This window comes from Mytilus edulis, chromosome 6, assembly GCF_963676685.1.
Source record: "Mytilus edulis chromosome 6, xbMytEdul2.2, whole genome shotgun sequence".
NCBI lineage: Eukaryota > Metazoa > Mollusca > Bivalvia > Mytilida > Mytilidae > Mytilus > Mytilus edulis.
This window is the reverse complement of record NC_092349.1, coordinates 47,140,433-47,244,425: the sequence shown is the minus strand read 5'-3', so window position 1 is coordinate 47,244,425 and position 103,993 is coordinate 47,140,433. Positions and strand designations below refer to the sequence as shown.

Genomic DNA, 103,993 nt, shown 5'->3' with positions numbered 1-103,993 from the left:
GAATACAAAATTAGATCAGAAACATAGTTATTAAAATTGAGAAAGGAAATGGTGAATATGTCAAAGCGACAACCACCCGACCATAGAGCAGACAACAGCCGAAGGCAACGGTACCAATGGGTCTCTAATGTAGCGAGAATTCCCGCAGCTGTAGGTGTCCTTCAGCTGGCCCCTAAAAATATGCATAATAGTTCAGTGATAATGGACGTCATACTAAACTCCGAATTATACACAAGAAACTAAAATTTAAAATCATACAAGCCTAACAAAGGCCAGAGGCTCCTGACTTGGGACATGCGCAAAATTGCGGCGGGGTTAAACATGTTTATGAGATCTCAACCCTCCCCCTATACATCTAGCCAGTGTAGAAAAGTAAAAGCATAACAATACGCACATTATAATTCAGTTCAAGAGAAGTCCGAGTCCGATGTCAAAAGATGTAACAAAAGAAAATAAATAAAATGACAATAGTACATAAATAACAACAGACTACTAGCAGTTAACTTACATGCCAGCTTCAGACCTCAATTAAACTGATTGAAAGATTATGTGTTAATCATATGAATATCAGGCACAATCCTTCCCGTTAGGGGTTTAGTATCATACTATCATAAAATATATGAGAAGAACATAACCCGTGTCATGCCAACAACTGTTTTTTAGAAATAGATGTGTTTAGTTCCGATTCAAAGACTCTATCAGTGAATCAATATTAAAGCCAAAATATGCAATCTTTAATAACCTGATAACAGTATCGTAACTATATCCCTTTTTAATAAGTCTATTTAAAGGTTTTGTTAGTTTCTGAGGAGAATACTGACATTTTTGTTCTTTATATAGAATACTTCCATAAAAAAATGGATGTGAAATACCTGAACGTATAAGATGTCTGCATGTTGAGTTATATTTACGAATTATTTCCTTATACCGATGATAAAATTTAGTAAATGTTTGACCAGTTTGTGATATCGAAAACCCTGGTGTAATAATTTTTTAGTAATACATAAATTTCTCTCGCTAAAATCTAATACGTTGTTACATACACGAGAGAATCGTACAAGTTGAGATATATAAACACCATAAGATTATGACAAGGGAACGTCACCATCTACAAATGGATAATTAACAATAGGAAATGAAAAAACATCTCTCTTATCAACAATGTTTGTATTAATCTTCCCGTTTATGATATAGATATCAAGATCGAGGAAAGGGCAGTGGTCATTGTTATCATTAGCTTTAATTAAAGTAAGTTCTACAGGATGAATTTCTTAAGTATACATACGGAAGTCATTATTATTGAGAGCCAATATATCATCCAAATATCTAAAAGTATTGTTAAATTTTTGTATCAAATATTGTTTTGATGGGTCTTTGCTAATTTAAGTCATAAATTGTAACTCATAACAATACAAAAACAGGTCCGCAATAACTGGTTCACAGTTTGTCCTCATTGGAATTCCAATAACTTGACGATATACGGAATCTCTAAAGCGAACAAAAATGTTATCAAATAAAATTTCAAGCGCATAAATAAAATCAAAGCATGTCCAATTGACATAGTTCTTTTGTTTATTGCTACTAAAAAATGATCGCAAAGAGTTTGAACATATGTACTCGCATTCTGACTTTTTTAATGCCCAGTTAATTAGGGATGTGAATTTTTTCTTAATAAGAATATGAGGCAAAGTGGTATATAGGGTAGAAAGATTAAAACTTTAAACAGATTTAAAATCACCAATATATGCATGCAATTTATCAAGTACTTCCAACGAGTTTTTGACACTCCAAAAGTAATTAATTCTACTATTTTCAAAGGCCTTATTTGAACAATTTATTATCAGGTTTTTTATTGTACCAAGTGTACTAGTAAGTAAAACAGACAATTTAGTAGTTGAACAATGGACAGTGGCGGGTCCAGGGGTGCTCTGGGTATAGGAACCCTTTTTTTTTGGAGATCAATGCATTTGAATGGAAACATATAGTTGAAACCCCCTCCTTGTATCCTGGATTGGGAACCCCCCTTTTTTTAAATGGATGGATCCGCTACTGCCCCTCATGCAGTCGGACAAGATGGACTGATTCTAATAACATATCTATTAAATGTTATCATTTTCTACTTATGTTACTTTAAAAGAAGTCACCAGAATCAATATATGCGTAATCTGTCCATATGTTAGTGTCATATATTACCAAACACAATGATAGTCAAAGTTTAAACAGGACATTCACGAAACGTTGGCAGCAATCATTTCATTTTCAGGGGGGGGGGGGGCTATGGTTTTTTTTTAAAGTTTGTTTCTAATTGTTCTGCCACTATATGTAATGCTAAAATTGAAATGAAAGAAAAAAATGTTTTCGACCTGTCTCCAAAAAATATTGTCTTTCGTCGAAGGAAAAAAATCCATAGCCTCCCCCCCCCCCCCGAAAATCAAATGTTTGCTGCCTTAGGCATGTGTGGATAACTTTTATTCGTTAATAGTTAGTTTAAATAATTGTATATACATTTATTTACATAAATCTCTTTTTAATTATTTTAAGTCATTTACGTTTCACTAAATAAATATCTGTTCACGTTGCAATGATCACAAATAAACCAAATATTTGGATTTTTTTCGTGAATTATTTGTCGTAACTTATTGTCAAAAAATGTATGTGTTCCTATTTTCTCCTATTTTTCGAACATATACTGTCAGTCGAAATAGAAAGTACAATGATGTATTTTTAGTTTATTCTATTTTTAGATCATGTTATTACTACGCATATGGGCACTATTGCCACGATTACCTGAGGGCACCGATTACCTCAGGGCATACAGCAGCGGACCTAACTGCCATCTGCCAGTCAAATTGGCTTTACTGAAATAGGTGTCTTGTAGGGTTAGTGTGGCTAAAAAAAGAGGGAGGGGGGCTTTCGTGAAAGTCAAAGAATTTGTTCCCATCTTGATTCAAAAACATCATTATTCCAATTTGAGTGTTGAATTTTATAATTTTTTAACAAAAATTTTTTTTGTGATAACTCCTTCCGGAAAAGAAAAAAATGTTTAGATCTATATTATGCATGTCTGTTTTAGATCCATTTCATAAGACCAATATATATAGAAGATGGATCCATTATAAATACATTTTTTTTTTATTATTCCTGGAGTAGATAACACTTTTCTTTTAATCTTTGGGAATTATTCAATTTTTTTGTGTTAAAATAATTATAAATTCATAAATTTGATGAAGAAAATTAATTTTAATTCATTTTTTTTTCATCGAAATGATGATTTTCATTTTCATCTTTTGTTTCTTAGTATGGATAGAAAAATTGGGTTTTTTCTCTGGGTCGTTTAAATCACTCGAAACTAGGTGAGACATGCACAGAAGTGATAGATATGTATTATAAATATAAAAAATTGAATATTTTGATAATAAAAAAAAATAATCTGTATCATAGACCCAAGCGCCTGTGGGTTAGGGGGGTGTTGGGGTCCGGCTAAAATGTTTAACCCCACCCCATTATTTATGTATGTGCATATCCCAAGTCAGAAGCCTGTAATTCAGTGGTTGTCGTTTGTTTATGTGTTACATATATGTTTTTCGTTCATTTTTTTTTATATAAATAAGGCCGCTAGTTTTCTTGTTTGAATTGTTTTACATTGTCATATCGGGGCCTTTTATAGCTGACTATGCGGTATGAGCTTTGCTCATTGTTGAAGGCCATAACATGACCTAGTTTTTAATGTCTGTGTCATTTTGGTCTCTTGTTGACAGTTGTCGCATTAACAAGGCATTTAAACTCTTGGTTTGAATGCTTTGTTATTTTAACTGTAGAAAGCTACAAGTATTTCATGATATAACTTTTTCTATATTTCTCTTTATATAATATACTGTTGTTTCAAGTTACACTTCAAAAATGAAAGTTGGGCATGTAAAATAATTGAAAATTTGGGTATATAAATATCTTTACAAATGCGAATATGGATATGAAATCTAATGTATAAAATAATTTAAATGTGTGTGTGTTGATATAAAACAATTTATTATTAAAATTCGGTTTTTAAATAATTACACATTTTGGTTACTAAATCTTATAAATTAAATGATTAAAACCAATCATACTGTAGACATATTTCATTCTACATTCATTAATATTCAATGTTTATATGGTAAATAATTATTGTACCAAAATGTGGTTTATACTGTTATATAAATAGCAAATTATGATGATAAATCATTTATTTAACAAAAGAAAAATTTGTGTAATATCATCTGTTGGAATATATATTAAGTATTACACATAAACAGGATATTGCCCATGAAATCAAGGTATTCCACACCTCAGAATACACGCAAGAATGTAGGACAGAAAGTCACAGGACAAAAAGTCACAGACAAAATGTCACGGACAAAAAGTCACAGGACAAAAAGTAATAAACGCGCGTCTGGCGTACTAAATTATAATCCTGGTACCTTTGATAAATTTATTCATCAACAGTTACACCAACTGATTGTTGGAAATATTTCATTTTATTGTATTCTCAGCATTCACAATTTCTTAAATGTTAGTCTGTTGTTTTGGCCTTGAAATGCGTTCTGACGGCTTTTGATGCTATTGCTTTGTCGGATCTCAAGTTTGGTTGATAATTTGTATGTGTGTAGGTTGTGTGTGTGTGTGTGTGTGTGTGTGTGTGTGTGTGTGTGTGTGTGTGTGTCGAAACAACTTGTCACATATTTTTTGTATATCTAATAATATTTTCTTTTTTCCATTTTTTACAGAATTATGGCTTCTAGGCATCTTGGTTCCAAGGAGGACAAAAATTTTCTGAAGCTTATCTTTCATTTGAAAAATCCATCACGATTGGCCATTAAATTTGTTTTTGACAAAGAGTTTTGTCCAAAAAAGCTATACAATGAAATCAAAAGTAGATGGGTAAAAGTGTGTGAATTAAGGGATAAAAATATCATCACTGCATCACAATTGACATCACTAAAGTCACCAAGTATGTTAAACGTAACCAACATTTTATATTTAACAATAAGACAAAATAGTGATATCACATAAGACAAACTTTGATATAAACAAGAATGTAAGAAGTAAGATCATGTCATTTCACATAAAAATTTGTTCATATGATGTTCTTTATATTGAAAATACAAACTTCTGATTGGGTCCCATTATCTTCCTGGAGATTAAATAATCCATAGATAAAGCTTATTCTGTCTCATTTCTAGACATATAACCGTGAATTGGACTAAAGCAGTTACCTCAGTACTAGAATTTGTAACATACAATACGATTTAAACTCTGAAATAATTGATGTTCATCACCTTAGCAGCAATATATTATCTTCCCCCGCACATTGAGTATACATGTATATCAATTAATTTGATGTTCAAGAGCCTGTAGCTACTTAGCATTTACTCACACTTTTCTTGTACTTTTCTACCATCTTGTAAATAATTACTGAACGGCTTTATGATAATATTATAATGTTGTACTTATGTTACATTCAGTACCGATATTTGTATATAACTTATTTGAATTATTAAATACACATTCCTTCAGTATTGTTTGATTTACTGATTTGTTAAGTACTGTAACAGTGTCGATAATTGTGAATGATTTGTTAAGTTATCAGAAAATAATTTATATTACCCCTCAGAATGCAATCAACCGTTTTGTACAGTGCTGTATTTATAAGAGTGTATAAAAGTACAAGAAAAGTGTTAGTAAATTCTTGTAAGTGTATTCAGACCTTGTTTAATGTCATCTGTGTCTGAGCAGGGTTTTGTAAATAAAGGTTGGGTTTCTGTTTGGCTTTTGGTGTTCCTGGTGAAATTGTGTCCAGAGATGCTATTCGAATGCAAGCGTATATTTTACAGTGATGTTTTTTTTGTCTCTTCCTTTGTATTTCCACGTAACTTAATTTGTACTTCATCAGGAAAATGTGCACTACGGCAATATATTTGTATTTACTGTTTGTATTTTAAACTGATTAAAATCCACATTTTGTTGACTTTCAAATTGGTGAATTACAGTAAGACAAGAAAATGTGGTATGGTTGTCAAAGAGACAACTCGTCACAAGAGAACAAACGCCATAGAAATTAACAACTATAGATCACTGTATGGCCTTCCACGGTAAGCAAAGCTCATACCGCAAAGTCGGGTTATAAAAGGCCCTGAAATGAAAAATGTAAAACAATCCAACCAAGAAAACTAACGTCAAGTTCAACATGTTCAAAGACAAAATAACGAACGTTAAACAAATATGTTAAGGCAAAAATAGTATACACACTAAGACCGAGGGCAACACATCAACTATACAAAGGAAAACAAAGGAACAACACGACCACTGAAGTGCTACAAAAACAACATACGTGGAAACGAACTATTTGATAACAATTAACTGCCCTAATTCTGACATTTTAAGAAAAAAGTACTGGGTTGACCCTCTTTTTATAACTATGATTTGTAATGCAGAACATGTTAATGTTTATGTGTCACATAAATATATTTTAGTGACAATTTTGTCCAATATCTGTATTGTACCTTCGATATTCGTTTACTAAGATACATGAAATTACTGAAACTCGTAAATCAATACATTTTCTTAAAAATCAACATTATCTTGTACTGTATTACATGTAACAGTATTTGTTCATACTAATTTTTAACACATTAAGTCGTCTAGCATGCCCCCAGATTTTTTGGAAACTTCGGTTTTCACCCCAAGAATTGGTTGGCTTCAATATAACAATTTCAAGTTTATCTACAATTTACACAGTATGTATATGTTAAGTATGTTGAAATGAACATATGTTCCCATAGTTCAGGACTTTATTCAATTTAGGTTGGAAAATACAGGCAAAGTTTTGATGTGTATGCAGTGTCCTATATTTTGACTTTAGTGGAACCTTAAACCACAATATTAGACGTAGTAAATAACAAAGCAACAAACGACGACAAATAAATTGCAGGTTCCTGACAAAGCGGGGTCAAACATGTTAAACATATTTTCTATAATAATTATTAAATATGAAAATCTATTTGACCACGACCAAAATTCCCTTCGAGTACCTCCTCTCATGCCTGATTAATGATTCAGACATATTCAAACATGTACGAAATGAATGAGCACAAAATTCATTTATGCATCCATGAATGAAATTGAAAGACACAAAAATAAAAGATAACTTAATCAAGAATGTAGTAAATAACTTAAATGACAATTATGAAGGTAGAATTTTTTCTGCGAAGTAAAAGTCTAAACAAAGATGTCATATTGTGTTCGGGTTTTTTACAGTTCCTTTTAGTAAGACTCTTTACAAATGATGACTTATCGTGACCAAAATGAAAACTACATCAGTTTAAAACACGGATATTTTTCGATAAAATATTATGATAAAATACTCGTTGTTTACTATTTGCAGATCTGCAGTCCGATGATCTTGATATTACACTAATGCTATGCCTGCTAACAAATCTGGCAGACCTCATCGTTGATGATCGTTTGCCATATGTCAACATCATTGACTGTAGCAATGAAACTGCGATGTCTACAATAAGGTTTTACAGAAACAAATTGACACATTTACCCAATAGCTCTGTTTCAGATGTTATGTTCAACGAAACGATCAATGCTTTGAATAAGGTTGGTATCTATTTATTGAAAGCAACTCAGTTTATTCATTTTAATGGGTAGGGTAGCTAACATGTTTGTGAATATTAACTGTGAAAGGACGTAGCGATAAAATTCTTGAAAGCATTAGGTGACCGGAGTGAATTTTAAATGATTTTATTCACACCAAGACATGGCTATTGCAATACTATAGCTTTGTTCATGAAAGTACAAATAAAGATTGGAGAACGGTGTCAATCAGAAATAAGCATATAATTATGTTTAATTAGTAAAAATAACTTTGATTTGTTCTTTGGATTTTGCAAACAAAACAACTTCAAATATTTGTCATATTCTCCCACTCGAATATAATTATCCTTAGTAATGCCTAACTAGATTCAGTAAGGTAGACGAATTTAGTTTACATGTAAACTGATATAGGCAAATCAGTAATCGTTGACACAAATTACTAGCTACATATGAAATGAATAACTAGAGAATGCAATTGTATAAGAAATTACAAGCAGACGTTTTCTTAGTAAATGCGCTTAAAATACATTTGATGCTAGATGGATTTGAACTCCATGTACTTTGTTGTTTTCTATGCACATATGATAATATTCGAGGTGGAACATTGGTTGGCATTACGCATGTTCCTATGGTGTCAAATAAATGCATCCATTGAGTTGAAAGTAACTACCAATCTAGTACAAACAAGAAAGTGTCCATAGGACATGGACAGTCAACTCGCACTATCATTTTCTATGGTCAATGGACCGTGAAATTGGGATCAAATCTAATTTGGTATTAAAATAGGAAGATCACATGTAATAGGGAACATGTGAAATAAGTTTCAAGTTGATTTGACTTCAACGTCATCAAAAACTTCCTTCATCAAATCCTTTAACCTGAAGCGACCACTAACATGTTCTGTTTTCAGTTGACTATGAAACTGTAGTCAAAACTGTTATTTGCAATAAGGATTATACTCAAATTACCGAAGAACAAAACATCGGATGACCGCAAGTTCTGATGGATGGTCACAAGCACTTGTCTAAAAATAAAATCTTATCTCTATAGCTGAAAGCTAGGTTAAGGTACATAGATATACATGCATTTTTTTTCTGATACAAAATCATGTGTAGATAGTGAATAAATGACCGGGAATTCAGCCTCACCGTAAAAACTATTATATTGTAGTGGTATACTCATTTGATATTAGTGCACTCTGGTTTAATGTTATATATTATATTAATATTTGTATAACAGTTATATATAATTTTCATTCATTTGTATATAATTAAATTCTACTATGCGAATGATAGGACAGTGCAAGTGCATAGTGGACAGTCTTCTGTAATATTACGTATTTCTTGTAAATTTGATTTCAGTAGGCTTTCATATTTTCCCGCGTTTGTTGCAAAACGTTCTTGAGATATTCTTCCGCATGCGTTAACATAATTTTTCGGTATTCTTGATTTGGTATTGATTTATATAGATATTTCTCACGACTTTTCATTTTCATATCATTTATCTATGTCCTTAAAAATTATTTTCATGAATATTTATAGATGATAAAAATATATAACAAGCGATAAGAAATATTGTTTTGCACTCGATAAAATCAACGTAGTTATATGAAATACGTTCGGTTATCAGTCAAAAACGCAAGTCATGAACACTGGAATACCATAACGGTCATCCGCTGCTGTAAAAAAATATATCATTAGGAACATGTGACCTAAGTCTCAAGATGATTGGACTTCAACTTCATCAGAATTTACCTTGACTTGCTTGTCTTCTTAAAAACAATTGAACAAAGAGTTTACTTAATCTTCATGCCATTAAATTGATTCCTACATTGCTTTCTTTATCTCAATCAAACCGTTATGACATAGCTTTCTTTATCTCAGTCAAACCTTTATGACATTGCTTTCTTTATCTCAGTCACACCTTTATGACATTGCTTTTTTTTTGTTTTTTTTTTATCTCAGTCAAACCTTTATGACATTTCCCTTTTTTTGTTATCTCAGTCAAACCTTTATGACATTGCTTTCTATATCTCAATCAAACCTTTATGACATTGCTTTCTATATCTCAATCAAACCTTTATGACATTGCTTTCTATATCTCAATCAAACCTTTATGACATTGCTTTCTATATCTCAATCAAATCTTTATGACATTGCTTTCTTTATCTCAGTCACACCTTTATGACATAGCTTTCTTTATGTCAGTCAAATTTTTATGAAATAGCTTTCTTTATCTCAGTCAAATCTTTATGACATTACTTTTTTTTTTAATTCAGTCAAACCTTTATGACATTTCCTACATTTAGATAAAAAGGGTCTAACATCATTGAAAAACTCACACGAGAAAATATGGAACGCCATGACTGCCTTATGTTAATGATCAGCATTATATATAGTGCTCATAACATTATATGCAGTGCTCACAACATTATATGCAGTGCTCACAATATTATATGAAGTGCTCACAACATTATACGCAGTGGTCAAAACATTATATGAAGTGATCACAACGTTATATGAAGTCTTCACAACAATACATTCTTTTTATATGTTTTTTTGTTGATGAAGGTGATGGTGATGAGGATGTTTGATGTATGAAGAGATTGATGTATGATGAGATGATTCAGTAAACTTCGGAATTTCTTATCGGAAATTACCGAATACAATCATAATTGATAGTGCTCCGAAAATAGATTGAAACAGTTGTTGAAGTCGTGTTATCAAGGCAACTCGATTGAAAACTATATCAGAAACAAAATAACGCTACTTTTTAAATAAAATAGTCAGCTTTCTATAACACCTAAGTGCCATATAACGCTAGCTTATATATCTCATGAAAGAGTCATTTTTGATATCGATTTTCAGAATTTGGCATTTTTACATGAATAATTATCTAACAGATATTGAAAACGCAGTTTAAAGCATTTCATTGTAGGTGTTTAACATAACTTTACATCAATTATTCCATTTTTTACAACCTTTTTAAGTCTTATATAGAGATATAAACTTTCACAAGAAAAATTTACCCTTTTTAGACCAAGTTTAACATTTTCATTTAAAGTTATCCTGTCTTATGAAAACTGAGTGTGTTGGGGTGAATAAAACGTTTGCTACGTTTGTTCGTCATTCTGAATGGTTAATATATGAAAAAAATGGTATACTTGCCGACGAAAGAAATCTCCACAAGAGTCCAAATGACATAGAAATTAACAACTATAGGTCACATTACCATACCGCATAGTCAGCTATAGAAGGCCCCGAAATGATAAAATGATACAAACCCTCCCTTTAACCTGGGACAGTGGCGTAACAGAACAACATAAGAACGAACTATGAAAATCAATTGTAAAAGGCTTAACTCATCAGATGGATACAAATATAAATACATCTAACAAAAAGATAGAGTAGACGTAGGCGGGTACTTGTATATCCCAACAACAAAAAGACAATTAGTACTGATCTGAGAGTACTCGCAGTTACTGGCAGCTAGTTCAAAGCCACTAACAACTAATAAAAAGAAACATGCATCTAAGTTTTGCATTTAGGTAAAGATTGAAACAAACTGTGAGTAAAAAAGAATTATTTACTATTACTGAATAGTAACGATTGTCCATAAAAAAAAAGAGTCATCTTGACCTAAATTAATTCTGATTGAGATACATTAAGATACAAAATCTAACCAACTACAAGTCATAGAAGAATGATATCTTTTAGATCGCACTTCTTTGAAAACAATGGACCTTGAAAAAGATTCAATTTGTGTTTAGGTCCAGATGATAGCAACAACACATAAAACAGGAATGCTATTTGTTACTGAGCACTTCTTTGATTTTATTGAAAGTCCACACAAAATTTTTGTAACAGAAGCACAAAAAACCCTATACTCGCCGTATTTGACACAACCTTTTTTTCAACTTTTGATTTTCAGTGCTGTACAACTTTGTACTTTTTTCACTTTCGATCTTCTATATCTGGGCGTCACTGGTGAGTCTTGTGTGGATTAGGCGCGTTTTGTGCGTATTGAATTTTAAACCTGATGACTTTTGTTATCTATTAATCATGTGTTTCTTTGTCTAAGACATTCTCCTATTTATTTGTATTGTAGTCCTGTAATATTATGTTGTCATTTCAATGTTATATTTAACATTGCCATTAAAGTGCGAGGTTTGGCATGCCACAAAACCAGGTTCAACCCACCATTTTTATCTTTAAAAATGTCATGTACCAAGTCAGGAAAATGGCCATTGTTATATTATAGTTCGTTTCTGTGTGTGTAACATTTAACGTTGTGTTTCCGTTGTGTCGTTTGTTTTCTCTTATATTTGAGTGTGAATTCACATTACTATAAGACGTGTCACGATACTGTTCTATCCCAAATTCATGTATTTGGTTTTCATGTTATATTTGTTATTCTCATCAGATTTTGTCTAATGCTTAGTCCGTTTCTGTGTATGTTACATTTTAATGTTGTGTCGTTGTTCTCCTCTTATATTTAATGCGTTTCCCTCAGTTTTAGTTTGTTTCCCCAATTTTGTTTTTTGTCCATAGATTTACGAGCTTTGAACAGCAGTAGTAACAGCAGTATACTACTGCTGCCTTTATTTATGTCAATATATAATTGTAATATAATTATATTAATGGAGAACTACTAGTATTGTTTTACTGTGAATTCTTCTCGTTGTTGTTATTGGCGTTCTAGTTTATATTCACATACAAGCATGTCTATAGTCTGGGGATTTCTGTTATTTTTGTTACATTTTTTTTTTCCATATCCCATGTTAGGATCAATGTAAGAGGTCGAAAATTTCATATCTGAATATTTGTTTCGTTATCTGGAAAGTTACTTTTGACGATGGATCTTAATTGTTTCTGTGGGGTTTCTTTTTCATGTATATGGATCACTCACGGGGTAAAAATTGGAATAATTATCAAAGGTACCAGGATTACAATTTAGTACGCCAGACGCGCGTTTCGTCTATATAAGACTCATCAGTGACGCTCATATCAAAATATTTATAAAGCCAACCAAGTACAAAGTTGAAGAGCATTGAGAATCCAAAATTCCAAAAAGTTGTGCCAAATTATAAAATCCAAAATTCCAAAAAGTTGTGCCAGATTTCAAATTTCAAAATTGTCGAAACTAATTTGACTTTTATGTATAGCATAGTCCGAATTATATACTTTCTTTTTATATATCTTTACTTAAAAGGATTTAAATTCACAAACTAGGTATTTTGCACCAAATATTGCTGTGCCATGCCTTTTTAAAATATGATTGAAAATCGTAAATGTATAAGTAAAATTCTTTATCGAATAACATCGCTGACCAACATTTATTTAATTAAAAAAAAATGCAATGAACAGCATACTTCTGACAGATATTTGGTTCTCCTTGAAAAATGCTGGGTCATAACATATCTTAATAGCAGTCCCGAGTAATCTGCAGATATTGATTAAGAGTTAAATGATCAGAAATGCACAATTATATATGTGTATAAATCTATATGTTTAAATACGAATGCAAAAAATGTCGACTATTGCTATCACGTCGTTGTCGTCAGCGTCGCTGAAGACAGATGGTTTCCGGATAATGACTTTTGTATAAGTAAATAGATATCAATTAAATTTTAACACAAGGTTTATAACCACTAAAGAAAGGTTTGGATTGATTTTTGGGGTTATGGTCTCACCTGTTACGGAATTAGGGATCAAAAAGGGGGTCCAAATAAACATTTTTGTAGTTTCCAGTCATTAAGTGTATGAATCTCTCTGAAATTATACCACAAGTTTCCATACCACAAAAGGATGATTATGATTTGCTTGGAGGGGTGGGTGAGGAGAGGTGTATGGCTCAAACCGTTTGGGAATTAGAGGAAAAAAGAGGTAAAACAAGGGTTTCTTTGTTAATGGCCAATTAAGACAATTTGAAACTAGTGTAAGGAAGGTAATCCAAATATATTGAGGTAATCAAATATATGTGTTTGATTTCCTCCCTTACACTGCTTTAAAATGAATTGTAAAGAATTATTTTTTTTCATATCAGATTCAGATATTAAAAAAAAAAGTGGGTGATACATTTTTCTTTTCTTCTTCAGGTTGGGGTCATGTTCAACAGCATAGTGTATTGCACAAAATCAACAAAAAAGGGGGGGGGGTATTTTTTTTTATTTTTGGAGGGGGTGGGGCAATTCGCAACAGCGTAGTACAAAAACAAAATTGAGTATAAATTCAAATTATATAACCAATTTTAAGTTCTTTGACTACAGTTATTCTGTGTCAGAAACATATTATGTGTCAAATATTTAATAATTATCTTCCAAATTCAGACCTGTATCAAGCGTGAATAGTGTGTCTATTTTTGTCCGAACGGTTCAGGGTTGGACCTCTGCGGTCATATCCAGCTGCGTTTGGCAAGGCAATTTATTAAAAACTTAAAGTATATACATATTAAGTTGTGAATATGGTGAAACTGATCATCAAAATAAGTTTAAAATGCCCTGGTGTTGAATTCATTTGTGGTAAATTTATCATACTTGTTAATTTACTTATTTCAATCAGTTTTAAATATTGTATACTGCCTAAATAATAAAATGACTTTAATAACTGTTTAAATTTGTTTGCTGGGCATTACAAATTAAGGATTCGGTAATTTCCGCTAAAAAAACCCGAAGTTTACCGAATCATCTCATCATACATCAATCTCATCATACATCAAACATCATCATCACCATCATTGATCATCACCTTCATCAACAAAAAACGTATAATGTTGTGATCACTGCATATAATGTTGTGACCACAGCATATAATGTCCCGACAACTGCATATAACGTTGGGACCACTGCTTATAATGCTGTGAGCACTTCATATAATGTTCGGAGTACTGCATATAATGTTTTGATCACTGCATATAATGCTGATCATCAACATAAGGCATGCGCAGTCATGGCGATCCAAAAGAAAATATATGTTATTTATTGAAATGTTTGCAATGTCTGCCAGATTTGTGGCCTCAATTAACATGGTAATGTGTATTTTGATCTTGTTTCTTCCAATCATTGTTTCAGGCCGTTGTTAAATTAAATCCAGCATTAGGGAAAGATTGCGATTTGATCAGAAATGGATCGTTTGATGAACGTAAGTTTAAATAATATTATCGTGTAGATAGAATAAAAATACTCGCTTGGTTAGTGTATTTTACCATTAATGTAGTACACCAGCGATAAATTCAGATATGTTAACGTCCTACTATTAAGGTATGTTTCTGCCGAAAATTTGAAAGATGACATTCGTTCATAGATTTTATTTCGAAATCGTCAATCTGTGTCAATGGGAATACTATATATCAAAATATGTAGCAAACATTCTAGTTGCGATAGTATCCTTAAAAATAGTTCGACATGGATACAATTGAGATGCAAAGGGAATTTGATTAAGAATCTATGTGAAACTATGATCCCTCTTCATAACTTTAAATAAAAAAAGAAAATGTCATTCACATTGTTTAAGAAATACAATCATCACTAATTAAAAGCAAACCAGGATACACATACATTTTGTAGGTACATGTATAGACAATCTGACTGGCAATTGTCTTGAATTACTTTTTTTAGTACCTTTGAACAATACCAATAACACTCATGTAGAGGCTTATATAGACACAACCGTAAACAGTAACCATGATCAGCAAGGAAGGCATACCCGTAGCCGGGGGGGGGGGGGGATAGAGGGATTCGGACGAACCCCCCTTGAAAACAAATATTGACTGTTAAAGTCAACGTTCTGTTCGAATTGTGACTGTTAAAGTCAAGTTTTTGAGGCCAGTTAACCCCCTTTGGAGAATCCTGGCTACGGGCCTGGAAGATGAACACATAAGTACAATAATTAAAACTGTCAAATTGCTAACTATTTGAACTATTGTCCCTTGCTTAGAAAAACAATGTATAACTCACAATTATTGATTTTTCAGATCTGCTAGTCAAAAACAACAAAACCTATTTAAAAACAAACACTGCAGAAGAAGGGCTTAATGTTCAGATTTTAGTTTTTGAAAACTATTTAACTATTTTAATCAACATTTCATTCGTTAAATAAACATAGAGAACACTAACCTTAAATGTATTCTAAACTTAAAGGTGTAATACATCGATAAAATCTGACAGGCGTATACATTCTTGAAAAGTCAAGATCGTTTGTAAATCCATCAAACTGTCATAGTAGTATCTATTAAATTTTTTCGTCCTTTTAGGATAATGTTAGAGTTGTTAGAATTTTTTGATATCAGGGTAGATGAGCGGTTTAGTTAATATCCATATAATGTTTAAATAATTTATCAATATGTAGTTTTTATCATGCAATTTCAAAAATGAATTAAGAAATAAGTGTCACTAGTTTTTTCAGGCTACAGATTGTGCAAAATTATCCGATATGTTATAGATTATGCATGGAAAATCCTTTTTTTGTGATAACAATCAAACTACACTATAAAATTTTGAGATAAGATATTAAAAGAAAGCTCTAAAAATAGGCTTTCAAATAAGAAAAATGGGGTCTTCGAACTCGGTCCCTATCTACATAATAAAAAAGGTAAATTCACATCACATTATATTATAAAAGTGTCCCTATTTGAGTTATCTCCCATTATATCTGAGTGATCTCCCCTTATCTGGCAAAGTTGAAAATATATTATTCAAACCCTTTTATTTTGTAAAATACAGCCGAGTGTATGATAAAACACACGGTTTTCTATATTGATACAAATGGTCTTACATACATGAATTTGAGTTTGACTTTCACTCTGCTACCTGTCGCCACTCATTCACATACGAATCCCTAAATTTGCAGATTTCATTAAAAATTTAGACCAATTGTTATCTGCTCATTCATAATCCAAGATGGAGGAAGACACTGAAGTAACCTTAAATATATAAAAAAAAGGGATCTTTATACAGCAATTTTGATTAATAAGCAAGTATAGATTTCAAATTAATGATTAAGTCATTTAAATACTTTTGGGACGCTGTTTACGCCGAGGACCATTTGCTTTGGTTGTCTTTTATAGAAACATTTTTATTTATTTTCTTGACACGCATATCAACTTATTAAAAATATGCAAAATAGGATGTAATTTTTTGCTTAGAATTTCAACTTCTAGCATGGTGATATTTGACATATGTTTATTATCTCTATGAGTTTAAGCGTGTAAAAAAACTAGACAGAACAAATAACATCAATTTTCAGCAGACAACGATAATCGTAAAACAAATTCATTTTGACATACAGTACATACAATACAGCCTTAGATGCAATACTACAGTTTAACCATAATACATTCTCATTCTATCGAATGTTTGAATAATGTGCAATTCACTAATTATTACTAGAATTATTCACCAAGCACTAAACAGTGATATAGACATTTCATAAATCGAATAAACAATGAATGTAATATTCTGTCCTTTTTTTTTAACTGTACAGACTTAGGAACAGCAATGCATGAATTGTGTAATGTTGGAAATTGCGAATTGGTACACTCGTTGATACAAAAAGGTTTACCAGTAAATGAGTTAAACGAGTTTGGTAATACGCCACTTCACTTAGCATCCAAGGAAGGTCATACAAACATAGTGGAATTGTTACTGAGTCACGGGGCAACTGCTGTAGTGAATAATGGTCAAATTACCGAATCAAGACCATTACATTTTGCATCCAACAATGGCCATACAGACATTGTAAGAATTTTGCTTCAGCACGGAGCAGATGTACATCTTGGAAACATCATCCAATCGAGACCGATACATTTAGCAGCTCATGAAAACCGTATTGATATTGTAGGAATTCTGATCGAAAATGGTGCAAACGTCAACGACATCAATAAGTACGGTTCCGCGCCACTGCATTTGGCAAGTTTTAATAATCTAACAGAAATGGCTGAGTTGCTAATAAAAAATGGAGCGGATGTCAATAAAGCAAAATTAGACAAACGTACACCACTACATGTTGCTTGTAGATATGGGAACTCAGAAATTGTAAGTCTATTGTGTAAATATAAAGCATTAGTAAATTTACCAGATAAATGTGGACGAACACCATTATCGTATGCAGAAGAAAATAAATTTGAACAAATAATCTCAATTTTACAGACAATAGATCATTCTTGAAAACATAGTATGAAACTATAAATTACATGTTGATGCATTTTTCGTTTGCTGTAATTATATATGCCGTTGTGATATATCTTTTACTTTTACATCACTATTTTTGTAAATATTTATCTATTATTAAACATTTTCGTCAGTTTATCTTGTTATCTTGAACTATGACATCCTAATGAAGACAATATCAATATGAACGGTTCCACGCCACTGTATTGGGCATCATTCCTGATTACAAATGACGCAGACATAAATACCGCACAATTAGGAAAACTTTCCCCATTACATATTGTACGTAGAGCTAGTAATCCTGAAATTGTTTTTGTTTTGGTTAAAACATATATCATTGGTGGTTCAAACTGATTAACATCTTTATCTTATACAAAAAAGACAGTGGAATCAGAGATATAATCTCAAATTTGCATCTAGTATCTCATCCCAGGAACGAAGATCAGAATGTAGAATTGACAATGAAATTAGGTAAAGTGTCAAAGAGACAACAAACCGACCAAAGAGCAGAAAACAGCCGAATTCTCACCAATGGTTCTTTAATACAGCAAGAAAATCCTGCACCCGGATGCGTGCAAAATTGTGAACTAGTTCAATGACATTGGACGTCATACTAAACTCTGAAATATATTGAAGAAACTACTATTACAAAGCATACAAAATTAACAAAGGTTATAGGCTCCTGACTTTGGACAGGTGCAATAAAGCTTATCACTTATACCTCTAGCCAATGTAGAAAAAACAAAACACAAAGAAATACGCACAGTTAAAATCAGTTTAAAGAAGTTCGAGTCCTATGTCAGAATAAGTAAGAAAAGAAACTGAACACAATGACAATGATATACAAACTAACAAAGGACTACTAGCAGTTATTGACATGCCAGCTCTAACCTCAAATAAACTGATTGAAAGAGTATGACTTCATTATATGAATATCTTGCACAATCCCGTCCGTTAGGGGTTTAGTATCAAACCAACATAAAATAAATGAGAAGAACATATCACGTATCATGGAAACAACTGGCTTTTGAATAAATGTTTTTATTTCCGATGCAAATCAAATTGAGAATGGAAATGGGGAATGTGTCAAAGAGACAACAACCCGACTATTGAAAACTCAACTGCAGAAGGTCACCAACAGGTCTTCAATGAAGCGAGAAATTCCTGCACCCGGTGCGTCCTTCAGCTGACACCTAAACACATAAACACTAGCTTAGTGATAATTAACGCCATACTAATTTCCAAATTGTACACAAGAAACTGAAATTAAAATTATACAAGACTAAATAAAGGCAACAGTAGTATACCGCTGTTCAAAACTCATAAATCCATGGACAAAAAACAAAATCGGGGTAACAAACTAAAACCGAGGTAAACGCATTAAATATAAGAGAACAACGATACAACACTAAAATGTAACACACACAGAAACGGACCAGGCATCAGACAAAATTCCACGAGAATAACAAATATAACATCAAAACTAAATACATGAATTTGGGATAGACAAGTACCGTGACACGTCTTATCGCAATGTGAAATAACACTCAAAAATAAGAGAAAACAAATGAAGCAACGTTAAAATGTAACACACACAGAAACGAACAATAATATAACAATGGCCATATTCCTGACTTGGTACAGGACATTTTTAAAAGAAAAAATGGTGGGTTGAACCTGGTTTTGTGGCAAAATATAACATTGAAATGACAACATAATATTACAGGACTACACTATAAATAAATAGGAGAACGTATTAGACAAAGAAACACATGATTAATAGATAACAAAAAGCATCAGGTTTAAAATTCAATACGCCAAAAAAGCGCATCGTCCACACAAGCCTCACCAGTGACGCCCAGTTATAAAAGATCGAAAGTTAAAAAAGTACAAAGTTGTACAGAACTGAAAATCAAAAGTTGAAAAAGGTTGTGTCAAATACGGCTATGTTTTTGTGCTTGGGATAAGAAAATCCTTTTTATTTAGAACAATTAATGCTATTGCAAACAGTAAATTTTATCAAATGAATATAAAAGATATACATAATGAAACTGAAATATTAACTAATTACAGAAAACAAAACCCGAAAGCCTCAACGCAATAAATCATAAAAATGACGTCACATACGATGGTGAAAAGGCACAAAAATTACGTCACATTTGAATTTATGAAATTTCTGAAACAGCCCAAAAATGAGGTCACATATGAAAAACTATATCTCAAAAGTAAGATAGAATTAGGATTGATTTAAGATACTAACAAAGGCCAGAGGCTCCTGACTTGGGACAGACGCAAAAATGCGACAGGGTTAAACATGTTTCTGAGATCTCAACCCTCCCCCAATACCTCTAGCTAATGTAGAAAAGTAAACGTATAACAAAACGCACATTTAAAAAATTCAGTTCAAGAGAAGTCCGAGTCTGATGTCAGAAGATGTAACCAAAGAAAATAAACAAAATGACAATAATACATAAATAACAACAGACTACTAGCTGCCAGCTCCAGACTTCAATTAAACTGATTGAAAGATTATGATTTCATCATATGAATGCCAGGCACATTCCTTTCCGTTAGGGGTTTAGTATCATACCATCATAACATATATGAGAAGAACATAACCCGTGTCATGCCAACAACTGGTTTTTGAATACATGTGTTTAGTTCCGATGCAAAGACCCTATAAGTGAATCAATATTAACGCCAAAATATGCAATCTTTAATGACCTGGCAACAGTATCGTAACTATATCCCTTCTTAATAAGTCTATTAAAAGGTTTTGTTAGTTTCTGAAGTGAATACTGACATTTTTGTGCTTTATAAAGAATATTTCCATAAAAAATTGGATGTGAAATACCTGAACGTATAAGAAGTCTGCATGTTCAGCTACATTTACGAATGATGTCCTTATATCGATGATAAAATTAAGTAAATGTTTTGACTAGTTTGTGATATCGAAAACCCTGGTGTAATATTTTTTCCGTAATACATAAATTTCTCTCGTTAAAATCTAAAACAGTGTTACATACACGAGCGAATCGTACAAGTTGAGATATATAAACACCGTAAGATGGTGACAAGGGAACGTCACTTTCTAAAAATGGATAATTAACGATAGGAAATGAAAATTCATCACTTTTATCGTAAATTTTAGTATTAAGCTTTCCGTTAGTGATATAGATATCAAGGTCGAGGAAAGGGCAGTGGTCATTGTTAGTATAAGCTTTATTTAAAGTAAGTTCAACAGGATAAATTTCTTTAGTATACACACTGAAGTCGTCATTATTGAGAGCCAAAATATCATCAAAATATCTAAAAGTATTATTAAATTTGTTTATCAGATGTTGTTTCCATGGGTCTTTGCTGTTTTTGTCATAAATTGTAACACATAGCAATACAAAAACAGGTCCGCAATAAGTGGTGTACAGTTAGTCCCCATTGGATTTTCGATAACCTGACGATACACGGAATCTCCAAAGCGAACAAAAATGTTATCTAGTGAAAGTTCAAGAACATATATAGTATCAAAGCATGTCCAATTGACAAAGTTTTTTTGTTCATTGCTACTAAAAAATGACCTAAAAGAGTTTGAACATATATATTTACATTCCCACTTTTTAAATGCCCATTTTATAAGGTGTGTGAATGTGAGGCAATGTGGTATACAGGGTAGAAAATCAAAACTTTGAACAGATTCAAAATCACCAATATATGCATGCAATTTATCAAGTACTTCCAACGAGTTTTTGACACTCCAAAAGTAATTAATTCCACTATTTTCAAAGGCCTTATTTGAACAATTTATTATCAGGTTTTTTATTGTACCAAGTGTACTAGTAAGTAAAACAGACAATTTAGTAGTTGAACAATGGCTGGAAGATGAAATATGTTCGTTATAACTTCATTTGGTAATTAGCGTAGCTTAATCAATTAACCCTCAGATCAAGTTCCGTAGCCGGTTTTATACAGTCCACGTTTTATAAGAAGCCGAAAATGATTTTGTATTGAATTTATGACAACCGGGTTCACGACCTATTCGCACTACTCAAACACTCTCACTTATTATTACAACTTGCATCACTATATCAAAATCGCACCACTTAAACAAAACAAACTATAACAAACTCGGAGAAATTTGTTTAATCATTAGATTGTTTTCTTCGATCCTTTGTATATTACTCCTTTCTTGGAGCATCCGTGTCACACAAAGACAGAACTTGCACCACTCGATAAAAAACACACTACAAACTTGCCCTACGGAGGATTTTTTTTTTAAATCATGAGGGAGCTCTAGATTGTCTTCTGTTAATATTCACCGTTCTTGGAACAGCCATATCACACAGAGAAATAAATTAACTCGCACCTTTCGAAAAAATGAAATATTATAAACTTACATCACTAAGAAATGTTTTAATCATCAGTTTTCTAGTTGTCTTCTTCTTCTTTTAGTTATTTCCTCCGTTCTATGTAACACCTAGACAACAACATTCAAACTTCCATGGAAGAAGAACTGACAAACTAATAGAACTATCAACTATCAACGTACCCAAGCTGTATCACCAAAAACATTTCAAGTAGTCCTTAAGCACGCGTTTTTTTTCTCTCTTCTAGTCACCTCGTTCTTTTCTTGCTGCTATTTTTGTCATTGATGACCTTAGCCGTATTTGGCACAACTTTTTCGAATTTTGGGTAATCAATGCTTTTTAACTTTGTACTTGTTTGGTTTCCTTTACTATTTTGATCTGGACGTCACTGGTGGTGAGTCTTATGTACACGAAACGCATGTGCACGTGTGGTGTATTAAATTATAATCCTGGTACCGTTGATAAATATATGTCGAAATGTCATATTGTAATGTTTATTTGTGTATTTCTCTGTCCTGAATGTTCTTGCATTTATTTGTAATGTAGTCCTATCATGTAATGTTGTCATTTTAGTGTTATATTCAACATTACCATAAAAGCGCAAGGATTGACTAGCCGCAAAATCAGGTTCAACCCACCATTTTGTCTTAAAATTTCCTGTACCAAGTCAGGAAAATGGCAATTGTTATCTTTTGGTTCGTTTCTGTGTGTGTTGCATTGTCGTTTTGGTTTTATTTGTTGCACCTCAGGGTTTCTTTTGTTTTGTTGTTTTTTCCTCTTATAGTTTTAAAATGTGTATTCCTCAGTTTTAGTTTGTAACCCGGATATTATATATATAGAGACAAAATTTGATTGGAATGAGATATATAAATGATGCATCGTTGTTTAACTCCCTGAAAATATTGTAAACTTCTTCCTGCTTGTTATGTTTTAGAAGTGGTGACATGTTGTTAAAGAACCCTAGTAACAAATGTGTAATAGCTGTTGTGAAAAGCAACAAGTCATCAATTTGAACTATTTATTTTTACAATATTTATTGTCTAAACATTGTTTCGTAAAGCTGCAACTCTCGATTTAGATTAGAAATAATCCAATAGACCAGGGAAGTTTTTGAACTGGAATGTTGGAGATTCTGTCTCACAAAGCAGTTCCTGTGCGAAGTGTTGCTTGTCTTTATCGTGAAAACCTATTTCGATTCCAAACAAACACATTTCGTTGTCATCACCCATACTATAACAGATAAAACAATATTTTGTAAACACACTGGAGAAGTAGAGAAATAACTATCCAATACAAGCGCTACTGTGTCATCATTTCATTTTAGTCATTATGATGTGGTTGGTCAACGTACACATTTCATTATGTTTTAATTTTCTTTCGTCTTATCTTATCAAGCACTGAACATTATTACCTAGTGGTACCCATTTATTGCTTATCAAATATGTCAATAGGAGAGAATCTTCATATAATCAATTGACATAATTCCAATTCCATTGAAGAATTGATAACCACATAAACCTCAATAAAGGTATTGGTTATTTAAAAAAATGTTCTAGTTCATTTGATATTTGATACATTTGTGCTTGAATTTCTAAAATCAAATTAAACAAAACTGCATGCGATGTTATGATAAATATACACAAGTATAAAAAAAAAAAAACAAGAAAGGAGAAGTGTGACGGATTAGAAAATCGCTCACATGTTATATTTTATCAAAACAAAATTGATGAAAAAAAGACGTCCAATCTATTCAGTAGCAATCAAATAATTCAAAGAATTTTCAAATACGAAATCTGTTAGAAAAGACATCACACGCTACAGCTCGTCACTGTCATGTTGGTGACGTAATATAAAATCATTATTGTCTAATCTGTTGATTAAGTGTAACAGAAATATTTGTTGAAAAATAAAAAGGGAAAAAAATTGTCAGACGGATAAACTATTAAAATACAATATACCAACAATTTCATGAGTGGGGTGTAAATTCAAATATCTGAAAAGACGTATTAAACAGAAAGATAACTCCCAAACTATTCTATATAGCTAGTTTCAATTTTCTATTCAATAACAATTGGAAATGACCGAAAAAAATGATATAAAATCAATGTATATTGTTATAATGATCCACCTGATTTATGTCTTTCGACGACCATCGGATCTCCGTTTATATGGTTACCTGGATAAACACAGGAGAATATGTTATTAGCACTAGTTTTTACTGCTTGGAAGATGTAAGTGTAAACATGAATTCAGATTTGCCAAAATAAAGCTGATGAAGTTAATCTTCCTTAGAGATGTTTTACACTTACCCAAAATATATAGGTGTTTTTTCCTTGTTAATATAAAGACACCTAGCTGCCTACAATGTTGAAATCGATAATAATGCATCTTTTGATATAATCATGAGATATATACAGGTATAAGACATCAATCGAACATAGTTGAAAAATAGCGGCGTTTTAACCCTTTAAACTTTTCGATGAACTTCCAGTGTCCAACTTGATTACGAATATAGCACAGTTGTCTCGACAAGTGAAATTGTTGAATCTTAAAATAAAAAAAATTATAAAAAAAAAACGATCTAAGACATGTGCAGCAAAATTGATACCATAAATGTTATTATTCGAATATCTATTAATACGAAATTACAAATTATAAACAAAACTAATCATAGGCAAAAACGAAAATTTTTTTTTTAAAGCTACCATTACCTTAATCTTTAGCTACTACGTTTGTTGCCATACATTGTATTTGTTAGTTTTTTTATTGATTAAGATTATTACACAATTTTTATTGCTGTACCATTACTGTTTGTTTTGTTCACGTATTGTTGTCAATAAGATGGGATTTTCTGCGACTTTCATACAATTGAGATGTTTAGTTAGCTATGAAACCAGATTTTATCCACTATTTTCTACATATTGAATACATATACCAAGTGAAGAAAATAACAGTTGTTTTCCATTCATTTGTCATGTTCGAGCTTTTGATTTTGCCATTTGAAAACTAACTTGAATTTTCATTTCATTTTACTTATTTCATTTAAGAATCTTGTGTGTTTCATTTAATGTTTATAAAACACTTTTCTGAAAATTTAAAACGTTCTGTCATCTCTGAAAACAATCAATAAATGAAATGCATAAAAAGGTAACCATGCATTTAATATAAACATTGCACAAATTATAAAAGTAATCCTTAATTGGAAATCTATCGAGAGATCATTTAAGCCTTGCGCAAGCTTCATTATTATCGGACTCACACGACAAGCTATGTAGAGAAATATGATGATAAACTGTATGAACATAATGCTTTAATTAGTTGATAGGTTGATGGTTGCTTAACGTCCAAAATGCTTTAAGATGAACATTTCAAATGCACAGATGCCACAGCAACATATAATAATTTTCGTTATAGTCTAAAGATGTTCATAATGCATGTAAATTATGTAGTAAATTAATTTTCCTAAAAGCAAGGTTCATAATAAGCAAATGTAAACAAAAATAATAATTTGCTTACCAAGATATCTCCTCGTCGTATATTCACATTTCCTCCTGGTATTTCAAACCAGTTCTGAAAATGTTATTAGAATATGCTTTGTTAGAGAGAATACCTATCATAACTGCTAAACGATTGATAGACAAACTCATCATAAACAGCATGTTGAACATTTTGTATTTCCGCTATATGCACGTTTCGTCTACAAAAGACTCATCAGTGCACGTGACGCTCGAATAAAAAGTTAAAAAGGCCAAATAAAGTAAAAAAAAACATTGCTTTCTATTTGGTTTATATTCTTATACTCTTTTTGTAATGATATTATACATTGTATGTACATCAGTCCATCGGAAGATGTATCGACCGAGTGCAAGTATCATCAGCATTATATGCATCAATTTTAAATCAAGAACCATATTGACTTCGATATACAAATAGGGGGAACTAGACTTTCACTGTCCGAAACCGTTTTTAATATATAGAGAGTAGAGATTGACAGTATTTAGTGGCTCATATAATAAATCGTCATGTAAGATGGATTAGTTGGAACTTAATCCAATTTTCTGTTATATAGTGTCATTGGCATTGCCAGTTTTTGTAAAAAGAATTGGTCGTAAACAAAAATACTGTTAATACGCAAACCTTTCATATTACCTTAGCCTTTGCTTGAGGTGATCCACTGCCTAATAAAGTCCAAGTACCATTTCTCACTAAAAATGCCTCTACATGATAACCTGTAATGTAAGTTGATGAACTATGTATCGTCTATATTGATACATTGGAAATTTAACACATATATCCATTTCGTTTGAAATTACAATGTAAATTCTTATCTTAAATCAATATTCAAAAGATGAACGCACTGAAACATATTAAAACGCAAGATATACTTGTAGTAGAATGTTTGTGTTTCTTCTTGTGCATTTACTGAACTTTATCCTGTCGCAAAATTTGTAAACAAGAATATAGAATCCTAATATGACGTGCTTCTTTCGCTTTGTGAACAAACCCATGCTCTAAATCCAATAACATTTATTTGCACATGCGTATTTTGATTTCTTCAGAATAATGAATTTTATCAAATTATCATGCACGTAATATATTTCCCTAATTTTAAAACACTTTCAAACTCTAAATTGGTTCACATGATGTTACTAATTCATTTATTTTGACTGTAATGTGTTGCATTCCGAAATTGACATATTTGACCGAAATACGACAACCGTTTATGCTGGCTGTTCAAACTCCTCCCTCTGAAAAATCACAGTGCCAGCCGTTTGCTTCTTTTTTTTTTAATAAATGTACCAACATTTTAAGCTGAACTTGAAATTCATGAATTTGAATATTTAATGGCGAAAGTTGGATAAAATAATGTAAATATTGGGTCGATATATTTTAGTCTTGATTATTTTTCTCGCTTGTATGTGGCAAGGAAGCAAGAGTACACGGGATGAAGAAAACGACCTTTGTCAGGAAACTGAAATTTCTGGTAAAATTATGATCGAATTAGAACGAACTTGTCAATACGGGGTTTAAACTCATAAAATCAGTGTTGACATTCACTAGTCACTATTGAGAATACGCTTGTGTTCACAGTCCGGAGGAATTTTAGGTACAGTTTGCGATTCAGTGACCATTTATACACACTAATAACCTCTAGAAGAAAGGTCTTTAATCTTAAAACTATAATATTATTTCTTAACCTGATTTATTAATGATCAAACTTTGGTATATTTGCCTGATTATCATCAAATACAGAACTGACATTTATTAACTGAGGAGTAATTCGCAATTTTAATGTTCGAGTAATGCAATCTTATCTAAAGATCTAAAATGAAATAACACCTACATCGATTTTATTTTATTTTGCCGATCAAATCATTATTTTTATTCAATGTCCTTTTTTCGTTTACCGGGCGCTTCTATATTTCCCTTAATAATATTTAGATTTCCTCAATATATATTTTGATCTGCCTAGATTTGGTCATAAAATTCGATACTCAGCACATAAAAGACGATTAAAATTGCAATTGAGAATGGAAATGGGGAATGTGTCAAAGAGACAACAACCCGACCATAGAACAGACAACAGCAGAAGGTCACAAATAGGTCTTCAAGGAAATACAGATACAATGTACAGTATAAAATACCTGCATGATGCGTATGCATTCGATATCGAAATGCTTTAACACCTGGCAATTTCCATTCACATGCTATGTTTGAGTAATATCCTGTAAGAGCATATGAAATTTACAATATATGAAACTACATACATTACATACAGCTATTCTGTCCTATTAAAAACATACACTTGTCATACGTTATCAAACGGCGACTCTTATCAATCAAATTTGATTATCACAATGTTTTATATGGTACCATCATGCGAACTTCCAAACTAAACTATGTTGATTAACCTGTTTATTTTTTCATATTATGTATGTATTGAACAACAATTTACAAAGAACATGTCTTAGTAAATTTTATACTCAACTCCAACTGAGACAATGGAATAAAAAGTCCGTATCATAACTAAACATTCGTAAGGCTAACTTAAAAATGTCCCTAATAGAACTCAGATTTACCCTTGAACACAATAATTAGCAAAATTCGATAACGTAAGATTGATTGATTGTTTCTTGTTGACGTCAACTTAACGTTAACGTGGCTTATTGTAAAAAATTACTTTAAATTTTTATCTGTACTCTTATACAAAATAATACGTTTCTAGGGATGCATGCATCATGCAAAGTAAAATCACAAAAATACTGAACTCAGAGGAAAATCAATTCGAAAAGTCCATAATCACATGGCAAAATCAAATAACAAAACGCATCAAAAACGAATGGACAAGAACTGTCATATTCCTGACTTGGTACAGGCATTTTCAAATGTAGAAAATGGTGGATTGAACCTGGTTTTATAGCTAGCTAAACCTCTCACTTGTATGGCAGTCGCATCAAATTACATTATATAGTCACCGATGCGTGAACAAAACAAACAGACATAATAGGTAAAAATGTCAAAAATAGGGGTACAGCAGTCAACATTGTGTTATCATCTTAATCACTATAAAAACAACAAATGTAACGAAGAAGCACAAAAAGGCATACATCAAATTAACATCCTCATTTTGATTATATTATACGATTATATTTGTCTATGTAAAATGCACCCATCAAGGAAGGAGGGTATGGGTACTGGTGTAAAATTGCACGTTTGAAATTCGCACAGGTAGACATGAAATAATTTTGTCCAACAAAAACAGAAATAACTGCATATACCTATATATCTAAAGAGCATGTGTCGCTCATCTTGGTCTATGTGCATATCAAACAAAGGACGATGTGGATTCATGACAAAATTGTCTTTAGGTGATAGTGATGTGTTTGTAGATCTTACTTTACTGAGAGTTTTTGCTGCTTACAATTATCTCTTTCTATAATGAACTTTTCCCGGTAGTTACAGAGAAAAATATTTCGTAAACATTTACAAATATTTACAAAATTTATGAAAATTGTTAAAAATAAACTATAAAGGGCAATAACTCCTTAGGGTGTCAACTGACCATTTTGGTCATGCTGACTCATTTGTAGGTCTAATTTGCAGTACATTATTGCTGTTTACAGTTTATCTCAATCTATAATAATATTGAATATAATAACCAAAAGCTGCAACATGTTCTTAAAATTACCAATTTTAGGGTAGCAACCCAACAATGGGATGCCTGATAGGTCTAAAATTTCAGGGCACATACAACTTGACATTATGAGACAAAAACTACATTTTACCCTATATACTATTTTTAGCCATGTCGGCCATCTTGGTTCACAGGTGGGATCATCAGACACATTTTTAACTAGATACCCCAATGATGATTATGGACAAGTTTGTTTAAATTTGTCTCAGTAGTTTTAGAGAAGAAGATTTTTGTAAAAGATGACAAAAAATTACGAAAAATTGTATAAAAATTACTATAAAGGGCAATTACTCCTTTAGAGGTCAATTGACCATTTTAGTCATGATGATCGTAGATCGTACTTTGCTGAACATTTTTGCTGTTTACAGTTTATCTCTATCTTTAATAATATTCAAGATAATAACCCAAAAAAAAGGCAAAATTTCCTTAAAATTACCAATTCAGGGGCAGCAACCCAACAACCAATTGTCCGATTCATCTGAAAATTCCAGGGCGGATAGATCTTCATCTGATCAACAATTTCCCCCCCCCCCCCCCCCCCCCCCCCATGTAGGATTTGCTCTAAATGTTTCGGTTTCAGAGATATAAGCGAAAATGTACATTTTCCCCTTTGTTCTATTTTAGCCATGGCGGCCATCTTGGTTAGTTGGCCGGGTCATCGGACACATTGTTTACACTAGATACCCTAATGATGATTATGGCCAAGTGTGGTTAAATTTGGCCCAGTAGTTTCAGAGAAGAAGATTTTTGTAAAAGTTAACGACGACGGACGCCGGTGAGCTAAAATAACAGGAATATTGAAACAAAATATTTTTATAAATTACCCTTTGGACTGTTGCTAGGAATAAAACCTCTGCTTCCCATCAAATATCCTTGAAAGTTATACTTTCTTCTACAATAAAAAAAAATATACCCAAATTAAAGTACAAACATCTATATTACTTTGGTGCACTTTCTAAATCAATATAAATATTTTGATATGAGCGTCACTGATGAGTCTTGTGTAGACGAAACGCGCGTCTGGCGTACTAAATTATAATCCTGGTACCTTTGATAACTATTCTATTACGCTGTAAACTTTTTAAAAGTATAAGTCTGGTACTTTCTGATAAATATTTAACATTCTGTCTACTTGTGTTAACCTTAGATAATGATTTCAAACATAATGTGTTTTAATAATTGAATGTGGTAACTGAGTGTCTAAAGTCATATATAACCCAATCATTCATTAGTATATATTTTTTCTACTCATTGGCCACATAATGGTTCTATCGAACATTGGTAAACTGCTGTAGTCATAATAAAATTGAGAAAGGAAATGGGGAAAATGTCAAGGCGACAACAACCCGACCAAAGAGCAGACAACAATGTATACATTAATATGTATTTCGTGTATTTTCATGTGATCATTACATATACGAAATCATCGGTGTTAAAATGAAAGCAAAATATCTCTAAATATGCATTTGTACTCACGGTTTGTCCGAAATGTTTAAGGTAAGAGTTGCAGCAGGTTTTGTTTGATCTGAAATTATTTGTTTAAAGATAAACGGTTTTTCTTATTTTTGTTATTGGTATTGTCACATGGTAAAGTCATGTTGATTTTAGGAGGCACGACTTTGATATCGCTTAGAATATTTCTGTTTGAAAGCGTTGACCTCGAACCTATTAGTTATTTGTTATATTTTATTTTGATTATTTGGAAAACATAAAGGCCTGGTGTGGTGTTATTTGTAATGAACATCATTGGCCTATATTAGTTTTAACAGTTAAATTTTTGATACACTGTTTTACGTCATGCCGGCTGATAAAATGGAAACTGTACCCTTGCCTTTATTTCAAGTCAGGATTTTTAATATTCGTAGTGTTGTTTAATGACGTAACTGATTAAAATACTATAACCGGAAACAATTAAAAAAAAAAACCTGCATAATGACGAAGTTTGTATATCATTATTAATGTGAATGCAAATGGCGGTGCGCCTGACAGATGAGTTACGTTTTTAGATAATTGCTAACAAGTGACATTTACAATTGGTATTGGTATCGGTTTCGACCCGGAACTTGTTAATTACTGTTAGTCTATTCTATTTAATGAAAAGACCTCATTTCGTGTGTCGCTTCTCTTCCTTCCACAATAAATTAATCATCATGCCTCTGTGTCCTTTATAGTCCGGATAGTGTTTCCATCATTGAACAGTCTTTTACGTTATAGACAAGACTTCCGTTTCAGACTGATTTAAAATTACACATAATTTTCATGTGTACTTGGAAACAGGACAATTATTTATTTTTTTGTATATTATGAGCATACATTTACTATAGTTAAAGTGTATAATATACTATTTACTATCAATTCCAAGTTTACCATCCGCGGCGGCCTTTCACTGATAAATTATATATACTAAATTTTACTATATACAGCGGTCACTTTTAAGTATATATTATATAAACAGTCTCTTTATAATATATCAGTGACCGTTTTCGATAGTAAACTTGGAATTGATATTAAATAGACAATAACAATCAAAACCAAGGAGAAAACAAAGAATCACAACACCAAAGGACATTTCCATCAACAGTTATAAATCTATACTATTAAACGAGAAGACCTCATTTTGTGTGTCACTTCTCTTCCTTCCAAAACAAATTAATCATCATGTCACTGTGTTCTTTAGGTAACATGCATAGTCGCATTTGTCATCCATTCTTATGATTATTCAGATTGAGTTATTTTGGGAAAAAAACGACAAAATAGGTGTCCGGATATTGTTTCCGTCATCAGACTGAATTTTAGTCATGGATAAAAACTTCCGGTTTTAAACTTGCACACAAGAATAACCAATCGTATGATAGATTACAAAAATGAAAAATAAATAAGCCAATCAGAGCGTTCTCCATATTATGGTTTTTAGATCGCAAGAACCACAATTATTAGACCTCCTTAGAGACAATTATTTTTCGCGTTTATTCACATTTAAACTACGATTATACTACTATAATGTATTGAGACTCCGTGTATTCTATCTACTTTTTCTGAAATATTTTCAGTCTAAGGGGTCATACCAGTTATATATATTGAAAAAAGTAAAACATGGGGAAACAAGAATGTGTCCAGAGTATACGGATGTCACATCGGCACTTTTATTCACTATATTTAGTGGACCGTGAAATAGGGTAAAATTTCTAATTTGGCATTTAAATTAGCATTATTAGAAAGATCGTATCATAAGGAACATATTTTCTAAGTTTCGAGTTGGTTGGGCTTAACTTCATCAAAAACTACCTCGACAATAACTTTGACATGAAGCGGGACAAACGGACGGACACACGAATGAACTGACGAACAGATTAGAAAACATAATGCCCAAAAATTGGGGCATACACATTTATTATTGAAAGTGAAAGTAGTGATTTGGCCAAAATGAAAGTAGGGTAGAGATAAGAGGGAAGCAGGACGTAGTCGGGACGTCGGGGTCGGGTGCTTTTAATCTCGGGATTTAAGAGATAACTGTATTGTATTTGAAGCTTTAAGGACGTCCATCGGTTGTTTTGCTGTCGTAAATTTAGATTACCTGGCGACGCGTAGCTTCAAATACAATACAGTTATCTCTATTCTAATGCAAAACAAGTTCATAATTAAATTTCAACCATTATTTTAGTGTAAAATCTTCATTAAAGAAAATTCCGCAACAAGATGTTATCTTCTTTGGTCCCTACACTAGGTGACGTCATAGGTATGCTTCCGGCGTCAAACATAAACATCGGACGTTTTCTGGCTTCTGTGCTGCTTCAGAATGTAATAAAATTTGATATAAAGATTTGTAGGTGCAACATGTGAGTTTTTTGGCTTATTATTAAAGAAATTACATGTCAATACATTCAGCAATTTATAATGTCGGCTTCCTTAGTTACAGACAAGGAAATAGAGAATTTTACGCTAACTGTCATCCAATCAGAACCATTGATACAAAACAATTGCATTAGAATTCGGGATTGATCCTTAAGGGATGCGGTAAATATATTTGTTTTAAATTTCGGGATGTCGGGTTATGACTTTCGTTAAAAAACGCACCTCGGGATTTTATGTTTTTAAGTTGGGACTTCGGGTACAGGGCCCCTCAGACCACCCCTCAAATGAGCCTTAGTCATTTATACGAGATTCAAGTCGTACCATTGGCATGTTAAAAGGGCTCTCAAAAGGAAAAGCACTGATGGATTGTCATAGAAGCATATTTTATTATAATAATAATGGTCTATAAGCAGTTTCATTTATTTCATGTTTGAAGCGATGCAAATCTTTAGATGACTGACACAAAACTCATTCATTGTTTATAATAATATAATTTTTTTGTGATAAAGGAATCCTGCAAAAGTAACAATGAAAAAGTATTGTCCTAAATTTGAACGTAGGCAGCCAACAACCATTTGATTTCCTGGTTGGGGGAGTGGGGGGGGGGGGGGCTATTGATTTTTTTGGAAAAAAGGGTTTGCTTCCAATTTTTGGATAAAAAAATATTTGTTTTTGACTTTGAGAAAAAAAAACAATGTTTGTTTTACCCTCAGCTGCCATTAAATGAAATGGTAAAATTGAAAGACAAGAACTGTTTTCGACTTGACTCCAAAAAAATGATTATTTTCGCCAAAGGCGAAAAAAAAAGGTTTGTCTGGAAAAAAATCAATAGCCCCACAAACCCCCTCTCCGAGAATCAAATGGTTGCTGCCTTAAAACAATCTCTTTCAGAGTAGCATTTTAATCAATCTTATTCAAAGCAAGATCATACTGACATGAAATGTGACTTAATTTTGACTTGTGATCTAAAACATTATTGTTGACTTAGCCCCCAGAAACTGCTCTGAAATACTTTTAAAATATAAATTTAAAAAATGCATTCTTTTTTCAAATAGAAGAAGAAAAATATTATTGCGTCTTTTTTTATTTATTTTCGAGTTCATGATTAGCACTATTTATTTATTGGTTTAGTGTGAGTTTTTTTATAATTTGAGTCCATTCATTAAAACTACTAACTTGCATGAAATCATTGAGACAACATTTATTGCTATATTTAGTTTGTTCATACAAGGATTGCAAATTAATTTCCTTTTATTTAAAATGAAGATTTTACATTCAGAGTACTTTCATTATGATCTCTTTTAAGTTTAAATGAAAAAGTAGGACCAGGTATCAGTAATGAAAAGGAACTCCTGATTTTTTTTATTATTTTAATCCTGCCTTGATCCATTATTCATGAATATTTTGACTACCCCTTGTACTTCACTTTTTTGTTAAAAAAAATGCCCATACATGGTAATCACATGACGTCCTTTGTTGCTTTAAGAAATGGGGTCAAACCGGGATCAGCTTTCCGACTGTGATTTGACGTTTACCAAAAAATGCATTGTAGCAAAGGGGAAGAATAATTGTGGTATAAGGCCAGAAACACGACAATAATTGAATTTAACAGAAAGGAAACACCTATCAGACTTTGGAAAAAAGGGAGAGGGCTTTTGATACCTTATATGAAATTCTGCAGTCATAATAATTATCTTTTACAAAAATTCATCCTACAACAGTTTACAAGCTGTATATGCCCGCGATTTCGCGGGTGTTTTCTAGTAATAATTAAAAAACAACACGAACTCCACAAAAAACCGGGAGTGAAATCAGGTGCTCCGGAAAGGTAAGCATTTCCTGCAAATACACTTTATTTATAGTAAATGTGTGTTCATAGTTTACAGAAAACAAAACAATAATGGACATAAAATAGAAGGGCAAAATAAATGTCCTGTCAACAATTACCTTTGACTTTTGATACCTTTCCTGAAATTCACCAGTCTTAAAATCTTTTACAAAAATTCATCATACAACAGTTAACATACTTTCAACCACGCTTTAGAAGCCCGCGATTTCGCAGGGTGTGTTCTAGTATTGATTATGTGGAAAACAAAAGGATCTGGAAAAGTGAAATTTTTTATCAACACCATTGTCCTATATCACTTATTTATAAAGTTGAATTCTTTAATTCGTCGTTTTTACTCCATGCCGGTTAATATATTGTTTGTTAGTTTTAAATATAGTACACGCAAAACTTCATTTGTTCATCTTGCATATAGAATTTGTAACAGCTGATTTTTGTTAATCTAATAAAGTACAAAATACTTATTGCCATGATCTTTTTATGTCACACATATGTTGTTTATTGAAACTAAGTTGTAAGTTAAAATTCCCCCTGATTTGATTATACTTTTATAGACGTTCTCCCTTTTGTACTGAGTAAATCCATATGACATATGAAACGTATTTAAGCAGTGTTATCTTAAGGTTTTTTCAATGAACTTACTATTGTATACACCCTGTACATTATTAATTTCATATAATTTATGACATATTTTATTCCAATAAAATTGCAATGGGTGCAAAAACAACTAAAACAGTTGTTAATGTTGATCTACATCATCACACATATGACAAGGAATATACGTGTAAAATATGAATTGAAGGAGAACCATATAATTTACATGCTGACATTAGGTCCAACTTAACATATTCTTTCCCATGTTTAATCTAACCTTTAGTCTTCATATTACCGAGAAAGACTAATTAACGTACATATGACGTTGGATTACATGCTATAGGACTATGTGTACATGATGTAATCAAACGTCAAGTGGCAATATCGTTGATGACACCAAGTAACCATTAATAACATTTGAAGCATACATGGACCAGTACCTTTTGATTTATATCTTTTGACACACTATATACAATTTGCTAATAAGAACTACATAAACTATTTAATATTCCAGCGAATAATTTATGAATAATTGACAAAAGGTAGTATTCAGATGTCACACAACACTTTGAAACACTCTCATACATATTTCAATGTTGTGAAAATGTAAATTATATGACTCACCGGAGAATACAAATGTTATAATAGATGAATTGCAATATATATTCCATCATGACATTTAAATGTATAGTGCTCTTAACTTACTTATTTGCTTGCCACTGTAATGAACTTGAAAAACTAAGTATTTCATACTAGTTTGGGATCCCAATTCTAAAGATAGATCTGAAACAAACAAATATAAAATGCGGATATATTTTTTTCATACAGTATTTAACTATTCAAATGCCTTTAAGATAGATAAAGTGTTTCAATAATACACCTTCTTTATAATTCATAACAATTTTCATAATATTTGTATACTATTTAACTGTATAAGGTATTTCAGCGAGTAATCGTAAACAGACTATCGACTACCAAAATGATACTAAATTAATCGGTTTCGTGTAAGGACAGTATCCGCTTCTTTCCATTATGCTTATGTTCTTGTGAAGGCTCTTATGGAAACTTATATTTATATATTTATATAATAGCTTTGTGAATATATTTACTGAGCGAGTAATAAATGGTTAAATATTAGAAAAAAAACATGTCGGTGTTGGTATATATAGAGTTAGGAAAGAAGGTTTAGTATTGCTTACAATGTAATAATTATAAATGTGATAACCAAAACCACAAAAAGTTGATTCTTGCTATTAAGAAAATCAGTATGGAAATCAAAGATGTCAGCGGAAATTTCAATAACTGCTAGAAATATATCTAATGTTTGGCAGATATTTTATTGTTGGTTACCGAAACAAATCTTAAAATATTCTTACCATCTGGAAATTCAAATACACCTTTGTCGTTTGTGTACCTATCCCATCCACCAAATCCTGCAGAAGATCCAACACAGTTTGATCCTTGGGTCTCTTTACATTCCCTGCGATAAAAAAAAAATACAATTCATGTCTTAAAGACAATTTTAAAAAAGAACTTTTTAAATTTACACTTTTCTATTAGAAGGACCCGATTTTTTCTCGAGGTAAGCTATTTTCTGTAATTATGATAATGATAAATAAAATATAAATTAACACAAAAAAAAAGAATTAAAAACAGATTAGAAAAAGTAAAATGAATTAAACATTCAATGGTATTTAATGTTATACTATATTACATATTTGATGTGTTACAAAAAATTCCTTCAAAGAGGATTGCATACCATATTTCTTTCGATATTGGCATTTCACAAACACTTGTGGCAACATGATGGACACGACTTCTATCAACGTCAATTTGAATGCTTTCTTAAAATACACAACATTACAGAGTAAGATTTATATTTCAAACACATGTTTTGTCGATGATCGACACCAATGGTTTACATATATAACTTTTTTTTAAAAGGAATTGGAATAGATGTGTACACAAATAATGTAAAAATAGATGATTTTGTTCGCTGCAATTGCAATCTCATAATTTTTACAGACGTATCGTTGATTCTTTTGAAATAGACAAATCTAGATAAAACATGAGAACTGAGAGAATAATATGAACTCAAAACTAGTTTTAAAATGTTGAATAGTAGTATTTAAAATAACCGACAAGCCTCGCGTTTTATATTTACAAATTGACATCGTAGATTCTTTTAGAATAGACAATTCAAGATAAAATAGAAGAACTGATAGAATAAAATGAACTCACAACTATTCTAATGTTGAATAGCAATATCAAAAACGCCCGGCAAGCCTCACGTTTCATATTTGAAAATTGAAACTTTTCCGAGTGGAAAAAAAATCATATAACTCTAGTGAGTTGAACAATATGTATTTAAAGTAGATACAGTAAGAATACAATCAGTCGGGACAATGCATCATTTTATCCCACATAAAAGGTGAGACAGTCAGTTAATAACAATGATGCCGACCTATACAATTAAAAAATGACATCTTTTCTATCTTTGTGTATATAAAAAGAATAATCAAAGATATTCTATAATTTGTAAAACTACCCACCTAAGTAGCCTCTTTCGATATTTTCAAATGGTATAGATCTGCATACATAAGATTCGTCCTTAAATACATAAATATATATATATGTATCATAGTATAAAGACATTTACATAGATAAAGATCAGTAATAATATTTTAATGCATCGTTAGATATATGTCAATAATGCAGATTGCAAAGAAAGCCAGTTATGTGAGATACACTACAATATCAAATAATGTAACGAAATATCATATAAGTTAAACACATGAGATTGATCATGTTGATTAATCAATTAACAAATTACCGTCAAGTTGTCTGAATTCAAAAACTACATTACCTCTAGAGTGTCTTTTGGTGGCATCTCAACTATTATTTGGTTTGAGACTGACAATTGTAAAAAAGATAAAAACATTACACAGCTTATTAAAACCATGATTTTGTCAGATTGTTATAGTGTTAAATGACATTATTTGTGAAACTGAAAATTATCTTTACCGTTGTCAATCAAATTTTTGCACGGCTAATTATTAACCCTTGGAGTTGAATGTAATAAAGACGTAATAAGGAAAACTTGTTTATCTTGTTAACCATATGTTTGTTCTCAAACGATCCTTTGGAAAGTCATATGCACTAATGCATATCTAATTTGATCACAACAAGTTTGCGTGATAATGTATACAAAAAATGCTTTCAAGGTCTCCTTGATTCATTTCGTTTTTTTGGGTTTTTTTTTACTTATTTGCGTATTTTATTGGCAACCGTTTTAAGTATATGTTTTCAAAAAGTTTGGATTCATTGGAGTTTTATTTCCATTCTGTTACCTTTTGATACAATTTATTCAGTTTTTATTCAAACAAAAGTACTTATAATGAAAGGAAAATTATGAAAAAAATATTTTTAAATGTTTTCTAATTTGTATATTTTAAGAGCTGCTTAATGTTTCACAACATGCAATACTTCCAAACTGATAACAACCTGACCAAAGCAGAAAACAGACAAAGGCCACCCATAGGTCTTCGACACAGTGAGCAAATGCCGTACCCGGAGCCGAGCCTCTATACAAATTGTGTACTAGTTCAGTTAAAATGGACGTCACACTAAACTCCAAGACATATAAATGAACTAAAATTTAAAAAAAAACACATACAAGATAAAGAAATTAACCTGAAAAATGCGCGAAAATGCGTCAGGGTTACACTTGTTTTGTGAGACCCAAACCGTCCCTTATACCTGTAGGCAATGTAGAACAAACAAACATACACCAATACGCACAGTAAAACTCAGTTTGAAAAGTCCGAGTCCGATGTAAGATTAGGTTACAAAAGAAATTAAGAAAAATGACTTTGATATATAAATTAACTAAGGACAACTAGAAATTACTAATTTGTATGAAAACTTATCGTTGCCATTCGAACTTTCCAGTTCTTACGTTGCGCCAGATGAATAAGCAAATTTCAGTTGGAAATATGGTAAAAGTTCAACTCAGTCACTTATTACGAACACAATATCTTCGTTTCGAATTTAGCCCTTGACTTTGATAATCCTGTTTCTATTGACAAAACAAGTACATGTACCTATTTTTAGCATGCTTCCTTGTTGATTGTAAATTAAAAAAAAATCAGCCAATAATATGGAATGATAAATAAATTGGTAACTATATAAACTGTAGGGATGTGTATGTTTAGCAGACAAAACTCACTGTTTTAAGGAAAATGTATTACTTATTATTCGCTGTGTTGATTGCTGTTGGTAGGTAAACTTAATTGGTGATAATACACATAGTTTAATAGCCGTTGAACTCATGTAGGCGATTGAGCAATATGGGACAAAACAATTATGATATTTTCGTCGTTTACATAGTTTAAAGAATACTTTAAAGAATAATTTTTTAAACAAAGTTAACAAAGTAATAATAAAACCCCTTTCTCCTATTCATTGTTCTTTTATCATTGTTATAACAATAATTCGTCAAATAAATTAAATTTTGAATTACTTTCTTATAGTGCAGTCAAAGAGTTTACGAGGTAAGACACTTAGCTTTTTTTATGTCTATTTGGCAATTGAAATTACAGAAAAATAAGACATAAATGTGAAAGAATCCGCGTTAACTCTGTTACAAAGACAATATCAATTAAAACCAAGGAGTAAACAAAGACTCACAAAACCAAACGACGTTTACATCAACAGTTATAAATAATAAATGAGAAACAACACGAACTCCATTTAAAACCAGGAGTGAAATCAGGTGCTCCGGAAAGGTAAGCATTTACGGCACCGGTCGTGTTATTTCTTTGTTCAGTTTGGTATTGATGGAAGGTTATTATGACTGAGGAAGAATATCAGATATGATTTCTGACACACTTTTGTCATAATGGCCAATCAGCTCATGATGGCGACCGTAAAATTAGTAACGTATTTTGCATGTGTTTAACGGCTTTATATACGATGTAATGAATTAGTATATTGATATATTGAGTTAAGAGATGTCTTATATAAGAAGAAATAAACCAAAAGAATTAAAATATTTATCAAAATATTTTTGAATGCTTTTGAATGCAATCAACGATGTTTAGCTCATATCAAATACAACAACTGACGGTTACTTTATCTTTCCACAAGACAGAATGCATCGGCCTTTTTAAATGTGAAAGTTTTTTCTTCATTTTGGAATTCTTGTTTTATTGCAATCTAAATTAAAGTAGTCTTCCGCCCGAACTTGCTCCTCGATTTTGTTTAGTTGTTTATATGTTGCTGGCTTCTCGCAACAAAGAATCAAGATCTACTAACCAAAAATGAGGACCAAGTGCAAAGAACTAATTTAATTACATTGGTCATCATGCCTTTGTACAGTGTTAAAATTACTTATTTCACTGAACACTTTTGTTTTTATATCTTAATAATACTCTCGAGTCAGCTAAAACTAAACTAAGTTATTCTATCTTCTCAGACTAACATAGCTACAATACTTGCAACTTTAGGCGTTACTACTTAGACATCAATCAGTGGTCATCGATCAGTCCCCGATCAGTCCAAATCGCATTAAATGCACGTCACGAATCCGTCAGACTTATAGTAAACATATTTGACTGATTGGACGGATTGTACGGGTTTGTCAGATTGAATTCTACTACTTCATTTGTTGGACTCATACATATTCCGGAATCTTATTTCTGTTTCATATAATCACAATTGCGCCACGGGCAAAAAGCGTATCGTTCAATTAAAGAAGCTCGACATTTTATTATTAATCATTTAGCAAAGATTTAAGCATCGAGAGAGAATAGACATATGCAATTAAAACTAATGTTAGATATAATTAGAAAAGTGAATGTCGTTTATATTATGGTTATTATTTTCAAACTCAATGAGTGCTGAAATATTTATCATGACTGATAAATGAATTTTCCCAAAATGCTCTGAAAGATTAAATGAATTAATAACGTCTTTTTTATTCCGATGTATTGTTTTCAATAATATAAAGAAATATGCAAGTTGGACACTCGAAAAATATTCAATCAAAATATTCCGAATTTTTGTGAAAAAAAAAAATAAAAAAAAATAATCATATCTATTAAAAGTTTTTGCGTAATTAAAAATTCATAGAATAAAAAAAAAATCTAAAAGTTCTAATCAACTCCCTTTATATATTTAATCAATAGTTACTCATCAAAGTCCAATTCAATTAACTAATTGCTAAAAAAAAAGTGCATTATTTTTTTAAGAGAAAGTTTTGTGTAAGGATAAAAATCATAAGTATTTTACTTGTGTTGAATAAAAATTTAATTATTTCATTATTTCAATGATTTTATTGTTAATTCATATCATATTACAAAACAAACATTTTTTAATGGCGTTTATAATGACTGATTGCATTATTTCTGATATAAAAGAAGAAATATTTTTATTTTTGAGTAGTGAAAACAAAGTTTTTGGTATCTTTTTACTCAAATTTAGTATATTTTATGAAATCAGCAAATCCTGATGTACAATAGAACTTATATCAAAAGACGGTTCTATTCAAATACAGAAATTATTTCATTATTATTCAACAAAAATACATATTTTCAGGCTTACATCATCATTTTTGTTTTAAAACCCTTATCTTGAGGCAATTAAAAAATTTCAAATAACATTACTTATTTTGGATAAAAAGAAGAAACATTGGTAATTGTTAACAATGCAAACAACATTTAAGTATTTTTTTTTATCTGATATTCATTTTGATTAGTAATATGCAACACATCCAACAACAACATATTTTATGAAGAACAACCAATCCCGATATACTAATAGTATAAAAATTCAAAGGCAGTTCATGATTTCTTTTAAGATAAAAAAAAAAAACTTGATTCTTATTCCTATTATACAGCAACAAAAAATTAGAACTTTCAAAAATAAAGAAATTATATCATTAATGTGTTCCTTTGGTTTATGTTTGTAACCCGGATATATTTCCTCGCAATCGATTATTGACTTTTGAACACCGGTATGCTAATGTAGCCTTTATACAATTCTTATTCAACACAATCAAAAGTTTATACAACTTACATTTATCTTAAGGTATTTTAAGGAAGTTTGCTACTCAGTTTCAAAATAACAAGCTTTTCAAAACACTGGTATATATTGATAGGGGATTGATAAAAGAACAAAAACGAGCAAAAATAAAATAAAGGTCAATGTGCTTGTTTTCGAGAAATAAGCCATTTAAGTTTTAGTCGGAAAATGTTCTCTCTTGATTTTTCATAGCTTTAGCATTGACAAGTTTAAGTTCTCAAATTCTATTATAGAATAAATAAGATTGTATAAGACTTTTAAAGATGGTTTATAATTATTCATGTAAAAGATTTATAACTAAATCGGCAATTTTTTAAAGCATTCAAATCGATAATACCAGAGGATTCCAAAAATCTGATAGATTTTCTAAAACATGCAATCGAACATCCTTAAATAAATCATTAAACATAACATTGCATGTTTTCCGTAAAAGAAGAAACATATTGGTAATTTAAAATAACGCGAACAACATTTAAGCATCTTTTCTCTAATATCTCTTTTTATTTAACAGAAAAAAACCTGATGTACAAAACGTTTTAAATCCTATGGCGGTCAGATCGACCGTAATTCGAAATTATATCCTTAACAAAATATGTTTATTCCGGGAAGTTTATGTTGAGAGAAATTTCTTGGTTGTTTTGATAATAAATACTCTTTTTGCTACGAAGCTAAAGAGACCCTTTTTACATCTTTTTGATTTTTAGGTCGTGTGAAAACTTTTTTTATACATGAATGTAAGGTTTGTGGAAAGTATCATTTTCATTATGACATCGATCTAAATATGCATATCATTAAATTATGTATTCAATTGAATTAAATTGATACAAAAGTATTGTTATGAGCAAAATATTGCATTTCAACGGTGAATTATATATGGATCTTACGGAAATAAAGTTTATCGATAAATATTCTTTATAATCATAGAGACACAAAAAAGGACATTTTTTATTAGAATTTAGTACTTCAGTATTGCAACTTATGTATATTATCATAATATCCTGTTTTATGATAGTCCAAACTATATCAATCAATTTTAACCCTGTACATCGGTGCTTTTTCTTTATTTTTACTAAATATTTGAATGCATATATTAGAATCACCAGTTGAATTCTTTAATGTAAATCACTGCATCTTTTTTTGTTTTTTGTTTTTTACTTTGTAATTGTTATTGCAATAAAGAGTGATAGAAATATGTGATGTGTCACAGGGAAACCGTAATGATTTGCTCTCAAACATCTAGTTTAATCAATACTCCTTTTTTTAAGTACTAGATGCTGCTTTATCAGTTCAGAAGGTAGACGAACGTGAGTATTACTATATATGTTTCTTAATAACATTGGAAACGCTTTTCAGTGTGTTTCATTTTTGTCAGGGATCTATTATACATGTGTGAACTGATAAAGCAGCATCTAGTACTAAACAAAAGGAGTATTGATTAAACTAGATGTTTGAGAGCAAATCATTACGGTTTCCCTGTGACACATCACATATTTCTATCACTCTTTATTATACATGTCTACGTCAATTTTTAAAGACCAAAATGTTGCAAAACACCTATCCTACCTCCATGACAAATATGTTGTTGTCCCCGCAGATAAAGCCCCAAACAGCATCGTTTTTGTGTGTAAAACTCATTACATTAACTGCTTGATAAACGAATTAGGTATTGACAAATCACTTGGAAACTCAACATATACCCTCACGACACTTACCAAAGAGGAAACCCTGGATAATCAATGGTCTGTTCTGTGTTCCTTTAAAATTTCAACCAAAGATGAAGAACTGGATCTTCAATCACTGTATTGGATACCTAAACTACATAAGTGTCCTTACAAACAACGGTATATTGCTGGGTCTTCCAAGTGCTACACGAAACCTCTTTCTAAACATCTATTTTATCAGCAATCAAAGACGGGCTTCAAAGTTATTGTTAAAATGCATATTCTAGAGGGGGCGTGAATCAGATGTGGATACTTAAAAATTCCAAAGATCTTTTAGAGTATATACAATCTAACTCTCTTTCATCTTGTAACAGTATTAAAACATTTGACTTCTCTACTCCTTACACTAGTATTCCACATTCCAAACTAAAAGACAAATTGAAAGAGTTGGTATTGCTTTGCTTCATAAAAAAGAATGGCCAACGTAGATACAAGTATCTTGTCTTAGGGAGGGATAAATACTACTTTGTAAAGGATCACTCTGATTCAAACAAAATTTTTTCTGAAACTGATATTATCAAGATGCTTGATTTCTTGATTGACAACATATTTGTTACGTTCAGAGGACGTGTTTTTCAACAGACTGTCGGCATTCCTATGAGAACAAACTGGGCCCTTTACTTGCCGACTGGTTTCTTTATTTATTATAATGAGGCTTACTTCATGTAGGAACGTCTTAGGAAGAAAGATAAGAAGTTAGCAATATCCTTTAACTCTACTTTCCGCTATAAAGATGATGTTCTTTCATTAGATAATTAGATAATAAAATTTGGTGACTATGTGGAACGCATCTATCCCGTCGAGCTAGAGATAAAGGATACAACAGATACAGTTAAGTCGGCCTCATATCTTGACTTACATCTAGAAATTGACAATGAGGGTCGGTTGAAAACAAGACTTTACGACAAAAGAGATGACTACAGCTTTCCAATTGTGAACTTTCCATTTCTAAGTAGCAACATTCCAGCAGCACCTGCATACGGGGTATATATCTCCCATTTAATACGATATTCCCGTGCTTGCATTTCCTATCATGATTTTCTCGATAGAGGGTTGCTGCTCACAAGGAAGCTTTTAAACCAAGAGCTCCAAATGGTGAAGTTGAAATCATCCTTTCGTAAATTTTACGGACGCCATCACGAGTTGGTTGACCGTTATGGAATAACCGTTTCACAATAATATCGGATATGTTTCTTACGTCGTAACTACAATTCCCTTCCCTTTCGTGAATGTGACCTACGGAATTAGACTATTTACCGGATTTGTTATCACATAAGCAACACGACGGGTGCCACATGTGGAGCAGGATCTGCTTACCCTTCCGGAGTACCTGAGATCAACCCTAGTTTTTGGTGGGGTTCGTGTTGTTTATTCTTTAGTTTTCTATGTCGTGTCATGTGTGCTGTTGTTTGTTTGTCTTTTTCATTGTTAGCCATGGCGTTGTCAGTTTGTTTTAGATTTATGACTTTGACTGTCCCTTTGGTATCTTTCGTCTCTCTTTTAAATGAATTCAAAAAATGTTATTGCAGTATAAAGAAATAAAAGTTTGTTTTAAATTGTAAAAGGTAGTTAAATAATGATAAAGGAATTGTAATCTAATTGTCATGATTACGATATAATAATGTTAATATGGTTATAAATCTTTCGAAAGGTTATGTTTACTGTTCAAACTAAAAAAAATCAGCTGATTGATTTTTGTTCTTTATATATCAATGCAACTCGTTTTTACAATATGGTTTGTTTTATCTTTGTCTATGATATCTTTCAATTAAATGACTTCTGTAATTATTTTTTAGTATCACCGCAACAGTTTTTGGGTACGTTTATAATTATAGCAGTGCAGTCTTGAAATTTGGTACGCTTGACACGCCTTTTGCCTACAAAATATTCATCATCACGATCGAAAAAAAAAGATAAAAAGGCAAAAACAAAACATGCATCCTATAACTTATGCTAGATACAATGGAAAAAATAAAGCCTTATTTTACAATTGCGTTACTCAGACAACACTTTACCATAAACATTCTTACTGTACATTTTTAAAATTGTATGTTTTGAATGATGTTTGTCCTTTATAATTTTGTTACACCATATCCGGATTTCGACAATTCGTGTCTCGTCCGTGATGTTAGGGATCGAAAAGTATTTGGAAGGCCATTTAATTAATCTCAATTTAGGACAAACTACTGAATTTAAAGAGTCAAAATAGGATGAACGGATAATATAAATCGGAGAAATAAAATAATACAAACCCAAAAAAAATAAATATAAACAAGACTAAATTGAAAACAAAGTTCAAACCTATGATTGTATTTATATATATAACGAGTAGACGTTGTAATGACTTAGTAACGTGACAAGTTTTATGCCAAATAGAAAATACTTAATAACGCTACTTTTAACTAATAAAAAAAATCTATATAAAGTGAAATAAATATAAATTGAACTTTAGGTGAACTGCCAAGGAAAAGAGCTGATGATGCACTAGGCAAGTTTTTCTTCCTTATTTTTTTTTATATTTCAGAAATTATTCATCCACTTATCTGTATATTTTTCTATTTTTCTATTTTATTATATAGTTATTTACCATTTATTAATCATGTAAAGATTGATAAATATTTTTTTTTTGTTAACGTTAAGATAAAATAGTAAAGCATATAAAAGTCGACAAATAACTAAACTTTGATCCAAGTATGAGATATATCTTAATTTCATGCGCCTATGCTTACCCTGTTCGTTCGCATTTTAATATATTCTCGTATTACGGATGTGAGACTTGGACGTAAATTATCAGCGACGGCACTTAGTGTGAGGAGAATTGTTCAGCGATGTTACAATGTATGTAAACTGTCTGAGGGAGGGAAAACAATAAACATATTCTTCAATTTTACAGTATCCAAATTCAGAAACCCGATAATCCCTACAAATAACCAAATCTGTCCGGAATCTTACATGATTTATTTTTTTCTTTCCTCTCACTCAATGTAATCAATCACAGAATTGTTGTTGGTTTATGTACGTTTATTTGTTCATTTTACTTTTGATCAAAGATTAATGAAATATTCAATGTATAAGAGGAAATCCATAATTATTTGATGTTACGCAGTTGGTTTAACCATTTATATATATTTGTTTTACTAGATGCAGCTTTATCTGTTAAGAAGGTGGATGAACGTAAGTTTGACTATCTTTATTTCTAACGACATTTTTTTCTTCTTTAAAATTTAACGGGTTCTGTATCATCTTTTAATAAACTGAGTTCTTATATCAATTCACATGTTATGTCAGTAGATCGAATTAAATGTTTGGTTTATAATGTATACGGGACTACGTAAAAATATAATATGAGACGTTTTAGTTAATATAGATATTTTGATATGGTAATAAATCTTCAGAAATTGTATGCGAACTTTATAAATTAAAATGAGTAGAATATTGACTTTCTGTAAACCTCTTTTTAAACATTCTGTTTTTACAACATGTTTTTTTCTTGTCTCTTTTTTACCATCTTACAAGCAAATAATTTCTGTATTGTTTTTAGTTTTACCGGAACAAGAATTAGGTAAGTTAAAATTTATGTCAGTAATATTAAAGACAATGTAAGTGATATATAAATCATTTCATTTATCATCTACTAACTGTATAATTCCATAGCACTATTCTTCATATAGGTAATGTCAATGTTGTTTAAGGTTACATTTGTTGACAAGATCACTGAATTGATAATTAGATGGATTGAATTAAAAAACTAAAAGCAAAATTTGATAGTTTCGAAACTCCAAAGGTAAAAAAAATAAACAGTCGCGCCAATATACTTTTTTCAATTCTACATGTATTTTCTAATAATCTACTTGTTGAGTATTGTATTATTTGTAAATGTTACTGTGCAGTTATAAATTATTTTGTTGACAACTATGAATATAATGTAAACATATTATACATTCTGTAAGGCCACACAAATCACAGAAGACAAAATAGATAAACATGATAGTTACAATATCTAAACAGTATATACATTGTATTATATGGGGAATATATTAAAACTATAAAAATGTAAATTATACAGTTAGTAGATAATAATTTATAACTGCACAGTAACATTTACAAATAATACAATACTCAACAAGTACAAAAAACTGTAGATTATGAGAAAATACATCCGCTTTCTTTAAAGGACTAGCTAGTTATTCTAAAATATATCATTATTTCAACTAGGTTCTAAATCTTCATAAATCATAGGATAACTGTTTGCTATATTGTACAGCCTTCTGACTTTTGTTCTCCGTAGTTCATACAAAATGTATTGGTTGATGCCTTTATTGTGAAACATGCTAGCCTAAAACATCTGTACAACTGTCATTTTTCAGTATCAATTGAAAAAATGTTAAGTAAGTTTTAATTGGTAGTTAAATTAAGTATGAGTAAATTAACAATAGTATCTGCTTGATTACATTTCACCTTAACTTGCTGAACAATTCTTACAGAATAACCTCCTATTACTGTTAGGTCGACATTGTCATGAAAAATACAATTCAAAGCAGTTCTGAAGCGCATGTTCCCTTATTTGCTCGGACAAATAATATGTAATTAAGAACAAACTATAACTATTTTTTTATGGTATTCTATTATATTTTTCATTATTTATAAAATATATGACCTTTATTGACTTTTTTTTAAATTGTGTATAACTTGCATTCTAGTTTTATGAATATTACATGTTGTATTTTCTATTAGAAAGAATAACGAATAACTATTATCTATAGACATTTTTGAAAAGATGATATAATTTCGACCCACTAAACTTTTCTGATTTTATTGTGTTTGCTGTTTAGGAAAAGTGCTTTCCCAGGTACCTGAAGGTAAATATTTTAAGAATTCATAAAAAAAAAACCTTTTAAAGTACTCACTGTAAAACTAGTGACATCACGATTTCTGATATTTTTTGCTTATATTACAAGCATCAAATATAATATGAATGGAATTTAAGGTGGTATGGGAGTCTGAAATCAAAGTGATAGAATTTGTTAATACTTTTCCAAAACGTTGTATCTATTGATATATGTTCAAAAATAAAAAATAAAAATGATAGGTCACCGCGCATTTTCTCAAGCTTCAGGTTGTGACACAATGACACATTTTGTATGGATTAAGAACAGGAAAAAATACCATTTTTGGATTAGAAACTAAACAAAATGATAGAATTGTAAAATGAATAAGGAAAAGACAGCGTTCAGACAATGCTTTTGGAATATCAAAAGAAAAGAGAGGGTCAACGTACGTTTTTTCTGGCTTAAATTCAAAATAGGAAAATTCCATGTAAAATCCTTCAGAAAATGCACTGTTTTAGAGTTAACTCCCCTTAAAATGCCAATTTAAAAACATTTAAAAACAACCAAAAATAATCTACACTTGTAAAAATACTAATATTTATTAGTTATATTCTTGTAAAATGTTTTTTTTTCAATGAAAATTCACATGAAATATATGCATACCTGCATCAAATTTGGCTATCTTGATAGAAAATTTGGACCTTAGGTTTTCTGTTTTTTTAAATCCAAGATGGCGATATTCGACATAAACTAAGCAAAAGAATGGATGATGACTGATCTTTTGTTAAGGATTACAAAAATGAGGACTTCAATCAGTAAGAGCCTAAAAAAATCCCCGCATATTATTATTTAGTTAATTTATTCATGTAAAAGAGTGGTAGTATGACAAAGGAGTTGTTTCGGTAAGGGCCGGTTTTGGCCCCAAATTTTAAGTTCATCTGAAGAAAGATTATAGACACTTTTTAAACACTTTAGTGTCTTCTTTAGTGGATTCCATTAATTTATGTAAAATATTAAAGTCATTAAAGACGCTCAAATTTAAGCTTAAATATTCAAAATCTATAAAATATGCCATATACGGCACTTTTCAGATGATTTTTGTCAAAAATGAAGATGGCCACATCCGTGTTCATCCTTAACCTTTATATAATGCTGTTTATTATTATCAAATACAACATACATTAAAATATTAAGAATGAATACAAATGCTGCTACATCTTTTAAGACGGAAACTGTCTCAAAATAAACTTAAATGCTAAAATTGTGAAGAATTCAGTAATTTAGCATGACTTAATGATGCTAGTACCCGATACATTTGCATTCTATTTTAAAACAGCCCATATTTATGCAACGGAAATATTCTTCTTTCCAAAAAACAGCTAACAATTTACATCTTAACAACTCTGTAAAACTGCTATATTTTGTGGCCGGAAAGGGACTTTTATTTTTTTATTTTTCCATTTAGCAAACATACCTCATGCGCGGTATATTTTAAGTCTTTTACAAAAAAACGAAAAATAAATGTTTTCCTTAAAGTTCAAGTAAAGATGAAATGAACGCTATACGAAAATAAATTTACTGTTTGAGTATGATTAAAAGTAATGGTGGCTCATTTAGCCTTGCTTGAAATGTTTGTTAGTACAACAGACTATATAAGCATGATAAGGGTCTTGTAGAACCTACTCCTTTCTCGATTTATACATTAAACAGCCTGTTCATTCTTTGTTTTTCTTCTTACAAAATATATTTTTACAGCTATGACTTAATATTTTGCAAAAACCATTAAAACAAAATAAATAAAATCCGTGACCCATACGTTTTGAAAAAAAAATTGATTAATCCTATTTGGCAAATGAAAAATAAATTCTATCATTTTCAAATTTAGCCCAATTAAACTTATTTTTAGGCTTTGATAGAAACGACGTGGAAGTGTTTCCGCATGAGTCAGTAGTACACCAAATGGTGACCAGAGTGAAAACAATAATGGAATTGGACCAAAAAAAAAGAGAAAAAAAATCGGTGCTTTGAGCGAAAACATATCATGACTATTTTGTACACCAACCAGTTCATGTTAATATTTTTGAATTAGTTTATCGAAACAGAAAAAACACCCGTCTAGCTTATATCTAAAGTAAAATAACCTTTAGCTAGGGTAAATGGGGTTATAATTTTATTCCACAATTTTTTCAATAAGAAATGATATGATGTTAAAATAATATTATGATTTATGTTGGTTTTTTTTCAAACTGTTTAGTACTAGCAAATGTACCTGATGTTAAATATTATTATGCCATTAATTTTCAAAGTATCAAACAAGGTCTTTTTAGATATTCAAAGGCAAACAAAAGACGCGTGTTATGTCTACAAAAGACTCACCCGATATACCCGCATAAACAAAGATGAAAATTTTAAAATTCAACACGAAATACGACGTTGAAGAGAAATGGGACCAATTATTCAGGAAGGTTTTGCCAAACACAATAAAACCTTTGGATAGAAAATCCTCAGTATTTCTACAAATACATGTTATCTTAATTTTGATTACGTGTTACTATAAAGTATAACCTCTGCCTTATGAATAAAGTAAAATAACAAAAATAAAGAACTCCAAACAAAATTAAAATCAAAAAGTCCCTAAACAAATGACAAATCGACAGATAAAACTCATCAAACGAACTGAAAACAATTCATTCTTGATTTCGTTTAGATACTTCATTTTGTAGGATTTTTGTTTTTGTTTTAAACATGGTTTAAAACTCGCTAAACCTTTCACAGTTGTAATCAAATTCCTTGTTATTGACAACACTGTATGAGCATAACAAACAGACTTAATAGGTAAAAATGTCAAAAATTTGAGTACAGTCAATAGAAAAAACACATAATCCCAAATACTGCACGGTAACACGAAAAATGACCAAAGACCTATAAAACAATATTGGGATGTATAAATACCAAGCCATGTCAAAAGGATATTTCCAAAAAAAACAGAACCAAAAAGGTTCAAAATATACACACACCCATAAGAATAACACAATATATACACACGTAATCTAGATCGTTATCTAGCAATATAATGGCTATATTTATTTGATAATACTAAAATCATTAATATTAGAACGACATTGCAATATAAAATTAGTTTGTTAAATAAAACATTAAATATTGTTTTTATCTTTGTAGCAGCCTTAAAAAGAAGTCTTCTGGATCAATTACGTAAGTTTAAATATTTTGTTCGTGTTATACATAATTAAAAACGTTATTAATAGTTATCAAAGGTACCAGGATTCTAATTTAATACGCAAGACGCGTGTTTCGTCTACATAAGACTCATCAGTGACGCTCCGACCAAAATAGTTATGAAACCAAACATGTAAAAAGTTGAAGAGCTTTGAGGCCCCAAAATTCCAAAATATTGTGCCAAATGCGGCTAAAGTAATCTATAACTGGGATAAGAAAATCCTTAGTATTTCGAAAAATTCAAAGTTTTGTCACAAGAAATTTATTCACTCTTTCTCTTGTTATTCCAGTTTTTATATTATAGTTTTCTTTTTACATAAATTTAAATTTACATATATTGTTTTATTTGTTTCTCCTTTGTGCTAAATTTGAATTGATATCCATTACAATGTTGTTCTCGGTAACAGTTCATTGTTTTATATCAGTTTGTGTTATTCTGAAATATTTTGATGATAAGTTCATATTTTGTCTCAAAGTATGCTGTTGCTTTTATTTATCCTGCCGAAAGTGGAAGACAAATTCAATAAAACATTTCTTGTAATCCAACAACACACGAGATATCAATAATGCTATGTCAATCATTGTCCATTAATCGATTCTACTTTACATAGAGGTAATCTATCATATTTTATTTTGAATTCAAAATAATTTTGATAACGAATTTTTTTCTAATTTTAAGTGTGTTTATTTTCTATTATCATTATTGTTATTACATGCATTTATAAAACGAGACATGTGTTGACTGTTAAGTGCTAATGTATCTTTTGTTGCTTATCCCTCAGATCATCGTTCAATTCTTATAAGTTAAGCCATTCTTTTGTTCGTTAATCAATACATTTCGATAAATAAATATATATTTTTTAGCACAAACACTAGACTCTGCATTGTCTGTTCATAAGGTGCAAGAACGTAAGTTTTATATGTCTATTTTAGTTGCCATTCTCAGTTTATTATTTCTTTTAAACAATTAACAGCACAAACATCACTGGCACAAATTAAAATTACGTGTGGCTAATGACATTTTCTATTCGGTGAATTATTGTGGATTCATTATTATTCTAGTATACTAATCTCGTTGATTTTGTTGGAACAGGAAACCACGAATTTTAATGTTCAACTAATTGCAAATTTTCTAAAGGAATATATGCAGACTTTGCTATAATCACGAAATTTGATATCCACGAAAATGCAAGTTTTCCTCATTCCACGAAAATTGGTACCCATGAAATAAAATAAATCCATAGTATCTCATTTCTTGTTATTTTAAAACCGTCGGTCAAAAACTCAAATTCTTAATTATCATATTAACTAGAACTGTTGGAATTTTGCTAAAAAAAATCATAAAAGGATATATGAAATTATCTCTGTTATGTATTTCTTTGTTTTTAACCGACACTCATTTGCATTACTTAAATCAAATCAGGATTGGATCAGAGTTATCTGTAAATACGGTTTCCTTCTTTAAGTTCGATTGGTTATATGCGCTGAACTCAATTACTAACGTGGAATTAATAAGTGATAGTATGTATTTAATGTATTAAATGATTTCTTTATATTTGATTTCGGTTTATTCCGGATAAATTTACAAATGACCAACAAAGAAAATAAAAAGCCATTGGATAGACTATTTTGTCAAAACTCACTTTAAGAGTGTATATCCTTAATGGGCTATTCTATTGATAGATATAGGAAGATGTGGTGTGAGTGCCAATGAGACAACTCTCCATCCAAATAACAATTTATAAAAGTAAACCATTATAGGTCAATGTACGGCCTGCAACACGGAGCCTTGGCTCACACCGAACAACAAGCTTTAAGGCCCAACATTACTAGTGTAAAACCATTCAAACGGGAAAACCAACGGTCTAATCTATAAAAAAAAAAACGAGAGACGAGAAACACGTATAAATTACATGAACAAACGACAACTACTGTACATCAGATTCCTAACTTAGGACAGGTTATTTACTGTTTTTGACAATCTTAACTTTTTATTTGATCCATAGTATTTGGTTGCCTGCAATACTTTGTTATTTCATCTTTGAAGTTACATTATACTTTTCTTGATTTGATGTAACCGATACTTAAATTACTTTTGTCAGTTGACCCTGCTAAATCATTGGGTATTTACATTTACCCAATTATAAAAAGAAAGCATGTATTATGCTCAAATAACTTTCACATATGAATAAACTAAAATTAAAATAAAAATTTACAAAAAAAACTTACAGAGACCAGAGGCTGGTAACTTGGAACAGGCTAAAAAAATTCGGCCAGGTTAAATATGGAGTGATATTTCAGTAAAGGGACGAGAGATACCCGTTGGAAATTCCCATTCATATTTAAAAAGAAATAAACAGATAACGCGTTGTCTAAAAAATAAAAACACTAGTAAATAAACAATAGTACACAAAACACAAAGTCGAAAACCAAAAACTGAGCAACACGAACCTCACCAATGTATGCGGTTGGTCTCAGTTGTTTCGGAAACCCTTTCCCTATACCTCTGGCTAATGTGTTTATTTGAGATTATATTTTTTAGTATACCGAATAACGTTTGTGGTGTGTGTTTTTTTCTAAATTGTATAAGGTACTTTAAAAGATAATAAATGAAGTAGATAGTTAGTACAGATTATTACTAAGTGCTTAATCCTTAAATCGTAGGAAAACTGTATTACTACATTGATTAGATATGTGAATTTTGATCACGTTGTTCATACAAAATAGATTGTCTGTTGTCTTTAATGTCATCTGTAATTTTTCAGTAACACCCGAACAATTACTGGGTAAGTTGAAAATGGTAGTAATATTTCAGACACGTCATGTAGGTAAAGAATAGCCATATATGTGCAAAAGACATTTTACGTTTACTCTCTTGAAAAACTTTAGAGCACAATCGTTATTAATGTAATTGACGTTGTTTAAAAAACACATCAACAAGTAGTTCTGAAAGCGCATGCTTACTCATCTTCTAGGGCAAATAAAATGAAATGTTAAACATTTATCAATGTTCATTATTTATTGGATATACGATCTTCATTATTTTCTTTCCAAATTTTATATGACTTGCATTCTGGTTTTGTCAAAATTATATATAAGATTTTCTTTTTAACAGTGTAACTCATAACTCTTATCAATACACTTTTTGGAGATGAAGACAAGATATCGATTTAATGTTTTTTTGTGATTTTATTGTTTTTGCTGTTTAGGACAATTGCTTTCCAAGGGGCCTGTAGGTAAATATCTTAAGAATTTCGATAAGAATTTGCAAGATTGTTTTACATATGAATGTTAATGTACAAAGACATTATTTTATCATAACTGATATCTATTTTTTAGTTATGTCACCAACACCAAATGTTGCAAAACAGATAACTATGAGGATCTAAAAAATTACCTTCAATACATTATGTAGATAAAAGAAGATGTGGTATGAATGCCAATGAGACAACTCTCCATCGAAATCACAATTTGTAAAAGTAAACCATAATACGTCAAAGTACGACCTTTAACACAGAGCATTTGCTCACATTAAACTACAAGCTATAATATGACTTGTGTGAAACAATTCAAACAGCAAAATCACCAGTCTAAAATATATAAAAGAACAATACACGCTTTTGAACCACATCAACAAACGACAACCACTGAGCATCTGGTTTCTGACTTGCAAACAAATACAGCTGTATAAAATGTACTCTTTGTTGGCTAATCTATGTTGGTGAGATCGACATAGAATTAACAAAAGTATGAATGATCGATAATTGAAAAACAGTAAAAACCTAAATTAGTTAGAGCAATAAATAGTCTCAGATATTAACTCCATGTTGTCGCGTTTAAAAGATGTTCAAGTTGACAAATGTCTCGATTTCAATATACTTTAAACATTTGACATTTGGACCGAAAACTAAATATTTAAGACAGGCATTTGTTATCATTAAGCAAACACAACCAATGCGCTATATTCATATTTATTTCAAATTTTTACAAAAATAAAATTATGAGTATTTTCCTTGAAGTTTTTATAAATTCACTTTGTAAAATAAGCTTGATACTACCAGTGATTAGGTTGGTGTCTTTTTCCTCTACGTATTGCTGGAGGAAGTTTTTTGTCAGTTTCATGAAGAAATTATCTTATGGGTTGAAGCGTAAATGTACCTGTTCCCAAAAAAAATAACAAATTTTAATGATATTTTGATTTATGCTGTGTTTTTTTCCAAACTGTATAGGACAAGAGCTGGGACAGTTACCCGGAGGTAAATATTATTCGGCTATTTGCTTTTAAAGTATTGAACAATCATTTTTTTAATATTCATAATTAACACAAAACATAACTGAATATAAATTATTGAAATCGGATGAAATTCAAACGTAGCAAGACTAAGTTAGAGTCTCCTGCTAGACATGCACCACTAGTAAAACGATTACAACGGCACACACTACATTGCTAAGTAATGACTTTGATATGACAAATCATATAGTTATATTGTCTTGCGTTCTATCTCGTATGAGGTGTGTATCATATGTCACCAGATTCATGTTCCCCAAAAACATATTTTTGAACTGTAGTCAGAGCCAACAATTTAGAATAGTAATAAAACTTCTTCTATAAACACAAAGTTATTGTTTTGGATTATATCAGATAGGGAGATCAAAGGTACATCATGTTCTAATATGTATGTTCTCGTCTGAGATATGTACATTATTTGGGTAACGATAGACAGTTTGTGGCTACATTCTGTACTTAGGTTCAAAACATGTGTTGATGAGTTAGATTGAAACCTTAATTTTCATGAAAATGTTTTCAATGATTGATGACAAAATAATTATGAAATGATTAATTTTAAACTGATCAGTGATTTAGGGTTTTAAATTGTGCATGCCAGACGAGCGTGTCTTCTTCATAAGCCTCATTAGTGACGTTAGAACCAAACCATATAAAAGGCAAAACGAAGTACGACATTGAAGAGAAATGGGACCAAACATTTAAAAAGGTTTTGCCAAATCCAGCTAAGTTGTTTTTTCCGGTTTTTCGGACGAAAAAAATAGTAAACTTTCGACAACATGTTACTACAAAATATAGCTGCTGCATATTGGTTGTATTCAATCCGATGGTTAAATTTTTTTCAATTTATTATGATACTTAAATCATCAATATAAGAACAAGATTGTTATATAAAATTAAAGTTTGTAAAGTAAAGTTAAAACCTGAATTGTTGTAGGTCTTTTAGTAGTCTCAAAAAGAAGAAGTGTTGATGGTGGACCTATTGTTGGTGAGTTCATGTCTTTCAATTGTGTTTAAAGTCATTTCAAACTATATGTTTTCATTTGATTTTTTAATTGGTTTTTTCATTGGTATGATATTTTAAAATAATTGGATGACAAGTTCATATTTTTTTGTTCCTCAATAAATATAATTGTTTTAATTCCTGATGAAAGTAGGAGACAATAAAGTAATAAAAAAATTTACGAGCGATGCATATGCTACTATAAATAACGTCAATCATTTTCTATTTATCGATTCGACTTTTCATATTGTCTATCTGATATGTTTGATTTAAAAATTGCAAGTATTTAGATAACGACAATTTCTTATTAATAGTTTTATTTGTTTTATTATGTTATAGTTTTCTTTTTTTTTTATTGTAAAGACAACGAAGCCTTTTTTTAGCTTAAATCATCCGGTGAAAATAACAGTCTTCCGTGCACGATTTTTACGCATCCATTTCGTAAAATCGTTAAAAAAAACAATTCACTCGGTCTGTTTTGTGTAAATATGACAGCTAATTAATCTCATTTTTGGAAGTGACAATTAATTAATTAATAGAAAATCCGTTGTAAACTATCGTTGTAGCTGTACTAGTATACATATTTTTAAGGGGCCAGCTGAAGGACACCTGCGGGTGCGGGAGTTTCTCACTACATTGAAGACCCATTGGTGGCCTTCGGCTGTTGTCTACTCTATGGTCAGGTTGTTGTCGCTTTGACACATTCCCCATTTCCTTTCTCAATTTTATCAACAAAGAAGCGTTTATACGCATGAAAGCACGTGTATAACGTGTACATTAAGTTATAGTTAATTTCGATGACGAAGCGATGTTACCGTTTGATTTCCCCATCGCACTTTCGTTTTACAATCACCGGTGTTTTACAAGTAAGGTCATGCTAAGGTAACCGCATACGGAAATCATGTCAACGAATTGTTGGCTGGAAGCTAACAATGAAAACGAAACAATTTCTTTTCAATTTGAACAAATTAAAAAGAAAAACGTAAAAAGTCTATGTGCAATAAGTATTGTGGTAAAAACTAGCCATTAAGTCATAAAAATTATATGAATTAGTTGTTTTTAAATTTTGATTTTCATATGACTTTAATGTACCTTTTGTTTCCTATTAAACAATCCTAATATACATTGTGTGAATTAACGTGTTCTATTTTTCGTTCATTAATACAATAAGACAAATCAAAATATTTTACGGTTCAATAGAACTCATCTACGCACAAAATAATATTGGCAGTTCAAACATTCATCCTCAGTCGCGAAAGATTTGCCAATTGAATTTGATTAATAAAATATGTAAATACTAAAATATTTTTAGTACATCCACAAGACTCTGCGATGGCTGTTCAAAAGATAGAAGAACGTAAGTTTTTATATTTTTTTCTTACTTGGTATTTTCAGATTATTTTTCTTCTTTTTTCCATGGTATCGTCACCTGGTTTTTTTTAAGTGATGTTTAAAAATGTGTTAGATATCATTGGCATAAGAGAAGATCATTCATCGAAAGGAAATATGAAATTATTTCTCTTGTTGTAAATATTAGTTGTCATTCGACTCTCATTGACATTACCTAAATCAAATATATAGGAGTTACTTACCATTTTGGTTTCTTTTCTTCAAGTTGGTTTGGATATGTACGTTGATACAAGTCACCAAACTTTGAATGAATAGAAGTGAATATACTTTTTATGTATCAATTGATTTTTCAATCGTTTTCCCCCAATAAATCAGCGTTGTATTTTGTATGAAACGTACAAAGTGTATGCCATTTCAAAGTCAAGAACCTGGTTTCCGTTGGTTCATGTCTGTCATATCTGTTTGTCGTTAACTGGTTTTTTTTATTATTACGGCCGTTAATTTTCTCAATTGAATTGTTATGCCCTCTACCAAGTCAGGAAAATGGCCATTGTTACATTAACGTTCGTTACTCTGTATGTTAAGTTTCGGTGTTGTGTCCCTGTTGTGTCGTAGTTCTCTTATATTTGATACGTTTCCCTCAGTTATAGTTTTTTTAACACGGATTTGTTTTTTCTCTATCGATTTAAGAATTTTGAACAGCGGTTTACTACTGGAACCTTTATTTATACTTTGCATATCGGGGGCTTTTATAGTCGCCTCAACGGTATGATATTATTGATGAATGCCCAGGATTGCTTTAATTACTTGCATTCTCTTTAGTTTAACTTTGGGACGTAGATATTTTTCTGAATCACATCTCATAATGTTCTAATATGTATGTTTTCGGCTGAGATATGCACATTATGAGGGTTTAGGTAGACAGTTTGTGCCTACATTCTGAACTAAGGTAAAAAAAATATTGATGATGAGTAAGATTGAAACCTTAATTTTCATGAAAACGTTTTCAATGATTGATGACAAAATGGTAATGAAATGATTAATTCTAAACTAAAGTTTGAAAATTTGTAAGATATCATAGGGATAACAGAAGATCGTTCATCGAAAGAAAATATGAAATTGTCTCGCTTGTAAATATTAGTTTTCAACCGACTCTCATTGACATTACCTAAATAGAACAAATATATAATAAAGAGTTACCTCCAAAGGAGTAGGTCCGGTAAGGACCGATTTTGGCCTCAAATTTCAGGTTCATCTGACGAAAGATTTTGACCACTTTTTAAACACTTAAGTGTCTATTTCATTTGAATCAATCAGTTTATGTGAAAGATTTTAACTGATTTAGTCATTAAAAACGATCCGATTCAAGCTCAAATACGAAAAATCTATCAAATATGCCGAAAAATGTCACTTTTCAGTTAGTGTTTGTCAAAAATGAACGTGGCCGCATTCGTGTTCATCCTCAATCTTTATATATGTTATGTATTATAATAAAATACAACTTACATTTCAATATTAAGGATGAACACGAATGCGGCCACTTACGTTTTACACGAAAACCGTCTAAAATTTAACTAAAAAGCTAGAATTGTGAAGATTTCAGTAATTTAGCATGACTTTATGGTGCTAGTACCCGATATATGTGCATTGTATTGTCAAAAACAGCCCATATTTATGTAGCAGAAGCATTCCACTGTCCAATAAAGAACTAAAAGTTTACATTTTAACAATTTTGTAAAACTGCTATATTGTGGGGCCAAAAAGGGGGCTTACTGAACCTACTCTTTTGGTTTCTTAACTTCAAGTTGGACTGGATATATACGTTGACAAAAGCCTCCAAACTTGGAATGAATAAGTGTGAATACGCATTTTATGTATCAATTGATTTTTCAATCTACCTCCCACACAATTAATCAAGGTTGTATTTTTGTTTGAAATGTACAAATTGTGTGCCTTTCCTAAATCACGAGCCTTAAGTTCCGTGGTTGTTCTGGCTTCAAGTCTATCATATCTGTTTTTTGTTTATTGTTTTGCTATAGATACGAACGGTTCTTTTTCTCTGAATTAAATTGTTTCATACTTTTCACGTATGGGCTTTATAAACTCGACAATACGGTATGATATTTTTTTATTTATGAAGGCCAATGGTTACTTTCTATTACTTGCATTCACTTTAGTTTAACTTCCGTGCGTAAATATTTGTATCATTCACATCTTCATATTGTTGTAAACGACAGGCAAAGAAAAAATAAAGTCTACAGATGTAATAATATTGTCATCAATCACTTTGTGCGGATTTTCCCTTAAAGGACTACTTCATTGATATGTTCTTACTGTTTTCAATTTTTGGTTTTGTTTTCATTCTTCGTTTTTCTGTACTAGTTTAATACTTTATTTCTAAAGCCACTAACATTTTGATTTGAAACAAATGATACATATTATTTTTTTCAGTATACCCTGCTTAATCGTTTGGTAAGTAGATGTATAAATCAACAGGCTCAAATAACTTTTACATAATATACACGCACCAAAATATCTAATCTTAACTAAGTGTTATAGTGTTCTATTATTCATCTTCGTAATTTGTTTCTGCTTTCTGTAAACCTTTTTTGTAAAACCCATGTTGAGTGCTGTACCCCTATTGATGACATTTTTACTTATTATGTCTGCTGTTTGATTTGTTGTAATTATAATAATAAAATTTTATGCAACTGTCATACATAGTTCGTATTCTCTTTTCATTTTGGGAATTTATTTCATTTCAGGAACAGTTTAACGTAGTAAAATATAATATGTTCACACATTTGATTTAATGTTTACCAATGAATAAAATCTTCTTTTATTAATGTGTTATTGAATAAGTTCTTTATCGATATGAAATTATAGGCAGTTGGTACTCCACAACTATTCATTGTTTTTTTTATTATTACAGAATAAGGCTTGAACAGAAAGAAAATGACGTAGCGACGATGTGGAGAATTAAACATGAAAACATAAAAACATTTCATTGTCTAGGTTGTAACATTTGATAAAAAAAATAAAGAAAAACTTGTTGTATATCGCGAGGTATAGCAGTAAACTATTGATATCTGTATATGTACATGTGGTATATTTATATAAGCCCAATTGGTCCAAAAGTGAGCTTTTCTCATCCCTTGGCCTCTGTCGTCTGTCGTCGTCGTCCGTTAACTTTTACAAAAAATCTTCTTCTTTGAAACAACTCGTCAAAATTAAACCGAACTTGGCCTAAATCATCCTAGCTTAGGATATATTTTGTTTAAACATGTATCTGATGACCGCGACCATTAATCAAGATTGCCGTCATGGCTAGAAATTGATTATGGGGGTAAAATGCAGTTTTGAGCTTATAGCTCTGAAACTTAAACATTTAAAGCAAATCTTAATAGAGATGAACCTATCTATCAAGACCTACCTGCCCTGAAGTTTGCAGACCAATCAGACAACCAGTTGTTAGATGCTGCCCTTAAATTGGTAAGGAAATTTGGCAGTTTTTGGTTATTGTCTTGAATATTATAAAAGATAGAGATGACCTGTCAACAGCTCAATTCTTCAGCAAAGTAGTATCTACAAATAAGTCAACATCATAAAAATGGTCAATTGACTCCTCTAGAGGTAATTGCCCTCATAGTCATTTTTTTAACAATTTTTTGTAATTTTTGTATATTTTTTTTTGTTATCTTTTACAAAAATCTTCTCCTCCGAAACTACTGCGACAATTTTAACCAAACTGGGCCACACTCATTAATAATATAAGGTATGTAGTTTTTTAAAATGTGTCAAATGACCCCGCCTACCAACCAACATGGCTTACATGGTTAAAAATAGAACATAGGGGTAAAACGTTTAAATGACATGTTCCTAAGAGATATACAGCAAGTCGAAAAACAAAGATTTGATAGTCAGTGTTTGATACATAAAGATGGAAATAAACCCATCATAGAGACCAGGATTGAAATTTCATATTTACGCCAGACGCACGTTTCGTCTACAAAAGACTCATCAGTGACGCTCGAATCAAATATTGTTAAAAAGGCCAAATAAAGTACGAAGTTGAAGAGCATTGATGACCAAAAATTAATATAAGTTTTGCCAAATACAGCTAAGGTAATCTATTCCTGTGGAAGAAAAGCCTTAGTATTTCAAAATTAAAAAGTTTGTTAACAGTAAGTTTATAATTATGAACATAACAATGATAACTGAAGTCAACACAGAAGTCTTGACTACTGGGCTGGTGATAACCTCGGGGAAATAAATCTCCACCAGTAGTGGCATTGACCCAGTGGTTGTGAATAAACTCATCATAGATACCAGGATTGAAATTTCATATTTACGCCAGACGCACTTTTCGTCTACAAAAGACTCATCAGTGACGCTCGAATCGGAAATTGTTAAAAAGGCCAAATAAAGTACGAACTTGAAGAGCATTGAGGCCAAAAATTACTAAAAGTTTTGCCAAATACAGCTAAGGTAATCTATTCCTGAGGTAGAAAAACCTTAGTATTTCAAAAATTAAAAATTTTGGTATCAGTTGATTTATAATTATGAACATATCAATGATAACTCAAGTCAAAACAGAAGTGCTGGCTTCTGGGCTGGTGATACCCTCGGGGAAATAAATCTCCACCAGCAGTGGCATCGACTCAGTGGTTGTAAATAAACTCATCATAGATACCAGGATTGAAATTTCATATTTACGCTAGACGCACGTTTCGTCTACAATAGACTCATCAGTGACGCTCGAATCAACAATTGTTTAAAAATCCAAATAAAGTACGAATTTGAAGAGCATTGAAGACCAAAAATTACTAAAAGTTTTGCCAAATACAGCTAAGGTAATCTATTCCTTAGGTAGAAAAGCCTTAGTATTTCAAAATTAAACATTTTGTCAACAGTTAGTTTATAATTATGAACATAACAATGAAAACTCAAGTCAACACAGAAATGCTGACTACTGGGCTGGTGATACCCTCGGGAAATAAACCTCAACCAGCAGTGGCATTGACCCAGTGGTTGTGAATAAACTCATCATAGATACTAGGATTGAAATTTCATATTTACGCCAGACGCACGTTTCGTCTACAAAAGACTCATCAGTGACGCTCGAATCACAAATTGTTAAAAAGGCCCAAAAACGTACGAAGTTGAAGAGCATTAAGGACCAAAAATTACTTAAAGTTTTGTCAAATACAGCTAAGATAATCTATTCCTGAGGAAGAAAAGGAAAGAAATTGTGTGTTTTAGGAGTTGTCCGAACTTTCCGTAAACTGTAATTTCTTCAAAGGTAATATGCACTTTTCGTTTAGTTATAAATTGTTGTTACCATTAAAATACAATTTGGATCTTACCCTTGAATCCGAATTACAATTTCAAGATACTTTTAACCTTTTAATGTCTTATTCGAACAACACAAAAACATTTGAAACATCTATTTTTATATTATGGTGTTTATAGCGAAATTCAATAATTGTACAATCATAAGGGTCGATTGGGGCTCTTTATCCATTTTGGATTACAAAAACACAACGCAATCTTTGATAGTATTTACACATTTGCGAGAGAAATGTATTTGAAAGACTTTTTCATCAAAATTACAAAAGAATGATTTGTTTTCCATGCCATTAAGAATGTTATTTTTTAAAGCAAACCATACGTTGATAGATACATAGTATTAACACTTAGGAACGATATCCTAGATCTTTGTCATTTAGCATGTTTTCTAACCCCATTGATCAGTCCCCTACCGACAAGTTACAGATAAAGTTCGAATTTCTTTTTGAACCATTTTTGTGCACATTAAGTATGGTATAATATAAGGCAGTCATTAGACGTACAAAGAATGTTATATGATAAAATGACCATCTGTCGGTGAAAATCATTGAATATTTTTTAAATGAATGGATAATTCATTTAAAAAATATTCAATGATTTTCAACATTTATTGAAGCTATGTAATTAGGTACAATTAACACTATTATAATCAAAATAAAACAACAATATTTACAGTCAATGAAAATTTCTAAACTGTACAATAACTTTGGTTTTTTTTTAAGACAAGAGAGGGACGAAAGATACCAGAGGGACAGTCAAACTCATAAATAGAAAAACAACCGACAACGCCATGACCAAAAATGAGGACGACAAACAGAAAAAACAAAACTACACATGACACAACATAGAAAACTAAAGAATAAGCAACACGAACCCCACTTAAAACAAGAGATGATCTCAGAACATACAATATTGAACATGATTTTAATGACTGAGTGGATTAAAACTTACGATATAAATGTTTATTACACAAAAAAAACCAATACATATTATATAAGAGAGACTGGTTTTAAGTTATAATTCGATAGTGCATCTCAGTCGTGAGACAATTGACATCAATATTAATAATTTTACGGAACCTTGTAAAAAGTAAAATCACGGAAATACTGAACTTTGAGGAAAATCAAACCGGAAATTCCCCAATCAAATAGCAAAATCAGAAGCTCAAACATATCAACAGAATTGATAACAACTGTCATATTCCTGAGTTGGTACAGGCATTTTTTATGCAGAAAAATGTGATTGAAACTGGTTGCATAGCAAGCTACATCTCGCACTTTTAAGATATCTATGCCTTGGTTGCTCAGGGGTAAACTTGTTCAATTTTCTCAAAATTTTATTGTTATAGTTATAAAAAAGTAGATGTGATATGATTACCAATGGAACTCACCAGTTCACAGAGCAAAGACATAGAATTTAACACTATAGGTCACCGTATGACATTCAACAATTAAAAAAGCGATAAAAGGCCCCAAAATGACAAATGTAAATAATTCAAACACGAAAAATTAACAGCATGATATATGTACAAAATAAATAAAACAAACATACCTAATTCCAAGGAAATATTTAAAAAAAAATACTCATTTAATCCTTATGTATGTGTCCTTCAATTTAACCCCTTAGATAGAGATGGGTTACGCATGAATTATGAGTGTTAAGTTATTAAAGGGGAAACAATGTCAACATTGAATGTGAAACTAGGCTACCTTAGCCGTATTTGGCAGAACTTTTTGGAATTTTGGTCCTCAATGCTCTTCAACATGTTTAACTTTATACTTGTTTGGGTCTCTTAACTATTTTGATCCGAGCGTCAGTGATGAGTCTTATGTAAACAAAACGCCCCTATGGCTTAACAAAATTTAAACCTGGTACCTTCGATAACTAAACCATTTGATTGACTGATTCGATCTACAAAATTCAATCTTGATTATAAACATTCATTTTCATGTAACGCAAGTAACACTTGATAAGTTTTGATATTCTGTGTCCAACAATTACATTTAGCGGATACACAGGATATAGTCAATATAAAAAAGAAAATGTGGTATGATTGCCAATGAGACCACTCCCCACAAAAGACCAAATGGCACAGAAATTAACGTTAGGTCTTCGTACGGCCTTCATCAAAGAGCAAAGCCCACATCGCATAGTCAGCTATAAAAGGCCCCGAAATGACAAATGGCTCAATGTTTATTAGGAGAGTATAATTTTCATCAGTGCGTTTTAGTTTCGTACTTTGATTGGCCTTTTTAACTTGTTTGATTTTTTTATGACGAGACGCACTTCAGGCACAGATGTCTATGGTTATGGTTATCATGAGTTATTTACTAAATTTGTCACGTGATTTGGGTTTTTAATCAATAACGAAGTGACTTCGTTGTGACGCACGCATACTAAATTCTTAAGTATAATGTATGTAATGACCATTAAGTATAACCGACGATTGGGCTCAAGCAGAAAAGACTTACAGGTGTTGATACTTTAATCAAGAGTCAATCTTACAAATGGTTAATAGCACATTGAGTGCATACAGTTCATTAAATGATGGACGCTCCATGGCATTGGTTTGAGTAAACTTGTTCGTTCAATAACGACGATAGCTCTTCAACACTTTTCAACTAGATATACTAGTAGTAAGTGGTTTATCTGAAATTCTTTCATGGCTAGCAATCTGCATTGATTCCAAGGAGTTTGAATGGCCAAACCTGGATCAGGGAGATCATCATCACTAGCTGTAAGGTTGTGTCTGATATTACTAGTTAATCAGATCTGTTGTTATCTTCAATTTATATCCATGATTCGCCACCTTTTTCTTCTCTTGCAGGCTCGTTGTTACTCATGAACATCTCACCATCATCTGAATTTATCCATTTGACTGAAAGTACTACAGGTTAAATTATTTTATACATGTGTAAATTTTTTCATCAACATCATCACTATTGATTTCAGGACAGCTTGGCATTTGCACATAAACATTTTCATTTGCTCTGTCTAAGCTCCCAATATTCATCAGCATCTGCATTTTGTGCTACTCTTAAATATTCTTCACTGCAATTGCCAATTAATAGAAGTTCTAATCTTGACTTTAAACCAATCTGCTGGTTTTGCAACTGAGCCAGCTTTTCCCTTTTTCCTCAACTCAACCGAGAAACGCGTGTTGAACAAACATAAATGATGTAACACTTTGTTGTAATAGCACTTTATCAGTCTGTTCTGTCTCTGTTGGCAACCCTTCCTTCCTTCCACCATGATCCAATAGCCAATACGATAGTTTTGTTATGTTTTGAGTATTAATTTGTCGAAATTTCGTATTCATAAACACATAGGTTCTGGTAACAACTCCCTTGGACAAGTTGACATTTATGGTTAAGGTAGTTTTGATCTATGCCCTTTCGATTGTATTCCCTCAAAAACATTACAATTTGGTTTTTTTGAAACTGTGTTATATGCACAGTAATTCTAAACACCATATTACTAGTATATGATTTCATTATCACTTAGTCGGTACCTGTATTGGTTAGTGTTTCTGTATTGGTATTATCTGTATAAAAATATCTAGCTTAAAAGAAAGTTAAAATCAACTCATCATAGTTTCAAGGCTTATTATTGTTTTCGCTTAACGCGAGTTTCCACGTTTAAATTTTAAAGGCCAAAATTCGTAGGTTTGTTTTTATCCGACCTCATATTCGTATAAATGTCCTTAATCATTAACCTCATAAATGATTTTTTTCTGCAATATAATTGTTGGAAATTTAATGGTATAGTACCTTCAGTGATCTAACGTATCTAACCTAGTCTTTGGGCGATATGTGTCAATATCGATCGAGGAAAGCCTCGGACTGGGCTTCAGGTTATGTGTCATATGAGATTAATGCGGGTGTGTGATAAAAGACGTTTTTTGTATTAAACAGCGTCTCAAAATATTTGTTGGAATGGATAAATAAAGGCAACAGTAGTTTACCGCTGTTCGAAATTCCTAAATCGATTGAGGGGGAAAAAATCCGGGTTACAAACTTGAAAACCGAGAACAACGACACAACTGAAACACAACGTTAAATTGCAAAACACAGAAATTAACTATACGATAACAATTGCCATTTTCCTGACTTGGTACATGACATTTATTTTAGAAAAAATGGTGGGTTGAACCTGGTTTTGTGGCTAGTCCGCTAATATGGCAAGGTTAAATATAACATTATCATGACAACATTACATGACAGGACTACAATACAAATAAATGGGAGAACTAACAGGACAGAGAAACACACAAATAATAGCTTAACAGGCTTATAATTTAATACGCCAGACGCGCGTTTTGTCTACGTAAGACTCATCAGTGACGTTCAGATAAAAACGTTCGAAAGCCAAAACAAGTACAAAGTTAAAGAGCATTGAAGACCAAAAGTTCTAAGGTTATCTGCCTGGGATAAGAAAATCCGTAGTATTTAGAATAATTCATACTTTTGCAAACAGTAAATAAAAAAGAATACAAAAAATAATTACCAAATGTTGTTATATGTTTCTGATTCGTATATCATTTATAAATATGTATTATGTCCTGTATTTTAAATTGAGTTACATTTATTTATTATCGGTGTTTGCTAAAAATTCCTGCTTCTATTTTAAAAACTAGAAGATGTGGTACATGTATGACCAATATCCATAAAGAATATGACACTATAAAACGGCATCGAAATGATAAATGCAAAACTTTTATATTATAATTTTTACCAGAAATATTGGAATATCTTCAATTCAACGACTATACTTTGTATTGTAAAATGATTTGTTTAAATTTCGTGGGTCTTGAGCGTCTTGTTGAATTTCCACATTGACTTCGAATTGTGTTACAAAGAAAATGTCCTTCATATTTAAGTGTCAATTCCTTTTTCTGTTAATTAATTATTCTAGATGCGCAACTAGGCCCACATTCTACAGATATGGGGACATTAAAAGTCTGATGCCTTGTGTAAGAAAAATGTCATCATGTCATGGTTACTCTCAACATTCCACCAACTCTTAATATATATGTTGCAAGATAGATAAATTATCCATTCCAATTCAAAGTGACTTCAAGTTCAGGTCCTGAATTTGAATGAAGTACTCCCAATTCGACAATAAACGGACACTAATCAATCATTAATAAGTGTATTTATATTACCTAAGGTTTTCTACGCGTATAGATTATGCATGTTATGCAACAGTAAATTCTATTGCACAAAACGGAAGTAAATGTACATGTAGACACGAACAAGGTGAATGTTGAAACCAATGAGATATCGTCTAATTTTTTACATAATTTAGTCAAAGCATTATTAATTCTTCGTAACGACAATAAGTACAATGTGAGTTTTAGAACGACTCCAAATTAATATAAGGTCGTTGTGGTATGTGCATTTCTGTTCATTGACAAAAACACATTATGATGTTTTTTTGGTTGATTCATTGCACAAGTGCGTAAATATAAAGATTATTGATGATCGAATGCTAATATAGGTAAGTCAAAAGTTATTAATTGTACATGTTCATAATTTCATAAGAATTCCGTAAGTAAAGTTCTCACGCAGAATAGTAATTGTAAAACATATATTTATTTTCTTCAAACTGAATGTTTTTGTCGAGCTATAAATACATTTAAATCAATACTCGCTAAAGCATGAATAGTTTGTTACGTATGCTGTATAAATAGAATACATATGTCCCATTTTCTTGTTGCTAGCAATAAAGATATGGTTTCACTAAAATCCATAGCTTTTGTAAGTAATTTTTTATATAACATCTATATAATCGAATATTTACAATTGATCATAAAAACATACATTTATATTTAAATACAATTTGCCGTAATCGTCTGTAACGGTTTCTCTCTACTAAAATGAAAGTAGATTTCCAGAAAACCTCTCTCATATCATCGTATTTATAGAAAGTTGACGAAGTGGAACGACGGCTGGCGGGACTTTCCCGTAGGTCGAAGGTTGAAAACAATTAAAACCTGCACCTCAAATTATAAAGACATCAAGACAGCATAATTTCCGACTGCTCTTGCAGGCGGTGAGATTAAATCTAAAGTTTGTTTCGTCAGCCTTCTATTTATAATTTTCTGGTCAATGAATCGACCAATCAAAATGTTTGTTATGTTCACAGGCAATCTCGTGTATTAGGCCGCCAATACACAAATAAATATGGCTCCTCTTGTAAATAAATTATGTCACTGCTGGGATTTATATGATTACGGCTAAAACACAAGTTATTACATTTACAAAATAAATAAGCTAATAAGGTAAAACACATTACCACATCATGTATCATGAAAATACCTGCCAACCAACCGTGAATATTCTATACGAGGTGACATTCCATCTAATCGTAAAAATAGCGATGCGAAAACGTAAACAAAAACAGCTGACTCTTAAAATTACTACTGTAAACTATGGATAACACGAGCTCAATTAATTTAATGATACGATCACTAAATCGTAACAATACGGTGCATACGTCTGTGTCTGGTATAAAACTGTTCCTGTGGCTTGGTTTGCGGGCGATAATTTGCATAAGATGTACCATCTAGTGCCGCGACTGCGTTGGGCAATGATCCTGACCATCCGCCTCGCAAGGACAGCAACTCGTTATTCGACGGCCAATCCAATGGAGAAAATATCTCACATAACAACGGTACTATATACACAAAGTAGTCGTCCGTCCATGTCTTTATTAATCAATCGCCCATCCACTTCTTTCAGTACAAACTAAAACACACCCGCGAAATCGCGGGCATATACAGTTTGTGAACTGTTGAAGGATTATAATCAGATTTTTGCACCGCTTCAAACATAAAATAAATGTAACTGCTCAGTATATATATAATAAAATATTCTTCTAGGACAATCCATCGGTGCTTTTTCTTTTGAAAGCCTTATTAACATGTCAATGGTAGGATATGAATCTTGTATAAATGACTAAGACCGACTAAGGCTGATTTAATAGGGTGATCGGAGGGGTCTTGATCCGAAATCCCGGGCTTAAAAACATGAAATCCCGAGATGCAGAATTTAAAGAAATTCATATCCCGAAATTGACAAATATATTCACGGATCCCGTAAGGATCAATCTCTAAATCTCGAGCTTAAAAACACACTATCCCGACGTCCAAAAAAGGTCATGCCTCTCGCTTATCTCTACCCTACTCTCATTTTTTGCCAAATCACTACTTTCACTTTCAACAATAAATTTGTATGCCCCATTTATGGACATAGTTTTCTAGTCTGTGCATCCGTGCGTTCGTCCATCCGTCCCGCTTCAGCTTAAAGTTTTTGGTCGAGGTAGTTTTTGATGAAGTTGAAGTCCAATCAACTCGATTGCCGATGTGGCATCCGTGTAAAATGGATACATTCTTGTTTCCACATGTTTTACTTATTTTGATATATATGCAACTGGTATGACCCCTTAAATTAGTAAATATTTCAAAGAAAACAGTAGGCAGAATACACAGAGACTCTCTATATAATAAAGTAGTATAATCGTAGTTTACATGTAGACAAAGGCGAAAAATAATTGTCCTCTAAAAGGAGGTATAATAGTTGTGATTCTTTCGATCTAAACACCATGATATGGAGAACGGTCTGATTGGCTTATTTATTTTTCATTTTTGTTATCTATCAAACGATTTGTTGTACTTGTGCATGTTTCAAACCGGAAGTATTGTCTATGACTAAAGGTCAGTCTGATGACGGAATCAATATCCAGACTCCTTATGTCGTTTTTCAACAAAAATAGCTCAATCTGAATAATCATAAGAATGGAAGACAAATGCGACTATGCATGTTACCTATAGAACACAGATATAGAGGCATGATGATTAATTTATCGTGGAAGGAAGAGAAGCGACACACAAAATGAGGTCTTCTCGTTAATAGTATAGATGAGCATCGTGACAGATCTAGAGCAGATGCATTATTAACCTCTGAAGATGATCTACCATTGCCTCCGAAAAAAACTAAAACTGATAAGAAAAAGGCAAGGGAAAAAAGCAAAGCACCATTGAAATTGTCCGGAAAAAACAGTTGGCCTATGACCGATTCATAAGGAAGCAAGTGCCAAAGATTTTGATTCTGATTCCAATTGAAATAAACAAAATAAACTAGTATATGACTCGTTTGTTTTTGTTAACATGTACTTTGAGATTTTTTCTCAGAACTGCAAAACATTATCATCGAGTGAGGTAACATTGCCGGACACTGGATGGGGTTATTCTAGGTGTAAGAACTTCCCCTTTTTTCCATTTTTTTAGAATTATTTAATGATGTGAACGTTTCGTGGTGTTCCAGGTTATGGATTCCCCTTATCAAATTGGCTGGATACGCGCTTAGATAGCAATGATAAAAGTTGTTATTGCAACGCGTAAATCAATAATAATTATTTTATCTTTTTGGAGATGGTCCCTAATTTAAATGTCTCAACTATAGACTCTCGATTCTCAATTGTCAACAATAGTTATTTATCTAACATGTCTATTAAAAGACATTCTTGGGTAGGCTACATATGATATAAGATTGAACGTTAGAAAGAAAGTAAATAACAAAAATACCGAACTAAGCTGAAAATCTAGAACAGAAAGTCCGTAATAAAACTCAAAGCTCAAACAAATCAAATGAATGGACAACAACTGTCATATTTCTGACTTGATAAAGGCATTTTTCAATGTAGAAGTGGTGGATCAAACCTGCTTAAGATACTTCAGTGTCTTAAACTGAAAATGGTACTAAATTGTACAATTTTCATACCAGAAGTGCGTTCACATCTATCTAGATAATTTTGAATTCAGCTATTGCTATTAATAAATATTGGTTGATATGTAAAAGCCTCTATATGGTATTTCATAGCATTATTTCACTTGAGTTAAATAGTCTAATCAACCAAAATAATTATTTCATCTAAGTGTATTATACGTTTATACAGCGGTATGAAAAACGGACCTTTTAGAGAACTCCATATTAACCTTTGAAACAGAAACATAAGCTACATACCATAATGATTAATAAGCGGTTATATATAAAGTAAAATAGCAAATACACCAAACTCCAACGAAAATTCAAAAATGAAAAATTTACATCAAAAGGTAAAAGCAAAAGCTCAAACGCATCAAACAAATGAAAAATAACTGTCATATTCCTGACTAAGAACACGCATTTTCTCGGGTAGAAAATGGTAGATTCAACCGGGGACAGTCTATATTTATATAGACTAATCCTGATTTAACATGTTTTATAGCTAGCTAAACCTCTCACTTGTATATCGTTAAGTAAATATAATACTATAATACTAATTGAATAACAGTTTATAAACAGAAACAAAAACACATGACCATACAAACAGTGATAACATTAACGGTACTAATTTACTGCATCAGATGCGTATTCCGACAATTAATGTCAATTCAGTACTATAGTGATGCTCGTGGCCTAAATATCAAATAAATACGCTGAATAGCTTATAAAATCAAAAAAGATCAAAAGAATAGTCATATCTGGACAAGGTATTGGAGTTTATCTTACCTCCTATACATTTCTAGGAATATGATTGGTTAAAAGCGACCTCGTGCAAACCGTGTATATTTGATATTAGGTTAGTAGGGAGGCGGGGCTTATTTCATACACGCTTAGTGGTGGTGGTGTTACGTCCCTTTATATTCCATATTAGGTAAAGGGGAGGCGGGGCTTATTTCATACACGGTTAGTAGTGGTGTTACTTCCCTTTATAAAAACAAAACGGTACTGAGAAAAAAAATCTTAACAGGTTTCAACAGACGAAGAAATTGATGATTAAGATGGAAATAAATTCCAAAAACGCATTTAAACCTAACAAGTTGTTATTGTTGGCCTCTGTTTTTTGTAGGATCAATGGAAGTAGCTAGTTTCTTTACGCTAACAGTATCGAATAATTGCTCATTTTGATAGGTCACTAGTCTAAATTTCACGTTAAGATAGTCGGTAAGATAAATTCGTTACATAGTGTGCTAGCGACGTAATACGGTATATATGGGGTCAGTAAATTCCATATGGGATTTACTGACCCCGTATATACCGTATTAGGTCACTAGCACACTATGTTACTAATATTACTTCTATAAATGATTGAATAAGAACCATCTTTTTTGCAGTATTGCTTAAATTGGTTTCATGCAAATAATTATTTTTAGATAGAATTTTTTTTGGTTAGATATGGCTTTACGATTCTCTTTGGATTTTTGATCATTTTTATTCTTTTCGTTTTCTTCATATATGATAACGGTCATTACTTATTCGTTTTCATAAACTGTATCACAAAATCAACACATAGAGGTATAATTCATGAAAAATGATTTGATACGTTCTAAACTAAAAGTATGAATATCCAAATATATACATGATTAAAAGCCAGAATGACATTAAAGATACAACAGAGTCTTTTGTTCTCTCTGCAACAATGGAATTTCAAGATCATGTTCAATTACATACACAATTAATTAGTAATCAAAACAAAAACAAAACCCAAAAATCACCAGGAAAACATTGTATAACATGTTTAAATTGATGCATATATAACGCAGATTATGTTTTGGGACAAACAGTAACACAGACTCAATATCATATCGATTGTAGGTTTTATGTGTGCCTATATCTGATCAATTTCCCTAATATTGATGCCGGTCGACCACCTTAAACTTACATCTTTGACAAACGTGATTACTTCAGTTTTGCGATTGTCAACTTCCCATTTCTCATCAGTAATATGCATATTAATAAGAAGATGTTGCACGAGTGCCAATGAGGTAATGGTTGCAGGGTAAATGACACCGGGGACATTTTACGAACACCAGACTATACACTTCTTACAGTCAAAAAAATAAAGTCATCGCATCGTAAAGTTTATTAATAAGGCTAGATATATCAGGTTTTATTCATACTGTTTAAAGAAGTATTCGAAACTTGTGTATTTCATCTTTTTTACAGAATGACAGCCGCATCTAAGCATTTGGCTTCAAAGGAGGAGAAAAATTTTCTGAGGCTTTCCCTTCTTTTGTTTAAAGTATCACGTTCGGCTATTAAATTTATCTTCGACCAAGAATTTTGCCCAGAAACACTACGAAAAGAAATCACCAAGAAAAGGAACTGGGATATACTTTCAAATCTTAAGAAGAAGAAAACGATAAGTGTACCTCAATGGGACTCGCTCTTTCCACCAAGTAGGTATCATTTCAATATTATGTGAATTCGATCACCAAACAATTCATAAAATGAATTACGTATATACAAATCACTGATTACTTAGATTTTAAGAAATTAGTTTAAGAAACTTAGGTTTCAGCACACTCAGACAAAGTTGACCTTAGATGAATTTGGATTTTCTGATTTAATTTCTCTTTTGGTAAGATAGCTCTTGATGTATTTTTAAAAGTACTAGTGTATAGTTGGATTTTAATTTTCTTGCGTTCTCGATGAAAGTTAATGTTGACAAGTGTTTCGGACACACTTAATTTCTGCGGAGTTGTGGTCATTAATGTAACTACAAACGTAGAGTTTCTAACAAATAAATCTAAACAAAAAATTCTAATGAGCATACAAAATTCAAAATCATGTCGCAAAGAGATTATATATATGTTCTTTTATACTTTTCATACCTACCATTTTCACTGAACTAGAACACAATTATATTGGACAATTGATGACCACCTACGGGTGCTGGATATTCTCGCGGCGCTAAAAACCCATTGGTAGCCTTCGGCTATTATCGGTATCTGTTCTTTGGTAGGGTTGTTGTCTCATGGACATATTCCCCATTTCCAGTCTCAATTTTATTTTTCAGAAGGATTAGAACTGCAGTCTTCAAACCTTGATATAACATTAATGATATGCCTATTGAGAAATCTGGCCGCCATCGATGTCATCGATAGTCAACCACAGGGGCACTATACTATTGACTTCAGTGTAGGAACGGCTATATCTACTATTAAATTTTACAGAAACAAGCTAGCACATATTGAAAATTGCTCTGTATCAGATCTTATATTCAACGAAATGTTTGATGCTGTGAGAAAGGTTTGTATCTCTTTAGTACCTTTGAATTTGATAAAAATGCACATTTTCTAATTCTTTTTTGTTGTTGTTATGAGCGCTATTTTAATTCTGAGCAGCGATATTGTCTAGATTCCAAACAATACGGGAAATAACCTACGAAATATTCAGTATAAGTTTGTGCATGTTTTGGAACTTAAAGCGTTAGATGGCCTTAACCTACTTTCTAAATTCTTATGTCACCAAAAGATGTTAAGGTTAATTTTGAATCTCTAGATACAATGTACTAAATAATTCTTGATCGGGAATGGCGGTCAGAGTAAATTATGCTTAAAAGTGTCACAAATAATTGGAAAAATGGACAAACTCTACCGTGGCCCCTACATCATGCCTACTTAGGGGTCATAACTGCGTTATTTATAATTTGAAGTGCATAGAACACATTTTTGTATCAATTGTTATATCACAACTAATTGTATGAAAATTGTCATATAAAACATTAAAAATCTTGGGACCTATTGTCACCAAATTTGAACCTACTCCGCATACTTGTTTATGTTTACTTTATTAAATTTTAGTTTTTATTCATTCTAATTGATGTTATTAGAATTATACTAATGGATTGTTTCGTATGGTTTTAAATACAATCTTATTTTATTGGGTTTTTTTTAATGGGAATGTTTCTTCTTTTATGATTTTAAAATATTTTCGTGACTTTTTGTTTTATTTTAATTGATATAGATACATTAGGTTTAGTTAGTTGGGGGTTTACACCAAATATTCCAGTCATAATAGTTCAAAATTTTTAGTAATACAGTTTTTGTCTCTCAGATGTTAAGTCTTTTCTTATTCATATTTCAGGCTATTGTTAAATTAAATCCAGCACTAGGCATAGAATGTGAGTCAATAAGGCATGGGACATTTGATAAAAGTAAGTTTAAACAATCATACAAAAGTTAAAAAAAAAAACCTAAGGGATTGTCACAAAATATCCAGGAAATGCAATATAATAGTGCAAAGAAGCAACCACAATAGAAGTCTAAAGATAAGAAAACGAAATGAAAAGGTCAGCAAAGAGTCGAAAAAAAAATTTGAAAAGACCCACAAGCAATTATCTACTTTTTAATTTTCCTTCACAATATATAACCAGTTTAATAATAGTTTCATCACACTCAGACTAAAGTGGGGCAAATATTGAAAGTTACCATGTAAACGACAAAGAAAGGAGAGGAAAGATACACTCAAAACAAAAGCAAATATAGGAAAGACACGCTAGACAAACACTTCAAATAGATCTATAAAGGCAACAGTAGTATACCGCTGTTCAAAACTCATAAATCGCTAGAAAAAACCAAATCCGGGTTACAAACTAAAACTGAGGGAAACGCATTAATTATAAGAGGAGAACAACGACACAACATTAAAATGAAACACACACAGAAACGAACTAAGCATTAGACAAAATCCGATGAGAAAAACAAATATAACATCAAAACTAAATACATGAATTTGTGATAGAAAAGTACCGTGACACGTCTTATAATAATGTGAATTCACACTCAAATATAAGAGGAAACAAACGACACAAAAAAACGAACTATAATATAACAATGGCCGTATTCCTGACTTGGTACAGGACATTTTTTAAAGAAAAAATTGGTGGGTTGAACCTTGTATTGTGGCATGCCAAACCTCCCTCTTTAATGACAATGTTAAACATAACATTAAATTGACAACACAACATTACAGGACAATACAAATAAATAAAAGAACATATTGGACAAAGACACACACGAATAATAGCTAACAAAAGGCACCAGGTTTAAAATTTAACGCCAGAAGTGCGTTTCGTCCACACAAGACTTACTAGTGACGCCCAGATACAAAGGTTCGAAAGCCAAAACAAGTACAAAGTTGAACAGCACTGAGGAAAAGTTCAAAAAAGTCATGCCAAATACGGCTAGGGTTTTCTGCTTGGGATAAGAACATCCTTATTATTTAGAATAATTCATAATTTTGCAAACAGTAAATTTTATAAATTTAAATGACTATATAAAAGATATAAATGATAAAACTGAAGTATAAACTAATTACAGAAAGAAAAAAAACCGGATACATTACATAAAGTAACTTATTCCAACACAAAAAATAGACATAAAAATAATCATAAACCGAACATAGACGGACACAAATTTAATATAAATAGTTAATAACAACCAACACACCGAATTTAACAAGATTATTTTGACAATATCAATAAAGGCAACAGTAGTATACCGCTGTTCAAAATTCTAAATCGATAGAGAAAAAACAAATCCGGGTTATAAACTATAACTGAGGGAATCGTATCAAATATAAGAGAACTACGACACAACTCCGAAATGTAACACACACAGAAACGAACTATAATGTAACAATGGCCATTTTCCTGACTTGGTACAGGGCATTTTATTAAAAAATGGTGGGATGAACCTGGTTTTGTGGGATGAACCTGGTTTTGTGGCATGCCAACCCTCCCGCTTTAATGGCAGTGTTAATTATAACATTAAAATGACAACATTACACGACAGGGTTACAATAAATAAACAGATATATAATGGGAGAAAATATAGGACAGAGAAACAGACGAATAATAGCCATCAAAAGGTAACAGGTTAAAAAAAATTATACGCCAGACGCGCACTACGTCCACACAAAACTGTGGTCAGATGTTAAAAGTTTGAAAGCCATAACAAGTACAAAGTTGAAGATCGCTGAGGACCAAAAGTTCCAAAAAGTTGTGAGGCCAGGGTTATCCGCCTGGTACAAAACATCATTATTTTCAAAAATAATACATAGTTTTGCAAACAGTAAATTTTATAAAATGACTATATAATAGATATGCATGATTAAACTGAAGTGGTGACTAGCTATATATATATAGAATAAAAACGAATACATTACAAAATCACAGCCCTGTTTATAGCCATAGTTAATGCAACGCCCAAAGTGACGTCACATTTAAATTTTTAAAACGTGTTCCGAAAATTAAGAAAGAATTTGGATGAAATTCAAGATTCGGTTTTTAAAGCATATGGCGGGGTTTGACATGTTTGTAAGCCCTCAACCATCCCCACAGTGATGTAACAGCACAATATAAAAACAAATTGTACACACTAGTTACAATACTGGCTTAACTCACAATGTATTTTTTACTTGAACAGATTTAGGAATCTTAACAGCACTGCACGAAATGTGCCATGATGGAAATTACGAATTGGCAAAATTGTTAATATTACAAGGATTGCCGGTAAATGAGGAGAACTATTTTGGTTTAACCCCGCTTCATTTAGCATCACACGAAGGTCATACAAATATAGCTAAACTTTTACTCGACCATGGAGCAACAGGTGTCGTCAACAAAGGAAATATAAACGGATCAAGGCCATTGCATTTTGCATCTCACGAGGGTCATAAAGAGATTGTAGAAATTTTACTTCAGCACGGAGCAGATATACATCAAGGAAATAACAATCAATCAAAACCTATACATTTGGCAACTCATGAAAATCATATAGATATTGTGAAACTTTTGATTGAAAAAGGCGCAAACGTCAATGACGTCAATAAGAACGGTTCAACGCCAATGCATTTGGTAAGTAATCAAAATCTTACAGAAATGGCAGAGTTCTTGATTAAAAATGGCGCGGACATAAACAGACCAAAATTAGACAAACGTACGCCATTACACGTTGCTTGCAGAGCTGGCAACCTCGAAATGGTTAGTCTATTGGTTAGACATCAAGCATTGGAGGATCAAATAGATAACGATGGCCGAACACCTTTGTTTTATGCCAAAGACAATAGAAACAAAGAAATAATTTCCATTTTACGGACAATAGATCATGCTGTAGAAAATTATCAAAAGGCGTTTTATATGTTCATGCTTTTCTCAGGTGTGATCATTGTTTGTTGTGTATTAAAGCGGTATGTTTAAAACAATTTTGTAATGAAGAAAGATCGTTACAAATAGCGTTAATATACGCATTCTCATTATTTTTGTACTTTATTTGGCTTTTTTAACCTTATTAATTTTCGAGCGTCACTGGTGAGTCTTTTGTGGAATGTGAGGTGGTTGAGCATGTTAGTAATTGTTAACCCTCCCCCAACTTGGCACAATGGTATAACATTACAACATAACAACAAACTATAAAAATCAGTTGAAAATGGCTGAACTCAGCAATCGATTCAAAGCAAAACATCATACAAAACATAGACCTATATCAAAGCCGATAACAATTTAAAAAAAAGGAATCATCTGAATTACCGAGTTCGGTTAACAACATCACCTTAAAATTTAGGATGTGCTATTACGTTTGTAATAATTTATATTCAGCTACAGACAAACTTGGTAACTATGGTAGAATTTACTTAAGATTTTGAGTAATCTTTTTTTTATTTTATTTACTACATATGTCGCGAAGTGAAATAAAAACTAATTTATTTCGATGGCATATACACAACAAAACTTCTGTTTAATGTATGATTCACATGATCTATAGTGTGAATTCATTAATATTCGCTGAATACCAATTTTCGTTGACTTCGTCGGGTCAGGGGAAGCACAAATTTAAATATTTAACGAATCGCAAATTTACCAAAAAATGCATGCAGACCTTGCCAAAACCTCTATATTAAATATCCACGAATATGCAAGTTTTCTTCAAACCACGATAACTGGTACCCACGACAAAAATTGAATTCGCAGTATTTAGTTTTTATTGAAATAAAGATGTGTAAAACTCTTTTTCTATCCATAAATAGACAAAAACCGAATATGTAGTATTAATTCATGACACTCAATTAACACACATGCCATTGGACAGAATCCAAATCAAAAGAATGTTCAGCGCTTTACTTTACCTTCTTCAACTTGCAGTAATACATTCTAAAATATTAGATGCGGCTGTACGAATGAGCAAAAATCCGAGTATCTTGCAATTGTACATGTTGTACTTGTAGTATTAGACTGATATTTAAAAACGCAGCTTCGATGCACCAAACTAATAGTTTGTATAAAACACGTAATTATTTAAAGCATCGGAACTTAAAATTAGATTTTAGATTTCAAGTTTGATCAATTCATGACAGGTGCTTTTAATTGGTATCACTATAATCAACAATTTACTTTTGTTGTCGTGTCACAACGGCAATACAATATATTGAGATTCCTATCTGAATATTATTGTGTCATACTCTTGTCATGAAAGATCAACAAATCCACACATCAACAATAGTTGGGAAGAGATGACGAAAGAATAATTATAAAGTTACTTTTTTCTTGTAAGAAAAACCACAAAGTAAACAGGTTTTTTTCTTAATTTACAAAAGCATACAATATTTAACATAAATTTAATGACTGAGCAGATTAAGATGTACATAACAACATAATATACATTTATTACCAAAAAAAATAATTTTTTGTAAGTAAAAAAGCAGAATGGTGGATTCTTTATAAAACACATACACATAATTTCATATACATTTTGTTGCTTTCAACAATGAGCAAAACCCATACCATATTAGTCATCTATAAGAGGCTCGAAAATGACAAATGTAAATCAATTCAAAAGAGACAATTAACAGCATGCTCGATCTAAGTACAAAGTAAAATAACAAACCTACCAAACTCCTAGGAATATTCAAAACAGGAATTTCCTTAAGAAATGGCCAAATCCAAAGCTCAAACACATCAAACTAATGGAAAACAATTGCCATATTCTTAACATGGAACATGCATTTCCTTATCTATAAAAGGGTGGATTGAACCTGGTTTTATAGCGATAAACCTATCATTTGTATGACAGTCACATCAAATTCCGTTATATTTACAACGATGCCTGTACAAAACCGATATAATATGGTTACAGCAGTCATCACTGTGTTACTATCTCAAAACAAACAAACATTTTTAAAAAAATCAGAAAAAGCATCTATCAAATTAATAAACACATTCATTGCTTAGCGTGTTTGGAACATGCATATTTCCTCATTCATAAAAGGGTGGACATTTTGCTATAGCTTTCCCCTTATATATTCCTAGATTTTCAACATTTATTGAAACTATATATTAGGTACAAGCTTGAAACTATTAGAATAAAAATAAAACAATATTTACAGTCAATGTCAATTTCTTAAGTATACAATACAATACCTTTGTTAAATTAACAAGACAAAACATACACTATTAAACATGATTTTAATGTATTAAAATGTACAACATAATTATATACGTTTATTACAACAACAAAAAACACATATTACATATTTGTAAATAAAAACACCATGATGGATACTTCTTAGCTAAATTAAAGCTCAAACGCAATAAACGAATGGAAAACAAGTGACATAATCCTGAGTAGTGTGACCAAGGAAAAAGCAGCTTCAGTTATTATTTTGGACTTTAATATAAAATTCTCAATTTTGATATTTAGACTTTAATTCTGTGTTTGTTATAATTCATTATATTTCAAAATTTCGTTTCTATTCACATTCCGTTTACATGATTTGATATGCATTTAATTCTCTGTTTGGACATTGAGTGACGTTTTACTCTGTTAGCAAATTAGTGACATTTTACTTTATTCATAATGTATGTTCTTAATTGTCATAATCAGATTATCATTCAATATTTATTCTTCAAGGTCTAAAAAAAAGTTTAATCTTTGTCAGTGAACAATATTACTCAAATTATTGTTATGTCTATACTTGTCAATTCAATTGTGTATAAATACTTGTTTATAATTTTGATTAGCAAGATTTGGACTCGGAATTATTGGTTTACTAATCGAATCTCCAGAGTCTTAGTACCGGTAGTTAGTTTTCACCAGTTTCAGTTCCAGAGTTCTTCTTGCTATTCAGAGCAATCGTTCGTTTTTGATCAGGTGCATCACATAGTTTCAGTAACAAGAGGCCATTCAGTCAAGCTCTTGTTACACAGCCTCACAAGTCGCCAAGTTTCCCCGGTGACAGTTGTAGCAGGCGTTTCCTCGTTACATGTAATAATATGATGGATTAAACTTGGTTTCATTGCTAGCTAAAACTATAACTTTTATGACAATCAAATACGATTCTATTATATTGACAACACTCATGAATATGTCCGCAAACAACACTGACATAAAAGATACAAATATAAAAAAATAAGAACATTGTGTTATAATCTTGATCACTATAAAATCAAAGAAAAGAAACGAAAAATGGCATGCAGACACTGTAAAGACAATTCAAATAAGCAAAATGATGAACAAAAATCAAATTATATACAACAAATGATATATAGCAAAAAAACAATAAACTCTGAGTTAAAAGATTCTTACTTAGGACATGCACATACAGAATATTGTGGGAATAAACTGGCTTGCTTGCTTAACCATCCCTCTGACCTGTGACAATGGTGTAACAGTACAACATCATAAGAATAAGAATAAATTATGAAAATTTGATGAAAGGGATTAATTCATCAGATAGATACAAATGCTGGCATGTAACACATTAGTGACTTAATAATCAAGTTCGGTTTCTTTCTAAGAATAAGCAACTACAACATAATCTTGCACATTCCCTCCTGACAACTTTACTTGTAATCGTAAATATTAAAACGTTTACAGAAAAATTGCACAATTCTAGCACGGTCAGTATAATGTAGAGAATTAAAGGCAACAGTAGTATACCGCTGTTCAAAACTCATAAATCCATGGACAAAAAACAAAATTGGGGTAACAAACTAAAGCTGAAGGAAACGCATTAAATATAAGAGGAGAACAACGACACAACATTAAAATGTAACACACACAAACGGACTAAGCATTAGGCAATATCATATGAGAATAACAAATATAACATCAAAACCAAATACATGAATTTGGGATAGATAAGTACCGTGACACGTCTTATAGTAATGTGAATTTACACTAAAACAATAAGAGAAAACAAACGACACAACGGAAACACAACGTTAAAACGTAACACACACAGAAACGAACTATAATATAACAATGGCCATATTCCTGACTTGGTAGAGAAAACTTCACCCTCATCGATTTGAATCCCAGCATACATCAATCCACCAGAGATTCTACCAGGTCCCATACAAAGAAAGTAGACAGAACAAACTACAATCACCATGATTTTAGTAACTGATGCTTCTGTTTTGATTCTTTCTTTGTCGACCGAATTGACATCAATCCTGTGTATAAGTCTATTGCTTCGAACTAGTCCACGAAGCAAAAATATATTGGTTACCAAAATGATACCATAAGGAAGGCAACGAATTATGACAAAATATGGTATATAGGCATATTTTGTGAAGAATCTATAGCCGTAGATCTCTGTGGTAAATGGCCGGACTGCCCAAAAACACATAAATACAGAATAGCTTAAAACATAAATCTTGATTATTAGTTTTATGTTCCATTTTTCTCTATATTCTAATGGGTATGTAATTGCAAAATATCTTTCAATCCCTATAACCATTGCACAGAGATAACTGCTGTTCATCAAAGCAGCAGCGATGAAACTGTAGAATAATATACATTTTTTGTAGATCCATAAAGAGGTAGATCTGAAGTTGTATACAAGCTATCATCGGAAGAACCAATATATCGAATATGCACATTATAGCAATAAGACAGTTCACGGATGTCCACTGTTTTGTCCTCAAGAATGTCGTCAAGTTACTAATGATGCCAAAGACAACAATAATCCAACAAAGAATAACACATCAAAGCGGCATTGTTATGTGAATACGGGGATGTTTTGCGTTTTTAACGTCTGTCAAGTTTTCCATGGTTAAAGAATTCGTTTACAAAGTTATGGCTCTGTTTTAAATCTTCCTATGCTTTTAACATGTTTTATATTATATCAGTATGAAGATGGATATTCAAATGCAATTATGTTATTACTCTTTTGTATAAATCCTACGCTTTTGAATATATCAGATGGAACATAATTAGGAAAATCCAATTTTGTAAAAAAAAACGTTGTGACAAAGATTGTATATATCTAATCATCAGTATTCTTTAGTTGCTACTTTGTAAATTATAATCTATTAACAACGTATATCAGTCTTTTAAATGTCAAACTTTATTTTATCTAATAGTTCAAAAGGATTAAACTTGCAAACGTAAACACCTTTTAACAAATTATCAAGTTGAAGCTCTCCGTAGACTAAGTGAAAAAAACAATGACCTAAAAGGATAGAACATTTATCAAATTGATGTAAGCTAATCCCTTAACAATGTTACAGCGAATATATAAACCTTTGTCACATCGGTTCTGCAAAAAAAAATATACAAAGTAGACATCTATTAACGTGAAAGACAACCACAAGGTATAATATAAATCCCTTTTTCAGATCAGTGAAGTGAATAATTCAACCTCATTTAATCAGTATGTATGTGACCTTCAATTTAACCTCTTGGCTAGAGATGGGTTACGCATGATGTATGCGTTTTCAGTTATTACATGGAAAAACATGTCAGCATTGAATGTAAAACTAGGCTAAACCATTTGATAAACTAATTCAATCTACAAAAATCATTCTTGCTTATTAACATTCATTTTTGTGTTAAACGCAAGTAACACAGGAAAAGTTTTGACATTGAACGGATAAACAAGATAGTCCATAGAGTCAATATAAAAAAGAAGATGTGGTATGATTGCCAATGAGACAACTCCCAACAACAGACCAAATGGCACAGAAATTAACAATTTAAGGTCTCCGTACGGCCTTCGACAATGAGCAAAGCCCACACCGCATAGTCCGCTATAAAAGACCACGAAATGACTCCATGTTTATTTGTAGAGTATAATTTTATATTTTTAATACTCTTCAGTTTCGTACTTTGTTTGGCTTTTTTGGATTCAAGCGTCACTGCTTGGCTTGGACGAGACGGGCGTCTGGTAAAGATGTAGAATTTTGGTCCCGGTTTCTATAATGAGTTTATTTACTCACTTTGTCACGTGATTTGATTATTAAAATCAATACGACGTGACCTCGTTATGACACACGCACACTAATTTCTTCAATACAATATGAAGTAACCAATAAAGATTAGCCTACGATTGGGCTCAAGCAGAAAAGACTAACAGGTGCTGAAAATCTAACCAAAAGACAATCTAACAAATGTAAAATGCACATTGTGTGCATACAGTACATTAAATGATGGACGCTTCATGGCATTAAAGATACCGTCCATTGGATTACTCCTGGCTGCATTTACATATGTTTTTTTGGTTTGAGTAAACTTGTTCGTTCAATAAAGATGATAGATCTTCTACACTTTTCAACTAGAGATACTAGTAGAAAGTAGTGTACCTGAAATTCTTTCATGGCTTGCACTCTGTATTGTTTCCAAGGCAGAAGTTTGAGTGGCCAAACCTGGATCAAGGAGATCATCGTCACTAGTTGTAAGATCTGTGACTGATATTACTAGTTAATCAGATCTGCTGTTATCTTCAATTTCTATCAATGCTTCGCCAACGTTTTTTTTTCTCCTACATTCTGGTTGTTACTCATAAACGTCCCACTATCCTCTGGATCTAACCATTTGACTGCAAGTACTACAGGTTAAGATGTGTTATAACTGTTTCAAATCTTTTTCACCAACATCATCACTATTGATTTCAGTACAGCCTGGCATTTGCACAACAATTTTTTCGGTTGCTCCGTCTAAGCTTCCAATAAAATCATCAGCATCTGCATTTTATGCTGCTTTTAAATCACTGCAATTGCCAATAATTTGAAGTACTAATCCTGATTTAAAACCCATCAGCTGGTTCTGCAACTAAGCCAGCTTTTCTATTTTTCCTCACCTCAACCATAGCCTTTAAATGCCTTTTTTCTTGGTCTTTAACCATGTTTTTCTTTTTGTCTTTTTAATTCTTTCCGTTGGTCTAGCACGAGACAGTGGTGGTATTCTTGTTCTTGCTCGTCCATTAATGTTCTTCTAGATAAAAATCTGTACTGCTAGCCTGGAAATAGTTGATTTTGGTGGATCTGTTGTGTTGGATCTACACGCGATGTTACAAAAATACTTAAGGCAGCAACCATTAGATTTTCTGGAGGGGAAGGGGGGCTATGGATTTTTTTCCCCGGACAAACTTTTTTTTTTCGCCTTCGGCGAAAAACAATCTATTTTTTTGGCGACAAGTCGAAAACAATTTTTTTTTTTCAATTTTAGCATATTATTACATATAGTGGCAGCTGAGGGTCAAACAAACATTTTTCTTTCCTCAGGGTCAAAAACAAATTATTGTTTTCTCCAAAAACTAGAAACAAACTTTTTTTTTCCAAAAAAATCCATATCCCCCTCCCCCCTCCCCCTCCCCGAAAGTCAAATGGTTGCTGCCTAAACTCCTGGCTGAATTTTACCAAATACTCCTTAATCAATGCACGAGTATTGATTTCTCCTTGCACAAGATATAAATCATTCTGAGTTCAATATGCAAGATCGTATTCTACATTTCTTAGTGCAGGAAAAGATATGTTTAGAAAATCTTTAAACTCTTAAGACGTCATGGTAGTTGAGATTCTGCCTGGGACTCTTGTTCGTGGAGTTATTCCATCATCTGGGTAACCTAATCCCATATATATCGCCAGAGTTACAAATAAAGCATTTTCTATTTTTTCTTGCAACATTTTACCATCTACCAGATTCAATAGGAAATCCATGATTTCCTGTTCTTCGTCTACATAATTATGTAATAATATTTCTAACATCTAAATTTTTAAAATAATATTCAAATTCACAGTTTTCGTTATCCGTTTTAGACGACCAATGTCTAACCGATTGACTCGGGTTGTGTTTGAGTGGATAGATATGTATTTTTTAGCAGCACAGTGTCGGTTGGTCAACCGTTGGCTTTCCGCTGATACTTTAATCAAAAAACAATCTAACAAATGATAAAAAGCTGAAAGTACAATATTTTACAATGTGTTCAATTAATGTTATAATGTATGAATGTCAAATGTAATGGATATCAGTGGCGTAGCTTGCATGTATGCTCAGATGCTCAAGCATCCACATCATTTTGACCCAAAAAAAATAAAGAAATAGCAGCAGTTTAACTCGCGGAAGTATCCAAATGTAACAAGGCTGAGGATATGAGGATAACGTCCAGTCATTTTCGAAGCAGTATGCCTGGTCTTTCATTTAGGATAATTTAGTTTGATAGTTAAATCGCAGAATAGTGTTTCAAGTTAACTTTTGTTCGTAAAGATAGTCTATGTCATCGGCTAAAGCAAGCGGAGAGGACTGATACGCAGACCCGTGGACATGTTTCATCTGAAATTGAACCTAGTGGAGTGATGGCTTCTCATTTGACTATAGCAACTAACAACTAAAACACCATATCTGATATCGTTTCTTGTGACATGGTAAACGACGTGATAAAAAAAAATCAATTTGTAATAGATCGTGATAAGTCCTAAGCTTATGAATTCCCGTTTCTATCTAGGTTCAAATACTAATTTTATTTTCATTCAGTAAGAACAAGGATCCAATGTTCCCTGCCATGCACATTGCATGTCATATTTTATCTATCAAAGGGCAAGGAACAAGGGAATAACTAAAAAAAAACCTTTTATATTTCTTTTTCTTTTTTATTTTCAATATCTAAAAAGAAATAAAAGCTTCACAGCAATGAAATGGGATTTCCATTACAATTTATATTCCAAAGGGTCATTACTGGTTAAAAATATATGATTACGAATTATTTTCCAAATTGTCAAAGACATTGCTTATGATATGAGTTTCACTTAATCTGACAAGAATTGTACACATGAGAGTGCTAACAAGACCGGACGATCGGACGCCTGGTATTTTTATGTCTCCTGCATGCGTTTAGCTCAGTAATAAAAAACTCAAGGTTGTAGACTCAAGTTCCTGGAAAGAGAAGTCACTTCAGTTCCTATATTCCGAAGTTCCTAAATTATACAGAAGTGCCACTGTAACGGGGTCCGTTTAAACGGTTTTTGATGTCAAAGAGAAGATTGGGTGGGAAACTTTACATCAAATATTTATGAATTGAATGATGGTAGTTTCAAGGAAACAATAACATTTGGTTAAAAATATAAATATATGAATTGGTGGGTATTTTGAATTTAAACAAAAATCTAACTAGTGTCGGATTCTGGGGGAGTACATGTGCTTAAATAAAAAATATTTTTCTGCACAAAAAGGTCCAAAACATTATTTTTCTCCGCTCGGCAAAACATCCAAAACATTTCAACCCTGGCTACGCCACTGATCACAGTCCATTGAATACAAGACAAGATTGTACTTACAAGAACATTTAATTTCAAATATTTTCACGCAGAAAAGGTTCAAATATGTGAAGAGCGATTTGAAGGTTTCAGATACAATGTTATGTAATTAACTCGCTCTGTTGTTAGCCACAAATTGAGTTCAAGATGACGTTTCTACAAAATATTCCTCAGTATCGTCATGACCTTGCAGTTTTCCTGTCACGGAAACGTGTGGTAAAGGGAAAAGGTACGAGGATACGATGTGTAAAGTTCTTATCTATACTATTAAACGAGAAGGCCTCATTTTGTGTGTCGCTTCTCTTCCTTCCACTGACTGACTTTTAGTCATAGATAAGACTACCGGTTTGAAACATGCACAAGTACAACCAATCGTTTAATAGATAACAAAAATGAAAAATAAATAAGCCAATCAGAGCGTTCTCCATATCATGGTGTTTAAATCACAAGAACCACAACTATTATACCTCCTAAGAGAGGACAATTATTTTTCGCGTTTATCTACATGTAAACTACTATTATACTACTTTAATATATATAGAGACAGTGGCGGATGCAGGAATTTTCGAAAGGGGGGGTGCTAGCCCAGGGCAAAGGGGGGGTGCAGGGGGGTGCAAACATATGTCCCGATTCAAATTCATTGATCGGCCAAAATAAAGGGGGGGTGCGGACCCCCGGAACCCCCCCTCTGGATCCGCCACTGTGAGACTCTGTATTCTGTCTACTGTTTTCTTTGAAATGTTTACTATTTAAGGGGTCATACCAGTTGCATATATATTACAATCAGTGGCGGATCCAGAACTTTTTCTAAGGGGGGCCGCTGACTGTCCTAAGAGGGGGCCCGCTCCCTTCAATGATTCCCTATATAATCAACCAAATTTTTCCAACGAAAGGGGGGCCCGGGCCCCCAGCCCCCCCCCCCCCCCCCCCCCCCCCTGGATCCGCCTATGACAATAAGTAAAACATGTGGAAACGAGAATGTGTCCATAGTACACGGATGCCACATCGGCACTATATTTACTAAGTTTCGAGTTGATTGGACTTCATCAAAAACTACATCGACCAAAAACTTTAACCTGAAGCGGGACAGACGGACGGACGAACGAACGCACGCACGGATGCACAGACTAGAAAACATAATGCCCATAAATGGGGCATACAAATTCATTGTTGAAATTGAAAGTAGGTATTTGGCAAAAATGAAAGTAGGGTAGAGATTAGAGGGAGACAGTACCTTTTTCGGGACGTCGGGGTCGGGTGTTTTTAAGCTCGGAATTTGGGGATTGATCCTTACGGGATCCGGGAATATGGTTTTCTATTTCGGGATTTCGGGATATGAATTTCTTTAAATTCTTCATCTGGGAATTTCATAGTTTTAAGTTCGGGATTTGGGGATCAGGATCCCTCCGACCACCCCTCAAATTAGCCTTAGTCGGTCTTGGTCATTTATACAAGATTCATATCCTACCATTGGCATGTTAATAAGGCTCTCAAAAGAAAAAAGCACTGATGGATTGTCTTAGAAGCATATTTTACTAGACTAATAATGGTCTATATATCAGTTACATTTATTTCAAGTTTGAAGCGGTGCAAATTTTTAATTTAATTTGTCTTTTACCAAAACATACATTGTAGCAAAGGAGAAGAATAATTGTGGTCTGAGGCCAGAAACACGAAAATAATTGAATTTAACAGAAAGGAAACAAATATCGGACTTTGGAAAAAAGGAGAGGGCTTTTGATACCTTTTATGAAATTCTCCATACATAATATCTTTTACACTGCAAAATCATCATACAACAGTTCGTGTTGTATATACCCGTGATTTCGCGGGTGTGTTCTAGTAAGGTTTAAAGATGAATTATCCTCCGAGGTCAGAAGCACAGAAACAGATTAAGATATAACCAAACGAACTGTATAGATTGAGAAATGAAGTAGCAGAATAATATATATCCCAACATTCTTTTGTTTAACACATGTTTTGTTGTTTGTGTTTAGAGGATGGTTTTGAACGCTTCTTTGGTCTTGAAAATATTTGAAATATTTAATAATCGTGCTTTTAACGCAAAAAACTAGAAGGAAGTATTCTAACTCTCATTTTATCAAGCTAGTGTCTTCTTGGTGAAGATTCCGGAGTCCCGTGGAAGCGTGTTATCTTCGAGTCCGGAAGGTCAATGATTCTGCAATTCCCGTCTAAATCAAAGCAAAGACTTGAAAGTAAAAAAATACAAACATATCGAGCTCCAAGGAAAATTCATAAAGGAAAATCAAAAGTTCAAACACATCAAACGAATGAAGACGAAAATATCAGTTACAAATATGCAAGAATTGTAAATTTTATTTGATTGCTATGAACGTTAGGTATATGTTATACAACTGTTTTGAAACTATTAAAATCAATGTAAAAATATCGAACCTGTACAATATAAATACAATAATTTTATTTAATTTGCATACAATATTAAACATGTAACAATTATTGATTACATTTCATCATACAATATTTAAACATTTATTTGGAAAACAACTATATAAGTATTGCGAATTAAACATAGCAGCAGTATGGATTCCACTCGGAATATAAAACTTCTTACAATAAAAAAAAACCTCTTCAGTGCATTTTTCTTTCACAATTAACAAATTAGATGTAATGATATCTCTATAAACGCCTATTTCCTAAAACGCAAAAATAGTTTATTCCGAGGCTCATTATTATTTACATGTATTCAAATAATACTTTAATATATCAAGTTCAGACTTCTTTCTATGAACAAACATGTACAAAATATTCTTCCATATTCCCTTCTCATAATTTTACTTGTAATCGTACATAAGCATTTTTCAATAAAAGCGTTCCTTTCAGACCTAAAAAATGGATATCAACTTGTCTAAAATTTTATTTAAAGATTTATTTTTGAATACATCTATTATAGACCTGTTTGTAAACAAAAAGTGCAATTTTAAATACTCTTTAAAATGATATTATTTTCATAATTTGTGTACTGTTTCGTAGGAAACATTTGTCCACTACAAAACTGCTTCTAAACACACATCTTATTGCAATTTTATATGTCTTCTATAGACCTTCCAGTTTGTTTACTTTATACACTAGAAAGAACTAATTTTTTTCTGAATTGGAGAACCATTTTTTATCGATAAAGATAAGATATAGCTTCATACATATGAAGGTACAACTCATGTTACGTAGTGGACATTTTGATGCGTTTCGAAGTTGACAAAACCGTTTCGTAGTGGACAAAAAGTTTCGTAGTTGACATCAACCAAATCTATGTTAGTAAAAAGAAATACTAAAAATTACATAAAACTAATCCTTGTTATTTGTTTGCACGAATATAATTAAAAAAAAGAGTAAAAAAAGACTGTATGGTAGTGGCAGTGTCCACTACGTAACGTTTTTCTCCCATACTTGTTTCGTAGGGGACATATTCACATGTTTTATTTTTTTCCCACAATCCCTATATTACAATAGTAACCAGACTGATTGTATTTCTCAAAGCATGTATTAAGCTGTACACTGATATTTTTTTCATAAATTTAAAACCAGATACTGAAAGAGATTTGACCCGTTTCGTAGTGGACATTAACAAAAATACGGCATCACTCTGGTCCATTTGATGTGCTCAATTTTTTTCTTACCAACAATTTAACTGCCGTTACAAAAGCATCACTTCTTTTGTAAGACCCTAATGTTTATATCTCTTGCAAGCAAAATTACATTGATTTTATTAAACTGTTTATTAGCAAATTTTAATGACTTCGTTTCGTAGTAGACATTTTGTCAGGGACACACCCTCTGAAATTAAAAATCCTCTGTTAAAAGCTGTTTACTAAAATATGTTGGCTCTGAACATACTTTTGAATTATTAAAGAACTTATATTAAGTAAAAATAACATTTATTTCTACATTTTTTTACGATATTTTAGAGTATGAATGTTGAACAGGCGGTCTAGGGACATGCCATTTTGGTTGTTTTGGATCATTCAGGAATCAATATCTTATCAATCCCTCCAAAAAAAATAGACTGTTTCTTTGCTTAAAAATGTTAAATCTAATTGAATGTATTGACTGCACAAAAAATTACTTGTAAAGATCAAACACATTTTTTTTAAAGTGGCTGGGACAAGAAATCACGTTTTTATTGAAAAATGCCCACATATCAATAAGTCCACCAACCAGAAAGATGTTGGTTACCAAATGATGCCAAATGGACGACAACGAATCACGACAAAATATGGTATGTAGGCATATTTATGAAGAATCAATCAAAATTAAATCGGCAAATGAGACAGGAACTATCCATAGGCATCGAATCACGCTGAAATATATACTATTTGCAAGTTTGTTTCGACAATCTTAGTGACAGAACGATCTGAAGGGAAGGAAAATTTTTAAGACAAAATGATTTTATATCACGTCTGAGTAAACGTCAATTCTTAAAATATAGATGTTAATATACACATTATAACATAGAGAGTGGAAATGGGCCACCAATCGTTCTTCAACACAGCCCGGAAATTCCACATATAGTGGCGGACTCCTGCTGGCCCTAAACAAAAATGGTTGAAGGCCGTAAGGTGACATATATAGTTGTTAATTTCTGTGTCATTTTGGTATCTTGTGGAGAATTGGCTCATTGGCAATCATACCACATCTTCTTTTTTTTTTATAGTTCAGGATTGGAATAGTGTACGCCCAACTCGCATTTGATTATAAAAGTCTCATAAGTTACGATCTGAAAAAAGTCAAATAAAGTACGAAGTCGAAGAAACTTGAAGACCCAAAATTCCGAAAGGTTTTACATTTCAGACATACAAAAAAAATGTTCTATATTTGAAACGGACATATATATGTTACACCAAGTCCAATATAATTCATACTTGGGCTTACAAACTTCAGAATACCTCAAACAGACCACTCGTGTATCCAACGTCAACATAACGAAAAAGCGAACTCAACCCTTAAAAGCGGGACGAAAGATACCAAAGGGACAGTCAAACTCATAAATCTAAAACAAACTGACAACACCATGGCTAAAAATGAAAAAGACAAACAAACAACAGCACACATGACACAACATAGAAAACTAAAGAATAAACAACACGAACCCCGCTTGACTTTCTTGAGATGGAATGTGTGCGATTGCCCTCAGGAATGGAAGAAAACGGCATTTATTTCGCTTGTCAAGTCAGCAATAAAGTAAGGGCGATATCATGGGACACCTACACATCTACAAAGATCAATTACAAGCTTGAAAGGATATAGCGACATACAGAAAAGTTTATAACCAGTAGACTTCTAACAGTGCAAGAGGAGACGGATGTGTCTCTAATATGCTTGAGAAATCAGGGCCGTAACTACCTATGAGGCAGGGGAGGCAACTGCCCTGAATTTTCTGCACCATTTTTTTTTTTAAAGTAAAACAATGAAATATTGACAATATGTACAAGAAGAACTTGAATTTATATCATAAACAACACAAGTTTACAGTTTTAACAGTGTTATCATGATACATGATATATCTGTCATTGTCTGGATTTTGGATCGATAGTGAACCGTTTCAGTATTTGTTTTATTTTTATTTTTTCGTGTGGCCTTCGTCTGTTATTCAGTATTCGTACGAGAACACATATGAAACTTTGCTTTCGACAATTTTGAATAAAACCTAACTATTCACATTTATTTAGGGGCTCAATTAAGCAGAGGAAGTTCACTTTATATTGTGATTCTTTTATGATATCGGAAATTCGTTACCGGCTGAATCAGCTGTTGGATCATTTTTTAACATCTCCCAATCATACTAGAACAGTATGGTCAATGCCTTAGTTACTTAGTTAAACACTCCCATTCGTTGAAGCAGGGACTTTCTATACTAAGTATATACTAGTATAGAAAGTCCCTGGTTGTAGTTTATACATGTCTGTTCAGCTTTCAACAATATTGAAATCAAAGGTCCTCGATAAAAAAAATATCTTGCGTTCTATGATCTTGCTTTAGATGTTTTTTTTAACTTACCAGTTTGATTTCTTGAAAAAATATCTTTAAATACAGATAATAATTGTTTGCATAAAATTGCTTCCAGGATCCAGCAATACTGATGTTTCTTAAAGTAAGGAAATCGAAGGAAAACGGGTAATTTTTACGGCCACTGATTTTATTAAGAAAAAAATCCGCGGTCACATTGTATTTAATGTTAATAATCATAGGTCAAAGTACGGCCTTCAAGACAGAGCCTTGGCTCAACCCGAACAGCAATCTCAGCTTGTTTTTGCATAAATTTGCTTCCAGGTTCAAGCAATACTGATGTTTCTGAAAGTAAGGAAATCGAAGGAAAACGGGTAATTTTTAGCCATTTTACTGAGAGAAAAAAAATCGGCGGATCTAGGGGGCCTCAATCGGCGGTCCCCAAACCCCTGCCTCCCCTGAATTCGAACCCTAGTTATGGCCCTGGAAATTGGAAATTAAAGATCTCGAGACTAGACGATTAAAACAAAATATTTTATACAGAGTGGTTGATGGACAGAATCCTGCTATAGTACCAGGCGAATATCTCAAGAAAACATTACCTACGGGAGCCAGTATTGCCAGGAAATTTGAAAACTAAGCCACGATAGTTTACATAGATAAGAGAGTGTGATCTACGATGACCTAGTTTTTAAAATAATGTAGAGTTCGGAGAATGAAGCTAGTTTTCTTGAGTGTCTTGATTTATGTAGCATTGGTTCTCTGATTGTCAGACCTGAATCATTGAATGGTTTAGACCCTAAATATGACTAGGGTATAACAAATATGGTCACTATCGGTCTTTTTCCGAACGGTAGAAAACCCTAGCAAAATTGGACATCCGTTTGGCAGGACTAGTGCGGGATGTGCAAGTACGCAGCCACGTCCAGTCAGAATGGGTAAGTTAAATCCGATGCCTCGTGTAAAGAGAAACCCACGACCTTCATCAAGGTCGACCTCTACTACAGCACTTACCTATTGAATATTTTTTAATTTGTTCTCGTCCTGAACATACATGAAACATTTGTCACTGGACGTCAAGCAACGGTATAATGGTGATTGTCATAAAGCAATGAAGGTTATAATGTAGCAAAAATGTGAACTACATGTATAACAGACTACACTTATCTTTTGGACACAGTCGGTCTTGGTCAGTTTGACCATAAAGCTAGGTTCACACTGCCGATCAGATCAACTCGATGATCCCAATTGCCCAAATTTCCATGACCAAGCGTGACCAAATTCTTGTTTGGTCCTGTTAACGACTTCTACCCGACTGCTATCCGACTGTACACAACCTTCACCCGACCATTTACGACTCTTTAACGACTCCATCACGACTCAAACCCGACCACTAATTGAATGTATATTAGATAATGCCGACCAATTCACGATCCTCGCTCGACTAGCTAGACCAAATCAACTATCCTCGATCGCAGCCAGATATCGGCCAGACTAGATCGACTTGATCTTATAGGGGTAGTAGGGGGAATAGTCGTGCATTGGTCGGGTATGTATAATTTCAGTATAAAACATCTATTTTGTTTTTATATTACCCGCTGAAGCGGAGGAGGCATAAAGTATTACCCTTGTCCGTCTGCAAGTACGTATACATACGTCCCAATAAATAGTTTCCATTCTCTAATTTTATTTTGCCTCAAACAAAGCACATGTATGTTGTTTTTGTTTTGTTAAGAAGACCGTTACACTACTTATACTTACTCCATCAGGTAATCAACACTTCAAAAAATAAAATTAACATAGAGACCTAATGGGAAACTTTTTTAAATATTGACCAAAAATTATGAAACTAATAGTCAGAGTTCGTATATACCATGTATATTAACATACATCAAGGAAAAAATTATTAATTCATAAAAATGAATTTTTAAGAATTTTTTTCTGCAAATATATAGAAGTCAAATGGACAATAGCAATCTGTAGGAAATGTCTTCATTTTCAATACCAAATCTGTACCTGTACATAAATTCATCTACTATGACAGAAAGTTCATTAGTAAAATTCCTATCATGAAGATATGTTGTTTCGGGACGTACCATAGTTTCTTATATGGGAGCAGCATATAAAGAACCATAATAAGCCACAGGTGATAAATGTAACAAAAAACCTAACTCTAACCCTAGGACACAGCCTATGGCGCTAGGTTGCACATTGACCAAGCCTACGACTCCAGGCTGCACATTGACCTATTTTGATGCTGATACTTGTTAGTATTTGGTCATTACAATTGTACTTGAAACTATGTTAATATTAGTGAGACAATAAATGATGACATATGACATATTTTTAAATACAGCTAACAGCACCTTATTCATATGTTTTAAAGACCAGTAATTGGCACTGGTTCTATTGAATATGCTGATTCAAACAATAAGTTAAATTTTACCCAACAACATAGCAAACAGCGCTAGGTTGCACAATGTATCAGCCTACCGCGCATCGTTGCTCATTGACCTAGCCTTTAGCAGATTTACAAATTTAATGAAATGCAATACCATAAAACACAGATCAAGTGCAAAAGAGTTACTGAGTAGGTTCAGTAAGACCCCTTTTTGGCCCCAAAATATAGCAGTTTTACAAAATTGTGAAAATGTAATCTTTTAGCTATTTATTGGAAAGAAGAATGCCTCTGCTATATAAATATGGGCTGTTTGTGACAATACAATGCACATATATCGGGTACTAGCATCATTAAGTCATGCTAAATGACCGAAATCTTGATTATCTTAGCATTTTAGTTAAATTTTAGACGGTTTCCGTCTTAAATGAAAGTGGCCGCATTCGTGTACATTCATAATATTTAAATGTAAGTTGTATTTGATAATAATACATAACATATATACAGGTTGAGAATATACACGGATGCGGCCGCTTTTATTTTTGACAAAAAACATCGGAAAAGTGACTTTTTTGGCATATTTGATAGATTTATCATATTTAAGCTTGCATCGGGGCTTTTTTAATGACTAAATCGGTTTAAATCATTCACATAAATTAATCGTATCTATTGTAATAGACACTTAAGTGTTCAAAAAGTGTCCAAAATCTTTCGTTAGATGAACCTGAAATTTGAGGCCAAAATCGACCCTTACTGGACCTACTCCTTTGGGTGGTGTCACTTTTACCGTTCTTGAGTAATGACTCTTTTTAAAGTTATATGCAAGCTGGGGCATTATCAGTGCCCAATGGACACGTTCCCCGTTTATTTGTTTGGATTCAGTAGTTCACAGAAGGTCTGAGTAAAATTTTATATTTAAAATACCTACATGGAAATAAAGCAGTTCGATTGTTTGGCAAGGTGGTTAGAGCTCAGATAGACAGGTTTATAGCTGTAACGGAACTTGAAGAGAGCGTAGAAAACAATCATAAAGGGGTAGACAGCAAATGGTGCCGAAAAAAATCTAGATATGCAGTGACTGACAAGGCGACCACTGCGTGGGCAGTATAAATAGTAATCACCAAAAAACTGAAATCCGAGGAAAATTTAAAACGGAAAGTCCCTAATCAATTAGCAAAATCATAAGTATGAAAGACTTGCAGGAGCTGAACAAAGAGGACCCCAATGGTTATAAAAACTTCCTGGAAGTAGAATAGGACGCTGATTTGTTATAGGAGTTTAACTGCTCTTTTCTTCAAAATGATATTTGTCACTGGATAAGTACTGATAATAGATAGCAATATACATAAATATTACCATCCCCTTTTCCTTGCTTTCTTACAAATTAAGCCTACTGTTTATGTCATATATGTGCATATGTATGTAATCAGTATTTTCTATAGATCTGATACCCAGTAGTTGAATGGTTCAAGATATTTCTTTTCGGTGTATCCATGGCAACAACCTGCCCTTTCTTTACTAATAATATTGCAAAAAGGGGACAAAGATGTCACATATTTTCAGATAGCTTTTACATATTTCTATCACGAATTAAAAAAAAAAATTATTTGTCTTTCGTCTCATTTGTTAATAAAATTGTATCAAAAAGCTTATGAAAAAAGTGTTTGTAAACATTCGACCGTACGTTGACATATAGTTTTTAATTTCAGTGTCATTTGATGATCTATGGAGCATTATCTCATTGGCAATTATACCACATCTTAATTTTATACTACAAAAATATTTCTGGACATAACGAAAATACGGAAAGTCAAACAAAAATAGCCCATTAAACAGATAAAATATAATATTGATGTTCTTAAAAACTAACTACGAAGGCTAAATTAGTCATCAGCTGTCTACTAATGAATTTTAATGCACAAGTGCTTAAATATTTTGAAAAATCCTATGGGGCCAAAATGCAGAATCTTTCGAAACACCTGAGATCATCCCAGGTTTTATTGGGTTTCGTGTTGCTATGTGTTTAGTTTTTTTTTATGTTGTGTTATATTCACTTCTGTTTGTCTTCTCGTGGGTATTGGTGAATCGGTTTGAACTTTGGGTTTGATTGTTCCTTTGGTATCTGTATTCTCTCTTTTAAAATTTTACACCTCCTTGCAAAAGTACATACGCGTACTGTACATGGAGGAGTTTGTGTACAGTTTAAAATAAGTATTGACAATATATGTTTGCAGAAGCAAAGTTATGAGAGTTAATCAGAGCTGCACACATTTGTAGAGAATCGTGTAGCAGTCATGTATACTCATGTATGGCCGAATAGAGATCGAAGAGTGGTCGCGTAGAGATCGGGTATGGGTCGAGTTGGTCTGTGATACAAACAAAACTATAGAAGTCGCAGTGATATTGAAGCGATCGGGCATATTGATCGAGTTAATCACATGTCTAACAGGTTGTCGTTGATTTGCAACAGTGACTGCAATCGATGACGTGACGTCATACAGATTAAAGGTGTGGTAAAGCTTTTGCAACCGTGCTGATATCGATATCATCACGGGTGGCTGATACAGCACGTTTGCCAATGATTGTATTACACATACAGTTTATCTGTATTTACTACTAAGTATTCAATATAACTTGATATACCATGCACCTGCATGTTACAGGTGATGTTCATTCTGATTGGACTAGTCAGATAGAAAACCAATATTTAATCAATGTGGAGTAATTGAATATTGGTTATTACTAAGTGTGGATTAATCCGCTCTATATTGTACAGATTAGATTAACACCAGATTATGTAATGAATGAATGAATTTTATTTCTCATAAACTACAAATTACATAGTTACACAATTACATTAAATCAATACAAACAAGCACGGTATAATATTATTGTCCATACCTTGTCTGTTTGTGAATTATAGAATTTAAAGACTATATAAACTTGGTATTGGAAAATATTTTCGTTACTACCAGTTGACTTATGGCGTGCATTTTGTCATTTTCAGATTTATGCATCATAAACTTCAAACTTGATTTTTTTAATAGAATACTTCACCGGTGTAATTCTGAACAAATAGGGTATGAATTTCATCACAATTTTTTATTTGATTTTCTTTTCACATCTGAAAGGGAAAATATGCATCCTGGAAAACAAATGAATACACCTTAATAGGCATTAAATAAGATTGGGAGATTGGTTATAGAATTTCATCCGAGAAAAGTGAGCAAAACATTGAATTTGGTAAAAGAAACAGTTTTCATGTCTAAAATATTTAGAACAGTATTTTCCAAAACTGTTTGCGTACTCATTTTGTTAGAAATGGAACGACCTTTAAGACAAGAACTATTAACATGAATTTTTGAACCTAAAATTAAAGGGTGTACATCTTCCATTATTTTACTTTAATGTATTAAAAGATTGGAACCCGCCACCAGAAATATTTAAAAGTAGTTAAAAGAAATATAGTTTTCAGAACAGGTAAAAACTAAGTATTCATTATCCTCTCCAATAGCGATTTCTCCCTCCCAACTCTCATATATTTATGAGACTTTGTGCCTTAATCTATTATAATATAATAAAAAAAACAGTTTGTTAGAATAAATTTTATGTCGTTATGCTTTATCATATGTATCAATTATTGCCTTTTATCTTGCATGTTTTTTAACATTATTATTATAATTATCAATCTAATTAAAATTAAATCCTTTAATTGCTCCCGTTCTGATATGTCGGGCATCAAGGTGTGCATCAAGGTGTGCATCAAGGTGCGCGACATATCAGAACAGGAGCAATTATAGGATTTAATTTTAATTAGATTGTATAATTATTAAAGAGTGACGAAAGATACCAAAGGGACAGTCAAAACTCAGAAATCTAAAATAAACTGACAACGCCATGGCTAAAAATGAAAAAGACAAACAGACAAACAATAGTACACATGACACAACATAGAAAACTAAAGAATAAACAAAATAAAAAACAAAAAATTTGTAAAGAGACATCAAATTAACTAGAATTGAAAGACGTTGATTATCGATTTATAAAAGTCATTGTGTATCGGTATTGTTATGTTGTACATGTACACCTGCTCTTTGATAACTTGTATAATAATTGATTTACATTATGTAATCCATTTTTATTTAATAAAATTTATTCCAACAAGTTCGTCTCTAACATCTGGTATTATGATACGTAACATACCAATATTAGTCGGGTGTTAATTAACAAACAAAGAACAATGGATTATCTTGGACTATTAGTCCCCAAGGTATTAAGTTTGGTTTCTATAGGTCTGATTGACACCGTGACATGACGCAACATGGATGTATCATTGATATATGAAAAATTTCTGTAAAACCGATATTTCGAAAAATTCCGTGAACGAAAATGCAATTTAAAAAATGGTGAATAGCACGAGTTCCTTGGTTGTAGACAGAGTACCAATTTTTTCAGCGGCAATAGTTGTAGTTTTCGGGATTATTTTTTTGAATACTGTTGTTTTATTTGTTTCGTACAAGATTCCAGCATTGGCCAGAAATCCACTGTGTATATTTTATACTTTCCTTGGAGTGTCGGACTTATTAAATGGCGTATGGCTACTCATAACTTCATTCAGTTTTTACTTTGAGGACGCTGATTTGTTTCATAACTATTACATATGTTTGTTTAAAACTGTATCTGGAAACGCTCAGCTGGTTACGACTGGATATTTACTTTTGTTGCTTACATTTGTGAAATGTTTCTCCATAATTTCACCGTTGAAAAGTCTTCAATATGTCAGCCGGGAAATGGCTATTTGTTCGTCTGCTGGAGTGTGGGTTTTCTCATATACAATTATTTTAGTCCCGTCAATCATATGGCGCCGTGACGGAACTTATTATCCAGAAGAAGAATGCGATATAATCATGGCGTATAACGACAATCTTGGAAAATGGTTTATTTTAGGATTATTTCTCAGTGGAACATTTTATGTCGTTTTGCTTATATTGAATTCTTTAATTGTAGTGAAAATATTCAAAAGAAACAGTAAGGTTGGGCTTGAAAAAGTGCAAGTCTTAGATAATGGACCTTCTGTTTCGGATTCTGATGGTGCAGAGGACGATGGGGAAATATCCACTTCACCAAAGCAGGTCGTGTACAGTTTGAAACTTGAAAGCAAGGATATTGAAGGACCAAGAAGTGGACAGAAAGTACCAAAGAGAAGAGCATCAAAAAGGAAACAAAAGTCGAATTCGTACGACTTCAGAAAAACGAAAAGTTTTAAGGCCTACCTGACGGTTCTCATGCATGTGGGATTCAAATTTCTTTGCGGACTCCCAGCAGCCATATGTGTCACAAACAAACAATTAAAACTTATATATATCAGTGATAGAAGAGTGAGATTTGGATGTTATATGTTTTTGTGTATTACTTCACTGATAAATCCCATACTAACTTTACTTCGACTGCCAGTATTTAATACAACGCTAAAAAAACTATGTAAAAAGATCTTTCCTAGAAAATGAAGACTGGAGAATAATGCATAGATCATACTTTTTGTCATTAGAATTCATGTAAAAGTAGGGAGAAGAGGTATCAACAATTGACATAATTTTCAGAAATTAGTTGTTTGTAGCTTGGACGTGGTTAGAATACAAAAGTATGCACTACACTTAAAAGCAATGAACTAAGGGCACACATAATATGATAGACGCAAAGCACAACAAATAGCATATATATAATATAAAAATATTTTGTGGGTTAA

General features: G+C 32.0%; 3 protein-coding genes and 3 long non-coding RNA genes across 6 annotated transcripts; 5 read left to right on the top strand and 1 right to left on the bottom strand.

The window, feature by feature from the left end:
- Nucleotides 1-17,131: 17,131 nt before the first annotated feature.
- Nucleotides 17,132-17,800, top strand: LOC139526430 (26S proteasome non-ATPase regulatory subunit 10-like). The gene has a single exon (XM_071321577.1). It carries the CDS (start codon nucleotides 17,132-17,134, stop codon nucleotides 17,798-17,800), a length of 669 nt encoding a protein of 222 aa, XP_071177678.1.
- Nucleotides 17,801-23,170: 5,370 nt separating this feature from the next.
- Nucleotides 23,171-38,687, bottom strand: LOC139526105 (peptidyl-glycine alpha-amidating monooxygenase-like). The gene is made up of 12 exons (XM_071321252.1): nucleotides 38,518-38,687; nucleotides 38,204-38,261; nucleotides 37,411-37,495; nucleotides 37,028-37,131; nucleotides 36,357-36,434; nucleotides 30,836-30,884; nucleotides 30,184-30,251; nucleotides 27,810-27,890; nucleotides 26,314-26,393; nucleotides 25,681-25,734; nucleotides 24,474-24,523; nucleotides 23,171-23,394 (listed from the first exon to the last, which is right to left on the bottom strand). Exons 1-12 carry the CDS (start codon nucleotides 38,611-38,613, stop codon nucleotides 23,244-23,246), a joined length of 954 nt encoding a protein of 317 aa, XP_071177353.1. The 5' UTR covers nucleotides 38,614-38,687; the 3' UTR covers nucleotides 23,171-23,243.
- Nucleotides 38,688-39,824: 1,137 nt separating this feature from the next.
- On the top strand, nucleotides 39,825-46,940 carry LOC139527767 (uncharacterized). The gene is made up of 4 exons (XR_011665441.1): nucleotides 39,825-39,929; nucleotides 40,184-40,204; nucleotides 44,000-44,038; nucleotides 46,252-46,940. It is a non-coding gene; the product is annotated as an uncharacterized lncRNA (long non-coding RNA).
- Nucleotides 46,941-49,262: 2,322 nt separating this feature from the next.
- LOC139527766 (uncharacterized) lies at nucleotides 49,263-55,786 on the top strand. The gene is made up of 5 exons (XR_011665440.1): nucleotides 49,263-49,314; nucleotides 52,465-52,497; nucleotides 53,386-53,430; nucleotides 55,287-55,307; nucleotides 55,731-55,786. It is a non-coding gene; the product is annotated as an uncharacterized lncRNA (long non-coding RNA).
- Nucleotides 55,787-56,578: 792 nt separating this feature from the next.
- On the top strand, nucleotides 56,579-62,253 carry LOC139527765 (uncharacterized). The gene is made up of 5 exons (XR_011665439.1): nucleotides 56,579-56,777; nucleotides 57,744-57,794; nucleotides 59,122-59,166; nucleotides 61,611-61,631; nucleotides 62,092-62,253. It is a non-coding gene; the product is annotated as an uncharacterized lncRNA (long non-coding RNA).
- A 7,482-nt stretch (nucleotides 62,254-69,735) lies between these two features.
- LOC139527764 (ankyrin-1-like) lies at nucleotides 69,736-81,041 on the top strand. Its single transcript, XM_071323424.1, has 5 exons — nucleotides 69,736-70,007; nucleotides 75,500-75,732; nucleotides 76,353-76,585; nucleotides 77,423-77,492; nucleotides 79,765-81,041. Exons 2-5 carry the CDS (start codon nucleotides 75,501-75,503, stop codon nucleotides 80,535-80,537), a joined length of 1,308 nt encoding a protein of 435 aa, XP_071179525.1. The 5' UTR covers nucleotides 69,736-70,007; nucleotide 75,500; the 3' UTR covers nucleotides 80,538-81,041.
- Nucleotides 81,042-103,993: the final 22,952 nt, after the last annotated feature.

Excerpts from the sequence above, each read along its gene's own strand:
- LOC139526430 (XM_071321577.1), top strand. The coding sequence starts at position 17,132 with ATGCATGAATTGTGTAATGTTGGAAATTGCGAATTGGTACACTCGTTG.
- LOC139526105 (XM_071321252.1), bottom strand. The coding sequence starts at position 38,613 with ATGGTTTTAATAAGCTGTGTAATGTTTTTATCTTTTTTACAATTGTCA. Across the intron at positions 37,132-37,410 it reads CCAATATCGAAAGAAATATG|GGAATGTAAAGAGACCCAAG; the intron begins GTATGCAATCCT and ends TTTTTATCGCAG. Across the intron at positions 24,524-25,680 it reads TACGACGAGGAGATATCTTG|GCAGCTAGGTGTCTTTATAT; the intron begins GTAAGCAAATTA and ends TCAACATTGTAG.
- LOC139527764 (XM_071323424.1), top strand. The coding sequence starts at position 75,501 with ATGACAGCCGCATCTAAGCATTTGGCTTCAAAGGAGGAGAAAAATTTT. Across the intron at positions 76,586-77,422 it reads TGTTTGATGCTGTGAGAAAG|GCTATTGTTAAATTAAATCC; the intron begins GTTTGTATCTCT and ends TTCATATTTCAG. Across the intron at positions 77,493-79,764 it reads GCATGGGACATTTGATAAAA|ATTTAGGAATCTTAACAGCA; the intron begins GTAAGTTTAAAC and ends TTACTTGAACAG.